This window comes from Phacochoerus africanus, chromosome 5, assembly GCF_016906955.1.
Source record: "Phacochoerus africanus isolate WHEZ1 chromosome 5, ROS_Pafr_v1, whole genome shotgun sequence".
Classification (NCBI taxonomy): Eukaryota; Metazoa; Chordata; class Mammalia; order Artiodactyla; family Suidae; genus Phacochoerus; species Phacochoerus africanus.
Window position 1 is genome coordinate 47784285 of NC_062548.1, and position 134103 is coordinate 47918387.

At 44.0% G+C, this 134103-nt stretch overlaps 2 protein-coding genes across 4 annotated transcripts; both read right to left on the reverse strand.

The window, feature by feature from the left end:
• Positions 1–2831: 2831 nt before the first annotated feature.
• On the reverse strand, positions 2832–23948 carry POLR1B (RNA polymerase I subunit B). The gene is made up of 15 exons (XM_047781180.1): positions 23711–23948; positions 21149–21316; positions 20536–20682; positions 18473–18605; positions 17819–17955; positions 16560–16783; positions 15162–15333; positions 13159–13330; positions 11226–11507; positions 9989–10122; positions 8094–8264; positions 7236–7392; positions 6158–6354; positions 5438–5691; positions 2832–4289 (listed from the first exon to the last, which is right to left on the reverse strand). The coding sequence occupies exons 1-15, from the start codon at positions 23885–23887 to the stop codon at positions 3407–3409; spliced, it is 3408 nt and encodes a 1135-aa protein (XP_047637136.1). The 5' UTR covers positions 23888–23948; the 3' UTR covers positions 2832–3406.
• Positions 23949–28968: 5020 nt separating this feature from the next.
• On the reverse strand, positions 28969–73881 carry TTL (tubulin tyrosine ligase). 3 transcript variants are annotated; one of them, XR_007135037.1, is made up of 8 exons: positions 73511–73785; positions 69511–69589; positions 59116–59348; positions 48293–48428; positions 45193–45462; positions 34737–34880; positions 33940–34119; positions 31152–31220 (listed from the first exon to the last, which is right to left on the reverse strand). XR_007135037.1 is itself a non-coding variant. In XM_047781181.1 (7 exons), exons 1-7 carry the CDS (start codon positions 73665–73667, stop codon positions 31103–31105), a joined length of 1137 nt encoding a protein of 378 aa, XP_047637137.1. In that variant the 5' UTR covers positions 73668–73881; the 3' UTR covers positions 28969–31102. The 3 variants fall into 3 exon arrangements, 2 of the variants coding, with proteins under 2 accessions (XP_047637137.1, XP_047637138.1); XM_047781181.1 differs by lacking the exon at positions 33940–34119 and having other exon boundaries at positions 28969–31220; positions 73511–73881; XM_047781182.1 differs by lacking the exon at positions 31152–31220 and having other exon boundaries at positions 34016–34138.
• Between the last annotated feature and the right edge of the window lie 60222 nt (positions 73882–134103).

Sequence of the window (134103 nt, forward strand, 5' to 3'; positions counted from 1 at the left end):
TAGGCTGGCAGCTGTAGCTCCAATTGGACCCCTAGCCTGGGAACGTCCATGTGCCATGGGTGCAGCTCTAAAAAGCATAAAACAACATAACCAAAAAGGAATGAACTATTTATATGTAACCTTGGGTGGATCTCAAGGGAATTAGGTTGAATGGAAGGCCAGTCTGAAAAGAGGTCACATACTTCTTTTTACACAGTATTTGGGGTGGGGGAGGTGGTGGCATGCCTGCAGCGTGAGGAAGTTACTTACCATCCAGGAGTCAAACCGGAACCACAGTAGTGACAGCAGTGGATCCCGAACTTGCTGTGCCACTGGAGAATTCCTACACAATGTTCTTGAAATAAAATCATAGAGATGGAAAACAGAGTAGTGTTTGCCAGGGGTACAGGTGGGGTATGGGAGTGGAGCAGCTATATTAAGAAACAGTGCAGTGGAGACTTGCGGTGATAGAACAATTTTGTATCTTGATTATGTTGGTGCTTGCATCAATCTACACATAATAAAACTGAAAGAACTATACACATATATACAAACAAATGCATGTAAAACTGGTGAAATATGACTGAGACATCAACTGTCCCAATGTCTAGTTATGAATGTGTAATTTAAAATAAAAGCTCTTTGGTGGTTTCCGTCATGACTCAGTGAAAATCAATCTGACTAGCATCCATGAGAATGCAGGTTTGATCCCTGACCTTGCTCAGTGGGTTAAGGATCTGGCATTGCAGTGAGCTGTGGTGTAGGTCGCAGATTTAGCTCTTATTCAGCGTTGCTCTGGCTATGGCTAGGCTGTCGGCTACAGCTCTGATTTGACTCCTAGCCTGGGAACCTCCATAAGCTGCAGGTGCAGCCCTGAAAAAAAGTAATAAAAAAAAAGACAAATTAAGAAGCTTCTCGGAGTTCTTGTTGTGGCTCAGCAGTAATGACCCCGACTAGTATCCATGAGGATGCGTGTTCAATCCCTGGCCTGTTCAATAGATTAAAGGATTCAGTGTTGCTGTGAGCTGCAGTGTAGGCCACAGATGTGGCTTGGATCTGATGGTGCTGTGTCTGTGGTGCAGGCTGGCAGTTACGGCTTGATTCAACCCCTAGCCTGGGAACCTCCACATGCTGTGGATGGGACCCTAAAAAAAAATAAAATAAAAATAAATCTTTTCTCGGAGTTCCCGTCGTGGCGCAGTGGTTAACGAATCCGACTAGGAACCATGAGGTTGCGGGTTTGGTCCCTGCCCTTGCTCAGTGGGTTAAGGATCCGGCGTTGCCGTGAGCTGTGGTGTAGGTTGCAGACGCGGCTCGGATCCCGAGTTGCTGTGGCTCTGGCGTAGGCCGGTGGCTACGGCTCTGATTCAACCCCTAGCCTGGGAACCTCCATATGCCGCGGGAGCGGCCCAAGAAATAGCAACAACAACAACAAGAAGACAAAAGACAAAAAAAAAAAATCTTTTCTTAAAGAACATTTTAAGAGCCTCTAAATAGTCAACCAACCAACTGAAAAACTGGACAAAAGACCTCAGCTCTGGGACTATGAAATAGAGACTGGAATGAGGTGGGAAATTCTATTTGGATTCTACTAATGGTAGGAATAACTATCAGCCAGTAGATTCAATGTGCTTTGCCCTATTTTTTCAAAACTTTCATGAAGAAAAGCCTGGAAATATCAGGAATGGATAGATTTTTCTGTCTAGCCCTATGTGCCTTATGATTAGTGAGAGAAATGTAAAGCCAGATTCAATAAAGAATTATCTTAGTAAAGTTTTAACATCAAAAAGCACTTTAAGTTTGCAGAAGTGAATACAAGATTGTCTGTTGCCAGAACTGTTCCAAGGAAGGAATAGCCCAAATGTCCATTAGCAGGAGACAATACAATGATATAAAATATGATATTGTACACAGGTAAGAAAATAACAGCTACTAGATTTTAGAGATTTAGTATAAAAAATGTAAAATATCTCAGTAAATTTTTAATATTCACTATGTTATTTTGGCTGTATTAAATATTAGTACTGACATTATTTCTAAGATATGGAAACAACCTAAATTAACATCAAGAGATGAAGAATATATGCTACATACACACAATGGAGTACCATATGGCCTTAAAAAGGAGATTCTGGAGTAACCATATGGCACAGTGGAAATGAATCCAACTAGGAACCATGAGGTTGTGGGTTTGATCCCTGGCCTCACTCATTGGGTTAAGGATCTAGCGTTGCTGTGAGCTGTGGTGTAAGTCGAAGATGCAGCTTGGATCTGGCGTTGCTGTGGCTGTGGCGCCAGCCAGCAGTTGTAGCTCCAATTCAACCCCTAGTTTGGGAACCTCTGTGCTGTGGGTGCAGCCCTAAAAAAAAAAAAAAAAAAAGGAAATTCTGCCATATGCAACATGGATGAATGTAGGAGACATTAGGCTAGGTAAAAATAAGCTAGTTTGAGGACAGATACTGGATGAGATATGAGGTAGCTAAATTAGTCAAACCCAGAGAACCAGGATGCAGAACGATGGTTATCAGGGACTGGAGGAAGGGAAGTGGTATAAAGTTCCACTTATACCCAATGAGTAAATTCTAGAGATTTGCTTACACTGTTGTATCTATCTATCAGTACTGTATCATACACTTATTAAACATTTGTTAAAAGGGTAGGTGTTAAGCTCGTCTTTTTTTTTTTTTTTCATTTTTGGCCACACCCACAGCATGTGGAAATTCCTGGGATTGAGCAGGTGCCACAGAAGTGACCCAGGCCGCTACAGTGACACATCAGATTCTGCTGCGCCACAAGAGAACTCCCAAGCTTATGGTTCTTTCCAAAAAAACACAACCCAAAGGAACACAAGGAAACTTCTGGAGGTGGTGTTTATTACCATGATTGTGGTGGTCCTTCACAGGTGTATGCTTCTGTTCAAGCCACTAGATTATATTCATTAAATAGGTGCCTTTTTTGTGTAACAATTTCACTCCAACAAAGCTGTTAAAAACAGTCCTACCTCTTGTTATTACTTTAATGTGGATATAAGAAAATATAAAGTTACACATATGACTTATACTGTATTTATACTGGGCTGCTGTGCTCCACATGGACAAATAAAGGTCTGAGAGTCACTGCTGGTAAAAGCAGGATAAAAGAACATGGGGTTGGAAAGACTTTTCCCTGAATTTCCTTTTTATCAATGTACTATTTTAAAAAAAGATACTTATGGAATCTCTGAGCAAATATACTGAAAATGATCTTCAGTAGTAATTATGACAGAGAAACTCAGAAACCAAATTCTTAGTTGTCGGGTCTTGGCTGAGAGCTCTGAAAACCTTGAAAAGCTCCCAAGTAACCCATCAATAGCCTCACTGAACTAAAGTTACAAAGTTACATTCTGTTTTAACCCAACAGTGATCCTGACCCAAAGGCCAGCATCAAATTAAACGATATCCAGTTTCACTTTGATGTTCATAGCTGCCAGTTCAGCCACAAAATACCGAAAGACATAAGGCACGGAAACCGTGTCGATGGTGTCAGTGCGATTACACAGAGAGCAGCTGTACTTTCTGTTGCGCATGGCGGACCACGACGGGGGTGGCTTCTCCAACAACGGGGAGAGCAGACTGCCACATTTCACACACACGTGGGCCACCGACCGATCCGAGCAGTTGAAGAGGCGGTCGTGAAGGAGAAAAGATGTACCATGTGCTAAGAGAGCATCCCGCTCCATCTCCCCAAAACGGATTCCACCCTGGACGTTTCTTCCCCCAATAGGCTGGTTAGTGACTCTGTCTCTGGCTCCTGTTGTTCTCACTTGGAATTTGTCCGAGACCATGTGGCGTAAGCGTTGGTAATAAACCACGCCTATGAAGATGTCTGCCTCCAGCTCCAGCCCACTGATGCCACTGTACAATCTCTCGGTGCCATAGTAGTTGTAGCCGGCAGCCTTCAGCATCTCACCAAAGTATTCCAGGGCTGAGTTCTCTTCTGAGAAGATGAAGGGTGTAGCATCATGGCAGAGACCGTGCAAAGCTGCAGACTTTCCTGCCATGCTCTCGATCAACATACCGATGGTCATGCGGGATGGAAAACCGTGAGGATTGAACAGAATGTCCGGGACCATCCCGCTCTCTGTAAATGGCATGTCCTCCACCGGCCACAACCTGCTCAAGATGCCCTTCTGCCCATGACGACTGGCAAATTTATCCCCAATAGTTGGGTTCCGAGGGACTCGCATCGTGATGCAAACACACTTGAACCTGCCACTTCCGGTGTCATTACCACACACCTTGATGTTATCCACAATACAATTTTCTTTACTCCTACAAAAAAAAGGGACAAAAAGTGAAAATATTTGCTTAAACATTGGGAGATACTAAGTTTTACTGATATATTTAGTGCTTCATAAAGGATACTTGAAAAACTTACTGTTACCCCTATTCTCCAATACACTTAAGAGCTGGAATTCCTAAAAGTATTTAAGCGTAAGACTACTGATGATGTTCATTACAGAAATGTGGTCAGCTGAAAGAATACTAGCAAGATAAGGCAACTGAAGACCTACTATTGAAACCAATTTTACAGTTGTAAAATAAGCTTAAAAAATTTATTTTTAACAAGAAGCACAATGAATTCAACATTTTAGCTAGGAAACATTACTAACAACATGTATGAAACAGATGATCAAGTTTGAATCATATAGTTTTAAAATAAATCACAAATAAATCCTCAGGTATAATAGGAAAATTTGAAAAAAAAAGATGGTACAACAGACCACAGAATTCTTTCAAAAAATGCCCTTTCGGAATTCCCGTCACGGCTCAGTGGTTAACGAATCCGACTAGGAACCATGAAGTTGCGGGTTCCATCCCTGGCCTTGCTCAGTGGGTAAAGGATCCGGCATTGCTGTGAGCTGTGGTGTAGGTCGCAGACTCAGCTCAGATCCCGCGTTGCTGTAGCTCTGGCATAGGCCAATGGCTACAGCTAGGATTCGACCCCTAGCCTGGGAACCTCCATATGCCAAGGGAGCGTTCCAAGAAATGGCAAAAAGACAAAAAAAAAAAAAAAAAGGCCCTTTCTGAGTTCCCATCATGGCTCAGTGGTTAATGAATTTGACTAGGAACCACGAGGTTGTGGGTTCAATCCCTGGCCTCGCTCAGTGGTGAAGGATCCGGTGTTGCCATGGTGTGGTGTAGGTTGCATACGTGGCTCGGATCCCCAGTTGCTGTGACTCTGGCGTAGGCCAGAGGGTACAGCTCCAATTACACCCCTAGCCTGGGAACCTCCACATGCGGTGGGTGCAGCCCTAGAAAAGACAAAAAGACAAAAATAAAAATAAAAAAATGCCCTTTCAGTTAATAATTTACATTTTCTCCAAAAATTCTCCTGTTGAAAAAAACTTTCATCGACCTCCAGCAATTTCACTGAGAAAAAGCTTTTTTAAAAAATGGCACTGAGTATGCTTGCTTACTTATAGTACACCACAAAGCTTTCCCCGGTGTTGAGGTTCAGGTAGCTATAATACGGATCTCCATACTGCAGCTGTGCTCCAACAAACGGCAATCCATCATCATCCAGCTTCTGCGCAACCCGTGGGTCACCAGGTCTGACGCCAAACACCAGACTGTCATCACCTTGTTTAATTTTTTCAGACAGATCTATGAACTCAGACTTGTAGACACTTCCATGGGCAAAGCCTCGCTCCCAAGAGGCCTTATTCAGAATCTGTCAAGTCCAAGAATCATTAATTCAAGAGACTGAAGCCAAATGAGGGTTTTAAAAATAAAACTGGTTAGAATTACAACACCTGGTTTAGGACACCTGTCATTTCATTTTAAAACTATCCTCGCTTCCCAAATCACTTGTGCTATTAAAACTCAGACAGTATCAATGATTTAAAACCTAATCACGCATTAAGATAAAAGGTAGATATTTCCAATACTACTACACATTCATTTGCCACCTGTTCCAACTCTGCACTCAAAGCCTGCAGCCTACATGCCTATGAATATTTAGTGATATTCCACAAAGCTCATCACTTTCCCCTCAGACCAGGAATTAAGTATTTAACAGAACACTCACACACCAAATACTAGGCACTCAGTGGCACAGAAATTACTCCTTTGGGAATCTCACAGTAAATGAAGAAGTGAAACATGAGAAGAATGGAACTGCATCTCTTAGAACTTACCATGGCATCTTCCATATCATAGCCAGTGTAAGAAATGACAGCAACAATGGCATTTGTCCCAATTGGGTAGTTATCCATGTCATAATAATCATACATGTACGGTCTCACTAGAGGGCTTTGTGGAGTCTGAAGCCGATACAGTTTATTATCTGATCGGTCTTTAAACGTGAGAAGAGGAAAGCCCATGGTTTGCTTACCTGCAAAGGGAAAAAATTAGCATTTTGTTTTTTCTGCCTTGATTATAAAGGTGACATATAAAATTGGAAACTAATTATTCATCACAGGGCAATGAATAAATCATGCCGGCTGTTTACTACAGAATAATACATAGCGTGAAAAAATGGAAGTAGACCCTCATGTAGCAACATAAATTCAGTACAGAATGCCATTTGATATGATACTATTTATGTACATACATCTTCTACATCCCAAACAATTCTAGTTTATGGACATCTGGGTGGTGTAATAAATGCATAAAAAGGGGATGTAAAGCATATATACAAACTATGGGATAGTAACACTGCTGGGAGGAGAGAGGGGTGATTTTTTTTTTTGTCTTTTGTCTTCTTAGGGTTGCACCCATGGCATATGGAGGTTCCCAGGCTAGGGGTCTAATCAGAGCTACAGCTGCCGGCCTACACCACAGCCAGAGCCATGCCGGATCTGAGCCGCATCTTCCACCTCCACCACAGCTCATGACAAGGCTGGATCCTTAACCCACTGAGTGAGGCCAGGGATCGAACCTGAAACCTCATGGTTCCTAATCAGATTCGTTTCCACTGTGCCACTATGGGAACTCCAAGAGAGGGGGTGATTTTAATAACTGTCCTTGGTTATGTTAAGTGGAACTCCTTGTTGTTAGGAATTACACATTGAATTATTTAAGGGTAAAGGAGTATTGTGTCTGCAGCTCATTTTCAAGTGGAGAACAGTGCAAATAAAGCAAAATTATGGGAGTTCTTTGTATCATTCTTATAACTTGTGCCTTTTCTGTGAGTTTGAAGTTATTTCAAAGTTAGAAATTACAAGCCCTTTTCTTCTATACGTATGGCTATCAGCACCCTCTGGTCCACCTTACCCATCTGGCACTGGTACATGTTCCTCGGACTCTGGTTGTGGTCGGAGAACGGGATGAAGTTGGCGATCACACTCAGCAGGCTGTGAGGGAAGAGCTCCTGGTGGGTGGTAACTCCAGCCAAAACCTCATCCTCAAAGATGGCAACATTCATGAAGATCTGGGAAAAGAGGAAGGGTGAGGAAGCCAAGGCCCAAGATTCCTGTGACTGCTGACTGTATTAGCTCTCACTACCTCATTGAGATGGGGCCTCAGAGACTTGAAAGAAAATCTTCCCACCCAGCACATGAACACTGAAGGGATCCACTTAGAATACCACATGCCTGACACCTTTCATTCTAAGTCGATCCTGGTCTGGGATTTCCCTGGTGGCTCCACAGGTTAAGGATCGGCATTGTTACACTGTGATCTGGGTTTGATTGCTGGCCTGGGAACTTCCGCATGCTGCAGGCATGGTGGCAAAAAACCAAAAAACCAAAAAAACCAAATCCAACCTGATCCATTTGTGAAGGGGGATGGGAAGGAGGGAAAATTATTTAGTAGCACAAAGTACACAGTTTTGTAACTACAGAGATATAAGCAAAGATTCTGCATCTAACGAAATATTTCAGTCTCACCACCGGAGGCAGAGGCAGAGCTGGCCACAAAGGAACACGGGGTGGGGGGGGGGGCAGGGTGGGAAAGGCAGGCCATGGGCCCACCAGCCCTCTCTCAGGTTTGATCAGCATGAAAACTGCTTCATGCTGGTCACAGAGGAGGCAGAAAATAAGCTCCAACTTTTTTTCAAATGCCTGTTATAACAGTAACACCTTGAAAAGAAACAGTTACTAAGTCTCATACAACCACATGCAGTCCATGTACCTGTTCCATAGTTCCAATTAGTTCTTCTCTGCCTAATCCCAGGTTCTGCACAGGCCGCACCAGTCTGCAAGGCGTGGTGAAAAGGTACAATCCTGGGTACAGACTTGGTTTTCCTGTCATGGGGATCAGGACCACCTCCATCCAGGGAGGAATTCTTTTTTCTCTCAACACCTGGTTTCAACAACAAGCGAGTTCAATGAATAAGTGAAACTTGTATTGCAATTCACAGTTAAACTCCCCATCAATAAAATCAAAGAATGGGAGTTCCATTTGTGGCTCAGTGGTAAGGAATTCCTAAGGATGCGGGTTCAACCTCTGACCTCACTCAGTGGGTTAAAGGATCCAGCGTTGCCGTGAGCTGTGGTGTAGGTTGCAGACATAGCTCAGATCCCATGTTGCTATGGCTGTGGTGTAGGCTGGCAGCTACAGCTCTGATTCAACCTCTAGCCTGGGAACTTCCATATGCCATAGGTGCAGCCCCAGAAAAAGCAAATAAAATACATAAAGAATGAAAATAAATAAGTTAAACTCCAAGCTCAAAAGCCAAAAATAAAAATAAAAGAACAAAATAACCCCAAAAAAGTACAAGTAAAGAAATCATATTAGGAGTTCTCTTGTGGCTTGGGGGTTAAGGATCTGGAGCTGTGACTGCAGTGGCTTGGGTTGCTGCTGTGGCAAAGGTTTGATCCCTGGTCAGGAAATTCTGCATGTTGCAGGTGCAGCCACAAAAAATCAACAAAAACAACACTAAAGATAAAACCTGAAATTAATGAGACAGAGTACAGAAGAAGGTTCAAATTAATAAATCAAAATTCTCTGTTCTTAAAGGAACTATCCCCAAAGAGAGCACTAGAAGCAGATGGTTACACAGGGGAACTCTAGCAGATCTAAGACTAGATAACCTAATGCTTCCTAAGCTCTTCCAGAGCACTGAAAACGAAGAAAACGTTCTAATTCTTTTTATAAAGCAAAGACTTGTGAATGTCAATTTTTATTTTTGGCTGCCCTGTGGCATATGGAGTTCCTGGGCCAGGGACTGAATCCAAGCTGCAGCTGTGGCAACGCCAGATCCTTAACCCACTGCACTGGGATCGAACCAGCACCTCTGCAGCGACCCAAGCCACTGTGGTTACATTCTTAAACCCCCATGGCACAGCGGGAATTCCCTCCTCTACCTGACTTTTATTTTTTTATTTTTAATTTATTTTTTTTTTTTGTCTTTTTGCTATTTCTTTGGGCCGCTCCCGCGGCATATGGAGGTTCCCAGGCTAGGGGTCAAATCGGAGCTGTAGCCACCGGCCTACGCCAGAGCCACAGCAACGCGGGATCCGAGCCGCGTCTGCAACCTACACCACAGCTCACGGCAACGCCGGATTGTTAACCCACTGAGCAAGGGCAGAGACCGAACCCTCAACCTCATGGTTCCTAGACGGATTCGTTAACCACTGCGCCACGAGGGGAACCCCTTTTTTTTTTTTTTAAATATATTTTCAAATCCCAGTAGGCAACAGGATGACTTGTATCTGGCATATCTTTAATATTACTTGAAATATAAAGTCTGTATTTTAGGGTCCCCTATACGCCACTAATATTTACAAAGAAAAAAAAAGTTAAAAATGTGTTAGTGAGTGGACCAGAGCCCTCAATAAAACCACCACCACAGAAAAAAGGGGGTAGTACAGGTTAAATACCTGTCACTAACCCCAACCAATGAGGTGAGTATAAGGTAAGATGGGGGCTGCCACCACAGAGAATGTAAAAGGCACTTTTGGGATCAGCTTCTGGCCTCTAGAGCCCTTGACCCTAGAGAAGGCCCTGGGGCTTCCTTGACAACAAGAAAAAGACCAAACAGCTAAGATGGAGGGACAAAACACCTCACAAGAACTTAAGAGCACCTTAAAATATCGGAGGGAGTCAGCGATGCTAGGAGCGAGCTCCTTGTCTGCCCAGCCAACCATGACGCCATCCAGGAGGACAGGGTAGCACTCGCTGTACTGCCGATGTGGCGCACTGTCCACGGGAGTGACCCCTGGGGAAATCGAACACACAGAAGCATCACCTCAGGCTCCTTTCCCCAACATTTAAATTCCCTCCAGATGGGTTCAATGTCGGCATCACCATTTTAGACATCTAGGCATCTTATCTCTAAAGCAGAATGTTTTTGTATTCTTGAGTAAATTTCTAAATCATTTCAGCAAGGACTCCCCAAATTGTGTGTCTGCAATTGCCCCTAGAGAACACCCTGCAGACAAGGGTGTAAGGGAGGCTTTTTACATACACTTTTTTATTTCTGAGCCATGTAAACATACCAACTTCTCCCCAAAAATCTAATTATAATTGATCTGCATTATTCACGCATCACAAATCTGCCTACTTGCTAAAATTTATTTGCAACCCCAGCTTCAATACTAGTGGCACTTTTCCGATCACCAGAGGACATTCAGTGAAAATTTTGAGTTGTCTGAGACACGAATTCCCAGCTGAGGTCAAAGGAGGTGACATGCAGTCTGCCGGTCTCAGCTAATACTATAGACATCCTTCCCATGGTCTGTCCCAGGCCCTATTTATTTATTTTTTGCATCTTTGTGCTTTTCATTGGAGACTTTGCTATTTAAAATGGCCTTCAAGCACAGTACTAAATAAAGTGCTGGCTCCCAAGCACAAGGCTGGAAAACTGTGTTAGATAAGCTCAGAGTTATGGTGCTGTTGGCTGAGGGCTCGATGTTAGTGGAGCAACAATATATATTGACTAAGGCATCTTTAAACAGAAACACACACAAAACAAGGCTATGTACCAATCGAGTGAGGAAGGTGTTGTGACAAGAGACTTGCAAGAACCTAATCCCTGTTCCCCCAGAAGCAGTACCTCAGTATCTGCTAATTCAGTGCCAATGGTGACTTTACAGAAGTATTGCAACTACCAAGAACTTTAAGAACACTCTTTCATGAGCCATAAACACCTTCTGAAGACAGCAGGTGTTTCCCCAAATGTCACAGGTTATCCCCAGTGCTTCACTCATCATCCCTGCAGGAATTCTCTGCTCAACTCACGCAGAAGCACAACTTAGTAGCTTTGCACCTGCTAAAACCCCCACAAGCACACAGGCCCGCTGATGGCTGTGCCCCACCTACCCAAGCTGCAGAGCAAAGCTGGAATGGAGGCTGTATACACGAACTGGGTGACGACCTCGCACGTGGCGGTTAAGTGGTTCATCAGACCACAGGGCTCCCCATCAGGGGTATGCACGGGGCAGAGGAAGCCCCAGGACTCCGGCAGTAGCCTGCGCACCGTGGTCGTCCGCATCTTGGCAAAATCAGCCCCTCTGTGCACACAGCGGAAGTGGGAGAGGTAGCGTATGAAGTTCAGCTTGTCAGCCACGACACAGAGTCCAGAATCCTGCAGGAAGCCAAGACCTTCATAAAACAAAAATCATCGAAAATTTGTATTGGAGGTGATGAAAAGATGACAAAACCTCAGAGCACAAACCTAAAGATCACAAAGTGGGTTATTACTGAGGTTACTCAGCTCTGGTAGAAGAAGGGGTTACAAAAAATAGCAAAAACCCCCAAATTTCACCAACTTGTATTAGCCTTGACTCTTTCCTCATCTCCTCTACACATTCTCCTTTATTAAATTAATAATACAATAGCAAGTAATTAAATGGGACTCATCTCAGAAGGCTGGATGACACACAAGCACGTCAGTCAGCTCTTAATGAACCTGCATCTGGAGTTCCTGCTGTGGTGCAATGGGATCAGTGGTGTCTTGGGAGCGCTGGGACACAGGTTTGATTCCACGGCCCGGCACAGTGGGTTAAGGATCTGGCATTGCCACAATTGTGGCTGGGATCTGATCCTTAGCCCGGGAACTCCATATGGCATGGCCAAAAACAGGAAAAAAAAAAAAAAGAATCTGCATTAGAAGATCTGTTTTGTTTTTTTGTCTTTTCTAGGGCTGCACCCGCAGCATATGGAGGTTCCCAGGCTAGGGGTCTAATCGGAGCTATAGACACCAGCCTACACAACAGCAACGCCGGATCCAAGTTGAGTCTGCAACCTAAACCACAGCTCACGGCAACACCGGATCCTTAACCCACTGAGCAAGACCAGGGATCGAACCTGCAACCTCATGGTTCCTAGTTGGATTTGTTAACCACTGAGCCACGAAGGGAACTCCCATAGTTTTTTCTTTTTTAAAAAAAAAGCAGATTTCTGGGCTCTCAACCATTTTTTAAAATTTTCCAGTCATTCTGATGTAACTGGTTTAGGGAAGGGCATGTATACCAAACCTCCTAGACTCCCCACCTAGGTAACCTTTCCTCAGAGCTAAGCTGTCTTTAGTTTTCTAGAAGGAGGCATAGGAAATGCATGTGACCATTAAAAATAGAATAAAGCTATACAGACAACTTGTCTACAGCCTTTAGGCCAACATCCACCTATCAAAATTTATAACCTGAAATCCACCTTTGATGAAGTTCATTTTTTTTTTTTTTTTTTTTGCTTTTTAGAGCCACACCTGTGGCATATGGAATTTCCCAGGCTAGGGGTCAAATTGGAGCTGAAGCTGCCAGCTTACACTAGGGCTCACGGCAACACTGGATCCTTAACCCACTGAGAGAGGCCAGGGATTGAACTGATATCCTCATGGGCTAGTTAGGTTCATTACTGCTAAGCTGCAATAGGAACTCTCAGAAATTCATTTTTTTTTCTTTCCTTTTTTTTTTTTTTTTTGGTCTTTTTGCCATTTCTTGGGCCACTCCCACGGCATATGGAGGTTCCCAGGCTAGGGGTCCAATTGGAGCTGTAGCCACCAGCCTACGCCAGAGCCACAGCAACGCGGGATCCGAGCCGTGTCTGTGACCTACACCACAGCTCACGGCAACGCCGGATCCTTAATCCCCTGAGCAAGCCCAGGGATCAAACCCGCAACCTTATGGTTCCTAGTCGGATTCGTTAACCACTGAGCCACAACGGGAACTCCTCAGAAATTCATTCTTAAATAAATCTCTATTAAGCAAATAATTTGAAAATCATCACTAAGTGAAGCCCATCTTTTTAATTTTACCTGTTTTAGAACGTAGATTCCCAGTAGCAAGAAGGTATTCGAATGGCTTGGTGAGGTCTATTCCCAGATTTAAAATCTTCATCAAATTTTCAGTGTTTAAGGACACACTGGTTTTCTGAGCCTTCTTATCTATAGCTATCTTAATAGACACCAACCAAGCTTCCAATTTTTCCTGAAAGAAGGAAAATAAATTTAATTTCTAGGTGCTTTAATTACCCCAGGTTTCATATTTACTGTTACACAGTCTGCATATCCTTAACAAAGGCCCACTATTTCATACATTTGATATGTAAAACATCTAAAATATAAACCTGAAAAACAGGTTTTCAATGTACTATTACACATCAGGCATTTAGTATACAGAAGACACAAGCTTCTTCAGATCAGAGTTTCTTGGCACTGTGGACACCAGGGTGGACAGCTCTTTGGGAAGAGGGGCGCTGTGGGCTCTTGAACCCTCACCCCCAGGTTGTGACAACCAAAAATGGCTCCAAACAGTGTTGAAGGTCCCTTGACCTTGAGGTGGAGCAAATCACTACTGATTGAGATCACCCACACTAATGGAAGTTCCCAGGCTAGGGGTCAAATCAGAACTACAGCTGCTGGCCTACACCACAGCCAGAGCAACGCACAATTCAACTTACACCACAGCTCATGGCAACACAGGATCCTTAACCCACTGAGCGAGGTCAGGGATCGAACCCGTGTCCTCATGGATCCTAGTTAGGTTCATTACCACTGAGCAGGACGGGAACTCCGGTTTTTTAATTCAAATGCTCTTATCAAGCAATCAGAAGAGCTTCAATCCCAGAAACAGGCAACAACAACAAAGCCTTGAGGTAAAGCAGCAGCCCATTGCCCAAGAACAAGAACTACCAAGACCTCAAGAGTCCCCAGATTAGGGAGTTCCCGTCGTGGCGCAGTGGTTAACGAATCCGACTAGGAACCATGAGGTTGCAGGTTCGGTCCCTGCCCTTGCTCAGTGGATTAACGATCCGGCGTTGCCGTGAGCTGTGATGTAGGTTGCAGACGCGGCTCGGATCCCGAGTTGCTGTGGCTCTGGCGTAGGCCGGTGGCTACAGCTCCGATTCAACCCCTAGCCTGGGAACCTCCATATGCCGAGGGAGCGGCCCAAGAAATAGCAACAACAACAACAACAACAAAAGACAAAAAAAAAAAAAAAAAAGAGTCCCCAGATTACACCCAACTTACAAGGTGGCCAACAAACCAGTTGAAAAGACTGACACTTTCTTCTCTTATAAAAGGTAAGACATAATGGAAAAGGAAGAGGAAACACAAGACAGAAAAGAGGAAATGTCGGAGTTCCCGTCGTGGCGCAGTGGTTAACGAATCCAACTAGGAACCATGAGGTTGCGGGTTCGGTCCCTGCCCTTGCTCAGTGGGTTAATGATCCGGCGTTGCCGTGAGCTGTGGTGTAGGTTGCAGACGCGGCTCGGATCCCGAGTTGCTGTGGCTCTGGCGTAGGCCGGTGGCTACAGCACCGATTCAACCCCTAACCTGGGAACCTCCATATGCCGCGGGAGCGGCCCAAGAAATAGCAACAACAACAACAAAAAAAGACAAAAAAAAAAAAGGAAATGTCTGCAAACGACCACGAAAGTGATGCGAGTACAGATACTGTCAGGTTACAAATAAATGTTTGTGAATAAGTGATTTCACAAGCACAGAATCTGTGAATAACGGAGAATGACTCTACGTACGTATATAGACCATTTACCCTTTATCATCAATGTAATGACCCAGATCTGATATTTGTGCCTAGCTTATATAAAAACATTAAAGAAATTTATGAATCTGGCACAAGCTGAGACCTCTGACAAAGTCCCTCACTGCTAAACAAACAAAAAAATAGAAAAAAAAAAAAGAGACACTATATAAACACCCAAACTAGAAATTCTAAACATGTAGAAGACAATTCTGCCGGATGTGGCCACACCACCCCCAGGAGGTAGGACCACTCAGGGTGAACGACCTGCGTTTACCTTTAGAAACATGAGGAAGAGCTGACCTGGGGTCAGGACCTCTTGATTCACTAAACTGTCGGGATTCTCCTCCATGCACTCGCCTTTGGCTAAAGCAAAGAGCTTCCGGGTCATGAGACAAAGCAGGTAAAACTTTTCGGTGTTGGATTTCAGGTGGATACAGATGCACTCGCTGCCAAAATGGAAAGAAAAAGCTTCAAACAATTCAGCCGCTAATACCATTTGATGTTCTACTAACTGAGGTCCCCAATCCCTGTTCTTTTCAAAGTCATTTCTCACTTTCAAAACCCGGCTTTTCACCTTTACTGGCAACAAAAGCAAAAACAGAACAGTCACAAAGTCTAGAGTTGTGGTGGCCAACAAGGTAGGGATAAGCCACACGCGGCTATTTCATTAATTAAAATTAAGTAGAATTAAGAATTCAGAGTTCCGGTTGTGGCTAGGTGGGTTAAGGACATGACAAGTATCCATGAGGACTCTGGTTTGATCCCTGGCCCTGCTCAGTGGATTAAGGATCTGGCGTTGCCACAAGCTGCAGCATAGGTCACAGATGTGGCTCGAATCTGGCATTGCTATGGCTGTGGCAGAGGCCAGCAGCCACAGCTCTGATTCGTTCCCTAGCCCAGGAATTTCCATAATGCCGAAGTGCAGCCCTAAAAAGCAAAAAAAAAAGAAAAAAGGAAAAGAATTCAAGTACTCAACATATGGCTTAAGGCTACTTGTGGCTACAGATGTGACAGGATAGCTCTACCTGGAAATTCAACAATCACGCAGTGGTTACAGAAGACTCAGTCCTAGCACTGGGGAAAATAAGGGAACATGACGCCTGCAGATAATGCAGAAAGAAAAGCATTGATGGATGTGCAGAGAAAGTAATAAAGCACAGTAGTAAAAATGTTAATGACTCGTAATACATTGCAGTGTCCAATGTATTATTTTTGCAGCAATTCTGGAATTAATTCTATGAAATAAAAGTTTAAAAAAAAAATTTTTCCCAGCTGTCCCTGCATCATATGGAAGTTCCTTGGGCCAGGGATCGAATCTGAGCTGGAGCTGTAACCTATACCACAGATGCCACGCCAGATCCCTAAACCACTGAGCTGGGCCAGGGATTGACCAGGCGGCTCCACAGAGACAATCTTGATCACTAACCCACTGAACCACAGCGGGAACTTCTACATAAAAGTTCCAAAGTACAATAAAATAAAACAAAACCACCAGAAAAAGAAAGGTGAGGATGAGCTGCAGAAACAAAGCCCATCCCTACTTTGCTAAAGCAGAATCCTACCCCAAAGGCATAAGAATTCCCAGATGACTCACCAGCCCCAACCACATTGATACAAGGAACCGAGGACACCCTCCCCTCCCAAGAAACAGTTTAGGCAAAAGCACACATACTTGAACAGAAACTCTGCAGCTTGTTCATTTGGGTACCAGTCGGGAAGATTGACTTTTACTCTGAAGCGTTCACCCAGGTAGTTAAGGACCTGTTTCTGGGTGGCACATCCCTCTTCCATCACAATCCTTAACATCTGAGAAACAGAGTTCCTCAAGAAAGAGTCATCCTCCTTCCCTTTGACGAGCTCCTGAAAAATCTGATAATCGGAAAAGCTGACAAGGGCCTAGAAAAGAAAAAAAAGGGCTCTTTTTAAAAATCACTAATAATAACTAAACCATCTTAATTATTTAGTAATCATTCTCTAATTTTTTTTTTTTTTTTTTTTGACTTTTGGTCTTTTTAGGGCTGCACTCGTGGCACATGGAGGTTCCCAGGCTAGGGGTCTAATCAGAGCTGTAGCTGCTGGCCTACACCACAGCCAAAGCAACACCAGATCTGAGCCGTGTCTGCAACCTACACCACAGCTCACGGCAATGCTGGATCCTTAACCCACTGAGCAAGGCCAGGGATCGAACTCGCAACCTCATGGTTCCTAGTTGGATTCGTTTCCGCTGCACCACGATGGGAACGCCTAAATTTTTTTTTAATACCCAAGAAAAATAAGTATACTCCACTATTGCTCAATTTAAGTGAGCTCTTCAAAATAAGGGCAGTGCTTGTGTGATAGGGCCAAGATGGTCCAACGAACCTCGCCTCCTGGTATCTACAAGCTTGGTCTCTTCTACGTTGCACCAGGGCTGGCCTGTGGGACTGATGAAATATGGCATGAAAGTCCCGGCATGACTCTCAGACTCTCAGGTCTGCACCACTAAGGCCCTACAGCTCCCATCTCACTCGTGACTCCTGGCTACCTCTCCAAGGGAGGCAGCTGCCTCAAGCAGAAAAGGCCCAGGTGGAGAGGAACTGAGACCTCCTGCCAGCGGCCTGCACTGACTTGCCAGCCATCAGAAGGGGATCCTCAAGCCCCAGTCAAGCCTTCTAAACCACAGCGCCCCCCACTGACTTCTCATGGCAACTTCTTGAGACCTCAGCCAGAAAGGCCCCAATTCTGAGCCACTTCCAAATTCTTGACCACAGAAATTGTGAGAGAGAGACGTTTAGCCATGTTTTAGCCACTGCATCTTGAGGTGACTTGTTGGGGGCAGCAGAGAACTAGCAGGGTGCAGACTCTGACGAGGACAACCTATCCAGCCTGCATGGGACACCACTTCCAGGCACTGGCTTCCTAATGAAAAGAAACGTATCCAGGAAGTCACACCTTCAGTGCAAATCCCAAAGGAAGAAAAAACAGTTCTTTCCGGTAAATAAAGTTCAACATAACCGTGCCATTTTCCAAGTAGTGAAGGTTCATATTGACAGCAGAGTGTTCTTCCCTCACACAGTGCATTGAAACTCCTATTGAAATAAAGAGCAAAAAGTCAGAAACTCAGTACCATCACCACTAGGTACAATATACACCGATGCCATTGGAGACTGATTTTTAGCTCAACTATATAATAAACTGCAGGGCTCCAGAATGCAAAATGCTATTTTGTGAAGCCTGACTCTCACTGTCACAGAGTGTGAGCAAACAGAGGCCAGGTCGCTGTCAGCCTGAGACTGAGGGGAGTGCCATGTACCATGAACCAGAAGACTTCTAAGGCTCATACCCACCTCTGGCCGAGTCAGGCACCCTTCAGCATCAGAAACAGTAGCATAAATACATGTGTTCATTCGGTTTGAAAAAAAATTGAACACAACAGAAAGTAGATTTCTCACTATGAAAGTATAACACGGAAATGCTTAACAGAAAAACAAAAAATTATATGTAAGGGAGAAAAATACCAAAGACTCTCTGGATGCATCTACTTTTTAACAAAATGGCTTAAACTTTTCTAAAAGAACATACATACCAAAAATCACTATGACTTACCATACTGAGTATAGCCAGGCCCTCTGCTTTTCCATTTTGGCCTTACCATTGCAATGGGGAAATTTCTGCGAGGCATAATCAACATTCGGATGACTTTTTCAATGCCATTGATTATAAAATAGCCTCCCATTTCCTGCCAAAGAGAGAAAATATAATTGGTTAAACAAAGATCTATAACCAACTGTAAATATAAACCCAACCAACTGCAATCATCACCCTCGTTCCTAGGCAGATGTGCAGGAGAGCTGCTCAGACAGGAGGGGTACGGGCCCCCTGGAAACTCCAGTCTGGGGTCCACGGCACACTGAAGAGGCTGCAGAGATGCGGGAGCAAATTTTGGGGGAAATGGATTTCCCTCTGCCAGACTGGCCCTAACCCGCCTGTCTGTCCCTAAATAGCTGCAGTTCTCCTGACAGTTCCTCTAAGAGCCACACATGTCTGACTCTAGCTCTTAGCAACTCGCCTGGGTCAGATTCCAGTCTGACAAATTTCTGCTACAGAAATTTGACAGAATCTGATAATGTACTTCACCTCCCCCCATACTTCTAGCTGACATTCCCTGTGGTTCTGCTCCTTGTTCAGGTCCCTCTCTGCTTCTCAAATTTTGTTGGCCACATTATTTCTTTCCTGCATGTAGCAATAGAGGAGATTTTGGGGTTTTGTTTTGTTTGAAAATCTTGGGGTGTGAAGAGAAACATATTACTGAATAATAACATGTGAAGAATGTATCCTGCTCTATCATCTTACAGAGGCAAAAATACTTTGTATTTAAAAACTTTTCATGCATTTGGTGTATACTTTTTAACCATTTCCATTCCATGACACTGACATGTGGGACGCCCCTACTGGTGTACCTAGAATCTCATTAAAAAAGAATTCCAAAAAATAATAAAATAAAATAAAATGGCTGCAGTCTGCAAATTATGTTAAAAAACAAAACCAACTTCCTCCAAAGAGAAGTTTAAAGATGAAAACCATAACCACTTTGCTTCTGGACGAGTATGGTTTCCCACATCAGTTAAAAAGCTTTAGACTGTATGAAAGCTCTGGAAACCAGAAATTTGGATCTGCTAAATAGGACTTTTTGGGGGGGCCTTTTCTAGGGCCACACATGCAATGTATGTAAGTTTCCAGGTTAGGGGTCAAATCAGTGCTGCAACTGCCAGCTTGTGCCACAACCACAACCACAGCCACAGCAACACCAGATCCGAGCCACGTCTGTGACCTACACTGCAGTTCACAGCAATGTTGGATCCTTAACCCACTGAGAGAGGCCAGGGATCGAACCCTCATCCTCATGGATACTAGCCAGATTCGTTACCACTGAGCCACCATGGGAATTCCAGAAAATATTTTTAGTAAGTCTCATTTATGATCACATTTCTGTAATAAATAAGGAGCTACTATGAAGCAGGCCTGACATACTGGCTGCTCTATGTTGTAATATTGAATCCTCCTAACAATGACTGGGAGAGCTTCATGTCCATTTTCAGGAGGAAACACAGGCTCACGGCGATTCAACTTCCCAAAGGTGTACAACTTCTAAGTGAACAGCTGGGTGTCAAACCCAGCTGTGCTACCCAAACCCTCTTCCCACCACTTAACGGTCTCCGTGTCTCAGGCAGAGTCTGCCCATTCTGATTACGTCTCCTCAGTGCTGCAAAGCCACATAGCAGAGCTGAAGGCAGGACTGAAGGGAAAGAGATGACACTTGCTCCAGGCCCACAGACTCTGACTGCGGGTAAAGCAGACATTTCAGGCAGGCTTTGAGGGTTGTCTTAATTTTCTGAATCATTCAGAAAATTAGGGAAAAACCTACCAATTCTTTCCCCATAATAATAATATTCTCTAACTGGAGTGTTTTTTTGCCGCCGTACACTGTCTCATCTAAGACTCCTGAAGTCTACACAGTGTGCAGACATCAATGCCCCGCCTTACCCATCAGGAGATTGAAGCAGAGAAAGAAAAGAGACCCCCTGACCCTAAGCTTACTGTCATCTCACTCCCAACTCAGGCACCTTCTACTGCCACCTGGCCCCTGGGCACCGGACCCTAGCTGGTACCTCCGCTTCCTCATGGTGCTCGATGAGGGCTCTTGGAGAAAGGCTGTACAAGTTGCAAAGCTTGGATTTCACCATGATGGGAACATAGCCAAGAAACTGTTTGATGATTCCTTTTGAGATTCCATTCACTGCCCAGCTGATATCAGCCTAAAGGAAAATAAGAGAGAAAAAATTTACATAGTAAAAAAGGAAATACCTGGATCTATAAGAACAAATGAATATTTTAAAAGATTAAGACAGAAGACCGTATTTTTTCTTCTTTTTAGGGCCGCACCCATGACATATGGAAGTTCCCATGCTCGGGGCTGAATCAGAGCTGCAGCTGCTGCTGGCCTTGGTCAGATCCGAGCCATATCTGTGGCCTACACCGCAGCTTGCAGCAACACCAGATCCTTAACCCACTGAGCAAGGCCAGGGATCAAACCTGTATCCTCATGGATACTAGTCAGGTTCTTAAACCTGCTGAGCCTTAACACGAACTTCCAGAAGACCATAAATTAAATAATTAAATTATCTGAGATGACAACACTAACAAAGTAGAATTCTGGTATAAACTGTGCCAGGCACCAGGCTTATTCCCAAAGATACAGAGGGTGCTGTCACTTGTACTCACTGTCAGCTTTCCCCGGTAGGTGCTCCTCCGGCCCCGGCACTCTGCTGGGTAAACGTTGAGCTCTTTGCAGATGCTCCCTTTTGGAACCGTGGGTGGGCTGATGGCAGCATCCACAATGGTAAGAGAAATCCTCTCATCTTTGAAAGTGAATTCAAAAGGCGGGATGGCCTGAAATACAATTCACACTGTTACCTGCTTGCATCGCCAAGGCACGTCTTCTCTAAGACTCTTTAAAATCCTGTGCACTGTGTGTTCTACAAGCACTGATGGCTATAATGCCAATGTGACGCATCTCAAAAGACAGCTAAAGCTACACTTGGTCTGCTAATACAACCTCAGTACCTAAAATAATAATGCCCCAACTGGATTTTTTTGAGCATCTTCCATGTGTCTGATTCTGCAGTAGGCTCTAGGGATTCAGTTGTGTACAGAATAAAGCTGTTTCCTGAACCAAGTGCCTGCTTTCTCTGTTCTTGCTTTAAATTAAATATGTATGTGTGTGTGTTTATATTTCAGATTCTTCTCCACTATAGGTTATTATAAGATATTGCGTATTTTTCCTATGCTATACAGGCCCTTGCTGTTTACTTTTTGTGTGTGTGTCTTTTGTCTATTTAGGGCCACACCCATGGCTTATGGAGGTTCCCAGGCTAGGGGTCAAATCAGAGCTGTAGCAGCCGGCCTACACCCCAGCCACAGCAACTCAGGATCTGAGCCACGTCTGCAACCTACACCACAGCTCATGGCAACGCCAGATCCTTAACCCACTGAGCGAGGCCAGGGATCGAACCCACAACTTCATGGTTCCTAGTCGGATTCATTTCTGCTGTGCCACAATGGGAACTCCCTATTTACTTATTTTATATAAACTCCTAATTGTTCTCCCCCTCATTTTTTTTTTTTTTGGCCACGCCCACAGCATATGAAAATTCCTGGGCCAGGGACTGAACCTGCACCACAGCAGTGACCCCAGCCAAAGTGACAATGCTGTAGTGACAATGCCGGATCCTTAACCTGCTGAGCCACCTCAGAACTCCTCCCCTCTATTCTTACCTTGTACTCTCTACAGGCATAGCAAGTCAGACGGCACTTCTGCTAAGGGCAAGGATAGATACATCCTTCCGATTTAGGACGGGACACTCTAACTCCGTTCTTCAGGCTGATCTTTGCACATGTCATTCAATGGTGGCCTCATACTGAAGCCAGAGCGAGGCAAGCAGGTGGCCATGCTGGTTCTTCCCTTCCACAGCACTTGCTTCTCCACACCACTCCCTGGTGTGGAGCTTTGCTGTTCTCAGGAAGGGGCATCAGGTACTAACTCTGAACAACCTCCTAGCCTTAGTGCTAGAATGATAAGAATGCCCAAAATGGAACTAAGAACGTAAGGAAGGTTCTTCCCCATCTCATGAGTTGAACTTTTTCTAAGTTTTAAAATTTTACCTAAAGCTGTTTTTTTTTTTCTTTTTCCTTTTTCATAGCCACACCTATGGCTTATGGAAGTTCCCAGGCCAGAAGTCGAACTGGAGCTGCAGTTGAGGCCTACACTACAGCCGCGGCAACACCAGATCTGAGCTGCACCTGCAACCTATGATACAGCACGAGTCCAGGCATGACAGAAGTTATTTCCCATCAGACAAAATGATTCTGTCTTTTGCAAAAAGGTGAGGGAATCTTCAAAGAAGCCTCAGTGGCTCTTATTTGCAGAAGAGAGTTCAAGCATCAGAGACTTCATCTTCAGGCACAGCTCTTCATCTTCATTCTACCTGTCCCATAACACAAGTCCTACCCAATGTAAGCACAGGGTCGAGTTCCTGAGCTCTGCCCCTTCACTTCCCCTCTTCTTCAATCCTGGGAATCCTGCCCTTTTTCAAACACCTGGATTAGGTGCATCTCCCATGTGCTCCAAGGTACCCTACACAGCCACTTGGCAGCGCAGTTCTCTAGAGAAGTGGCACCAACTGCCTTCGCGGCTCCACCACCTCCACCCAAAACATAATTCCCAGCGCTTAAAACCAAAAACCGTCTCTTAACACAGGCTTGCTTCTTCTTCGCCATCTAAGCCCAGCATCTGGGGCCACGGGGATGCTTATCAATTTCACCTGAACTCTGTTACCATCACCCTCTAGACCACTTTAATGTGGAGCAAATGTTACCAATCACTTACTGTGTACCAAATGTTTCCTACTGAATCTCGCTCTAATACTTCACTCCCGTCTTCCTCAAGATACCTCCGCGCTGAGCCTAGCACACGGTCAAGGAGTACAACTATTTGAGATTCTACTGTGACACCCACGCCGTCACCTCTCTGGGTCCTCTGCCCTAGGCCCGTGCCGCACTCCCCCCACCTCCTGGATCATTTCCCTCACCCTCCCAAGCCCCGAGCTTCAGCCCTCCTGCCCGCTCCTCCAGCACTCCACACGCTGCGCCGCCCCTCCCCCACTTCCGCCCTTGCCTCCCTCCTCCAGCCCCGCCGGGCCCCTCTCCTCCGCCCGCCTGTGGCAGAGAGGCTGGCTGCGCCGGCAACTCAGAGCGAAGGGAAGCCTGGGAGGACGGCGCGCTCACCTGCACCGCGTGGCTGAGCCCCTCGCGCACGGCGTAGTTGAAGGACTCGACGTGCGCCCGCGTCAGCTCCTGCAATGCTGGCTTTTGCTGTTCCCGCGGGATCCCGTAAGAAGGGTCGGTCAAATGCTTCAGGCTGGGCCCGCTGGGCAAGTTCCGCCACCGGCTGCTGGGATCCATGCCTGCACACCGGGCGTCTCTTCTACCACTCCGCACGCGCCGAAAAGAGTGGCTGGGACCGGGTACCCACGGCCTGCAGGGAAATGTAGTTTCTTTTGTTCCGCCTACCCTGGGCGCTCCGATTTTATAGAGCCGACTTGAAACCAGTACTGTGGAACGAATGGGCCGGTATAAAACTGTGTACAGCAGGAGCGCAGAGGGCCCTCCGGGTCTCTTACCTGCGCTGTGCGCTGCTTGGAAGGTGGAAACCCGCTCCAGCGCCAGTTCGACGTGAGACATCTTCCGCTCGCCTTTGCCCTGTTAGGACCCGCGGAAAGCTGTCTTCATAGATTTCCTGATCTTCGTCTTGACCGCTTTGCGATCCAATGCTGATGCAGATTGTGGGGTGACACCCAGCCTGGGTCCTGGCTTCAAGGGAAAAGCAGATGTTGCGCACCAAACTGCTCTCTCTACCCAATTCTGAAGTCGCGAAAGCCCATTGCTGGGATGGTCAAGGAGTGGCCTGCCCTCACTGCCCCCTTCCCACGTTCTAGATTGGAGACTGAGGGGCCTTCTAGCCTTAAGATCCTTTGAGTCTACTATGAGTCCTATGAAGCACTGTCTTCCCAGAATACAGATTTTATCAGGGAATGCCTGCAGCTGTCTTTCACCTTCATCTTTTGTGAATGTGTGTGTTCAACAGCTGTATTCTCTATTGCCGTACAATAAACTACACACATTTGACATACAATACAGTACACACATTTAAAGTGTACACGTTGATAATTTTTGACCTATGTACACATCCTCGAAGCCACCACCACAATTAAGGCAACGAATTAACTCACCACTCCCAAAAGCATCCTCCTGCCCTAATTTCATCTTTACCTAGGTCAGTGGGTAATTTTCATTCCCCTATCACTTTTTAAAAGTTACTCTCTCAGAGTTCCCATTGTGGCTCAGTGGGTTAAGAACCTGACTGGTATCTGTGCGGATGCAGGTTCAATCCCTCACTCAATGGGTTAAGAATCCAGTGTTGCCACAAGCTGTGGTGTAGTTCGCAGATGCAGTTGGAATCTGGTGTTGCTGTGGCTGTGGTGTAGGCTGGCAGCTGTAGCTTGGATTTGACTTCTAGCCCAGGAACTTTTATATGCTGCAGGGGCGGCCCTAAAAAGAAACAGGGGGAAAAAAATGTGTTTTAAAAAAGAGATCTTCTCGTCAAAAAAAGTGGGGGGGGAGGGTCCCTGGTGGCATAGTGGTTTAAGAATCAGACTTTGTCACTAATGTGGCTAGGGTTCCATTCTTGCTTGGCCTGGGAACTTCTGCATGCTGTAGGCGAGGCCAAACAAAAACAGTTACTCGTCTGTTTCTTTTGCTTTTCTTAGGGCCTCACTTGCCGCATATGGAGGTTCATAGGCTATGGGTCAAGTCCGAGCTATAGCTGCTAGCCTGCGCCACAGCCACACAGGATCCAAGTCCAGTCTTTGAACTACACCACAGCTCACACAAAAGCCCAGATCCTTAACCCCACTGAGCAAGGCTAGGGATGGAACCCACAACCTCATGGTTCCTAGTGGGGTTCGTTTCTGCTGCACCACAACTGGGAACTCTAAGGTTCATTCATGTTTCAGCATCTATCAGTACTTTGGCCTTTTCAGGGTTGAAATATACATTTTGTTTATCTACCAGTTAATGGACATTTGGATTATTTCCACCTTGGCTATTATGAGTAATACTGCTAGAAATATCCATGCACAAGTTTTTTGTTTTGTTTTGTTTTGTGTTTTTTTTGGTCTTTTTTGCTATTTCTTGGGCCGCTCCCGCGGCATGTGGAGGTTCCCAGGCTAGGGGTCGAATCGGAGCTGTAGCCACCAGCCTACGCCAGAGCCACAGCAACGCCAGATCCAAGCCGTGTCTGCGACCTACACCACAGCTCACGGCAACACCGGATCCTTAACCCACTGAGCAAGGGCAGGGATCGAACCCTCAACCTCATGGTTCCTAGTCAGATTCGTTAACCACTGCGCCACGACGGGAACTCCCATGCACAAGTTTTTTAATGGACATATGTTTTCAATTCTCTTAGGTATTCCAGCTAGGAATGGAATTTCTGGGTCATTTGGTAACTCCATGTTTAACTTTTTGAGGTACTGCCAAATTTTTCCAAAGGCAGCTGTCCAATTTTACATTCCCACTAGCAATGTATGAGGATTGCAGTTTCTCCGTATCTGCATCAGTGTTTGTTACTCTGTCTTTTAAAAAAATTATATCCACTCCAGTACATGTATATTATCTAGTAGTGATTTTTATAGGTTTTTTTGTTTTGTTTTGTTTTTGGCCATGCCAGTGGCATGCAGAATTTCCTGAGCCAGGGATGGAACCCACACCACAGGTGTAAACAGAGTCACAGCAGTGATGGTGCTGGATCCTTAACCTGAAGAACCACGAGGGAACTTCTAATTGCGATTTTTGGATTTCCCTAAAGACCAGTGATACTGAGCATACGGTCATGTGTTTATTGACCACTGGAATATTTCTTTGGAGAAATGTCTGTTTAGAGTCTTGGGTCCATTTTTAAAGTGGGTTGTCTCCTTTACTGTTGAGTTGTCATAGTTCTTTATATTATTTCTATACCACTCTTTATCAGATATATGATTTGCAAATATTTTCTCCCATTCTGTGGGTTACCTTTTACTTCCTTGTTTGTGTCCTTCGAAGCACAAAATCTGTTAATATTGATGAAGTCCAGGTTATTTTTTCTTTTGTTGTTTTTTTTTTTTTTTTTTTTGCTTTTTAGGGCCATACCTGGGCATATGGAAGTTCCCAGTCTGGGGGTCAAATCACAGCTGCCAACCTATGCCACAGCCACCGCAATGCAGGATCCGAACCACGTCTATGACCTACCACAGCTCAAGGCAATGCCACTGAGTGAGGCCGGGGATCAAACCCACATCCTCATGGTTACCAGTCATGTTCATTACTGCTGAGCCCAAAGTGAACTCCCTGGTGCTTATACTTTTGATATACTGAGAAATCATTTCCTGATGATCTTGAAGGTTTACAGTTCTGTTTTCTTCTAAAAGGTTTTTTTTCCCATTTAATTTCAACTCTTACATTTAGGCCTTTGACCCATTTTGAATTAATTTTTTTTTTCTTTTTAGGGCCGCACCCATGGCATATGGAGGTTCCCAGAGTAGGGGTGGAATAGGAGCTGTAGCCGCTGACCTACACCACAGCCACAGCAACGCAGGATCTGAGCCATGTCTTCAACCTACACCACAGCTCATGGCAACACCAGATCCTTAATTCACTGAGCAAGGCCAGAGATTGAACCACAGTCTCATGGAGACTACTTCAGATTCTTAACTCGCTGAGCCATGGTGGGAACTCCTTTTTTGTTTTTAACATTTTTTAAGCGTTGCAGGGAAAAAATAATATGCAACAGAAAACCAGTTTGACTTGCAAAGCCTAGAATATTTGCTATCTTGCTCTTTATAGAAAAAGTCTGCCCACCTCCGAGTAACAGAACCATGGATTCAAATAACCAGTGACATCCTAGGACAGTCGACACCTACAATAGATGATAGGATCAAAGAAGACAAAAACACTTGAAATATGATTCCTTTAATGCTCCAGGCATTTTAAACATTCATAAAATGATCTTGTTTCAGAAGTCATTTCCTCTTACATACAGGTTCTGCGTCCAGGATCAGTTTTCTCTACCGCACCCATAGGCTGCGGGGGGCCCAGTCTGGCACCTTCTCTTCCCTGGCAGGGTCCCCCCAACATACTTCAGGGCCAGATGCACCCCTCCTCGACACAGCCTCAACTCTTATGAAAACACCATTGGTAGTGTCACTGCAGCTTATGGTTTCTGCAGGTTCCCTCTGATTCAATCACTGCCGGATGTTCTAAGTATGGGATGATCACTCTGAGGCGCTGCTGAAACCACACGTCTGCTGGTAAGTCCGCCAGTACCTTGTCAGACACACGGGCCCTTTCATGTCCCGGGGAGGTGGAGTTTATAACCACAGCGGTTACCTGGGAGGGGAGGGACTTTTCTCGCGGTAATTCATTCATAACCTTAACACATGTTTAGCAAATGGATATGTTCATGTCTGCTTACACTTGTTGACAAGGCTTCACTTCACAAACTTGAAGTAGATGAAAGCATGTCTAAGCAAAGAGAGAGCCTGCTTGGACAACACTGGCTGATCACGTCAGGATCATTAGTCTTAAAGAAATGCCTGGGCTTCCCAAAGGAATTTTTTTTTTTTTTTTCCTTTCAGGGCTGCACCTGCAGCACATGGAAGTTCTTGGGCTAGGGGTGGAAGCAAAGCTGCAGCTGCCAGCCTATGCCACAGCCACACCGGATCTGAGTTGCATCTGCAACCTAAGCCAAATCTTAGGATCCTTAACCCACTGGGCGAGGCCAGGGATCAAACCCACATCTTCACGGACACTATGTCAGGTTCTTAACCCAATGAGCCACAATGGGAACTCTTGTCAAAGGAATTTTTTTTTTTTTAAAGGCCCTACACCTCATCTGAGTCTTCCGAGATAATAAATGTTTGTCCTTCCTTCTCAAGCAGGGGTTCAAGGGATCTCAAAATATGTTTGTCCTGCCTGAGGTTCTGACAGAAGGTGGTGTGGACACCAACATTTTTTTTCTTTTTCTTCACAGCACATGGAGTTCCCGGGCCAGGGATCAGAGTCCAGCCGCAGTTGTGGCAATGCCAAATCCTTAACCAGCAATGCCAGGGATGGAACCTGCATCCCAGCGCTCCCAAGGCGCCCTTTGTGCATCAGCAGGAACTCCAACATGTTTTTAAAGCTTTTCAAGTGATTCCAGCATAAAGTCGGCATTGAGAGCCTTGGTACTAGAGGTTCTCCAGGCTCCCTAACTTCATGCATCCTCACTAAATGCTCCTGAGATAGTCCCTGGACCAGGTCACGAGCTCTTCTGTGAGACAAGAAACTAAGGCCCAGAGAGGTTCATGGGTTCCTGATGCTGTGCAGCCAATGACAGAGCCAAGATTGGAATGGACAACTCCAAAAACGTAATACCCCTTTCCCCAGCAAGTGTCTGTGCGAATGAAGAAGGGGGGGAGCAGGGTGGGGGTGGGGCAAGGCAAGACCATGACCACCTGCTCCAAGGACGTCACCAAAGGGTGTGGAAGAGTTCTGAGTCCCCCATCCCAGCTCATCAGAAATAACTGCATAAAAGAGATCCTTATTTGAAACTATGTGAGGAAGGAAGCAGATTTTTCTTTTTAAAGCCTCATGCATATGTTATTGATTTGTTTCTTAGAAAACCCATTGAGACCCACAGCCTTCCTAATATCTGAATGGTGAGCCTTGTCACCGTAAGAGCTGGAAAACTCTTGAATGTCTCTTTAATTTCAGCCCAATCATTACAAATTCACGTGTTTGACAGCATTACAAAATCCTCCATGTCCCCATCACCAGCCCACGTAGCATTCCCAAGTCCCCAGGACTTTATACTTTCTAAATGGGTCTGCTCACAAGTTCCCAAACACCAACCCATCAGCTGAGCTGGGCCTCCTGGGGCTCCCTTAACACTTGACTGTTTTAGTTTGCTCCGGATGCAAACTTGGTTATCTATCTATTCTGGGTAACCACTCAGAATATTTGTTTTGTAATTCCAAACTCCCAGGAGCCAAGCCCCTGGGGTCTTCCTCCACTTCACCCAACCTAACCTGGTCACATCCCATACCCATGGCTGCATCTGTGACATCATTTCTATCATTACTCCTTTTTTTCATGGAAAACACCCCCATCTCATCATGTTTGAGGTGTTGCTTTTCCTGCTCTTTGTAAAAAAAAGTCTCCCCTGACTGCAGAACTCTTTTCTACAAGTAGAAACGAATCATGCCAAGTACAGACGAATAATAGAGCACACATATGGCAGGGGGAGGGCTGGGGAGGAACTCTGGGGAGGGGGGGGCCTTGTCAGTGGGCCTGATTCCCAGCACACTCTTCATAGATGGCATCTGGGTCTTCCTCCTGCTCATGATGTGGCCTCCTGAACAGTCTGCACAATATTCATCCATCCTGAGAGTGGAAACTCCACCTAACGGGACACTATCAACATCTGGTGATGTGCGAGATGCCCCGCATAGCTCTGAAACCATATCTTTCCCATTTTAAGAGACTCTCCAGTTCAGGCAAGACGTACCCTGATTCAGAGCCTCCACCTGAATGTGGCCCTCGGGGTCAGAGAAAAACCTGCCTGTTCAGCTCCCAAAGAAGGTGCTTGGAGAGCAACGAGAACAGTGGGGAAGAGCCCCCTGGGGCAGCGGATTCTACCCTCTTCTGAGCTTTGAGGGGTTCTTAATAGAAGTTTACCCTCCACCAAAAAAACCTGAACAAAAGGGAACTTGGCACAAGGGCAGATAGAATTCTGCCTAAAAGCAAGAGCACAGAGAATCATCACATTTCAAAGAGCCCCCCCATCCAACTAGTAAATAAAGCAAGACATCATGTTTTGTTTTTTTTTTCCCCTCTCTCATGCGTATTGGATGCTTACGGGTTTGTGGCAAACTTGCTGCTCAATTTCTGAAACATGCAGATATCAAACCCAGGGTGGTGTTGGCTGTTTGATGCCCAGCCCATGCTAACCCTGAATGGCAATCGAGCAAATGCCATGGGACCTGGGGGAGAAAGTCCCTCAGCTACAAACCAAGGGGTGTGGGTGCGTGCTTGTCCAGACTCCCCTGGGGCGGGGTGTCGTGGAGGGGGAACACCGGCAACCTCCCAGCCGCTCTCACATCCCGTCCCCACCCAGGTAGGAGGTGGCAGATGGGCACAGAGCTAAGGCACTAACGCAGCAGGTGGACAGACATCAACCAGGTCCCACAGCTGCCACCCCTGGTGGGAGGGGCGCTACTCCCAGTGCTGCCTTAGGATAAAAATCCGATTTTTCAAAGGACAGGGACCCAAAACAAGCACATCCCTGTTTTTTTCCCCTTAGAGGAGAATATTTTGCTCTCTCCTTAGAGAAATTTGTTTCGGTTTTGAATCTCAGTAGCAGTGCTGAGCGCGACACCCAGAAACCCTGGGTGACCACTCCTCAGGGAAGCTGCCTGTTCTTCTATGGTCGTGTCTCTGCAAGTTGCTGCTCTTCCTCCTGTTTGGCTTGGTATCGAGTTTCTCCTTCCACGGGCCAGGGCCCCCTCCTGCTTCTTCCAAGGCAGCTCGGGGCACCTCCCTCTGTCATAGCTTGATGAAAGCGGCCGGCGGGGGCTGCTGCTGCTGCTCTGCATCCGGGGGCGGGAAGACACTGGCTATGGCTATGTCCACGATGCCCTGGCACAGCTCAGCGTAGAGCTTCCTGAAATGGGTTTAAAGATCGATCAATGAGGCTGTTTGTCAAAGCGCAAGTGAAAAATCAAAGATTTTTTTTCTGCTAGGATCCACCCTAGAAATTCCACCTTGCATTTTTAAGACTGGTGTCCGCTGTCCATACAAACACTGCAGGAGGCACTGCGGGATGATAAAGCCTCTACTAAACAGCTATTTCTGGAAGATCTTGAAGGTAGAACCTACAAGACAATGCCTGTCCTGTCTTGAACCCGCAGGGAAGATGGGAGATTCCAACAGAGGACAGGGGCTGTCCTGCCTTGGGGGTGCAGCCAAATTAAAGAAACAAACAAGCAAAATAAACTCAGGAGTTCCCATTGCGGTCCTGTGGATTACGATCCAGACTAGTATCCATGAAGATGCAAGTTCCATCCTGGGCCTCAATCAGTTGGGTTAAGGATCTGGTGTTGCTGTGAGCTATGGTGTAGGTTGCAGATGTGGCTTGGATCCTCATTGCTGTGGCTGTGGTGTAGGTTGGCAGCTGTGGCTCTGATTCAACCCCTAGCCTGAGAACTTCCATATGCTACAGGTGCAGCTGTAAAAAGCAGGAAAAAAAAAACAAAACAAAAACCAAACCAAGCAATTTCTGAGTAAGGTGAGTAAACGTTTCAACCAGGAACACACATATTGTCCATCTATATATTTACAGAGGAGGATGTGCCAGGCATGCTGCTAGGTGCTGCGACTCCAAGGAGAACCAGAAAAACAAGGCTACTGCCCTCAGGGTGCATACATTTTGGAAAGAAAACAAAAAGGAATTAATTTGGTGGTCACTAGTGTTAAGGAAGTAAGCTACCAAGGCTAGAGAAAATCAAAGATGGGATTATTCTGGGAAGGCTTCCTGGAGATGCCATTTGACAGAGTAGGAGCGGCTTGGGGGGAGGGTGAGAGCCAGCACAAAGGCCCCACCATGGGTGAGAGGCTCCAGGGAAATGGGGCTGGGAATGAGGCTGGAGGGCTAGGTGAGGCTGTGGCCTTGCAGGTGGAGGGGAGCTTGGCCCCTATGCCAGGCAGAGCGGGAAAGCTGGAGAACAGCACGACCTGGCTTCCATTCATCACTCTGGCTGCTCCAGGCAGAACAGACTTTACTGGGCGAGGACAGAAGTGGAGATCCTAGTTAGGAGGCTCTTTGCAACAGCCACGGTGAAAGATGACCTGCAGGTGAGGGAGGGTAGTGGGGGCAAGGAGCAGAGGACCAGGAGGCTGGAGGCAGAACCAACAAGATCCAAAGGACAGAACCTGGGGGTGATGGAAAAGGGGAGGCAGGCTCTCTGTCCAGTTTCTGGCTCAGGACCTGGAAACAGGGGAGCTGGATATCCATGGAGAGGGGCAACTCTGAGGGTGCCTATTGGACAGCCACACACATCCTTACAGGATGCTGGGAAGGTAGTGCAGATACTGGCCTGCAACTCTGGGCTGCAACGTAACTGGGTGGTTTTTAATCTTGGGGTGCAATATGGACTTGGTTGGGGACCTCGAGGGCACAGTCTCTGTGGCGCACCTGGGATGGAAGAAGCCATTCCTGGAGCAGACCAGGGCGTGTATGGGAACTGAGGAAGGGGACATAGCTTGTGCACATGTGGCTGTCCAGAACTGTGGCTGTGAAGGGAGTAGGATGTGGCATCAGAGGAGGGCCTGTTTTTTTTTTTTACTTAGGGACACACCTGTGACATATGGAAGTTCCCAGGCTAGGGGTCAAATTAGAGCTGCAGCTGTTGGCCTACACCACAGCCAGAGCCACACCAGACCTGAGCCACATCTATAACCTATTCCACAGCTCACGGCAATGCCAGATCCTTAACCCACTGAGCGAGGCCAGAGATTGAACCCGCTCCTCATGGATACTAGTTGGGTTCATTATCGCTGAGCCACAATGGGAACTCCAGGAGGGCTTCTTTTTAGTAGCTGGGGAATCTGCTGGGTATTGCATGCAGATAGGAAATGCACAGCAGAGAGAGAAATCTAAAAAAAAAAAAATTAAAAAAATAAATAAAATAAATAAAAAAGGGAGTTCTGGTCATGGTGCAGTGGAAACGATTCCGACTAGGAACTATGACGTTGAGGGTTCAATCCCTGGCCTCACTCACTGGGTTAAGGATCCGGTGTTGCTGTGAGCTGTGGTGTAGGTAGAAGACTCAGCTCGGATCCTGTGTTGCTGTGGCTGTGGTGTAGGTCGGCGGCTATAGCTCCGACTGGACCCCTAGCCTGGGAACCTCCATTAGCCATGGGTGCAGCCCTAAAAAGACAACACACACACACACACACACACACAAAGAGGGAGAAAGCTGATGAGGAAGGAAGAGGATGGGGGGGGGGCGAAGCTCTGAAAGGAAGGGCAGGAGGTGGGCATCCCCAGCAGTTTTGGCAAAGGGAGGACGTAAAAGATTCCAGCTCCTCCACCCTGGCATCCTTAACTCTCCTCCTCCTTCAGATCTCACTTCCAAACATCGCCTCCCAAGGGGACCTTCTGACATCTTTTACTCTAGGACAGTGAGTTCCCCAGTATGGAATCTGTTTGTCTTATTCTTTGTCCTGGCCTGTCTCTCTCCACTAAGGGCAGGGCCAGGGTCTCTTTGCTCATGACTGTGACCCAGAGCCCACTACAGGGCCTGGGGTGGCAGCAGGGGTGTTATGGGGACCTAACAAGCCCTCATCAGCTGTAGGCTCAGACGAATGAGATGGAGCCTCACCTGTCACAGCCATGAAGCAAGAGGCAAAGGCCTGGCTCCCAGGGAGGGCACCACTTATGTGTTAACACTGCCCCTTGGAGGTATAGGCCTTTCTCCTACGCCGCTGGAAAATCACCTCGATTTCTCCAAGACGTGGACGTGGGGAGCCATGAGAGGGTCTCAACATTGATGAACGTGGATCTTCAGAAGAACCAACAGCCTTTGAGGAGTAAATCCAAGTGACCCCCTTACACTTAAGACCTGCTGTGCCAGCCCAACTCAGCTTTTCTCCTTTTCCCCATGTATTTATACCACGCTACTGCCAGGCTCCTCCCAGGAGGAACAGAAGCTCCCCGAGGGCAGGTTTCTGTTCATCTGTGTATCTCCCCTTGAGCCTGGCCCAGAGCAAAGTCCCACTGGATGCTGGGTCCCCACTCCCCTGTGGCACCTGTGACACTCTTACACCCCAGCTTTAGCTCCCTCAAGTCTATGATACCTTCTCAGACCATCTCCTGCCCAAGGTGAACCCTGAACTTGGCCATCCGTGTCTCCTCCACTCAAGACCTCTGCTGATTCATTGCCTTGTCACCTGAGAGAGTCTCTGCTGGTGTCACGAGCTTTGTTTGCAACCCTCAAGGTATCTACCAGCCACCTGAGCACAGAGTGCTCAATCCAGACGGGAAGGAAATGGGGGTTCCCCCAGAGCCCACCCCTGATGGACACCTTGGGAATGGGTGCTCACCACCTGGCCAAGGCCGGCTATTCCACCTGCGGAATCTACTTCCCGCTTGTTAAAACACAGTGGTGGTCAGGCTTACTGAGCACAAGCAGGGGCGCCATTGACTTCGATGAGCCACACCTTCAGGTCCTCATCCACCATGAAGTCGAAGCCGAAGAGCTGGAAGCTCTGGTAAGGCAGGTGCCGGGTGCTGATGGCGGGCTCCACGCTCAGGAGGCAGCTCCTGCAGGGCAGTGGGGGGGTGTTCACTGAGGATGGGGTGATTCAGGGAAGAGGACCACAGGAGATGCGTTTGGACAATTTTATACCAAATGGGCTTATGAAAAGGGCTTTGCCTTCTTCCTCTCTTTTACATGTATTACCAATAGATTATTCAAGATGATGCTATTTATTTGTTGGAAAACTCTGCCATCACCCTTGTTCTTACAAGTGGTAGCTGATTTTCCAGTAAGCACCAAGTCACCGTGGTCCCTTATAAATGTGGATTCTAGCGTTCCTGTCGTGGCACAGCAGAAATGAATCCAACTAGGAACCATGAGGTTGCAGGTTCAATCCCTGGCCTCGCTCAGTGGATTAAGGATCTGACATTGCTGTGGCTGTGGCGTAGGCCAGCATCTGTAGCTCTGATTAGATCCCCAGTCTGCGAACCTTCACATGCCGAGGGTGGGGCCCTAAAAAGAAAAAAAAAAAAATGTGGATTCCTCCAGCAGGTGGGTCCTTGCCACATTTGTTTATAATAAATAAAACATTCCCATGTAGTTTTTGCCATATTAAAAAATGGACCACCACTTAGTGATAAAGAGAATTTGCCAAAAGAATGGTAATCTCATTTCTTTGTTTCATTAGCTCCAGTTCTCATGCCAAATCATCGCTTTTCATTAAAAGCTTTATATACTGAATTGAGATACTGAAATATAGAATAGAGTTACTATACCTGGCCTGAGAACCTCCATATGCCACAGGTGTAACCAAAAAAAAAATTTTTTTTTAAGAATTATTATTAGGATTAACTGTTTGCAAACACTGGAGAATTTTAATGACATAGAAAAGTTGAAAGTGAATTTCAAAAATTTACTGAAAAAGTACAGGAGGCTTGAGGTCAGGCTGCCAAAGCCAGAATCTCAGACAAATGTTTTAACCTCTTTAAGCCAAGCCCTGACTTCATCATCCATAAAGATGGGGTAAAAACACCTATTCCCAGTGCTGAGATGATTCAATGACATAATTACACTGGAACTTGGCATAACTCCTGGAAGCTAGAAAGTATCTAAAAGCTGTTACAATTACGAACAAGCATATTCTATGAATTTCTCATTGATTTTTACAATCCTAAATCTATTATTTATGAATAATAAAGAACTGTTATCTAGTATAACCATCCTAGAAAAACTATGCCTTTTTTTTTTTTTTTTGGTCTTTTTTAGAGCCTCACCTGTGGCATATGGAGGTTCCCAGGCTAGAGGTTGAATTGGAGCTGTAGCTGCTGGCCTACACCACAGCCACGGCAACGCCAGATCTGAGCCACATCTGTGATCTACACCACAGCTCATGGCAACGCTGGATCCTTAACCCACTGAACGAGGCCAGGGATCAAACCTACGTCCTCATGGATGGTAGTCAGATTCGTTTCCGCTGTGCCACAACGGGAACTCCAACCTATGCTATTTTTGTTCTATGAAGCTTTTCCTTGATTGTTCCCTCAATTGGATGTTGGAACAAAAGATGTATCTTAGTAAATTCAATTATGTTCTAATGACTAAGATTACCAGGGATGGCTGTCCTTCTATGCATCTCTATACATAGAAGGAAAAAGATGTATCCTTATAAGTAGGTTTTGGCTGGTGACTTAGAAGAATTGAAGTTTCTGTGAACTTGGAGCCAGGGTCATGCTCCCCTCCCCAACCTCCCTCCACCAGTCCCCCACCCCAAACTTGTTTCCTTCTTTTTTTCCCCAAAGAGGAAACATTTTCTATAGATGAGTTTAAACCTTTAAAAATAATTTTGGAAAGTTAGCCATTGAAGAAGCAACCAGAATAAATATTTCTTTTCCCATTCATCTTTAACCTGCAAGTCACATATACATTTTTTTCTACATCTCACCTGTAGTCTATGAAAGAATACCCTTAACTTTTAATTAAAACATTCTTTAAAAGCGTATAATTCAGAAAAAAATTTAAATGTAATCGTTCTTCTATATATTGCAGATGCAGCCATAAATAAATAAAATTTAATATATGCTCATGATAAAAAAGAAGAAAACCCCCAACAATATTGAAGGATAAAAAGTGCAAGAAACAGAGTTCCCGATGTGGTGCAGCAGAAATGTATTTGACTAGGAACCATGAGGTTGTGGGTTCGATTCCTGGCCTTGCCCAGCAGGTTAAGCTGTGGTATAGGCCAGCAGCTGTAGTTCTGATTAGACCCCTAGCCTGGGAACCTCCATATGCCTCGGGTGTTGCCCTAAAAAGAAAAAAAAAAAAGTGCAAGAAACATTATACTCCAATACTTAGGGAAAAACTGAGCCAGAACCAAATCAAAATGAAATGTTTTTTATCTGCTGGGAGCTCAAGTTAATAAATCACGTTAAAGAATTTTTCTCAAAGTTCCTACTGTGGCTTAGCAGGTTAAGAACCTGACTCGTATGCATGAGGATGTGGGTTCGATTCCTGGCCTCGCTCAGTGGGTTAAGGATCTTGTGTTGCTGTAAGCTGCAGTGTAAATTGCAGATGTGGCTCAGCTCCACTGTTGCCATGGCTGTGGTGGAGGCCACAGCTGCAGCTCTGATTGGACCCCTAGCTGGGGAACTTCTATATGACGAAGGTACAGCTTTAAAAAGAAAAAAAAAAAAAAAGGAATTATTTTCATCATCAGATTTTATACAGTACATCTTTTTTTCAGCTGGAGTGGGAAGTTAGGGGGAGGCTAGCTGACGAAGAGGAAGAACATGAAGGCTGTAAGGAGTATTTAAAGCACCGGAACAATGAGGAGGAGGGCGTGAAGAAATATCAAATAAATCCTTTGCCTAAAGTAGGAATTCTTTCTTTAGCAAATTTGACTTATCTGGTGCCGGAATTCTAACCACATATAATCCATGAAGAAATGACACTTAGAACCCTATAATTACTCTGCTAGACTCTATATAGGAAGGTATTTTTCAAAAAGGGCTCAGTCATCATGACCAGGTGGTAACGACCGGGCAGGTACACAGACCACCCAACAGAATAAAGATCCCAGGATAGACCCTCACGTAAATGGCCCCCTGGTTTACAACAAAGGCACCAAAATGCACTGGGGAAAGGACAGTTTTATAGACCAGTGGCCCTGGGTCAATGGGACATGCTTGTGGAAAACATGACACTTGACATACAACAATTCAAATAGATTATAGGTCTCAAATATAAGAGGGAGAACCCAGTGGTCCATCAACTACAGAAGAGATGAACTGTGGAACAGTCATACAGTGGAATACGACCCGGCAATTAAAAAGGGTAAACTTCTGGAGTTTTCACTGTGGCGCAATGGGATTGGCAGTGCGTCTGCAGCACCGGGATGCAGGTTCAATCCCTGGCTTGGCACAGTGGGTTAAAAGATCTGGCGTTACTGCAGCTGTAGTATAGGTCACAACTGTAGCTTGGATCTGACCCCTGGCCCAGGAACTTCCACATGCCTTGGGGCAGCCAAAAAAGAAAACACAAAAAAAAGTAAACCTCTGCAACATTCAACAACGGGGAGGAATCCCACACACACAACAGCGAAAAAAGCTGAACACAAAACAAGAAACAGAGTATAAATCCATTTACATAAAGTTTAAGAATAAGCAAATGGGGAGTTCCCATTGTGGTACAGCGGAAACAAATCTGACTAGGAACCAGAGGTTGCGGGTTCAATCCCTGGCCTTGCTCAGTGGATCAAGGATCTGGCATTGCCATGAGCTGTGGTGTAGGTCGCAGACACAGCTCTGATTTGACCCCTAGCCTGGGAACTTCCATATGCTGAGGTGTAGCCCTAAAAAGGAAAAAAAAAAAAAAAGAATAAGCAAAAGGAATCTTATGCTGATACAAGTCAGAATAGTGACTATCTTTAGCAGGGAGTATATATTTTGAAGAAGTTCAGGGAGTCTGAGATGCTATAAATGTTTCATATTCTGATTTACATTATGATCAGGCAAGTTGTATGCATAATGAAAAACTCACTATGCTATACATGTAAGATTTGTGTAGCAGATGCAAACTATTGCCTTTGGAATGGATAAGCAATGAGATCCTGCTGTATAGCACTGGGAACTATATCTAGTCACTTATGGTGAGCATGATAATGAGAGAAGGAAATATGCGTATGTATGACTGGGTCACCCTGCTGTACAGGAGAAAATTGACAGAACACTGTAACAGCTATAATGGAAAAAAAAAAAAAAGATTTGTGAACTTTACTGTATGCATGTGATACCTCAATTAAAAAATATTTACTAGATTTAGTAAGCTATAATAAATGGATTAATAATGAATAAATGAATAATGTTACAAAATCATTTCCAAGCATACTGCAGGACCAAGAGGGAAAAACAGACAATAGATACAGACCCACAAGTCAAGAGTTGGCAACACTTTTCTACGAATGGCCAGATAGTAATTATTTTAGGTTTTGTAGGCTACATATAGTCTCTGCTGGAAATCCTTCTATTTTTTTAAAAATTGTAAGAAGCATTTTTAGTTCATGAGCTAAACAAAAACAAGCTCTGGGCCAGATCTGGCCCATAGGGCATAGATTGCTGATGTCTGCTATAGATTAATCCAGTTATTAGACAAGGACATGAAAGTCTTGCCATTATATGTTCAAGAAAACGTAAAACACAAGTGGGAGAATTTCATAAAGAACAATAAAAAAAAAAAAGGAGTCAAATGGAAATTCTAGAACTAAAATCAACACAGATTTAAAAGCAGTTTTAACAGCTTTTAACTTTTTAAACTTTAAAAACAGGTTTTTTTGTTTGTTTTTATTATTTTATTTTATTTTATTTTTTGTCTTTTGACCTTGTAGGGCTACACCCGCAGTGTATGGAGTTTCCCAGGCTGGGGATCCAATCGGAACTACAGCTGCTGGCCTACACCACAGCCACAGCAATGCAGGATCCAAGAGGAGTCTGAGACCTAGACCACAGGTCATGGCAATGCCAGATTCTTAACCCACTGAGCAAGGCCAGGGATCGAACCCGCAACTTCATGGTTGCTAGTCGGATTCACTTCTGCTGTGCCATGACGGGAACTCCCGTTTGTTTGTTTTTAAAGAAAGAAATGGAAAATTTTATTCGAGCCAAATTTGAGGATTATAACCTGGGAAGGGCGTCTTCCATTTCTAGCTCTGAAAACTGTTCCTTATACACAGGTTTTAATAGGTATAGAAAGAGATTAAAATGACACACAAGATCCACAGGAGATATGTGAGACCGTGAAGAGGATTAATATCCAGGTAACTAGAGACTCATCAGGAAAGAAAAACCGGACAAGAGACACGAGTGACAAGACAATGACATGAATATTCCACAACTGATCAAAGATATCGAGCTACAGATTCAAGAAGCACTAGGAAAACTGTGCTGGGATAAGTACAAAAAAACTACACCCATCTTAGACTAAAATTTATAAATCAACCAAAAAAGGGAGTTCCTGCTGAGGTGCAGTGGGTGAAGAATCTGACTGCAGTGGCTGGGTTGCTCTGGAGGGTTGATCGCTGGCCCAGTGCAGCGGGTTAAAGGACCTGGTGTTGCTGCCAATGTGGCTTGGATTCAGTCCCTGGCCAGGGAACTTCCATATGCTGCAGGAGCAGCCATTAAAAAAAAGTATTTTCCCTCCCCACAGTTAAAAAATGCGAGTGGTTGTTGTGTTACTTTTGCTTAAGGCTTAAGAGACTACAATTTTTTTACTTTAACAAATGTAAGGGAGTTCCCGTCGTGGCGCAGTGGTTAACGAATCCGACTAGGAACCATGAGGTTGCGGGTCAATCCCTGGCCTCCCTCAGTGGGTTAAGGATCTGGCGTTGCCATGAGCTGTGGTGTAGGTTGCAGACGCGGCTCGGATCCCGAGTTGCTGTGGCTCTGGCGTAAGCAGGTGGCTACAGCTCCGATTGGACCCCTAGCCTGGGAACCTCCATATGCCGCGGGAGCGGCCCAAGAAATGGCAAAAAGACAAACAAACAAACAAACAAACAAACAAAAAAACCCCACAAACGCAAATGTAGGGAGAAAGCTCTAGAGGGATCTGGTCATTCTCTTGCCTCTAATAGTTATCATTTGCTCTTAAGGCACGTATAAACCTGAGGCTGTCTGTAATAAAGTTCAGAGAACATTTGAAGAATTGGGACCTTAGAGGCATATGTTTTTCTACCTTCTCAAAACTGTGTAATTGCTTCTTGAGAGCTTCAAGAGTATCTGGATGCCTCGTTTCTTCCAAAAAGAAATTTTTTTCTCTTCATCTGAATTACTATGTTGCAGTGTGTGTTCTGTTTTGCTGACACTCTTCTTTGTCTTGTAGTGATCTATAATCACACTTTTTCTTCCCTACTATATTTTCACAGTACATAATTGTGTGTGTGTATTTGTGCGTGTGTGTAATAAACAACTTGTAGAATTTGGTCCATACATCAAGATTTAATAATAAACTTACACAGAAAATAAAACACAGTCAATATTTAATAAAATAGTTTAACAAAGACCAAATGTCTTATTATGTGCTTTAACCTATTAATAAGGTCAAAATACTATTAGATTTCAATTAAATTTTGTATGAGAATGCTAATAAAATGTTTCTTAAAAATTCATAAAAAAAAGATCCTTTTTTTTTTTTAGGGTTGTAGTTGTGGCATATGGAAGTTCCCAGGTTAGGGGTCGAATAAGGGCTGCAGCTGCTGGGCCATGCCACACCCAAAGCAACACAGGATCTAAGCCACATCTGTGACCTACACCAAAGCTCTTGGCATCACCAAATCCTTAACCCATTGAGTGAGGCCAGGGATCAAACCCATATCCTCATGGACACTAGCTGGGTTCTTAATCCACTGAGCCACAATGGGAATGCCAAAAAAAGAATCTTAAGAACAAAGAAAAGATATATTAAGAGCAATACTAAGATTTCAGAAAGGATGGAAGCCATAAGACAATGGATTGCAACCTTCAAAGAGCTACATAATTTAATTGCTAATTTTTGTTTTCAGGACAAATGTCCTTAAAAAAGTGAAGACAAAATAAAAATTTTATCAGATAAATAAAAACAGAAATAGTTCATCACCAGCAGACCTTACTGTAAAAGCTCTAAAAATTCGTTTTATAAGGATAAAGAAAATGATTCTAGATGAAAGCAAGAAAATGCAGGAAAAAAAGAGAAGCAACACAAAGGGTTGATATGGATGAGGAAATCTAAATGAATATTAACTATACATAATAATAAAAATGATGTCTTGTGATTTTAAAATATATGTAGCATTAATGACTACCCATAAAGGCTTACAATTTAATACCTTTAATCCCCCTCTTTGGGTCCTTCCTGCTTCCTCTTCAGAGATAACCACTACTTTGAATTTTCTGTTTATCATCACTTTCTCTCTGGATTTTTACCATATATATATACAGCCCTCTAAATAATGCATTACTTAGTTTTGCTTGTTTTTCAATTTATATGAATAGGATCAATCTACATGCATCTTATATATTTGTATTTTTTCCCTTGACATTATGTTTGTATAACATGGTGAAGTGAAAAAAAATCCTTTAACAATAAGGTGAAATAAGGTCATTCTCAGACGATGAAAAATGGAGAGGACTCCTCACCAGCAGAACTGCTCTAAAAGAAATGCTGTAGTCTGAAGAGAAATGGTACCAGAGAGAAACCTGGAACTTCAGGGCTGAGGAAAGCGCAAAGGAAACAGCAACTATCTGGGTAAATGTAAAAGAAAATATTAACCTGACAATCCATCATACATTATGTATGTGTATCATAATCCTTGGAGTAACCATGAAACAAAAAAATGCAAAGAGATATAGTTAAATACTCAAGGGAAATATTAAAGTGGAACTCTTAAAATGTTCAAATAAATCAAAAGGCTGCAGGAAATGAGGAAATGAAAAATAATGAAAAACAAACATGGAGATACAACAAATAATAAAATGGTAGATGTAAATCCAGTCAAATCAATAATTACTTTAAATTTAAATGGTATAAACAACTAAAAAGGAGATGATATGTTGGATTAAAAGGAAAAGATGACAAAATCTAACAATAAGCCATCTACCAGAGGTTCACTTTAAGTATATAACAGAGAAGAGGAGGTATGGAAAGAGACATACCATCAATCAAAAGAAAGCTGGAGTGGTTATATTAATATCAGACAAAAAAGATTTTATTATTATTATTATTTATTTGTCTTTTCAGGGCCACACCCATGGCACATGGAAGTTCCCAGGCTAGGAGTTGAATTGGAGCTACAGCTGCTGGCCTACACCACAGCCACAGCAACGTGAGATCCAAGCCACATCTGCGACCTACACCTGTGCTCACGGCAATGCCAGATCCTTAACCCATTGAGTGAGGCCAGGGATCAAACCCACATCCTCATGGATACTAGTTAGGTTAATGACTGCTGAGCCTCAACAGGAACTCCTAAAACAGACTTGAAAATAAGAAATATTACCAGAGATAAAGACAAAAACTACATAACAATAAAGAGGTCAATACCCTCCAAAGAGATGAAAATTCTAAATGCATCTGCACCTGACAACAGATCTTCAAAATATAAGAAGCCAAAAGCTAGTAAAATGAAAAGGAGACAGAGAAATTCATAATTACACTTGGATACCTCAATGTTTTATCTTTCAATAATGAACAGGACAAGAACAGAAAATCAGCAAGGCTATAAAAGACTCGAACAGCACTACAACCACCTTCACCTAATGTGCACTTATAGAACACTCTGCCCAACAAGAGCAGAATAAACATTATTTTTAGTGCACATGGAACATTCACTAAGATGGATCATATTCTGGACCATGAAACAAACATTAACAAATTTTAAAGACATTAAGTCATCCAAAGTATGTTCTTGGACCAAAATGAAATGAAAATTTCCAGAAAATCCCCAAATATTTGGAAATTAAGCAAAACTTTCTAAATAGTATGTGTCAAAGATGAAGTCACAAGGGAAACTAGAAATATTTTAATACAATAAAAACAAAAACATGATATAGCAAAATCCGTGGGATGCAGCCAATGAGTACTTATAGGAAAATTGATGGCATTAAATGCTTATACTTTAAAAAAGCCAAAATCCCTCAATTCAATGGCCTAACTTTGCACTTTAAGAAAATTAGAAAAAAATGGAGTTCCTGTCGTGGCGCAGTGGTTAATGAATCTGACTAGGAACCATGAGGTTGCGGGTTCGATCCTTGGCCTTGCTCAGTGGGTTAATGATCCAGCGTTGCCGTGAGCTGTGGTGTAGGTCACAGACGTCGCTTGGATCCCACGTTGCTGTGGCTGTGGTGTAGGCCAGCAGCTGCAGCTCCAATTAGACCCTTAGCCTGGGAACCTCCATATGCCACGGGAACGGCTCAAGAAAAGGCAAAAAGGCAAAAAAAAAAAGAAAAAAAAAGAAAATTAGAAAAAGAAAAGCAAGTTAAATTCTCCCCCAAAGCAGAAGGATGAAAAAAAAAAAAAAACATAAAACAAAGAAATCAAAACCAAAAACAACGGAGAAAATCTAGAAAACCAAAAGATGACTTTTAAAAGAGATTGAGGAGTTCCCGTCATGGCTCAGCAGAAACGAATCTGACTAGCATCCATGAGGATGCAGGCAGATCTCTGGCCTCTCTCAGTGGGTTAAGGATCAGGTGTTTCTGTGGTGTAGGCCGGCAGCTCCAGCTCCGATTCGACCCCTAGCCTGGGAACCTCCATATGCTGCTGGTGTGGCTCTAAAAAGACCAAAAAGGAGTTCCCATCGTGGCGCAGTGGTTAACGAATCCGACTAGGAACCATGAGGTTGCGGGTTCGGTCCCTGCCCTTGCTCAGTGGGTTAACGATCCGGCGTTGCCGTGAGCTGTGGTGTAGGTTGCAGACGAGGCTCGGATCCCACGTTGCTGTGGCTCTGGCATAGGCCGGTGGCTATAGCTCCGATTTGACCCCTTGCCTGGGAATCTCCATATGCTGCGAGAGCGGCCCAAGAAATAGCAAAAAGACAAAAAAAAAAACCAAAAAATAAAAAATAAATAAAAGAGATTGAAAAAAAATTGATAAACCTCTAGCCAATCTGTTCAAGGAAAAAAGCAAGAAGCTATGAGTTACCAATATAAGGTAGTTGAAGGATTACCAATATAAGGATTAAAAGAAGAGACATCAGCACAGATCCTATAGATCTTAAAAGGATAATAAAGGGATATAACAGATGAGTTTTGTTATATTAAGTTAGACAACTTAAATGGAACAATTCGTTGAAAGGCATAAACTCCCAAAGCTCCTTCAAGAGACACATAAGCAAAAGAGATATGATTCAGTTACCTTATTATATGTTTGATTTGTAGTAAGATACTACTTTCCAGGGTAATGTTCAAAGCACTTGTGAGGTACTGATTGAACTCCTCAAAGAACATTTCATTCCCTTCTTCATACTTCCCATAATTCTTCGAGTACTCCTTCTGAATGCAGTGATTGGTCAAATGGCAGGTTTTGTCTTGGAAATTATCTGTATGGTACGGTTCTGAAGCAGTCCGAAGCACACCCTCTCTGTAGAGGTAGATGTTATACTGATGATCCACCAAGACCCAGCTTCTGCAAGTCAATGAAAACACCCTTTTATTCCACTTATCTGAAGTTTCTCCACACCATCCCCATGCCTTGATTGTTTTCTGGGAGGAAATATGGAGAAAGGACGTAGGTTCTAAAATGAAACAAGGCAAGTTAGGACAGTTCTCTAAGACAGTCGATTATCCCTGTAATGAGGCAGGAAACATTTCATCACAGATGACAAGGAGACTTTGACCCATTCAAAAGACACAGCACTTTGGAGTTCCCACCATGATGCAACAAGATTGGCGGCATCTCTGAGGGGCTGGGATGCAGGTTCAATCCCTGGCCTGGCACAATGGGTTAAGAATCCAGTGTTGCCACAGCTACGGTGTAGGTCACAACTGCAGCTCCAATATGATCCCTGGCCTGGGGAACACTGTATACCTTGGGGTGACCAAAAAAAAAAAAGCAGCATTTTGAAGAGCTGTGAGTGGGTTGGTTTTTACAGTTAATCTATGAAATCTCCAGTTGCCATGTTTTTGTTTTTCTTTTTCTTTTTAGGGCTGCACCCTAGGCATATGGAGGTTCCCAGGTTAGGGGTCTAATCAGAGCTGTAGTCACTGGCCCACACCTCAGCCACAGCAATGCCAGATCTGAGCCATGTCTGTGACCTACACCACAGCTCACAGCAACACCAGATCCTTAACCCACTGAGCGAGGCCAGGGATCAAACCCACAACCTCATGGTTCCTAGTCGGATTGTTTCCGCTGCGCCACAACAGGAACTCCATCATGTTTGTTCTTTTGGTAATCTTAAGAAGACTATTCCTAATGAAGCTGATTTGACCAGACTAGGTGTTCAAGAAGCAGGAAGTCAATGTGACGGCATCAAGATGACAGATTCCTAGATGGGGATATGATGGTAAGGTCAAGGACAGGCTGAGGCAGGGCTATTCAGCTTTCAAAAGCATCACACAACCTCTTTCTCTTTGCTAGGGCCTTTGCTCAGAAATGCAACATCCAAAAACCCTGAATTCATGAAACCCTTAAAAATGGGACACAGGGAGTTCCCGTCGTGGCGCAGTGGTTAACGAATCCGACTAGGAACCATGAGGTTGCGGGTTCGGTCCCTGCCCTTGCTCAGTGGGTTAAGGATCCGGCGTTGCCGTGAGCTATGGTGTAGGTTGCAGACGAGGCTCGGATCCCGCGTTGCTGTGGCTCTGGCGTAGGCTGGTGGCTACAGCTCCGATTTGACCCCTAGCCTGGGAACCTCCATATGCCGCGGGAGCAGCCCAAGAAATAGCAACAACAACAACAACAACAATAACAACAACAACAACAAAAAGACAAAAAAAAATGGGACACAGATGGAGTTCCAGTCGTGGCTCAGTGGTAATGAACCCAACTAGTACCCATGAGGACTCGAATTCGATCCCTGACCTTGTTCAGTGGGATAAAGGATCCAGCCTTGCTGTGGCTGTGGTGTAGCCCGGCAGCTATAGCTATGATTTGACCCTTAGCCTGGGAACTTCCAAGTGCTACAGGTTCGGCCCTAAAAAGAAAAAAAAGACACAGACAATAAAGTGAGGACATAGTCTTTGGCAGGGTCATGTGATCCACAGCACCTGAACTATATGTTTTATGTATATCTCTCTGCTTCTTTCAGAAGTAAGCGCCCCCCCCCCACAGGAACCCTTCTCTTTGTTCTTTTAGGGGGTGGGTTTTTTTTTTTTTTTTGTCTTTTTGCTATTTCTTTGGGCCGCTTCCGAGGCATATGGAGGTTCCCAGGCTAGGGGTCTAATCGGAGCTGTAGCCGCTGGCCTATGCCAGAGCCACAGCAACGAAGGATCCGAGCAGCGTCTGCAACCTACACCACAGCTCACGGCAACGCCGGATCCTTAACCCACTGAGCAAGGGCAGGGACCGAACCCGCGACCTCACGGTTCCTAGTCGGATTCGTTAACCACTGCGCCACGACGGGAACTCCAGGGGGTGGATTTTTTTAAACGAAATATAGTTGATTTACAATGTCGTATTAGTTTCTGGTATACAGCAAAGTGATTCAGATAAATATGGATATATTCTTTTTCACCTTCTATCCATTATGGTTTATTATGGATATTGAATATAGTTCCCTGTGCTATAGAGTAGGACCTTGTGGTCCACCCACTCTCTACATATTAGTTGACATCTGCTCATCCCAAACTCCCAGTCCATCCCTCCCTAACACCCCTTGACAACCACAAGTCCAATACCCTTCTCTTTGGGATCCATAAGACATCTTCATTAAAGACAAAAAAAAATTTTAATTTTTATGGCTGCCTCTGAGGTATATTGAAGTTCCCCAGCCAGGGACTGAATCCAAGCCACAGCTGAGACCTAAACTGCAACTACAGCAACACTGGATCTTTTCACCCACTGCACTGGGCTGGGGATCAAACCCACACCTCCGCAGTGACCAGAGCCACTGCAGCAATCAGAGCCGCTACTATCAGATGCTTAACCCACTGCACCATGGCAGGAATGCCAAAGAGAAAAATTTTTTTCTAACACCACCACCACAGCCATTTATTAAGTGCTTTCCAGGAACTGTGCTAAAGCTTTACAAACATTGTTTCAATCAATCCATCCGCCCTGAGGTAGATGAGAAAATTTTTTAAAAAAGAAAACTCATCATCTTGGTAATATTTTCTAGAAAGGGAAACAGTGAAATAAAAACAGAAGATTAGGTACAGAAGCTCAGCTCCATGCAGTCGCATTCAACTTGGGTGACATTAAACACAATACTACCTCACACTCCATGCCACCCACCCTCCTTCCTCATCACACACCACACTGCATCTTTTTTCCTGTTTCAGCCAGGACGCATTACCTGATGTCAAACTTGCGATGGCCTGGCTCCAGCAGCAGAGGGCGCTCAAGGTACTTCTGGATCACGTGCACCTGGCCCTGGTTGTCTATGAAATCCAGCAGCTCTGTAGCCTCTGAGGAGATGAGGATGCCTTCACCTAACAGGGTAAAATCAAACCAGAACTGGTCCAGTTCATCCCAGGAAGAAATATTCTGTGCAAAGCCAGAAAGGACATACCGGCAGCAGGAAAAACAAACAAACAAACCAACAGGAGGTTGTTACAGGCCAGCATGATTTTCCATCCCTTTCGTCTGCCAGTCTTGCTCTCCTGTCTCCCCACAAGAGCACCAGGCTTTATCCAGCTCTCTTTCTTGGACTGAAAACACCATCACGGCAGGTTCCGACCATGAAGTTTCATCTCAAAATGTCTGAGCACCCTCAATAAAAGGCCTTTCTTCTATTGGTCACTGGCTACTACAGTAAAGGCTGTATGCTGCTTATGACCAATAAACCCACCTGGAACACTACAGCTTATAGAAACATCAAGAAGGTTAGGGCATAAAGACAAACGTGTAAGAACATTCCTGTGGCACCGTAATAGAAAAAAATAGATATGTTCAAGGCCTCCATCAACATTAGACAAAAATCTTTTGAAACAGCTTTGAGATGTATTTTACATACTATAAAATTCACCCTTTTAAAATATAAAATTCCAGAGAAATATATCTAATCACTTGTGATGGAGGAAAATGTGAAAACAAGAATGCATATAAATGTATAACTGGGTCACGCTGTACAGCAGAAATTGACAGAAGTATGTAAATCAACCACAATAAATTTTTTTTAAAGTATAAAATTCAATGTTTTTTAGTATACTTAAGAGTTTTTCAACCAACACTACAATCTGAGAACATGTTCATCACCTCCCCTCAAATCCCAGACCCATTAAGCAGTTACTCTTTCCGTCCTCACCCCAGCCCCTAATGACTACTAACCTCATCACCTCAACAGGTTTGCCCATTCTAGATGCTTCATATAAGTGGAGGCATACTGTAAGGGGCCTTTTTGCGTGTGGCTTTTTTCATTTAGCATCATCTTGTTTTTCTTAATCTTTTTTTCTAAAGACCACACCCACAGCATACAGAAGTTCCTAGACCAGGGACTGAATCAGAGCTGTAGCTGTAACCTATACTGGAATCCTTTAACCTGTGGGCCAATCCTGGGATCAAACCTTTGTCTCTGCAGCAACCTGAGCCACTACAGTAGGATTCTTAACCCTCTGCGCATAGTTTTTTTTCTCCCAGCATAGCTTTTTTGCTTCATCCATGTTGCAGCATATGTCAGTATGCCAGTCTTCTTTTATACAACTAAATAATATGCCATTGTGTAGATATACCACATTCTGTTCAATCAGTTGATGGACATTTGAGTTGTTTCCACTGTTGTTTGGTGATGATGAATAATGCTGCTATGAAGATTTGCATTATAGTTCTTATGTGAACATATGTTTTCAGCTCTTTCGGAAATATACCAGGAGTGGAACAGTTGGGTCATTAAAGAACTACCAAACTTTTCCAAAGTGGTACATTCTCAGAAGCAATGTACCAGAGTTTCAATTTCTTTTTTCTTTTTTCTTTTTTTTAGGGCCACAGGTGTGGCATATGGAGGTTCCCAGGCTAGGGGTTGAATCAGACCTGTACCTGCTGGCCTGTACCATGGCCACAGCAACTTGGGATCCGAACCATGCCTGCAACCTACACCACAGCTCACAGCAATGCTGGATCCTTAACCCACTGAGCGAGGCCAGGGATCGAACCTGCATCCTCCTGGATACCAGTTGGGTTCATTTCTGCTGAGCCACAGCTGGAACCCCCACCAAAGTGCCACATTCTTCACGCCCTTGCCAACACATGCTACATTCTGTCTTCTTGACCATGGCCATCCTACTGGGTATGAGGGAGGTTGAAGGACATTTGAGATGTTTCCAGTTCACACCATTACAAATAAAGCTGCTATGAACAGTCATGTAAAAATTTCTGAGTGAACGTAAGTTTTCATTTCTCTGGGACAAATGCCCATGAGTATGTCATTGCTGGGTTGTATAATTACAAGCTTAGTTTTATAAGAATTCACTATATGTTTTCCAGAGAGGCTATACCAACTTAAATTCCCACCAGCACTGTAAGAGTGATCTAGTTTCTCTTGACCCTTGATAGCTTAGCTGTTGTTACCATTTCTTTCTTTTTTTCCAGGCTGATAAAATAGATTTTTCTGCTTATCAGTGAAGATAACTGACACAGTATATTAATTACATTAATATTTAACATTTAAAATTGCTTCATGAGCTCAATGAGAGAAAAGACCGAATCATATCCAAATTCCTACCTCAATTACCTAAGAGAGTATTTGGCTTTCAACACCAAAATTTAGAAGTTAATTAAAGTATGACAGCAATACATTCACTTGAAATAGGGTTTAATTTATTATAGTATTATGGTTTGTCAATATAGCAAAACTACGTTTAGAACCATTTTTTTTTAATTTTTTTTTGTCTTTTTGCTATTTCTTGGGCTGCTCCCGCGGCATATGGAGGTTCCCAGGCTAGGGGTCAAATCGGAGCTGTAGCTGCCAGCCTATGCCAGAGCCACAGCAACGCAGGATCTGAGCCGCATCTACGATCTACACCACAGCTCATGGCAACGCCAGATCGTTAACCCACTGAGCAAGGGCGGGAACTGAACCTGCAACCTCGTGGTTCCTAGTCAGATTCATTAACCACTGTGCCATGACGGGAACTCCCGTTTAGAACCATTTCTTATTTTAGGCATTTTAATAGGAGTGCAGTGATAGCTCATTGTGGTTTTAATTTGCGTTTCCCTAATGATTAAAGATAGTGAAAATCTTTTCATTTGCTTATTTTTCAATGGAATATGTTTTCATTTCTTTGCCCATTTTTTAATTGGATTTCTTCCCCTTCTTTTTTAAACTGCTGAATTTTAAATGAGTCCTCCGTCAGATGTATGCCTTGAAAATATTTTCTCCCAGTCTGTAACTTATCTTTTCATCCTCTTAGCTGGGTTTTCACAGAACAAAAGTCTTCATTTTGATGAGGTTCAACTGATCAAGGTTTTACTATTGTGGACAGTATTTTCGGTATCAAATTTTGGAACTCTTTGCCTAGCCTTATCTATTGTCTTCATCTATTGTTTCCTGAAAAAAATTATAATTTTATATTTTACACTTAAGCCCACAATCAATTTTTGTTTTTGTTTTCTTTTCGTTTCGGTTTTTTTTGCTTTTTCTAGGTAGGGCCACACCTGTGGCATATGGAGATTCCCAGGCTAGGGGTCCAATCGGAGATGTAGCCACCAGCCTAGGCCACAGCCACAGCAACGCTGGATCCTTAACTCACTTAGCCAGGGATTGAACCCAAAACCTGATGGTTCCTAGTCAGATTCGTTAATCACTGAGCCAAGATGGGAACTCCCACAATCCATGTTGAATTAGATTTTTTTGTTTTGTTTTTTGTCTTTTTAGGGCCTCACCCACGGCATATGGAAGTTCCCGGGCTAGGGGTCGAATCCAAGCTGTAGCTGCCGGCCTATGCCACAGCCACAGCAACAAAGGATCCAAGCCACATCCTCAACCTATGCCTCAGCTCTCAGCAACTCTAGATCCTTAACCCACTGGGCAGGGCCAGGGATTGAACCCAAATCCTCATGGATGCTAGTCAGGGTCTTAACCCACTGAGTTGAGTTAGTTTTTGTATAAGGTGTGAGTCATATGTTGAGGTTCATTTTTTTTGGTCTATGGGTATCCACCTGCTCTACCACCATTTGTTGAAAATCTATCCTTCCTCTATTGAATTGCTTTTGCATCTTTGTCAAAAATGTGTGAGCCGATCTCTGTCCCACTGATTCACTGTTTTTTTTGGCCACGCCCGAGGCACGCAAGTTCTGGGGTCAGGGGCTGAACCCAGGCCACGACAGTGACCTGAGCCACAGCAGTGACAGCACTGGATCCTTAGCCTGCTGCCCCACTCCCTGGTTCACATTTCCATCCCCTCCACCGACATCACAGTGTACTGATTACACAGCTCAACAGCAGTTTGGGATCAGGGACAGTGATTCCTCCCAATTTCAGTACTGTTTAAGCTATTTTAGGGTTGTGTGACTTTCCATTTGAATTTTATTTTTTTTTGTCTTTTTTGTCTTTTTTTGCTATTTCTTTGGGCCGCTCCCGCGGCATATGGAGGTTCCCAGGCTAGGGGTCGAATCGGAGCTGCAGCCCCCGGCCTATGCCAGAGCCACAGCAACGCGGGATCCGAGCTGCGTCTGCAACCTACACCACAGCTCACGGCAACGCCGGATCCTTGACCCACTGAGCAAGGCCAGGGATCAAACCCGCAACCTCATGGTTCCTAGTCGGATTTGTTAACCACTGCGCCACGACGGGAACTCCTCCATATGAATTTTAGAAGCTTTATGTCCATACGAAAACCTTGCTGAGGTCTTGAGAGTCATCACCTCTACAGACCAGTATGGAGTGAAGCGACATCTTTATTACGCTGAGTCTTTCCTTCTGTGAACACGGTAGGCCTATCTGTTTCTTTAGGTCCTCTTTGACTTCTTTGATAGTTGTCTTGTAACTTTTCAGCATATAGATCCTGTACATGTTTTGATAAGTTTATGCCTAGGCATCTCATTTTGGAGGGGGGGGGGGTGATTCTAACTGGTTTGTTTTTGTTTTTTGTTTGTTTTTTGTCTTTTTAGGGCTGCACCCGCGGCATATGGAGGTTCCCAGGCTAGGAGTCGAATCAGAGCTGTAGCTGCCGGCCACAGCCACAGCCACAGCTACATGGGATCTGAACGACCTACACTACAGCTTGTAGTAACACCAGATCCTTAACCCACTGAACAAGGCCAGGGATCGAACCTGCATCCTCATGGATGCTAGTCAAACTCATTTCCACTGAGCCATGACAAGAACTCCCTAATTGGTATTCTATTTTTTATTTTGGTATCCATACACACTTTTAGCATGAGTGGAAAAAAAAATGAGTTCACTGTGATTGCACTTGTCTTTGCTCTTTCATAAAGGAAGCCAATATGAAAAAACAAAAATATTTATATTAGGAAATAAGACAATGGGTAATGTTTCCATCCCCCTTTAATGTTGTTTTTAATGATAATACTTTTTGAAAATTATAAAAATGTATCTATATCTTTACCTTCTTCCCATTATTTTTCCAACTATTAGCATTGGAGATAATTAGAAAGAGTTTACATAAGGTAACTGTGTAAAGAAAATAAGGGTGGGAGTTCCCATGTGGTGCAGTGGCAACCAACCCAACTAGCATCCATAAGGATGTAGGTTCAATCCCTGGCCTCGCTCAGTAGGTTGGGGATCTAGTGTTGCCCTGAGCTGTGGTGTAGGTCACACATGTGTCTCAGACCTGGCATTTTTGTGGCTGTGGTGTAGGCTGGCGGCTACAGCTCTGATTCAACCCCTAGCCTGGGAACTTCCATATGCCGCAAGTGTGGCCCTAAAAAGCAAAAAATAAAACAAAACAAAACAAAAAAACAACGGAAAATAAGGTTGGAGCCCGTAGGGGCAAAGACCACACTGGGGAGAACAAGGCATTAACAGGTGATGGAGGTAGAAATGCAATGATTCTTGGCAGGTTAATCTCATCTGCGACCTTATGGGGCTCCCGTTTTAGCTCTACGATCTCCGACCTATGCTTTCAATTTCTGGCTCATCTCTACTTGGTTCTCATTTTCAGTACAAATTAATTTCATGATTCATCGTCTCTTAAAACTTAAGCCCTTTTTCAATTACCCCATTTCTGTCACTTCCTCCACTATGTGGTTATTTAGCCTCTTTTGCTGTTTTTTGTTTGTTTGTTTGTTTGTTTGTTTTTTAGGGCCGCACCTACAGCATATGGAGGTTCCCAGGCTAGGGAATCTCATCAGAGCTGTAGCCGCCGGCCTTTGCTACAGCCACAGCCACGCCAGATCCGAGCCGCATCTGCAACCTACACCACAGCGCACGGCAACACTGGATCCTTAACCCACTGAGCAAGGCCAGGGTTCGAACCCGCAGCCTCGTGGTTCCTAGTTGGATTTGCTTCTGCTGCGCCAGGACGAGAACTATTTAGCCTCTTAAACAAGAAGCAACAAACCAACTCAGAAAACCTCCTTCCTCTCTTCCAGTATGAACATAATTCATTGTTTCATCTCCCTGAGGAACACGTCCAGGCTCCTCTCCACCCCCCTGTGCCAGTTCTTCAGTACGGACCTTAGTCCTTCCTTCTCCCTGCATATTAATAATAATAATAATAATACAGCACCCTGCATATTATTTCTAGAATAATCGTCCTAAAACACCTTTTCCCTACTAATGCCCTTAAACTACCCACAGTCTTATTCTCTAACATGATTTTTTTTTTTTTTTAATGGCCACACCCATGGCAGATGGAAGCTCCTGGACCAGGGATTGAATATGAGCTGCAGCTGTGACCTACACTGCAGCTGTGGCAACACCAGGTCCTTTACCCAGTGCTGCTGGCTAGGGATCAAACCTGAGCCCCAGAAGCGACTGGAGTCACTGCAGAGATAACACCTGATTTTTAACCCACTGTGCCACAGTGGGAACTCCTTCCTAACATGATTATTTTCATTTTTCATATTGCCTTCCTTTATGTATGGGCAACATCAGGCTCAGTCACAGCTACCTCCTATTATTTTTTCACTTCATACTCACAATATTTTCACTGTTTCTACATTAACTTCACAGTTATATTAGTGACCAATAAAATATACTATTGCATGGATGTAAAAATATTACACACGTTTACTGGACAATGGGGTTGTTCCCAAATACAGTTTTGCTATTACAGTAACACAGTGGTAAATGTCTTTGCTACAGGTCACCCTTGCTTCTTTTCATTTTTATTATTATTTTTAATTTAATTTTTTTGGAAACATCCACAGCATGTGGAAGTTCCTGGGTCAGGGACTGAACCCAAGCCACAGGAGTGACAACACCAAATTTTTAACCATTAGGCCACCAGCGAACTCCCCATATTTCTTTTTAAGTATTTCCATGGAGGAAGTTTTCAGAAATGGGATGAGTGGGCCAAAAGTATATGAATTCTTTTTGTGTGTGGGTGGGGGGGCGGTCTTTTTAGGGCCACACCTGCGGCATATGGAAGTTCCCAGGCTAAGGGTCAAACTGGAGCTTCAGCTGCCGGCCTGCACCACAGCCACAGCAACATCAGATCCAGGCCGTGTCTGCGACCTACACCACAGCTCATGGCAACACTGAATCCTTAACCCACTGAGTGAGGCCAGGGATCGAACCTGCCTCCTCATGGATGCTAGTCAGATTCATTTCTGCTGCAGCACAACAGGAACTCCCCGCATATGAATTCTTTATGACTTTTGCTCTGTGTTATCTTAATGCTTCTTCAAAGGGCTGGGTATCACCACCAGGAGGGAGCTGTTAAAAAACTCAGCAACAATATCCCTCAATGGTTTGGTTTTCTTATTTTGTAGATGCTGGTACCTAAAACCCACTTTTATTTTTTAAGTTTTAGATACTAGGGTAGCAGCAAGTTCCCATGTGTTTGCTAACTGTGTTTCTTATATCATTTGTTTTTATCCTAACTAAACCTGGAGGATATTTGTTCATGTCCTCACAAAATTATGAAGAAAATGGGGTTCTTACAGGAGCGTTGAGGCCACAGTCTCAGTGGATTTGAGGTTCTTTATTCCCATCTCAGCTTAGTTTATGTGGAAAGAGACGCATCGCTAGCCTTCTTTCTGACGAGAATGTAGGTCCATGAGGCCAAGAAAACCATGTCTTGTCTCATTTGTCTCTGAATCTCCAAACCTTCGTTACTTCTCTTATTCATTCACTGAGTCCATATACTGGACCTCTGTTGTGTGCTGTCCTGGCCCCGGAGAGACAGTGCCCAGCGCAGCTGTGACGTGGTCTGATGGTGCTTTAATAGGACCTCTGCTTGCTGTACTGTGTGTAGACTCCAGAGAATGGCCGAGAATAGGAAGACACGGAGCGATGCTCATGGTGGGAGGTGACGGTGACTCAAGTCGCTGACGGCCAGTGGAGGTGGTGAACGGTGGCTTGATCTGGATGTAGTGCAACATTAGGCCAACTATACCCAGCATGGAGTAGGTTCTGAATATTTATTTAAGAAGAATAACTCAGTCATTCATTCAGCCTACTGTTTCATCTTGTAATTCCTAAACAACACAAATCCATGCCACTTACTTTCTCAACTCCTAAAGCAAAATGTCTTTTCTTTGGCATTTCATTCTCTCTCTACCTCTCTCTCTGCTGTGTATCACTCTGTCTTGTGATAAGCGACCAGGGTCCTCCCGGTGGGATCACTGCCATGACGTGACAAGTCCTTCTGTCAAGGGCTCTGCCTCACTCTGGGTTCTTGCTCCAGTGAAGTCCATGACACCAAGAGTCCTTCTCATAACCCTCTGGACTCCAGCCCCAACCTACAGGAGGAATCTGGAATACTCTGGATGACTATCTCCTCTTCCAACTCCCCCATGTGCTAAAAGAACCAAGCTAGGGAATGGTCCTGGAGAAGAGGGCACAGGAGGGGCGGAGGGGTGGTGAGGGGCCTGGTTGGTGGCCAGAGTCTACCTCTCCCACTTTTAGGAGATTCCAGGTGATTCCAGCTGATGCTTTCCTGTCTCATGGTGGGTGGAAAAGAAGGCTATGTCCACTGGACCAGGAACAGAAATAAGTACTAATGGTCAGATGGTCTTCTGGGTCAATAAAGGAAGTAATTTTGAAATGGAATGGTGTTTATTTATTTATTTACTTACTTGTTTGGTCATGCCTGTGGCATGTGTAAGTTCCGCCGGCCAGAGATCAAACCCATGCCATAGCAGCGACAACACTGAGCCCTTAACCTGCTAGGCCACCAGGGAACTCCTGGAATTGATTATTTTTTTTATTAGAGTTGATTTACAATGTTGTGACAATTTCTGCTGTCCAGCAACATGACCCACATATATATACATGGAATGGTTTAAAAAAGAGCCCGTGACCAGAGTTGTAGAGAAAGACTGCATATATGTGTTCATTACCGGGGGAGCTGCCTATACTTTAAGCCTGTGTTAATATTTCAACCTTATGCCTTCTATACATTCATTCAACACACATTTGTTAAGTGCCCATGGGGAAAGTATAAAGATGCACCAGATAGAAATGCTATGTTCATATGGGGCTCCCAGGACTGTGGGGGAGATGAACAGACACACTAACATTCAACAGGGTGTGGGCAAGAGGCTGGTGTAAGGTGGGGGAGGAAAGAGAGCAGGGGAAAGAATAGAAAGCAATGGGAACAGAGGCCATTTGAGATCAGAAAAGCCTCTCTGAGAAGGCAACATCTGAGCTGAGAAATAGAAAATAGCCCACAAAAGTGCATTCCAGCTACAGACACACACTTAGAGCATCTGAGGGATGCTAGGGAGGGGTTGTGGCTACAGCATAGTGAGCAAGGCCAAGAATCAGAGATGAGGTCAGAAATACGGGCAAATGTCAAGGGGTGTGGATGTCTATCCAAGACTCTGAAGTCTATTCTAATTACCTTGGGAAGCCAGCTGGTGATTTTTTTTGGGGGGGTGTCTTTTTAGGGCCATACCTGTGGCATATGCAGGTTCCTAGATGAGGGGCCGAGTTGAAATTGCAGCTGCCAGCCTATACCACAACACAGCAACACAGGATCTGAGCAGCATCTGTGACACCACAGCTCACAGGAATGCTGGATCCTTAACCCACTGAGCGAGGCCAGGGATCGAACCCAAATCCTCATGGATACTAGTTGGGTTTGTTACCACTGAGCCACAATGGGAAACTCCATTTACCTTTTTAAAATATCACTCTGCCCAAGTGCAGGAGAGCTACTATGACAAAACACCACTATTATGCAGATGCAAGAAAACAGGAGCTTTGACTTCAAGAGAGGGCAGGGCAAAAGGCAAGAAAAAGGCTATTTCAGGCCATGTTTTGAAAGTACAGTTAGCAAGACTTGCTGATACATTAGGGAGAGATGGTAAAGCAAAGGGCAGCCAAGGAGGGGACCCAGGTATGGGGCTTCTGAGGTGGGGTGAAGAGTGAGCGGGTAAGTCGAGAAGGAAACAAAGAGTTCCACATCAGACACGTTCAGCTGAAAATGCCTGCTGTTGCATCTGGAGCTTAATAGGAAAAAAAAAAACCTCATCTGGAGATATACACTTCTTAAAAAATTTTTTTTGAAGTATGTATAGTTGATTTGAAAATGTACATTTCTAAGGCATCAGCACAGAGTCATTTTGTTTTCCTTTTAGTTTTTTTATGGTTGCACCTGTGGCATATGGAAGTCCCCAGGCCAGGGACTGAATCCCAACCGCAGCTGTGACCTACAATGCACCTGTGGCAACACATCCTTTAACCCACTGCGCCAGGCTGGGGATCGAACCCGAACATCTGCAGTGACCCGAGCCGCTGCAGTCATGTTCTAAATCCACTGCACCACAGCCAGAACTCCCATTTTATTTTTTGACCATGCCTGTGGCATGCAGAAGCTCTTGGACCCAGTATCGGGCCTGTGCCATAGCACTGACAATACTGGATCCTTAACCTGCTAGGCCACTAGGGAACTCCCAAAACATAGTTATTTTAAGACATGTAACTAGACATGGTCTCTACCCTTGAGGATTCAGATTAGCATAGTCACTCATCTAAAGACTTTGTTTAAATCTAACAAAACACAATAGGAACCCACAGGGAAGGGAGAAGGGGCGGCAATGCCAACTCACCTTTGGCTCCAGCCGATGACTTTGCAATCCAAACATTGCCCTCTCCATCTTCTTTCTTTTTGTTATAAGAAGTCAGGAAAAATTCTCTTTCATCTGTCCTGGAGCTGTGGATTGGTGGGTGGATTCCGTTCTGAGCTGGAGCAACTGGGGTCTTGAGGTTAGTTGGGTAAATCACATAGGACTCCGGGAACCACGTGCAGGACTCAGCCAGTTCTGGGCTCGTCTTGATGAGCCTGGCAGACGACAGATGGTCAGTCTCTCTTCTTTGGTACATGCTGCCCCTCTACCCAGAAAAGCCAGCGCTTTGCCCCAGCGCTCTTCAAGAAGGCAGGGTGTGAGCAGGGCCGGGAGCTGGTCTCCTCTTCCCCCTACCACTCCCTGGCAGACCTCCGATGCACCACAGGGCAGCACACAGCTATATCCACGTGACCTTATAGACGTGCTTCAGTGAATTCAAAAGGGCCCTGATATCCAACACTTTGGCTCCTTTAAAAATACATCTCTAAGGAAACTTAACTTGAAGTAATCCCGAACCAAAATCTTTTCAGGAAATATGCCATAGCTGAGCTAGACTCACATGAAAAAAGCAAAGTGGGGAATTGAGGACACTACCTGGATTACTAGCAAAAATACTATTTTGGCCCAACTCTGGAGAGAAAAGGCTAATACTCAGGAATCTGAATTACCTAAGGCTTATTTTATTTTATTTTTATTTTTAAGGCTGCACCCTGTGGCATATGGAAGTTCTCAGGCTAGGGGTTGAATTGCAACTGCACCTGCTGGCCTACACCACAGCCACAGCCACATCAGATCCTTAACCCACTGAATGAGGTCAGGGATCAAACCTGCAACCCCATGGACACTATGTTGGTTTCTTAACCCACTGAGCCACAGTGGGAACTTCGTAAAGGCTTATTTTAGTTCTTCATTTCTTCCTTTTAGCTCAGTCTGGCTTCGGTGACAGAATAAAGGAAGGATCTTTCTAATGGGACATGGGACTGTAGCAGTTATAACTAAACACACTTCCTGCCCCTAGATGACACAACACAACAGAAGATAAAGTCAGACCCTGGCAGGCATTTAATAAGCAGAGGGCTTAGCAATGGCTTCCACTTCATCTCCTCTCCATTCAGAGGCTAGGGGTGGGGGTGGGGGTGGGGAGGCACTAGCATCACATTTCACAGATGAGGCCTTGGGTCACAGAGAGGTCAATTTCCCAAGATCACAAAGGAAGAAACAAGCAGGATGCAGAGCCCTGAATCACTCCCAAGTCCTAAGCTCACCCCATCTCTCAGAGGAGGAAGGAACCTGCCCAAAGACATTCACAGGCCTTCCCTGAGCCATGTGCCCTCTTCGATCTAGACCAGAACTGGCCAAGTCTGGGTTAAGATTCAACAGCAAACCCAGCCTGTGAGCAAAGAGCAGAAACAATGAAAGGATATTTTAAATTGAGTTTTTTTTTTTTTAAATTATTTTTGAGTTAAAGGCAACAGAATTTAGGAAGTTCCCTTGTGGCGCAGTGGGTTAAGGATCTGGCATTGACACAGCTGTGGTACAGGTTACTACTGTGGCAAGAGTTCAGTCCCTAGTCTGGGAACTTCCACATGCTGCGGGCGTGGCCAAAAAAAAAAGGGAGTTCCCTTCATGGCTCAGTGGTTAATGAACCCGACTGGGATACGTGAGGATGCAGTTTCGATCCCTGGCCTTGCTCAGTGGGTTAACAATCTGGTGTTGCCTCGAGCTGTCGTGTAGGTCACAGACTTGGGTCGGATCCTGAGTTGCTGTGACTGTGGTGCAGGCCAGCAGCTGCAATTTCAGTTCCACCCCTAGCCTGGGAACCTCCATGTGCCGTGGGTATGACCGCGCCCCCCCCCCCCAAAAAAAAAGGCAAGAGAATTTAACTTAAAACTCAAAGGAACTACACACACACACACACACACACACACACACACACACACACTTTTTTTTTTTTTTTTTGGCTGTGCTCTTGCCAGCTCTCACCACATAGAAGTTCCCAGGCCAGGGATCAAACCTGAGCCACAGCAGTGAAAATGCCAAGTCCTTAACCACCAGGGCACCAGAGAACACCATATATTTCTAACTCACTAAATACTCAGCTCTAATTGCATTGTCCAATATGGTGGCCACTAGCCACACAGTAGCTTCCAAGTGCTTCTGAGCACTTGAAAAGTGGCCAATGCAACAAGGGAATTTAATTTTAAATTTCGTTTACTTTTAATTTAAAAGATGAAGCACTGTAAAATATATTTCCATGAAGCACATTATTGTTTCAGTAGGATGACGTTTCACTTTAACTGGTACATGACCTAAGTTGGAAGGCAGCCTGTATATCAGGCACATGTGCTGCTTCTAGTATTTTACATAAATACATTACTGTTCTACTTGGGGACAAAAGATTGATTCAGTTCATGTGAGTTTTTTTCCAGGCACAGATGAAACATTATAATGTTTGCAGACAGCCAAGTTACATTGAGAGCTAGTTAAATCATAATTGGTAAATGAACCATAATTATTTTTCTAGTTAAAAAAATAAACACAGACAAATTAAAAAATTTAAAACAGTAGTTCCCCTAGTGGGTCAGTGATAACCTGACTAGTATTCATGAGCACATGGGTTCGATCCCTAGCCATGCTCAGTGAGTTAAGAATCCATTGTTGCAGTGAGCTGTGGTGTAGGTTGCAGATGCGTGTTGGATCCCACATTGCTATGGCTGTGGTATAGGCTGGCAGCTGCAGCTCCAATTTGACCCCTAGCCTGGGAACTTCTATATGCCTTGGGTTGGGCCCTAAAAAGCAAAAAGACAAAGGCATTCTGCTGATATGAAATTGAGTGAGGATGTAGAAACTATAACTACAACCAGACAATAAAGATAAAATTAAGTGCTAGAAGAAGGCTTGTCACAAATTTCACAATGAATGGCAATTCCAATTTGCCATGGCAGGAAAACTTATGTTTTTTGTGTAAAGGAGACATTTTCAGCAAATGCATAATGAATTCGGTAAGTATTTTCCTCTCAAGAGTCAAAAAAGCAGTGAAATTAGTGGCTGAAATTGGAATTTAAAAGTTCTCAACAAAAAAACTTTAAACAAATTTTTAATAGGATCTGAGCTTGCAACCTTGGTCAGCTATAAAATGGCTTGGATTCTTACACAAAAAAGAAAAACCATTTTATTTTACTTTCATTATTATTATTTTTGGCCATGCCAGTGGCATGGGGAAGTTCTAGGTCCAGGGGTTGATTTGAACCTGTGCCGTAGCAGTGACAGTGCCAGGTCCTTAACCCACTGAGCCATGAGGGAACTCCAAGAAAACCACTGTAGATGGAAATGTGATTGAATAACATAATAAGATTTTTTTTTTTTTCCTTTTTGGCCACCCCAAGGTACATGGAGTTCCCGGCCTAGGGATCAGATTTGAGCAGCATCTGTGACCTAAGCCACAGCTGCCACAATACCAGATCCTTAACCAATTGTGCCAGGCTGGGGATTGAACCTGTGTCCCAGCACTCCTAAGGTGATACTGATCCCCTTGCACCACAGTGGGAACTCTGAGAAAAAGATGAAAAAGATATTTTACCAAAAGTGAATGATCTTTAATTAAGCCATAAATAACTGTGCAAAGAGTACAAAGCATTTCTAATAATATAAAGGACTGACTCAAAATCTGAAAATATTAAATATTTTTCTTTAGTTTTAGATGAGCTAGGTGACAGAAGAGATGCTACCCAATGAATACTTAGTGTGTTTTGCCTCAAAAGATTTCCAGGAGTTTCCGTCATGGCTCAGTGGTTAACGAATCTGACGAGGAACCATGAAGTTGCGGGTTCAAACCCTGGCCTTGCTCAGGGGGTTAAGGATTTGGTGTTGCTGTGAGCTGTGGTGTAGGTTACAGACTCGGCTTGGATCCCACGTTGCTGTGGCTCTGGCGTAGGCCGGCAGCTACAGCTCTGATTAGACCCCTGGCCTGGGAACCTCCATATGCCACGGGAGCAGCCTTAGAAAAGACAAAAAGACAAAAAAAAAAAAGATTTCCAGATGCATTAAAAAACTGTCACACTGCAGCCTAAAATATAAGTTAAGAAGATAGTTTCTAATCTTTTACATATGTCAAAGAATTTTACCTACATGTGACAAAGCAGTTTCTATCATGACAGACATGACTTGAGCTAGTCTGCGTAAAAACCTGGGTTTACTAGGATTGTATTTATTGTTACTATTATTTTTTAGGCCACACCAGTGGCACCTGGAAATTCCCAGACCAGGGATTGAGTCTGAGCCGCAGTTGTGACCTACCTACGCCACAGCTGTGGCCAACATGAGATCCTTTAACCCACTGCCTTGGGCCAGGGATTGAACCTTCGCCTCCACAGCCACCTAAGGCATTACAGTTGGATTCTTTTTGTTTGTTTGTTTGTTTGTTTTTTGCTTTTTCTAGGGCTGCTCCTGCGGCATATGGAGGTTCCCAGGCTAGGGGTCTAATCAGAGCTACAGCTACCAGCCTACACCACAGCCACAGCAACGCGGGATCCGAGCCGCGTCTGCGACCTACACCACAGCTCACGGCAACGCCGGATCATTAACCCACTGAGCAAGGCCAGGGATCGAACCCGTAACCTCATGGTTCCTACTCAGATTGGTTAACCACTGAGCCATGACGGGAACTCCTACAGTTGGATTCTTAACCCACTGTGCCACGGTGGGAATTCCCTCTGGATTTTAAGGGGACTGATATTTTGATTTATTGCTTTATTCTATTACATGTTACATATTGGAAACATTTGCTTAGTTACTGAGATGAATACTGAAAACATTTGCACTCAGTATGGATTCAGTTGTTAAAATGTATTTGCAAATGCTACAATGATTCACCAGAATAGAACTGATAAAAGCAACACAAGCTGATGAATTTAATGACACTGTATCCTTTGCCAGTGTATACTCCCTGAGAGATGGAAGAACTTTACAAGATTTTCTGCACTGTTAACTCCAACTCACATTTTTTCATTATTATTTTTTTCTTTTTTCTTTTGCTTTTTTAGGACCATACCCAGGACATATGGAGGTCTCTAGGCTAGGGGTCCAATAAGAGCTGTAGCCACTGGCCTATGCCACAACCACAGCAACTTGGGATCAGAGCTGAATCTGTGATCTACACCACAGCTCACAGCAACACCGGATCCTTAACTCACTGAGCGAGGCCAAAGATTGAACCTGTGTACTCATGGATGCTAGTCAGATTCGTTTCCACTGAGCCACAAGAGGAACTCCCACATTTTCTTGAAACAAGAGTAATGCTTGCCACATCATTTTTTCCATTCAATTAATTATTACTTCATTCAATAATCAAAAATGTTAAATGGCAGTGTGCTTTAAGTTTTTTTGACCTATACCCAAGCTGTATGTGAATAAGCTACATTTAAAGCTTCAAGGAAGTTGAAAAAGAAGACCTTATGTATGACATAGCCAGACAGGTATAAGAATTGATTTTAAATTTCATAATGCAAGTCAATGATAATGATTTTATGTATTTTTATAACATGACTCAATAGGCAGAAGATTTTCATTGTAAAAGACAGTATGATGCAAACTGGTGGGCAAAAATTAAAGAAAAATTTGAATAACACTTTATTAATAATGATAAATTTAGACTTTCTCTCTTTTTTTTTTGGTCCTTTGAGGGCCACACTGAACTCACAGCACATGGAAGTCCCCAGACAAGGGGTGGAATTGGAGCTGATCCTTAACCCATCAATCAAGGTCAAGAATCAAATCTGCATCCTCATGGATACTAGTCGGGTTCGTTACCACTGAGCCAAAACCGGGACTCCTAGAGTTTCTTTTCAATTTATTCGATACCTCCTCTAAATTCAATATTAATAACACTGAGTTGACACATGAGTTGGTGAATTTACTTAACTTGGACATAGTTTTGAAAATGATATGCTTTTGTTTCAAAGTCTAATCAATTATTTTAATCAAATGAACCCATTTTGTCAATGTACATGTGAATATTAAAGGGAAATTATACTTGATATTTAATTCAATTATTGAAAAACTTTACAAGGGGGGAATAACTTGGGTATGTAAATCTACCTTTTCAACCATACACTTTTGTGAAATCTAAATACAGAGTTTCCAATAAATGTAATGTCTGAGTTAAGATGTGCTACAAATGTAAAAATACACCCCAGATTTTGAAGACTCAGAATGAGAACAAAAATACATATCTCATTTGTTTTTTTATATTAATTACATGTCAAACTGACATTTTGAATTTATTTGGTTAAATAAAATACATTATTAAAACGAATTGCACTCAGAGTTCCTCCTTTGGTGTGCTGTGTTAAGGATCCAACTACAGCAGCTTGGATTACTGCAGAGATGCAGGTTCACGCCCCAGCCCTGTGCAGTGAGTTAAGGATTCAGGGTTGCCACAGCTCGGGTGTAGGTCTTAGCTGTGGCTCGGATTCAATCCGTGGCCTGGAAACTTCCATATGCCACAAGTGCAGCCCCTCCACAATAAGACAATAAATAAACAAGTAAATTGCACTCATTTCTTTGTACTCATTGTAATGGGGCAACTAGGGGAATTTAAAATTACTCATGTGGCTAGTATTCTATTTCTGTTGGCCAGTGCTGGTCTGTAAGATGTCTTTCATCTGAAGCCCTCATTTCCACTACAGGACCATGTCCAGTTTCTATAGGAAGTCCCTAGCATTTGTTCCATTTGCAAAAAAAAAAAAAAAAAAAAAAGGCCCATTTGGGGAGCTCCCACTGTGGCACAACAGGATCAGCAGCATCTTAGGAACACTAGGACTTGAGTTTAATCCCCAGTGCAGCACAGTGGGTTAGGGATCCAACGTTGCTACAGTTGCAGCTTAGGTTGCAACTGTGGCTCAGATCTGATCCCCAGCCTGGGAGCTCCACATGCCAAGGGGTGGCCAAAAATGGAAGAAAAAAAAAAAATCCCATTTGGGAAGGAGCCGCAAACAGAGGTGTAGTCATATCTCACAACAGAAGTGAGAAATGCTCACAAGAGGAAAAGCAAGCTCCAGCCTGGGCCAGGACAGCCCGTTAGGGCTCTGAGACTATGGCCATAGGGCCCTGATGAATTTCTGAAACTCCCTGAAGTGACAAGTGCTTGCGATGAGGTAGGAGGCAGATGGGCCCCTGGGCTGAAAAGAGCTGGAATTTGTTAAGCTGAGTATACTGGAGCTTGCTTCTCTTTGACAGTTCAAGGAGAAAGTTAATGACAGGAGCTGAGCTCTGCTGAAGTAAAAAGATAAGATGATCACATCTATCACTCCTGAGGTCAATGAAACCTCCCCGACTACACACGAGAAAGAGGGTTCCTGGTGTGGGAGGGTGTCAAAAAGGGAGGGGCGCTAGCCCATAATAAGATCCCCATAGACCCCCCCCACACTAGAATCCCTCCTGGCTAAAAGATGTGCAAGCACATTGAGGAAGGCTCTGGGTCCAATCAGGCGGGAGAAGCAAAGAAGATAACTAGCCAGAGAAAAACAAAGACCCAGAAGAACTGCCCTCACATAAGTGATTTAAATCACCCCCCTGGCACCCTCTTCATTTGGGAAGACACCCAAACCCACACTCTTTGCATGTGTATTTCTGTCTTGCTTCTGTCTTAAATAATAAACTGCTTCTCTGTGTGCTCTCCCACATGTCGTGCTGTGCCTCTAACAATAAACTTTGTGCCTGTTTTTACAGCTTTGGTTGGTCTCCCTGAAAAAATGTTATTTTTTTTCAGGAGATAAACGCCAGGGCAGCTCTGCCTCTAGCTTCTAGTTAGGATTCCTGGTTTTCACCCAGGTTTCCCAGGTTCAATTCCTGAGCAGGGAACTAAGGTCTCATTTCAAGCCATCACTCACTGCTGTCTCCCCGAGATCAGGGTCCAGGAGAGAACTCTACTGAGGCTCCGGGAAGCCCTGAGGGACACCTATGGGTCCCAACTGTGCAGATGAGAACTATCCTGGCTCAACACTAACTACTATGGCCATGGGCAACCCAACTGTTTTCTCTGAGCTGCCACTTGAGATGGCATTTTTAACATTCTGGGGTTGTTTTGAGCCACACAAACTATGGGAGAGAGAGACAAACTGACAAAATCAATCACCTCCTGGAATTACCACAGTCCCTTGCAGGACACATGAGAGAATGAAGGCAGCTTAAGAGGATGATGACAAGCCCCAGCCTGCATATAAGTCATGTTACGTTTTACAAGGTACCACAACAGACCATGTCACATGCCATGGAGGTCGAGGAGTGGGTATGATCACCTCCATGCCCACAGATACCAGGATTCTCAGTGGCACTGTCCAAGGTCACAGAGGTCCAGAGATCTACCCAGATCTGCTCATGCCTCCAGCTCTATATGTTCTTCACCATATTATAACTACCAAGTAAGCAAATCACTTTTTACAGCATTCTCTGGTTTCTACTTCAAAAACCAAAGTCGGAGTTCTCGTCATGGCGCAGTGGTTAACGAATCCGACTAGGAACCATGAGGTTGCGGGTTTGGTCCCTGCCCTTGCTCAGTGGGTTAACGATCCGGCGTTGCTGTGGCTGTGGTGTAGGCTGGTAGCTGTAGCTCTGATTAGACCCCTAGCCTGGGAACCTCCATATGCCGCGGGAGCGGCCCAAGAAATAGCAAAAAGACAAAAAAAAAACAAAAAAAACAAAGTCTACCTCTATTTTTACAAAAATCACCACAGAATAAAGAATAAGTATTGCATAAAAATTTCTAAATGGAGAATCTGGATAAACAACTATGTCCCACTTCTAGTTCTGGTGAAACAATTGTTGGCATTCTAAATATGTAAGAAGAAGACTTCAGGAAGCCTCATGCCCCCTTAGAGGTGGCTGGCAAGTCATGAATACCCATCACAGGGAGGAGTGGATACAGAAATAACTGAGGGCAGTAAGCCTGAACAAAAGGGTAGAGGAATTCCCTCGAGGTTCAGCAAGTTAAAGATCTGGTGTTGTCACTGCTGTGGTGCGGGATTGAACCCTGGCCCAGGAACTTCTGCATGCTGTGGGCACAGCCAAACAAACAAACAAAACACATGGTGGTAATACTCCTATCAACACTTAGTAAATATCCAGAGCCCCGAAAGCAGTAAGTGGCGAAAAGAGCCTCTGCACTGAGTCAAATCCTCTAGTGTCTTCCTACTTAATGACTTGTTTGGCTACACACGTTTACCAGTCACCATGGAGGAAATACTGGAGACGTGACTTTAGGGGTCACAGCCACCTCTCATCCGTAGAGTGTGAACCAGGACACCTGCATTATTCCAAGCCTTTACAGAGACTGACTCAACTAATCCTCACAACAACCCTGAGGTAGCTGCTATCATTATCCTCACTTTACAGAAAAGGAAATCAGGGCATGGACTCAAATGTGCACTGTGTACTGCTGTGTTACATGCTTTACACACATCACCATATTTTATCCTCGCGACCCCGTTATGAGGGATGTATTGAGCCTTACAGGGATCACAAATTTTCTTGAAGCTAATGAGAAGAAATGAACGTAAACCCACACTGCTGATCCTAGATCTTGATCACTCTATAATACTGCTTCCTTCTATTTCAGTATACTTTTTTGTGGGGGGGAGCTGTACACACAGCATATGTAAGTTTCCAGGCCAGGGATGGAATCCCAGCCACAGGTGCGACCTATGCCACAGGTGTGGCAATGACGGCTCCTTGACCCACTACCCCACAGTGGGAACTCCTCAGGACACTTTTTAGGGCACCTGGCTATAAGCCAACTGCTCAGAGATGGGCAGTAAAGTAGATAGTGTTATATTCTGCTCAGGTATCTCTTCTGAGGGGACCGCTGGCTGCTTCGAGCTGGCTGCCAAGGGCTCTGCTCTTGTCCCTGCCTAGAAGTGCTGGGGAAGCTCCTTCCTCCCCATAGCGAGTGGCTGGGTGACACCAGAGCACAGAATATCACAGGACAGCCCTGAGGTGCCATTCACTCCCAAGCTCCGTGGAGTCAGGCTGAGGTGGGACCTCAGCTGAAACCACGTCTTTGCTTGGCTTCTTCCACAGCTGCCCCACCCTTGGTACTGAAAGGGTTTCTCCTGAGAGCCCTCCCCTCATAAATCACTCACACCAGAAGCCCTGCCTTGGGCTCTGCTTCTCAGGAGCCCCCTCCTAAGAGACAAACCGCTTTATCAAGCACAGAGCGCAAAGGCTGAATTGCAATCAAAAACTGCTATCTGTTGGGTTTTTTTTTAAAAAAGTATTTTTGTCCTTTAAAGATAATCCCCCATTTTTGCTTAAGTTCTCCAGGATGAAGGCTAAAACCGTTTAGGTAAAAGATGGAAAACACAGGTGTCAGAGGACACTTACTTCACTAAGGAAGCTTTGCGACACAGTTTGTCGGCACCCCGGTAGTAATTCACCAACTGCATCAATCCAGGCTCGTGACCTGTGAAGGAAAGAGGAGGCTCAGAAGGGAAAGGGGACAGGTCAGAAATGACATGGTCAGCACCAGCACAAAGGAGACAGGACAGTATTCAGCACTGTCACTGCTGAGGCTTGGTTGTCGCTGCTGTGGTGGGGATTTGATCCCTAGCCCGGGAACTTGTGGCAATGCTGGATTCTTGATGAGTGAGGCCAGGGATTGAACCCACATCCTCACAGACACTGCGTTGGGTTCTTAACCCACTGAGCCACAACGAGAACTTCCCGGAGTGGATCTTATGATACCAACACTGTAGGTCTGCCAAAGACCACCGTTGCCTTTTTCCTTTTTAGGATGGAAGAGTATTTTCTTTTTCTTTTTTTTACAGCTGCACCTGCAGCATAGGGAAGTTTCAAGGCGAGAGGGGTCTCGAACAGGAGCTTTAGTTGAGGCCTTACACCACAGCCACAGCAATGCCGGATCTGAGCCGCATCTGTGATCTACTTGGCAGATCATGGCAATGCTGGATCCTTTAACCCACTGAATGAGGCCAAGGATCAAACCCACACCCTCACAGACACTATTTCAGGTTCTTAGCCACTGAGCCACAATGGGAACTCCAAGGGAAACTCTTTTCAATAGATCATACTGCATTCCCCCTCCTCATAAAATTGGAGCAGACAGTATAAATAAGAAAAGCCTCAATTTTAAAAATTAGAGTTGGTTATCTAAATTGTGTTAGTTTCAGATGTACACCAAAGTGATTAAGATATATCTATACCTATTTCAGATTCTTTTCCATTATAGGTTATTTCAAGATACTGCATATAATTCCCTGTGCTCTACAGTAAATCCTTGTTGTTTATCTATGTTATATATAGCAGTGTGTACTGTTAGTCCCACATACCTAATTTATCCCTCTCCATCCTCTTCCCCTTTGCTAGCCATAAGTTTGTTTTCTATGTCTGTGAGTCTGTTTCTGTTTTGTTAATGAATTCATTTGTACTATTGTTTGGATTCTACATAAGTGGAACCATAAGTGATAGCATATAATATTTGTCTTTCTCTGCCACACTTACTTCACTCAATATGATAATCTCTATAAAAGCATCAAAGTTTTTTTTTGTTTGTTTTTTTGTTTTGTCTTTTCTAGGACTGCTCCCACAGCATATGGAGGATCCCAGGCTAGGAGTCTAATTGGAGCTGTAGCCGCTGGCCTATGCCAGAGCCACAGCAACGTGGGATCCAAGCCACGTCTGAGACCTACACCACACCATGGCAACACCGGATCCTTAACCCACTGAGCGAGGCCAGGGATCAAACCCGCAACCTCATAGTTCCTAGTGGGATTCGTTAGCCACTACGCCGTGACAGGAACTCCTCAAATTTTTTTTTTTTTTGGTCACACTGTAGCATGTAGAGGTTTCCAGGCCAGGGATTGAACTCTTGCCACATCAGTAACCAAAGCCACAGCAGTGACAACACTGGACTGTTAACCTGCTGAGCCACCAAGGAACTCCAAAAGTCTCCATTTTTGTTTAACATCATAAGAAAATGCATAGAGTTTTCAGCAGCACAAATAAAAGTAGAACCAAACAAAGGGAATTTAAACTGAAGATGCCAAAGGTAAGAATAATTCATCTGAGAATGGCATACAATTAAGTAAAAACTTTCAGGCACTAACTAGCTCTCTTGGTCTCTCTGGGACTGATGGCTGGTTCATACTTGAACTGCCTACCTTCTTATCCCCATGGCACTGGCATTCCTGAACCTTTACAGGCTGGGCCATCTCTTTGGGTTTCACACCGTGTACTTCAAGCAAAAGGTAAATATTTCTAATAGGGAAGGCCAATAACCATCTGGTTGTGGGATGCTGTTTTCTTTCCCATAAAAATTAAATGTTGGAGTTCTCACAGTGGTTCAGCAGGTTAAGAATCCAACTAGTATCCATGAAGATGCAGGTTCAATCTCTGGCCTTGCTCAGTGGGTTAAGGATCTGGCATTGCTGCAAGTTGTGGTGCAGGTCAAAGATGTGGCTCAGGTCCCAAAATGCTGTGGCTGTGTCATTGGCCAGCAACTGCAGCTCCAATTCAACCCCTAGCCTGTGACCTTCCATGTGCTGCAGGTGTGGCCCTAAAGAGAAAAAAAAAAAAAAAAAGTTTACTGAAGCTCCTACTATGGTGCAGTGGGTTAAGAATCTGGCGTTGCCACTGCTGTGGCACAGGTCACAGTTGTGGCTCAGATTCTACCCCCAGCCTGGGAACTTCTGCATGCTACAGGTGCAGCCAAAAAACAAACAAATAAATGTCTACTGATCATCTGCTGACTTCACGGTCACTGTTTAGGATTTGGACCCTCTAGGTTTGGTCTCTTTCTCCCTCACCTGGAACCTCGCAGAAGTGCCAACCACCCCTGCTGCAGCCCCCACAGAGCCATTTTTTGTCAGCTTTTAATTTTAGGATTCCACCTAAGCTCTGACAGCCGGGCACTGCTCAGTTCAAGGAGGAAAGTCAGTCAGGCAGGGAAGCATACAGAACAAGTCAGAAATAAACATTCTCGACTATACTCAGGGTTTCTTCTTTTAGGGAAGGTATTCTTGCTGAGGGCTTCCCAGGGAGACAGTTTCGCAAAAGGGAACTTCCAGGCACATTCTCTGTATTCCAAGACTTCTAGGGGTTGGAATCAGCCCTTCCATGGAGTCCTCATCATACATGGCACACTTGTACAACAATAGAAAGTTGTCGGTGGTCCCTTTCCAAAGAAAAAGTTTCAACAAGCCTAAGTAGAAATACCCTTCATCCCTCAAATCATTACAGTCTTCCCCCCCCCATAAGCCCATCAAGGGCTAGTCAATTCCAAATGGTCTATTTTCAGTCTTTCCCTATTCAACCTCTCCACCCTCTGACCACACCTATTTTCTAAAAACCATACCCTCTCCGGACATAGAACACGGCTCTCTGAGAAGCCCTCCAAGGCAGGGATGACTTTTCCTCTTGACGGATTTGTTGTCTCTGGCAATTTGATCAGGTTCCCACCCCAGGGGAATTTCTGGCAGGGAACATGGCTACCCCTAGTGAGGCTGCAATTCCCCCATGACTGTGCAGTCAGAGGCCGTGAGACTACGTTCAGGTCAATGGGATGTGAGTCTGAAGCGCTGTGCACAACTTCTGGTTTACATCATCTAAAAAGGAGCCGCCGGTCCTCTGCTTCCCCAGCACCTTCCTCCAGAGGAAGATGTAGACGCGGTGGTGCCAGCTTCAACCACGTGAATGAAGGTAACTCCCGCAGAGAGAGTAGGGCTGAGAATCCAGCGTCACCTACCATCTGCATTCAACCCACGATCGTGAGAATGTGTTCTTTGGTGAAGCTAAGAGAAGACACCCTTCCGCCCTTCCCTGGGCTGGGCTCACTGCTGAAGCTCAGGCTTTCAGAATCCAGGTCTCTTCCAAATCCTTTGACACTTTAACTGAGCCTCTGGGTAGCTGAATCCTCAGGGTTTTCAACACACACAAGCTCCCCTCCCGCGCCAACACAGGCAGGGCGGGATCCTTAGTGAAGAAAATGTGCAAGAGGACTCCGGCCAGATTTCAGCAGCCGGCTCTGCGTAGCCGCGCCCCGCCCGGCGATCTGTCCAGCGGACCTGCCGGATTTGGGGACTTTGGGCCTGGGGAATCCGGGAGACGCGAGGCCTGGGCTCCCCGCCCCCGGCTGCAGGGACGGGTCATGGTAAAGAGGCAGCCGCGGCTCCAGGAGCCCGCACCTACATTCCCGCCCCGAATCCGATTTAGGAGATGAGAAGGCACGAAAAACGATGGGCTTAGTCCTTTAAGGGATGCATTTTTTGTCTATCTGCCCGAGAAACGACGGAGGGAAGGTTTCTGACCTTAAAACAAAAGCGCCCGTTCTACCGGGAGGAGCGGGAGGGCGCGAAACGGGGAAGCTCACCCAGTCTCCCGAAGGGCAGTCGGTTCCTTTCTCCCAGCATCAGGTTGAACCTGGGATTGTCCCGCCGTAGCCTCTTCCAGTGGCCGGTGGCGAGCAGCAGCCGAGAGACCTCGGCGTAAACGCTGCTGTTCTCGTCGCGCACCACGAAGGTGTACATGGTGAAGGGCCGCGCGCCGGGGCCACCCCTGCAGCCGCTGCAGGGAACAGCCGGCCAAGCGGCTGCTCAGCTTGGGACCAGCCGGGGCGACTGCGGCGCTCCCGACCCGCCGGCCCCGCCGGCCCCGCCGGCCCCGCCCCACACGCCCCACACGCTCCAGCCGCGCCCCCGCCAGCGGCCTGGGCGCCGGCCCCTCACGCCTCTAAGGTAGCCGGCCGCCGGCGCCCGGGCGCCCGCGAGTCTGCCAGAGCAGCGAGCGCAGCCCCGACGCCGCGCCCACTGTCTGCGCGGCTCCGCCTCCGCCCCGTGATTCCGCGCGGCCGGCTCCAGGGCGGGCGGGTGGGAGGGTGCCTGTGCGCGGGGGGCGCGCCGGGCTCCCTCTCTGAGCGGGCGGCCAGCTGCAGATGGTGCGGGGGCTGGAGGAGGGGGCGCGGCTTTAGCCTCAGCTTCCCGAACAGGCCCCGGAGTGGGACCGGAAGCTGGGGCGGTCCTCCCGAGCCCGGGGTCACGGCCAAGGGGGCGGTGCCAGAGGAAGATCCCTTTTTAGGGCTTGTTCTGGTAGTTTTCAACCTACTCTTTCAAAGGGACGTTTTATGGATGAAAACAGAAAGTTGTAAATCCCCATTCTTTGTCCAAAATGGGCTTCTTTTACTTTCCTGCTTAAGGACCGCAGAGAACCCGAGGCGTAGAAGCGGCTGTTGGTTTCGTTTGGGTCGAATGCTTCCGTAGCCTGCTGAGACCTCCTGGATGGTGCATAGCCAGGGGGTGACTTCAGATTCGCCGATCACACACAGACCCTAGGATCCCTGGACTCCGCCCTTCCGTTTACCGGCGCTGGGCCACTCGCTTTTCGTTCTCCGGACCGATTTCCCCTTCTGAGTTGGCGGAAGGTGGTTCTTTTTTGTTGTTGATGTTTGCCATTTCTAGGGCCGCTTCTGCGGCATATGGAGGTTCTCAGGCTAGGGGTCTAATCGGAGCTGTAGCCACTGGCCTACACCAGAGTCACAGCAACGCAGGATTCGAGCCGCGTCTGCGACCTACACCACAGCTCACGGCAACTCCGGATCCTTAACCCACTGAGCAAGGCCAGGGATTGAACCCGCAACCTCATGGTTCCTAGTCGGATTCATTAGCCACTGCGCCATGACGGGAACTCCGGAAGGAGGTTCTTTAAAGTCCCTTGGTTCTGATCCTACCTGACTTCCTTTTAGGAAACATTTTTGGTGCATTTTGAGGAATAGAGAGAGGACTCTACCAGATTTCCCGCAAACTTCCTACACTTCCTCAAAAATTACCTACATCAGCCATGTGCTTCCGATGTCTTACTCTTTAGAGAAAGAATATCCTGGGACCTTTCCTGTCCTGCTCTCCCTGTGCTCATGGTATCTACTTATATTGTAAAATTGCCCTCCTTTCTTCCATTTTGCCCATAGGCTCCACTGGCCATGGGAAGCTCGCTCAGAGGAGAAATGGGGCAAGACCCAGGAGTGCTGTAATGATGGCGTTCCTTCACACCCGTCCCAGCAATCCGACATCTCTGAGGAATGCGGGTATCTAGTGCCCGGCTTCCTAACCTCCAGAGAATGAATCTGCCGGGAGGCATATAACCTACGCTCTATTTCAAGGTCGCTGCAGAAAAGTTCTGATTGTCCGCAGCTGCAACTTACTCCTTCCTGCATCTTCTCTTGTTAGGTTCCCTCCTTTTCCGGTTTACTATCCCACCTGTCTTGGGGTCACTTTCGCAGTAAACCTCAAATCGTTATACCAGGACTACCTTTTTAGAGAACTCAGGCCAAAACGTTGTGGCTGCTTCTCTTCACAGCCAGTCATCTTGAAAGTGATACCTACTTTCAGCATGCCTGGGTCCTTTCACCCTCCTGCACCACCCACTCTCCCCTACAGGCCTGCTACTCTCTCTGCTGTGAATTTCATTAGGAACTCCTGTAACCTCTGTATTTGCAAATACAGTAGATACTTTTCTCCTTTTTTATCCCCACCCATATTTTGTAGTGAACATCATTTTTGGTATTGTTTTGTCCAGCAGCACCCCTTATCCCCTTTTCTTAATAATAAAACTCATCTTTCCCTTGGAAACCTGTTTTGTGTGATTCTGGTGGCATTGACACTGTCCATTGTTGTTTTGTTTTGCTTTTTAGGGCCACACCGAGCAGCATATGGAGGTTCTCAAGCTAGGAGTTGAATCGGAGCTGTACCTACTGGCCTATGCCACAGCCACAGCAACACCAGATCCAAGCCTCATCTGTGACCTTAACCCACTGAGCGGCGTCAGGGATCAAACCCGAATCCTCATGGATACTAGTCGGGTTCGTTACTGCTGAACCACAACAGGAACTCTACACTATCCATATAGGCACAGGAAAATGAATACTCAGGCTTGGTCCGTTTCCACCCTTTTGCCATTGTGATGGTAAAACACAGGCTAGTGATCCAAATTTGCTGAACTGATTCTCTCTGGGATTTTTCTACCTGAGCTATGGAGAGAGCCTCTCTCTCCTGGAAGACTGTGGGACAGCATGCAGCTTTATTGCTATATTACAGAGGGGAAAACTTGTCTAAGAATTCAGCTTCCTATCCTACTTTGCATCAGGCCTGTATGCAGATTATGAATATGTTCTTGCCACATGATGTAAATGAAGTGATGGGTATTTCTTAAGATTTGGACATGCCTCTTCTTCTCCTAGAGACAGGATACAAAGTCAATAACAATAGTGCCACAAAAAGTTGAAAGAAATTTACCAGAATTTATGCTGGGTCATTAAGCAATCCTCAACACATTTCAAAGGGCTGAAATAATTCTGAGCACTTTCTCTGTCTGCAGTGGAATCAAGCTGTTTGGAAATTAGTAAAACCCTTCCAAATAGCCCATGAGTCAATGAAGAAATCACAATAGCATGAAAAAACTTTTTAACTGAATGGTGACAAAGTTATGGTGTGTCAAAACTGGTAGAACACAATTAAAGCTGTGCTTAAGTGGAAATTTACAGTCTATAGTATATATGTTATAAAAAGAAGAAAAACTGAAAATCAGTGATCTAAGCTTTCATCTCATGAAACTAGAAAAGAATATCAAATCAAACTCAGAGTAAGTGGAAGGAAAGAAAGGACAAGGGAAGAAGCCCAGAGAATAGAAAATAAATATACAATAAAGAAATCAGCTAAGCCAAAAGGCTGCTTGTTTATTATTGAAGTGTAGTTGATTCACAATATTGTATTAGTTTCAGATGTCCACACATATATTTTTTTCAAATTCTTTTCTATTATAGGTTATTACATGATCTTGAATATAGTTCCCTGTGCTGTAAAGTAAATCCTTATTGTTTATCTGAGGTTTTTAATTTTTTACAAGACAATTTAAATTGTTATGCATTCAAGAAAGACAAAGAAAAATGAAAGGAAGCACAAATAACCAATATTAAAACAAAAAAGTAGACATCACTAGAAATCCTGAAGACATGAGAAAGAATAAGAATTATTATTATTTTGCTAGTGAATTTGACAAGAGTCTATGAAATAGCATAAGGATTCTTGACCTCTGCTACATAGGTGCAGAGTGTTAGCTGGGAATGTGCTTACCTCATTCACAACCTCAACCTCTGGCCAGTAGAAATGAGTCCTTGACCCCTCTGACAACTCTTGCCTCTGGGAAACCACTTTCACTGATAAGGATTCTGAGCATCATCCACTGCTCCAGTAGAGTGAGCCTCCTTTAATGGCAAGAGAAAAGTTGCTGGTCCTATGGTCTTCCTTTAGTGGCAGAACTCCATGTTAAAGGGACAGATGGGATCAGTCACAGTCTAGGATTCCATAGATTTCCACAAAGTCCAGCATTTGCTCTAGTATAAACACTTTTCAGATTGTTACATGCCTTTGGTCAGTTTTCCAAGGGCTGAAATGATTGGGGGCAATTCTGTCCATCTTCAGAGCTATTTTTAGGGAAGAGCATTTGACAGTCTCCTGCCTAAAATCACTATCCTTCCCAACATTTTTGTATTTAATTATTTGAATCAAACTCTCTCTGTTTTAAGTACCCAAAGTGGTTTCTGTTTTCCTGATCAGACAATACCCAAACATTATAGTCTTTAGGGACTTATTGCAAATCAAGGAATGGGTGATAATTTGAACAGGAAATAATTCTCAAAGTTTGCACACCATCCATGTGCCCAAATCACTGGTTTCCTCACTGGTAAAGTATAATGAATAATACTTACCTAATTAAATTGTTCTATGAAATAAATGAAGATGATGTACAGAAAACACCGGGACATAGAACACATCTCAAATACATATATAATTCTACTTTCCCTCCAGTTTAAGACCCCATTTCTTTCTTTGTTTCCAAGAAACAGTAGCCTGAATATTTACTCACAAACCAGATTCTTGTGAAAATGCGCACATGGGGAAACTAGAAAGATGTCAAGTTAATTAAACTGCTTAGTGATTCACCATTTGGCTTTCAGATGCCGAATTTCCTTTCAGTTCCCCACAACAAAACTTTGTGAAGACCTGTAGTTGAGTCTTATTTCTATGACTGAATTGAAGAAAACATTTAAATTTTTTCTCAGACTATAATCTGATTCCTATTCTTGTGAATAAGCAGGACTTTCAATACTGCAGAAACAGCAGACCTTCAGTGGCTCCATACATAAATTATGATGTTTCCGTGTTAGCAATACTGCCTGTGACATCAGTAGTAGAGTCAGCTAACAGTTGCTGGGAGATGCCACACTCTTGAACTGTAGTGTAGACATAAATACATTCCTGTTGCTGGTTTTTGAAAAACTGGATGTCAGAACTTCTTTGTAGCACAGTGGGTTCAGGATCTGGTGTTGTCACTGCAGATACTTGGGTTGCTGCTGTGGCATGGGTTCAATCCTTGGCCCAGGAACTTCCACATGCTGTGAGTGCAGCCAAAAAAAGAAACACAGAAAACAAAAACTGGATTTCCTACATTTAGAATGAACCCCATCTTCTGCTCTTTGGCTCAGAGAGTGGAAAGCGTCTTTCCAATAAGGTAAGAAAAAATATCCCTGTTTTCCTCTTTGTTGGTTCTCTAGGGGTGGCTACACTCTCATGACTGCTCGTCAAAGATGGATCAGAGGGTTTTTATAACTCATGCTCTTGGCATAGGTGTTGACTGATCTCTAGGCATGCTCAGAAGCAGGAGTGATCACATTCTCCTTTTTCTTATGTGTTTAACTCTTTCTTATCTGGAATAATTTATAATATGTATTGATGTGTTTCATTAATACAAATGTTTCATTAACAGAGTTCATACTAAAAATATTGTGTAAGTATTCAGTTAAAAAATGAGAACACAAGTTCCACGAAAGTAAAAAAAACAAAAAAACAAAAAACTAAATTCAACAACTTCTTTTCTTCTTTCTTTCTCAGGGCCATGCCTGCAGCATATGGAAGTTCCCAGGCTAGGGGGCTGAATCAGAACTGCAGCTGCCAGCCTACACCACAGCCACAAGCCTAGTGGGATCCAAGCTGCATCTTCAACCTACAATGCAGCTTTCGGAACGCCAGATCCTTAACCCACTGAATGAAGCCAGGGATCAAACCAGATCCTCATGGATACTAGTTGAGCCACAACAGGAACTCCAACAACTTCTTTAATTTTAAAAAATTTTGATAATTGAGAGAGTGGGCCAGGATTCTGTACCTTTCCCTTCCATCTCTGAAAGCACTATGTGTGGATCATCTGCATCCTGGTGCTGCAGAGACACCACCTATCCTGTTTCACCACAGCAGGAACACCCCATCCTTACAATTTTAATCTGTCTCATCATCTTTGCTGCCACAGCTCTCTAATGTGTTTGGAATATAATTTTTACAATTTATCTGACGTTTCTTGATGTTGTAGCAGGGACTTTGACCTGCTGTCATCTATTATATCCTAACTAGAAGGGCAAGCTTGAGTCTTCCTCTTTTCATTTCAGCCATGTCATACTTCTGTCCACAAATGGAGTCTTTCCTCTTGGATGACATTGGCTCCATGATACAGAACAAGGCGATCGAGAGAATCATCTCATCAATGACTGTTCAGCTTTGCCATCTGATCATCTCAATGGAGAGGGAAGATGTGGAGAATGAAGTGTTTGCCTCTTTGGAGAAGATGGCAGAGGAACTGGCTCAAGCCAGTGAAGAGTTTGTGCAAGTTGCCCGAAGGTAATAATTTAAAGAACCCCAGCCCTTTACTCTGAGGAGTTTGCAGAAAAAGAAGAGGGTAACTAGAGACTCATTATAGTCTCCTTAAAAGCTTTTGGGAAGGAGTTCCCATCATGGCTCAGTGGTTAACGAATCCGACTAAGAACTATGAGGTTGTGGGTTCGGTCCCTGGCCTTGCTCAGTGGGTTAAGGATCTGGTGTTGCCATGAGCTGTGGTGTAGGTCGCAGGCGCGGCTCGGATCCCGCGTTGCTGTGGCTCTGGCGTAGGCCAGCGGCTACAGCTCCGATTGGACCCCTAGCCTGGGAACTTCCATATGCCGCGGGAGTGGCCCAAGAAATGGCAAAAAGACAAAAAGAAAAAAAAAAAAAGAAAGGAAGAAAAAAAAAAGCTTTTGGGAAGAAGTCAGATGTTTACAAATTGATAAAACATAAAGCAAACCTACTTAATATGTTATTATTTATTAGTTGGAATATAATGTAAATATGCAAACATTTCAGAATTAGCTGATGGAGTTTTCCGCTAAAAAGAAATTGTATGTCCCATCAAAAGATTGCTAGACTCATTCTTATTTCACAGATTTTTTTTTTTATTATAGAGAGAAGAATCTTCAGGGTTGTCTAAATATAATTTTCATGTCTATCACTCAAGGCATTGGGCCTGATTCTTTATTAGTAAACCAGCATGTCAATGAATTCCAGATTAAATTCCAGTTTTAGTGTTAATATCAAAGGGCCTAGTTGTAACAGCAAAACCAAATCCTATAAATGAAAGTCGAATACTACAACAAAAGTTTTATATTTTTATAGCCCCAAACTTAATTATATGCTAGAACTAGATTTCCTGTGTTTGAATCCCATCCCCACCACTTACTAGTTGTTTGGCTATGGTTACGTTCTTGAAACTTCTCCATGCCTCCGCTGTGAAGGTAGAGACAATAACCAAATCTCATGGGCCTGTCATCCGGACATGAGAAATAATACACACAATCACTGAGCATAGTACCTGGCACATGGTAGCCAGTAAGTGATTGCTTCAGAGAGTATCTTTAAAATAGAAAGAGGTCTTATAAATATTCCTCTCTTTCATCCAATATGTATTTATTTTATTTTATTTTAATTTTTGTCTTTTTAGGGCTGCACCCACAGCATAAGGAGATTCCCAGTCTAGAGGTCAAATTGGAGCTACAGCTGCCTGCCTACATATGCCACAAACACAACAACGCCAGATCTGAGCGGCATTTGTGACCTACACCACAGCTCATGGCAATGCCAGATCCTTAACCCACTGAGGCCAGGGATGGAACCTGCATCCTCATGGATGCTAGTCAGATTCGTTTCTGCTGAGCCATGACAGGAACTCCCAATATATATTTTTTGGCCACCTATTAAAGTGTTAGGCACCATTCTAAATGCTGAAATACAGCATGAATAAGATGTTCACAGTCCTTGCTCTCATGAGCAGTGGAGCCAATAGAAAAGAAAACGTATAACTATATCAATAAGGAAAAGCCAAATGCCTAAATAGAAAAGTAGGGAAGTACAGATTATTTCACCAAAGGAGAAATAAAAATGAATTTAAAAATCTGAAATATATATCCAATCTTACTAATACTCAATAATTCTTTTAACAAACATTTAGCAAACAAAGAAATGCACATTAAAATGGTAAGATTCTATTTTTCTGGCCCAACACATCAGCAGAGATTAAAGAATAATAACACTCAATGTTGGCAGAAATGGGTCATCTCATATATTCATGATCAAAATGGAAATTGGTGTTTTAGAGGGTAATTTGATAATATAGATTCAAGACTTTAGGAAGAATGTACCTACCTGTTGACTCATTAATTAATTCCAATCTCAGTAGTTTATCCTAAGGAGAAACTCATAAACATGAACCACAATGTATTTACAAGGACATTGGGGGGAGGCTGTTTTTGTCTTTGTTTTTGGTTGCACCCACAGCATGGGGAAGTTCCTCAGGCTAGGGACTAAACCTGAGTTATAGTAGAGATAACGCTGAATCCTTAACCACTAGGCTACCAGGGAACTCGTACAAGGACATTTTGGTGTCACAATTTAAAATTGTGAAAAAGTAGAACAAAGCTAAATGACCTAGTTTAGTAAACCACTATATAACGTTATCCTGAACCATTGAATACAAAATAAATGTTTAAATGTTGATGAACACTTTTTTTTCTTTTTAGGGCCACACCCCTGGCAAATGGAAGTTCCCAGGCTATGGGTCGAATCGGAGCTACAGTTGCTGGCCTACACCACAGCCACAGAAATGCCAGATCCGAGCTGCGTGTGCCACCTACACTGCAGCTCATGGCAACACGGGATCCTTAACCTACTGAGCAAGGCCAGGGATTGAACCCTCATCCTTGTGGTTATTAGTAGGGTTCATTACCACTGAGCCACAAAGGGAACTCCAATGAACACTTATTAATTAAGAGAAATACTCATGGTATTGCTTTACATGGGGAAGTGGGCTATTAAACAAAATTTTTAAGCTAATATAGAGCTAGAATTAATATAGATAGAGAATGAATCTATCATAATCATAATATTAACTGTTCCAGGCAAGAGCCATCAGTGGATGCTAAAAATTAGTGGACAAAATCTAATGAGGAGCAGGATATTTATACTGTCTCTAAGCATCTTTCTGCAGAGTATTTATTATTTACAAAGGGGAAATGGTAGTTTTGCAGGAGAAGCCTGGCAGATATCACTTTACCTAAGTAATCAAAGTTGACATTACCATTACTGGGACAAAAACAACATCACATGCCCACTGATGTGACTCACTGGGAATGACACAGCACCACTTCTGCGGAATCAATTCCCAAGAGGCAGAACCAGAATCTATTAATAAAATATCAGACAAACCCAGATTCAGAGACCTTCTACAAATAACTGGCTTGTACTCTCCATACAATTTCAAGGGTCAAAACAGAAGGTCTCAGGAACTGTTCCAGATTAAAGGAGACTGAGGGAGGAGTTCCCTTCGTGGTGCAGCAGAAATGAGTCCAACTAGGAACTATGAGGTTGCAGGTTCAATCCCTGGCCTCACTCAGTGGGTTAAGGATCTGGCGTTGCCGTGAGCTGTGGGGTAGGCTGCAGACTCGGCTCGGATCTGGCATTGCTGTGGCTGTGGGGTAGGCCGGCAGCTATGGCTCAGATTAGACCCCTAGCTTGGGAACCTCCATGTGCCATGAGTGTGGCCCTAGAAAGACAAAAAAAAAAAAAAAAAAAAGAGAGAGAGAGAGAGAAAGAAAAAGAAAAAGGAGACTGAGGGGAATGTTTATGGGTTTTTCATTGCTGCTGTAGCAAGTTATTACACACTTAGGGACCTAAAATAACACAAATTTAGTACCTCCCAGTTTGGAAGTTTAGAAATTGGCGGGCTTGGTGGGTTCTTCTGTTTGGGGTCTCAGAGGCCAAAAGTCAGGTGTCCATGGACCAGGTTCTTCTATAGAGGCTCTGGGATGAATTCCTTTCCAGGTTCATTCAGGCGGTTCTGGGACTAAGGAACCTGTTTCCTTGCTGGCTCAGCCAGAGGCTGACTTTCCTCTTCAAGGCTGCCTGGATTTCTGCAGCCCCTCCACCAATGGCAAGCCAAGTTTTTCTCATGCTCCAAACCTCTTTGACTTCCCCTTCTTCCTTCCTTTTCTGCTTTTAAGCGCTCATACAGCAACACTGTTCCACCTGTGTAGTCCAGGATAATCTCCCTAATTTAAGGTCACCTGTCTATTAAGATTCACTCTCAAGAGTCCTTATCCACCTATAAGATTTGAGAGTAAATTTTTTTTTGGGGGGGGTGCCAGGCCTATGGCATGTGGAAGTTCTCCAGCCAGGGATCAAACCTGAGCCACAGCAGTAACCCAAGTCACAGCAGTGACAATGCTAGATCCTTAACCCACTGAGCCACCAGGGAGCTCCTTAAGGTCACCTTAATTGCATATCTGAAGAGTCCCATTACAGCAGTACCAGATCAATATTTGACTGACTTATCAGGGAATGGGAATTGTGGGGTCTTTAGAACTGCTTACCATGGAACTTGGCAATTAAATTTCATACATGTCCTCAGACTGGGGACAATTTGCAAAATTGGAATAGGGATTTTGGATTAGATAATGGCCTTATATCAATGCTTAATGTTCTGATCTTGATCATTGTTTTGTGAAAGTGAATATCCTTGTTCCTAGGGAATGTCCTTGTTCCTAAAGAATCCACACTGAGTCATTTTAGGGTAAAGAAGCATCATTTCTGGAACTTTCTATACATTCCCCCCACACACACACACACAAAGAGAAAGAAGGATAAAGCAAATGTGGCAGAATGAGAGTAGTTGGTAAATCTCATTGAAGGATGTATTGGACTCTGTTCTATTATTTCTGCAAAAATTTTTGAAAGTTTGAAATTGTAGAGTTATAGAAACATTGTTGAGAAAATATTGGTGCTCAAAAGTGAATTAGAAGCAGAGGAGTCAAAGCTATATATGAGTCCTCAAAAAACTAAAAACAGAATTACCATATGATACAGTGATTCCACTTCTGGTTCTATGATAAAATGAATTGAGGAAGTTCCCACCGTGGCTCAGCAGAAACAAATATGACTAGTAGATTTGACTCCTAGCCTGGGAACTTTCATATGCTGCAGGTGGTGCCCTAAAAAGTAAAAAAAAAAAAAAGGAATTGAGGAGTTCCCTGGTGGCCTAATGGTTAAGGATCTGGCATTGTCACTGCTGTGGCTTGGGTCACTGCTTTGTGGCATGGGTTCAATCCCTGGCTCCAGGAACTTATGTATGCCATGGGTGCAGCCAAAAAAATAAAGTAAAATAAAAAGAGTTGAAAGCAAGAACTCTAACAGATATTTGTATACCGTGTTCACAGCAGGATCATTTTCAATAGCCAAAAGGTAGAGGCAACCCAAGTGTCCATTGACAGATGAATAAATAAACAGGTGTGGTGTACACATACAGCAGAAAATTAGTCTTAAGAAGGAAGGAGGAGTTCTTACAGTGGCACAGCAGAAGCGAATCCGACTAGGAACTGCAAGGTTGCAGATTCAATCCCCAGCCTCACTCAGTGGGTTAAGGATCTGACATTGCCGTGTGCTGTGGCTCAGATCTGGTGTTGCTGTGGCTGTGGTGTAGGCTGGCAGCTACAGCTCTGATTTGACCCTTAGCCTGGGAACCTCCATATGCCACAGGTGTGACCCTAAAAAGACAAAAAAAAAAAAAAAGAAGGAGGGAAACTCTGACACAACCTACAACATGGATGGACCTTGAGGACTCAGTGTTAAGTGGAAATAAGCCAGACACTAAAAGACAAATACTGTGTGATTCCACTTATATGAGGTACCTACACTAGCCAAATTCATAGAGGATAGAAAGTAGAATGGTTGCCAGCGGTGGTAGCGTGGGTGGCGTGAGGAGAGGGGGAGATGGGAAGCCATTGTTTAATGGATATAGAATTTCAATTTGAGATGATGAAAAACGTTGTGGACATGGAGGGTAGTGATAACTGCACAACAATATGAAGGTATTTAATGCTACTACAGTGTGCACTTAAAAATGGCTACAGCAGGGAGTGCCCCAGTGGCTAGCAGTTAAGGACTTGGCATTGTCATCACTGTAGATCTGGTTTGATCCCTGTCCTGGGAACTTCCACTTGCTGAGGGCACAGGCGAAAAAAAAATTGGGTATGATAGTAAATTTTATGTTGTGTATATTTTAACACACACACACACACACAAGATATGGAGCCAGAGGAGTTGTACATGGTGTAACCCCAATTATGTGAAAAGAAAAAAACTTGCCAAATATTTACAATAATCTACTTAGGAGTCTAAGAATAGAGTGATTTTATACTAATTTAATACTCTCTTACAGTCTAAGTTTTTTAAAGCAATGCTTTTTGTAATCACACAAAAAGGGCACACTACAGAGTTCCCTTCGCGGCTCAACAGTTAACAAACCCGACTAGCATCCATGAGGACGCAGGTTCCACCCCTGGCCTCACTCAATGGGCTAAGGATCCGGCGTTGCTGTGGCTGTGGTGTAGGCTGGCAGCTGCAGCTCCAATTTGACCCCTGGCCTGGGAACCTCCATATGCTGTGAGTGTGGCCATAAAAAGAAAAAGAAAAAAAAAAGGCACACTAAACTTTGAGAGAGGTGAAATGTCCTTTGGTCTGCTTCATTATAAATGCCTTTGCTTTCTGTTCCGGGCAAGTAAATTATTTATAAAGAGAATTATCGGTGCTCAAGCCCATGGGAATGGCCCAGCTCATCAATCAGGGCAACAATGCAAAATAATTCATATTCTGACCTGGGTTTGGTTCCATCGGCCTTCAGGGCATCTCCTACAGCACTTCTCAGGAAAGGGCAGATGGAGGCAGTCAGTACAAAGCATGCTAAGTGTTTGGCTGGCAAGTTCCAGGGTTTTCTCTGCTGGGTAAGCTCTCAGGAGGCTGGAAGGAACCTGTCACATCAGCCGACCAATGTTGGCAGCAGGACAGGGCTTCAGGGAAGACCCTGCAAGAGGAGACCAACACAAGTATATGTTTCCTTTTGCTTCGAAATGTATCATGTGATGAACATTTAGAAACTATGAATGAGATGAGGACAAAAAGAATTAAGCATAAGTCTACAGCTCAGAGATAACCACTGTGAACATTTGGTACATATTGATTCCAGATATTTTCATTTTCCCTCTCTCCCTCCCATTCTCTTTTCCCATCCTTTCTTCTTTCTCATCTGTCGCTTTTTACTCAAAATTCATATAAAGCGTATCTATCCAGTATAAACACACACACGCATATGTATCAGTACTGATATATACATATACTGATATATATTATGTCTCTGTGTGTGTGTGTGTGTGTGTGTGTGTGTGTGTGTGTGTGTGTGTGTGTGTGCGTGTACTGGTTGGTAAACAGGGAAGGGCCCCTTGGGTTGCATATCCCCAGAAAGTGCATTTTGCTTCAGCATTTAAGTGAACAGTACTTTGGGGGCTGTGCCTTCCACAGTCACAATGAGCGTCAGAGCAGCAGCAGCTCTAGGAAAGATGCTGGTTTAACACGTCTTCTCTCCCCTCCACTTCCAGCTTCAGTCCCTCCTGGACCACACAGTTGGAGACTTTCTGATTTCTAGTGTAATTACACTGTGGTCCAATATACAGTTTTGCTTTCTGATTTCTAGTGTAATTACACTGTGGTCCAATATACAGTTTTGCTTCCATTATGCAGTTATGCATTTTAAAGATATTATTTTAATATCATACATTATGCCTGAATTAGTTCATTACAACATTTGACTTTTTAGACTCTGATATGAATTAGTATTGATTTTTTTTACAAAGGTGTAAAGGCAAATCGGTGAAGGATGGTTAGTCTTTCAACAAATAGTCCTGGAATAACTGGATATTTATATACCAAAAAATGAACTTTGACATATACTTTATATCATACACAAAAATTAACTCAAAATGTATCACAGACCCAAATATAAATCCTAAATCTATAAAAGTTCCATAAGGAAACATAGGGAAAAAATCTTTGAGGTAGTGGGTTAAAAACAGATTCCTTATGGAGTTCCCTGGTGGCTCAGTGAGTTGAGGATCTAGGGTTTTCACTGCTGTGGCTCAGGTTGCTGCTGTGCCATGGGTTTGATCCCTGGTCCAGGAACTTCCACTTGCTATGAGTGCAGCCAAAAAAAAAAAAAAAAAGATTTCATAGACACAATGTCAAAAGCATGGTTCATTAAAGAACATTTTAGATTTTTTGAAAAAACAAAAATCTTCTGCCCTTCAAAATACACTATGAAGAGAATGAAAAGAAACTGCAGCCTGATAAAATATTTATAAAGCATCTAATCTAACAAAGAACTTGTATCAAAAATATGTACAGCACCAACAAATATCAATGAGAAACAAACAACCTAATAAAAATGGTCAAAAGATTTGAACCACAAGGGCTTAATCTCTAGAATATATAAGCAACTTATACCACCCAACAGCAAAAAAGCCAATCAATCAATGGAAAAATGGGCAAAAGACCTGAATAGACTGTTCTCCAAAGAAGATATACAGATGGCCAACAAACACATGAAAAAATGCTCAACATCACTGGTTATAAGAGAAATGCAAATCAAAACTACCATGAGATATCACCTCACACCAGTCAGAATGGCCATCATTAATAAATCCACAAATAACAAGTGCTGGAGGGGGTGTGGAGAAAAGGGAACCCTACTGCACTGTTGGTGGGAATGTAAACTGGTACAGCCACTATGGAGAACAGTTTGGAGATACCTTAGAAATCTATACATAGAACTTCCATATGACCCCGCAATCCCACTCTTGGGCATCTATCCGGACAAAACTCTACTTAAAAGAGACACATGCACCTGCATGTTCATTGCAGCACTATTCACAATAGCCAGGACATGGAAACAACCCAAATGTCCATCAACAGATGGTTGGATTCGGAAGAGGTGGTATATATACACAATGGAATACTACTCAGCCATAAAAAAGAATGACATAATGCCATTTGCAGCAACATGGATGGAACTAGAGACTCTCATCCTGAGTGAAATGAGCCAGAAAGACAAAGACAAACTCCATATGATATCACTTATAACTGGAATCTAATATCCAGCACAAATGAACATCTCCTCAGAAAAGAAAATCATGGACTTGGAGAAAAGACTTGTGGCTGCCTGATGGGAGGGGGAGGGAGTGGGAGGGATCGGGAGCTTGGGCTTATCAGACACAACTTAAAATAGATATACAAGGAGATCCTGCTGAATAGCATTGAGAACTTTGTCTAGATACTCATGTTGCAACAGAACAAAGAGTGGGGGAAAAAATGTAATTGTAATGTATACATGTAAGGATAACCTGACCCCCTTGCTGTACAGTGGGAAAATAAAAAAATTAAAAAAAAAAGGTTTGGACCGATACCTTACTAAAAAAATTATGCAAATGGTAAGTAAGCATTTGAAAAAATTCTCATGAAAATAGAATATTATTAGCCACTAGGGAAATGCAAATGAAAATATGAAGGTATAACTACAAGATAGTTTATTGCAATGACAAAATTTTAAGAGACTCTACCAAGTGTTGCTGAGGATGTGGAGGAACTGGAACCCTCACACTGCCATGAGAATGCAACATAGTACAGCTTCCTTGGAAAACATTTTGGCAGTTTCTTTAAAAGTGAAACATAAGCCTACTACCCCTAGGTGTCCAAGAGAAATGACAGCATATGTGCACATGAAGCCTTGTACACCAATACTCACAGAGGCTTTATTGGCAAGAACCAAAGCTGAAAACCACCTAAATGTCCAGCAGTTGACAAATGAATAAACAAACTGTGGTAGAGGCATACAGTGTAATACTACTCAGCTTAGAAGGGATGAATTTCAGCAAAAATGATGTTGCATGAGGAGTTCCTGATTGGCAGTGTCTTGGGACTGCTGGGATGGGCATTGGATCCTCAGCCCAGCAGAGGAGGTTGAGGACCTAGCATTGCTGCAGCTGTGGCTTAGGTCCAGACTATGGATCAGATTTGATCCCTGGCTTGGGAAATCTATATGCTGCAGGGTGGCCAAAACTGAAGAAAAGAAGAAGAAAAAGAATTATGCTGCATGAAAGAAGTCAGACAAAGAAAAGAGCAAATTTTTCATTTACACAGAACTCTAGACAATGCAAGCTGATCTATAGTGACAGAAAGCAGATCTCTGTCGGGGTGGGTGGGATAGGGGCCCAGGCTGTAATGGGATGGTGTTAGGAAGCTCTTGGAGGTGATGGATAGGTGTTCACTATCTAATGGCGATGCTTTGATAGGTGAATATATGTGTCAAACTTATTAAAATGTATACTTAGAGTTTCTGCTGTGGCACAAAAGGATCTGCGGTGTCTTGGGAGCGCTGGGACAAAGGGTCTATCCCCATTAACCCACACACCCCGCATCCCCCCTCACTGGAACAGTGGGTTAAGGATCTGGCCTGGGAACTCCATATGCCTCAGGGTGGCCAAAAAAGAAAAAATGAATATACTTAAATATATGCATGTACTTCTACTTCGAGAAAGCAGCTAAAAAATAATATGGAGTTCAGATATACAGTCCACCTAGTTTTCCCTGGAGTCAATAACTTAAGTATCCAGAGTGCAAATTTCAACATCAGGAAATTAACATGGGTACAATACTACAAGCTATACAATAGACCTCATTCCAGTGTCACCGGTTTTCCTCCTAATGTTGTTTTTCTGTTCCAGGATCTAATCCAGGATTCCACATTGTATTTAACTGTCTCTCCTTAAGCTTTTCCAATCTGTGACAGTTCCTCGTTCTTTCTTTGCCTTCCATTACTTTGACACTGTGATAAGACCTGGTCAGTTATTTTGCAGAATGTCTATCAATTTGGGTATGTCAGATTTGTCATGATTAGATTGAGATTACACAATTTTTGGCAAGGGTAGCACAGAAGTGATGTGTCCCTTTTCGTGCATTCTATCATGATGTTGACATGTTTTATTAATAGTTTTTGTTGTGGTGGTGGGGGACTTTTGTTTTTTGTTTCTTTTTGCTTTTTGCTTTTTAGGGCCACACCTGCGACATATGGAAGTTCCCAGGCTCCCAGGCTAGGGGTTGAATCAGAGCTGTAGCTCTAGGGGTTGAATCCAAGCTGTAGCTGAGGGCCTGTGCCACAGCCACAGCAACTCGGGATCCAAGCCATGTCTGCGAGCTACACCACAGCTCATGGCAACACTGGATCCTTAACCCTCTGATCGAGGCCAGGGATCAAACCTGCATCCTCTTGGCTCCCAATCAGATTCATTTCCACTGAGCCATAAAGGGAACTCCGTGATTTTAAACTTTTATCATTTGCTTGAGGTGCTGCCTGATGGATTTCCCCACTATTTTCCCTTTTGTAATTGATAAGTGTCTTGGAGGTAACTTCTCTATTTGTTGTGTTTCTCTCCAGACTTTCATGCAACCATCCTTTAGCTTATCTTGCCTGCAATTGTTAATGATGTTTGCCTAATAATGTTTTTTATTTCCCTCATTTCTTCTCCGTATATGAACTGGAGTTTTTCTGTATAAAAATATTATTCTTTCTCCCTCATTTGTTTATTCAATTATATTTATTTATTCGATGATTTATTTTTTTATTCTTTATTTTGTCTTTTTGCCATTTCTAGGGCCGCTTCTGCAGCATATGGAGGTTCCCAGCAAGGGGTCTAATCGGAGCCATAGCCGCCGGCCTACACCAGAGCCACAGCAACGTGGGATCCGAGCCACGTCTGCAACCCACACCACAGCTCATGGCAACGCCGGATCCTTAACCCACTGAGCAAGGCCAGGGACCGAACCTGCAAACTCATGGTTCCTAGTCGGATTTGTTAACCACTGAGGCATGACGAGAACTCCTATTTAATGATTTATACTGGATATTTATTTCATTCTATGGCTTACAATCCAATACTGTCATTATTTTTTTTTACTGATTTATTTATTCCAATTGTGGTCATTGGGGCCTCCTTCCAGTTGGCTCCTGTGTCTTTTGACATGTATCGATTTTTTAAATTTTTAATTTTTTTTGTCTTTTTTTAGGGCCACACCCACAGCATATGGAGGTTCCCAGGCTAGGGGTCTAATCAGAGTTGTAGCCGCTGGCCTACACCACAGCCACAGCAATGCCAGATCTGAGCCGCATCTGCAACCTAGTCCACAGCTCACGGCAACGCCGGATCCTTAACCCACTGAGCAAGGCCAGGGATCAAACCCAAAACCTCATGGCTCCTAGTTGGATTCATTTCCACTGTGCCACGATGGGAACTCCTCTTTTTTGTCTCTATTATTTTAAAGCACCCATTTATTTTTCAGGCTTATCTTTCCAGCCTGAGCCCTGGAATTATTCTTCCTCAGGCACTGCATGTAGGAGTTCTTGGCTGGGGAATGAAACTGTGCCATAGCAGTGACCCAAGCCACTGCAGGAACAAAGCTGATCCTTAACCTGCTGAGCCACCAGAGAACTTCAATAGGTCTCTAGTACCTTAAAATATCTGGGCTTTAAAAAAAAAATGTTTTCCATCTTTTATAAGTGCTCTTGCTGGGAAGCTTGGTCTCATACTCTCATGGCTTGAAGCAAAAGTTTGAGAATATTTACTATTATGACTCTAATTAGTGATCTGAAAAGTCAAATTATCAAGATAATTCAAACCAGAGAGTAAAAGCAGAAAGATACAGTAACCATGCATGAAAAACACAGTAGAACTGGAGAACAGGAGACCCAATCTGCAAACAATGGGGCCTCTAGAAAGAGAAACAAGAAGAGATTGAGAGGCAATAATTAAGCAAGTAATAGGAGAAAATTTCTCTGAGCCAGTTAATGACCCAAATCTGTCTGGAAAAACTGCTCCCTGGTTTCTGGGTGAGATTGCAGAGGAAAATATATATAAAGCATATGTTAGCATGCTTTCAGCCAAAAGAAAAACAAATCACTTATAGAGGAAGATCAATTAGACCAGTATCAGATAGACTGGCTTCAAATTTCTCATCCGTAATTCTGGAGGCCAGAAGCTGCTGGAATCAAGTCTTCAGGCCGCTAAGATAAGAGCCCTGCTGTTAAGAATGCTCCAACCAGGAGTTCCTGTCATGGATCAGTGGTAACAAATCTGATTAGCATCCATGAGGATGCAGGTTTGATCCCTGGCCTCATTCAGTGGGTTAAGGATCTGGCATTGCTGTGGTGTAGGTCAAAGACATGGCTTGGATCTGGCATTGCTGTGGCTGTGGTGTAGGCCAGCAGCTACAGCTTCGATTCAGCCCCTTACCTGGGAACTTCCACATGCCATGGGTGAGGCCCTAGAAAAGCAAAAAAAAAAAAAGAATGCTCCATCCAGACAGCTTATCATTAACCTGATACAGGAAGCATGAATTCAGATGAGCAAGTATTTAGTCACTATATCACCTTGTACCTCAAACTCAAGAAATCAAGAAAGGCAGAAAAAATATTGACAAAATAGCTCTAACCCACAAACAGAAACCAAAGACCTCAAGATAAGGGAAGAACAGATCTTTTTAAAGGATAATAGTACCGCATCTTGGAATGATTAAGAATCAAAATGCTTTTTTTTCTTTTGCAGGCCACTCTGCAGCATATGGAGTTCCCATGCCACAGCTGCAGCAATATCTTGTCCTTAACCCACTGTGCCAGGCTAGGTTCAAACCCAAGTACCATTGCTCCAGAGATGTCCCCAACCCCGTTGCACCACAATGGGAACTCCAAGAGTCAAAATTCTTGAAAAAAAAGATGTGATACTAAGGAAATTCTAATTGTAGCTTTGAATTCAAAATATTAAACTATCTGAGCCAAATCTTTTGTGTGTGTTTTTAGGGCCATACCTGTGGCATATGGAGGTTCCCAGGCTAGGGTTTGAATAAGAGCTGTAGCCAGAGCCACAGCAACGCAGGATCCAAGACAAGTATGCAACCTACACCACAGCTCATGGCAACGCTGGATCCTTTAAACCACGGAGCAAGGCCGGGGATTGAACATGCATCTTCAGGGATATTAGTCAGACTCAGATGAGCAAGGATTTAGTGACTATATCACCTTGTACCCCAACTCAAGAAATCAAGAAAGGCAGGAAAAATATTGACAAAACAGCTCTAACCCACAAACAGAAACCAAAGACCGCTGAGCCATGATGGGCACTCCACTGAGTTTCCACTGAGCCACGACGGGAACGCCTCTCAGCCAAATATAAAAGTGGGAATGGGAGTGAGGGGAGAAAGGGGACTGGAGATTGTTCCAAAGGTCTCAGGGAAGAGGGCAGAGGGTTGGGAAGGTTAGCAGGTCATCACAAGATTTATTTGTAGAGTTTCCCTAATGGCCTAGCAGTTAAGGATCCGGCCTTGTCACTGCCATGGCGAGGAATCCATCCTTGGCCGGGGAACTACCCCATACCATGGGCACTGCCTGAAAAAGAGATTTATGTGGGCAGGTTGTTAGCGGGGTTTCTACTTTGTGTAAAGTATCTGGTACTCAAGGTCATATATTCAGACACAACTCTTTAACTGTCTTAACACTGGACTCCGCAACTTCATGTGTACAACTCTGACCCTTGACTGCTTTGTTTCTCTCCCATGAAAAAACCCAGCAAGTTAGGAAGCGGGTGAGGGCCCCAGCTCTGCAACTAAACTGCTGCCAGGACACGGCACAGTCAGATTTATGGGCTGAACGGCCTGAGTGCCAAATTTATAGGCCGAGCAGCTGATGTGCAAATTCTCCACAAGGAGCCAAGAGCAAAATAAGGGAGGATAACAGCTGTCACACATTCTCCCCAGTCTTCTTTTCCCCTGTGTTTTGGAATTTTGCGCCTGCTTGGTGTGATTCTACGCCCTAGGGACTTAGGATATTTCGCATGAGAGTAGCTGGATTGTTGGGGCAGGAAGGGACAAGGAGCACTGAAATTGGCTACCACTAGGTAAGGGACCAAAAGCGGACAAGAGCTTCTGTAAGATCATTCAAGTTGGCCCTCCTGTGTCTTCTTAGCCTGCAAGTCCAAAGGCACAGACCTCAGCCTCATCTGCAAAGAATAACCTTTATGAGAACAGGCTGGAGGGGGTAGGGCTTTTCTTGCTTTGTTTTGTGTGCTTAAGGATTATTACTGAAAAAGAAATGCTTGCAATCACATGAACAAAACAGTTGCTGTGGACATCTGTGTTCATGGAAACTGATTTTTGTGACACAAAACCTCTCCTCTTGAGAACATGGATTGAACTGAAATTCTAGATAGTCCTTCCTTACAAGAAGGGGCTTATTGGATTCTGTAGTAATTATACATGCTCATTGCAGAGAAAATGAGAACAATTCAAAAAGGAACAAAGCATATTTTAAAATGTCAAGATAGAGAAGCTCCCTTAGTGGCTTAGCGGTAATGTACCGGACTAGTATCCATGAGTATCAATTCCTGGCCCTACTCAGTGGGTTAAGGATCTAGGGTTGCTGGGAGCTGCAGTGTAGGTCACAGATGAGGCTCGGATCTGGGGTTGCTGTGGCTGTGGGGTAGGCCGGCAGTTCCATATGCCTCGGGTGCCGCTCTAAAAAGCAGAAAAAAAAAAGCTAAGATAGAGCCACTGTCTGATGACTATCCTTCTAAATAATGGTTCTCTGTGTAGATCTGCATATTTTGAAAACAAATGAGATTTTGCCATACATGCTATTTTATTTTTATTTTATTTTGCTTTTTAGGACCATACCTGCAACACATGGTGGTTCCCAGGCTAGGGGTCCAATTGGAGTTACAGCTGCTGGCCTATGCAATGCCAGATTGGAGCCATGTCTGAGACCTACACCACAGCTCACAGCAATGCCGGATCCTTAACCCACTGAGCGAGGGCAGGGATGGAACCCATGACCTCATGGTTCCTAGTCAGATTCGTTTCCGCTGCGCCACAAAGGGAACTCCCTACATCACCACTTCAATGGCTTCATAGTGCTCGGTAATTTCTATGCATCATAGTTTCCTTATGGGGATGCTTCTTTTTTGTAACATTACCTTCATGGAGTTTTGGTTAATGCTGAGTGAAAATGTGTCTGTCCAGGCTGGCAGGAGACTGTGAGGAAGAACGCTTCCAGGAAGAAATGGGGGCTGCTGCTGAGTCTCTGATCCTGTCTTCAAGGAACATCACACTGGTAGCGCAGAAGCTCCATCTTCGGCCGGAATGTCAGAGCCACCAGGAGGAGCTAGTGACCACAGCTCAGCAGATCCTGGTGGACACCACGAAGGTGAGGCTGATGTCAGAGCTGGCTGGCCGGTTGGTCTGGACAGAGAGCTCACTGCCACTGCTGGGAAGCGTGGATGCAGGATGTCATTCCCACAAGGGATGCTCACCTCAGAGAGAGAAACCTGCCCAAGCTTATGCCAAGATCACACAGAGTTCATTATCAATATAATGAATGCTAAATGTGGAAGCTGCCATAGGGAGCTGGGTAGACACACTGAGTTAAGAGTCTATGATCTTAAACCCACGTGTGACCTCCTCATCCCCACACTTGGCCACCAAACCCTAATAATAAGGGGTGCATTTCACACCTTACCCATGGCCAGGAGCACTGGGGAGAAGCCATGGAAACCCCTGCAACTCTCAGCCTATTTGACTGACCTGCTGCATTGTCCTATAGCTGGGAGGATCTCAGTGGCCAGGAAAACGACTCAGCCTCCAAAAACTCCCCATTCTCCATCCTGACATTCCATTAGCTGGCAGAACCCTTTTAGCTTAAGACATTGGTCCTTGTTAGAATCCATATGCCTTAAATATTAGCAGATATTAATATATTAATAATGTTCATCGTTAAAACTCTAATTGTGTGGGTTATTTGTCATTTAACAGAGCCTCATTAAAGCAAGATTTGAGGTAGGGAGATGAGAGAGGCAGAGCCAGAAGACTTTGGCACCTGCTGATGGGAGGAGGAGAGGGAAAAAGGGCAGGCTCTTGGAAGTGTTTGGGTACTAGCTCTGTTGAAGGAGATGAACAGAGCTGTCAGGGAGCCACGGAGTCAAACTAGGAAAGATTTCTCAGAGGCACTCCCTGGAGAGGCCATCTCCATAGCCACCATCATTCTCAAGCAAAGAGTAAGTCCTTCCTCAACACTTTTCTTTGTGATGTGTTGGTTATCATGTGGACTGTTTCCCCTCTAATCCGGAGAGATGGATGCTTCAAACCCAGACTTGGACCTCACATTCAACGTAGCTCAATTCAGGGGGGCTTACATTCTCAGGTGAGACAAATTTTTTTTAAAACATAACTCGGGTGATACTATTATTATTATTATTATTATTATTATTATTATTATTATTATTATTGGCTCTGAGATTCTCTTCAATCTTTTAGAGGACTTTTATTTGTACAACGTGGGTGGCGAAGCAGTTGCCATTGCTCTCGCTTCGGCTCCAGAAACGTGCAGGCATTTCGCAGCTCCTTTCCCCGATTGCCCGAACAGGTCCTCCTCCTAGAAGACGCAGCCATGGCGAGGAAGATGGTGCGGGCGGCGGGGTGGTGCCTGACCTGTCTTGACGCACTAGAAGCGGCGGGCGACGCAGCCTCGCTGCGCGGCCCCTTCGCGGACTTGGCGGCGGCGCTGCAGAGCCTGGGCGGCCTGACCGCGCGCGGAGCCGGGGAGCACCTAAGACCCGCCTGCCTCCTGCTGCGGGGCTGCGTCCCCGCGGTGCTCGAGGCCGCTCGCGGCCACCTCCGGCGTCCTCACGACCCTCAGCTGGTCACCGCCCGGCGCCACGTCTTCGCTGTGGCCAGGAAGACCCTGGGCGAGCTGCTGGGGCGCCTGGAGCCTGGCGCCTCGGCCCCGGCGACGAGCGCTCAGCACGGCATGCTCCCCAGGCTCCTGCAGCAACTGCACGACCTGCTGGCGGCGCCCGGGCCCGAGCGGCTGTGCAGCGGGCTGGACGCGCCGCTGGCAGCAGTGGTCTGGCACTGCATGCGCCTGGCCTCCTGCTCCGCGCCGCCCGAGCGTCTGCGCCTGGTGGCCGGTTGCCGCCGGCTGCTGGAGCTACGGAGCGTCAGCGCCCGGCGCCTCGGCCCAATCGACCGGCCTCCGGAGACGGGCGGAGGGATCCAGGAGCCTGGGAAGGAGTGCGCAGAGTTGCGGGCCGCGACTGAGGACCTGTCCCACGGGGTCCGCATGGGGCTGCTGCGCCAGATCCTGGACACGTTCACAGACACGCGAAGTCCTCTTCAAAGACTGGTCCAGGCCGCCTTGGCGACTTCTCCAGTCTCTTGCCCATGCGAAGGCGAGGCCTTGCCCGAGAGCCTCCAGCTTCTCCTCGCTGCTTTCCAAGACCAGGCCAAGCAGATGCTCAGAGTGGCTCACTTGGTCTTGGTTTGCTGCCCCCAACAGCAGACCTGCAAAGACATGGAGGTCACCATGGCAGGCCTTTGGGGGCTGGTAGTCAGAGTGCAACAGCTTTTCTCACAAAGCCCCCCAGGGTCTGGTCTGAACTGGAGCCCAGCTGCCCTGCAGGCCCTACTTCAGGAGTGGGCCATGACATCTGCAAGCTTATTAGCATGTTTTGATGATGTTCTCAATATTCCTGAGTTTCTCACTGTGTCCATTCAGGAAATGACCAAGCACTTGGACTTTTTTCCATGGGCTTTGAGGAGTGGAGATTCCAGAGAGTTTTCTCCCCTTGTGGCATATTTACAAGGTCGAGCGATACACATAGTGCAGGTGATGAGGAGGTATGTGGACCAAAATAGAGATCCCATTTTCCGGAATGGCTTGAGAGTCTTGGTCCAACAGCTAGAGCAATCCTCTCGGGTCCTGGGTGCAGCTGCCCAGCACTGTTCAGGTGGGCATGGCTCTCAGAATACAGATGCACTTTTAACGGTGGCAAAACATTTGATTTATTCAGCTCAGAGCATCCGAGTGGGGCTGGATGGGACTAACCATCCAGATATTCTCAGCCCCCTTAGGGACCAAGTCCAAAGGTTTGCCATGGCTAAGAGACAACCATATTTCATTTGCCCCAGCCTCCAGGACTGCACAGTTCCTATACTGAAACACCAGAGGAAGCCTGGGTTGGGGAAAAGTGACCCAGGCACCTCCTATTCACCGAGGGATCATCTTTCCTGCCCCTTGATTCTCGACCCCTGTCCGCAGAGGCAGGGCTCTCCACTCCCTGCCACCAGCAAACCTGTCCTTGTAATAGAGAGCCAGAGCCACCAGGGAGTGACCTCAACTTGCAGCATGCTGCAGGAACAGGATGCAGCTAAGGATGCAGCTCCGGAGGCCCTGGCTGGAGAGGGATCAATGGAGTCAGAGAGAATGAAAGGACTCCAAGAAGTCCCACCACTGGCACCTTCTGTTATTGACCTAGCAAAGGAGATAGAACATTGCACAACTCCTAGAACTGATGAGCTTCTGGAAGTTGCTCTCCAACTATCTGGGAGAACCAGGGAAACCAGGAAAGGTTCAGTAGCCATAGCTGGTGACTGGTATTCTCTGTGTCAACAGCTATTTTGCAACAGTCCAGCAGCTGATCTTCCAGGGAACGTGGCAGTGTTCATGGAGCTTCAGCAGAATTTAGCCTCAATGGTTCAACTAGCAGTCAAAAGTGGGCCCGTGGATTTGGGGAAGAAGGATTCTGACTCAACTGGGCATCCAGAAGCATATTTACAAATTCAAGGCAGATTGGAGGAGGCAGAGACCCATGCTAAACAGCTTTTGGACAAGGTTCTGGCCTCTAATGGTTTCCAAGCCCCCAGGTTGTGGGAGGAGAGCATTAAAGACAGTTGCCTTATGTGGTCAGTGGCTGTCCAAGACCTGCTCCAGAGCCTAGAGAGGCTCAGCGGGAGACAAGGCCTGTTCCTACTGCCCCTGCGACAGGCTATGAAGGACCAGCAGGGGCTGCAGGAAGGGTTGGCCCAGGCAGCAGACGTTTCTCAGAGGCTACAAGAAGCCTCCAGGTTGTCTTGCCTTCAGTGTGGGGATGAGCAGGTAAAGGGCGAGATCTCCTTTCTGTGCAGGGAAGTCCACGTGCTCACAGACGCTCTGCTGGATGTGGCACCAATTCTGGCCTCCTCCCCCAAACCATCACCCAGCCTGTCCACACGATTTGACCTTCTCTGCTTGGAGCTCACCTTTCAAGCCAAGGCCCTGAATGGCCACCTCAGCAGCATCAATGCTGACTCTGAACATGCCCTCCAGGATGCCTTCAGCCCAAGGCTGTCTGTCTGCACAGACACCCAGACTGGGACAGAGAGCTCTCTGGAAAGAATGGTGTCTGGTATCCAAGCTGTGCAGGGAATTGTGGCAGGAGGTCAGGAGCCTGGGCCCTGCCGGGAAGACCTTCCTATGGCTCTGGAGAACATTCTGATCACCAAGGAGGTGGCCCAGAGAGTCCCTGTGCTCCAAAAACACTCAGAGGACTGGCTTCAGTGGGAGTTGGCAGCCAAGGCCCTCCACACAATGGCCCAGCTCCAGGCCTGGAAAGGTGGTCACACCCAGGCCTGCAGACTCCTGGCCCAGTGCTTGAAGCCCAAGGAAGAACAGGACCCTGCCCAGCCCCAGCTCCACCATGTGGATGGTGCAGCAGGAGCAGCTGCAGTCAGCAGTGAAGATTCTCAGGGTGCTGCTACAGGAGACACCCCAGGGAGCTCAGTAGGGACCCACAATGCTGATCCAGTCATCGCCGGAACAAATGCAGCCGACCTGGGCAAGGTAGGAAAGGCCGAATCTCTCCTCTCCTGCCTCAGCCTTCTTTCTAGGAACGAAAGCCCTTTGTCAAGTTCCAGAAAAAGCTGTCCTGGTGCCAAGAGTGTAAGGCACGGCTGGGAGGCAGCACAGGGCAGCCTTTGAGAATCCATGATCAGGAATCAGACTGCCTGGTCTGAGCCTGCCTCTACCATTGCCAAGTTCTGAGATCTCAGAGAGGTTTCTTAGCTATTTTGGACTTCAAGACTTTGGTTTAGAAAATGGGAACACTGGTGGAGGGTTGATGAAAGAATCCACGTAAAATAGTTGCACTTGCCTGGCACATAGTTAATGCCCTGTTGTAGTGCCTACAACGATGGCCTTTATGAAGTTTCTCCCATGGCCCCATCTAGAAGGCATTCCCTTTGCTGTGAATGACAGCACACCTCTGGCTGCTTCCTGCCACCCTGACCTCTGTGATATTACCTCCCTGCTCCAATCAGGGTTCTCCAGTTTGCAAGTGGCAAGAATCCAACTTGAGCCCTTTTAGGCAAAGAGAAAGATTTACTGGGAGTTCCCATTGTGGCGCTGTGAGTTAAGAACCTGACTAGCATCCATGATGATGCAGGTTTGATCCCTGGCCTCATTCAGTGGGTTAAAGATCTAGAAGCCACAGCATAGATCACAGATGGGGCTGGGCTCCCACGTTGCTGTGACTGTGGTGTATGTAGGCAGGCAGCTGTAGCTCCTATTCAACCCCTAGCCTGGGAACTTCCATTTGTCACAGGTGCGGCCCTAAAAATAAAATTAAAATAAAATAAAATACAGAGAGCAAGCTGCTTAAAAAAGAAAGAAAGATTTACTGGAGGGCTGCTGGATCTGTTGAACCCTTTCCATGCACAGTCATTTCCTTCTGGGACACGCCAGACAGTGTCAGGCGTCGTGGAGCCCAAGCATCTGATTTACTTAACACTGACTGTGGGAGATACAATAGGCTGACAGTGCCGGAGAACGTCCCAACCAGATGTGCTCAGGCCAGCATTTTATGCACAACCTGATCTGTCCCCTCTGTGACCTTATGCTTGGCTGCACAGACTCCCCCCGCCCCCGCCCGGAAACATTTTCCCGGACTTTCTCCCAAGATCCAGCTGACCAAACCATGTTTTCTCCACCTCATTACTCTTTACTTCATTTTTCTCATTAAAATGTCATTACCGTGGAGTTCTCATCATGGCTCAGTGGTTAACAAACCTGACTAGCATCCATGAGGATGCAAGTTCGATTCCTGGCCTTGCTCAGTGGATTAAAGATCTGGCGTTGCCTTGAGCTGTGGTGTAGGTCATAGACATGACTCAGACCCCGTGTTGCTGTGGCTGTGGTGTAGGCCAGCTGCTACAGCTCTGATTCGACCCCTAGCCTGGGAACCTCCATATGCTGCCAATGGGCCCTAAAAAGACACACACACACACACACACACAAAAAAGTCGTTACCGTGAGAAGGTCCCTATTCCTGAAGTGTCTGGGAGGAGGGCAGGTGTGGTTCCCTTGCCCCTGCAGCCCCAGTCCTCCTTGTTCAGGCTCTTCTGCTCCCTGGCTTCTGGCCAGTCAGACACCCTGCAAGCCCATCCTAATCCTTTTGCCACGAGGTTCTAGGACACAATCTTGTTGCTGCTGTTGTCACTGACAACACATTGGGTTTCTCTCAGTTCACCTCCCATAGTCCACTGTTCATCAAAGCCTCCTGCCATGATTTCACAGAACCAAGGGCCTGGGTCAGCCGGCCCCCAGCATAACTCCCACCCAGAGAGGGGTGTCGCCTCCCTGGTTGAGGCTGCTTTCCTCTGGGTGAAGAGCAAGGCCTCACATTCCGGGGTTCCTACCCCAGGGAAGCAGGCTCCCTCCCACACACAATTCCAGGGCATAGAAGGGGACAACAGGGACAAAGCCCTGCCTAGAGGGCTCCCCCAGTGGGAGGGTGTGTGGAGAAGGGAGATCACCATCCATGGTGTATGTCTGCTCCACTGTCCCACTCCCTGGGGCTGCGGGGGACAGAGGCACCCTCCACACGGCCCAGAACTGCACCTCAAACAGTGAGCACCTAAGGGAGGCGTGGTCTTGGGAAGGGCTGTGCATATTCTGGGTACTTGTAAGTCACAACCTGGAACTTTTTATTCCAGTTAGGGGATCTTCAGCACAATCCTAGCCTCCTTCATTATTATTTTTTTCTTTTCTTTTTAGGGCTGCACCTGCGGCATATGGATGTTCCCCGTCTAGGGGTCGAATCAGAGCTGCAGCTGCCGGACACCACAGCCACAGCAACACGAGATCAGACCCACGTCTGAGACCTACGCTGCAGCAGCAATGCCAGATCTTTAACCTTCTGAGCGAGGTCAGGGTTTGAAGTCACATCCTCATGGACACTATGTTGGAATCTAAACCTGCTGAGCCTCAACGGGAACTCCTTCCTTCATTACTGAAGAGCCTGGAAACACTTCCATCTTTGGATGCTTAAGGTCCCTGATAGTTGCAGATGAGATATGAGTTGAAAAGACTATTTCCTAGTTTTCCATCCCTTGGCTCAAGGACCCCCAAACTGCATATTTGCCATTTTCATCCTTGGAGAGGACTGCCAAGGGCTGCTGGCATGTGGGGATCAGGAAACCCTCTTGATTCCCACTTTTCTTTTAAAAATCATAAAGAGGCCATTAACATCCTCACTGTGGTTTAAAGTTCTGAGTGTCTGAATTTCATCAGTTCCACCTGTCTTTTTTTTTTTTTTTTTTTTTTTTTAGGGCCATACCCACAGCATATGGAAGTTCTCAGGCTAGGGGTCGAATTGGATTTGTAGCTGCCGGCCTATACCACAGCCACAGTAACATTGGATCCGAGCCATGTCTGCAACCTACACCAGAGCTCACAGCAATGCCTGATCCTTAACCCACTGAGCGAGGCCAGGGATTGAACCCAAGTCCTCATGGATACTAGTCTAGTTCATTACCGCTAAGCCACAAGGGGAACTCCCCACCCTGTCTTCTTACAGCAGCAGCATAGCCACAGCCCTTGCAGCCCTGCCAGTTGTCCAGCCTGGCTGCATGTGGAGATGGACCAGTCTCTCCCTGAGCATGGTGGTATGGACAGTGGGAACAGAATGACCCGGATTACCCAGGAGATGGCCAAGGAGGTGTTCTTGATGGCTCAGGGTCTGAGGAGGAGAGGATGCGTCCTGGTATGTGGCTTTCAGTGGGTGCGGGGAGGACTGGGTGTCACAGGGGAATGGGGTTCCTGGCTGCTGCCCTGCAGGATCTGGGTCAAACGGGCAGCTCCCAGAAAGGAGGGGCTGTGCTCCGGGGCCTCCAGGCAGATGGCATTTTTAGGTGCTATCTTCTCTCTATTCTGAGCTCTATCATAAAGCTCATTTCATTTCTCTTTCTGTCCTTTGGGCTTGTTACTAAGGTTATGCCTTAGTCCATCAAGGAAGATAATTTGCCAGAAGCTGCCATCTGTAAAATCAATCATTCTTATCCTAGAGGGTGAACCGAAGGGAACCATTTATGTCTTTAAAAATTCCCTGAGAAGTTCCCGTCGTGGCTCGGCAGAAATGAATCTGATTAGCATCCATGAGGATGCAGGTTTGATCCCTGGCCTTGATCAATGGGTTAAGGATCTGGTGTTGCCGTGAGCTGTGGTGTAGGTCACAGATGCGGCTCAGATCTGGTGTTGCTGTGGCTGTGGAGTAGGCCATTGGCTACAGCTCTGATTTGACCCCCAGCCTGAGAACCTCCACTATGTCACAGGTGCAGCCCCTAAAAAGCAAACAAACAAAAAATTCCCTGAAATAGGAATTTCTTAGTGGCGTAGAAGTTAAGGACTCAGTGTTGTCACTGCTGTGGCTCAAGTCACTGCTGTGGTGCAGGTTTGATCTCTGGCCTGGGAACTTCCACATGCTGTGGGGGTAGTCAAAAAAAAAAAAAAAAAAATCCCTGGGGTTCCATCATGGCTCAGCAGAAATGAAATCCAGCTAGTATCCATGAGGATGTAGGTTTAATCCCTGGCCTCGTTCACTGAGTTAACCATCTAGTGTTGCAGTGAACTGTGGTGTAGGTCACAGACATGGCTCAGATCCCACATTGCTATGGCTGTGGTGTAGGCCGGCAGCTATGGCTCCAATTCAGACCCTAGCCTGGGAACTTCCATATGCCTTGGGTGTGGCTCTAAGAAGAAAAAAATAAATAAAAAGGAAAGAAAGAAGAAAAAATCCCCCAAAATAGAGATAAAAGGGCTGCAAGCTCCTGAAGGATGGCCACTCAGGGCCAGCACATCCTAGAGGAGATGAGGACTGCTTTTCACTGACTTTGGTTGGGGGACAACTTTAATTACATGTCACCTGTTCTTTTCTTGGGGGGGGGGCAAAACCTCTTCCAACCTGCATGTTCCCCACACCAGGCCCTTCTAAGGGACCTCATTTCTGTCTTGGGCCTGCTGAAAACAATCTCTGAGCCACTGCAGGCCACAGCTCCTATGGAGAAAGTCTAGCTCAAGACCTTGAGGCTGGGCTGCCTTCCCTTCAGTATGGTCCAGGCCCAGACGGATGGGCCTGGACCATTTCCTTCTGTGGTTTTCAGAAGAGTAAGCTTCTTACTAATCAGAAATGGCTGGTCTTGAAGCCACTGGAGGAGGTTTAGAAGATTTTGGTTTGGGACCAAGCTAAATTGTGTTTGTTCTGGGGCTAAAATAAGCTGTGCCAAGCAAGTTTTGGATGTTTACAGTTTGCTACTGATTTCTTAGGGAAAACCTGCAAGGGCGTTATTTACCTACTTCTAACTCTTGTTGTTTCTGTTGGTATAGACCAAAGACCAGCTCATTACCTCTGCTAGGAAAATTGCAACTTCTGGACAAAACTTCGCCAAACTTATCCGGATCATTGCTAAGAACTGTGTTGACCAAAGATGTTCCCAGGAGCTTCTGTGTGTGGTAGAGCAGATTCAGACAATGAGCAAGCAGCTCTGTATCATCTCCAGGTAGGACAGGGCTCTGGGGGAAACTGCTGTTTTCTTTCTCTGGAGCGAGGAATATAATTCCTTCTTTTGTATACTCCTTTTAATGTTATGTTTTTTTTGTTTTTTTTTTTTTGTCTTTTGTTATTGTTGTTATTGCTGTTGCTATTTCTTGGGCCGCTCCCGCGGCATATGGAGGTTCCCAGGCTAGGGGTTGAATCGGAGCTGTAGCCACCGGCATACGCCAGAGCCACAGCAACGCGGGATCCGAGCCGCGTCTGCAACCTACACCACAGCTCACGGCAACGCCGGATCCTTAACCCACTGAGCAAGGGCAGGGACCGAACCCGCAACCTCATGGTTCCTAGTCGGATTCGTTAACCACTGTGCCACGACGGGAACTCCAGGAATTTTTAAGTATCAAATACATCAGAACTCTGGCTGCCCTTCAACCCTGGCCCTCCTCCCTTCATAATGCCTCCAACTGACTCCAGAAGTGCCACTGGGCTCACAGCACTTCAGGATAACATATAAGTACAGATGATGATTTTTTAATTAATTAATTACTTTTTCTTTTTAGGGCCGCAACTGTGGCATACGGAAATTCTCAGACTAGAAGTCGAATTGGAGCTACAGCTGCTAGCCTACGCCACAGCCATAGCAACACCAGATCCAAGCCACATCTGTGACCTATACCACAGCTCATGGCAACACCAGGTCCTTAACCTGCAGAGCGAGGCCAGGGATCAAACCTGGACACCATGTCAGGTTCTTAACCCATTGAGCCACAGCAGGAACTCCTCTACTTTGTAATTACGTTTATATTTTCACCACTGGCTCTCTGTTTTTATACTAATCATATCTAACAAAAAAAGCCTGTTATCTCTAAAAATACGCTAAAATTGCAAAATGAAAGCACTTTAATTATCATTTGCCTAAGAAAAATTATGCCAGCACAGAGCTTATGTTAAGATTGATTCATTTGGGGAGTTCCCGTCGTGGCGCAGTGGTTAACGAATCCGACTAGGAACCATGAGGTTGAGGGTTCGGTCCCTGCCCTTGCTCAGTGGGTTAAGGATCCGGCGTTGCCGTGAGCTGTGGTGTAGGTTGCAGACGCGGCTCGGATCCCGCGTTGCTGTGGCTCTGGCGTATGCCGGTGGCTACAGCTCCGATTCAACCCCTAGCCTGGGAACCTCCATATGCCGCGGGAGCGGCGCAAGAAATAGCAACAATAACAACAACAACAACAACAAAAAAAGACAAAAAAAAGATTGATTCATTTAATATGTCCAAACTCTGGAGTTGGGCTGTTTTTGTTCATTGTCTCCATATAACAGCTTTCATGTTGATAATATAGAATATCGTAATATAAGTATAGGGCAGTGTCATTTCCACCTAAATCCCTTAATACCTGCAGTGATATATTTATCAGTAAAAAAACTTTTATTAGTAATATTCTTGTATTATGGGAAAACTTGGTAGTTAATTAAGACTATTATCAATTATTCTGAGACATAAAAATGACATGGCCAAGACCAGTGTATATAAATTCTTTTTAAACTAAACATACAGGTTGGCTACTGTTCTCTAGGCAATAATATTTTGGGCACATAATCAACTCAAATTAGCTACCCAATTTTTCCTGCTTAAGATACAGAAACTTTAATTAATTTTAGTATTTTAAGTATAGGTATGGTTGTAAGGTGCTCAGGATTTGTTTAAATCAGGTATGGTGGGAGGAAAACAAGGAGAAAGATCTTTCTTGGACCCTTAGAAACACAAGTCATGCCATGAAGGAGCATACTTGGAGGCACCAGGGTGAATCAAAAAGTAGGAGTGAAGGGAAAGCATGAACAAAAGCTTTTATTCTGTTTTTTGTGGGAAGGAATGGACAGAGCAGGGGAAGTAGTCTAGATAGGTTTAGGATTGGCTAGTTTGGATTCCGGCTCTGGAGCACAGCGATTATCTCTAGTCGTCTGGTATCTGGCCCTGGGGTGATTAGGGCAGGGGAATAGTGGCCCAAAGTACAAGGGCTCCACAAAGGGGGGTGGGCTTTGGACTGGTTGGTTTGCACGTGTACGTGCACTTGCAGGCATGGGGTTTACTATCTCCAGGAATTGGCTAACACTGGGAGGGGCAGCCTTTCCAAAATCAGATGCCCCAAAATAGTGCAACAGACATACAGAAAGTAAAGAGGCATGATTAATACAGGTATATTTATCAAGCTCTCAGTCCTTTAAAGGACCTGGAAGTCCTGAGATTTTACAAAAGTTAGTCACTTAAGTTTCACAGCATCTTCATTTTCTTTTTTAATTTTTAATTTTTTGAGGTATTGTGTTAGTTTCAGGTGTACAGTGAAGTGATTCAGTTATATTTCTATCTCTACCTAGTTGTCTATTTGTCTCTTCTTTTTCAGATTTTTTTCTGTTATAGGTTATCACAAGATTTTTTTTTTTTTTTTTTGGCTTTTAAGGACGGCACCCATGGCATATAAAGGCTCCCTGGCTAGGGGTCAATTCGGAGCTGTAGCTGCCGGCCTATGCCGTGGCAATGCTAGATCTAAGCCATGTCTGCAACCTACATCACAGCTCACTGCAACGCCAGATCCTTATCCCACTGAGCGAGGCCAGGGATTGACCCTGTGTCCTCATGGATACTAGTCAGATTTGTTTTCCCTGAGCCACAATGGGAACTCCTATCACAAGATATTGAATATAGTTTCCTGTGCTATACAGTAGGTCCTTGTTGTTTATCTGTTTTATTATAGCATCTTCATTTTCACTGGTGAAAAACAACTTGTCTCACTAAATTCAGCTATATTCAGTTTAAATTTAGCAAGTGTCATTGAGGTGTGTAATTCAGTTAGGAAATACCAGTCTGATCTTTAATCAGGATTTTTAAGTCGTGAATGTAAATCTATACAAAACTTCTTGTTTCCTTTCATTATGTGTGGATGTTGGCATTTATTCTGCTACTACCCTTCAGTTATTTTCAATTAAAACAAACCTAGCAGACCAGATACAGACAAAAAACTAGTGGTTATCTGTGGGCAAGAGAAGGGAGGAGGGGAAATACAAGGGCAGGGTACTGAGAGTGACAAAGTACTATGTATAAAATAAGCTACAAGGATATATTGTACAACATGGGGGATATAGCCACAAGTTTATACTAACTATAAAAGTAGTATAACCTTTTTTTTTTTTTTTTTCTTTTTAGGCCTGCACCCATGGCATATAGAAGTTTCCAGACTAGGGGTTGAATTGGAGCTGCAGCTGCCACCCTACGCCACAGCAACATGGGATCTGAGCTGCATCTGTGACCTACACCACAACTCATGGCAACGTCAAATCTTTAACCTACTGAGCAAGGACTGGGATTGAACCTGAGTCCTCATCCATATGAGTCGGGTTTGTTATCACTGGGCCACATAAGAAACTCCAGGAGCATAACCTTTTTTAAAAAAATTATATTGGGATATAGTTGATTTACAACATTTTATTAACTTCAGGTTTACAGCAAAATGAATCAGTTATTTGTATACATATATTCATTATTTTCCCCACACAGGTTATTACAGAACGTCAAGCAGATGTCCCTGTGCTATATAGTAGGTCCCTGTTAGCCATTTTCCCTGTATACAGTAGATGTGCATGTTCCAGCCCCACCTTCCCAGGAGTATATAACCTTTAAAAACTGTAAATCACTATTTTGTACACCTGTAATATATAATACTGTACCTCAACTATATTTCAATTAAAAATTTTTAAAAACATACTTACTAATTTACAGATATTATATGAGTATTACTTTCTTAGTATCAAAATATAAATTTTATATTCAAATGTTAAATTATACTTTTAGAACGTTCTTTCTCTGAATAGTCCCCACAAAGGTATCCTAGCTTTGTGGAAGAGACTGACATACTGGTATTTATTTTAGATTACACCTCTTACCTGGTATAATGTTAACTGCTTTCCTCCTCTCAAATCCCAAGTGTAAAGGCCTCTCTGGCCAGAAGCAAGTGCTCTGAAGAGCTCCTAGTGGGAAATGCACAGCAGCTCCTCTGTGCTGTCTCCAAGACTGTGAGGGCTGCAGAAGCTGCGAGTCTCCGGGTAAGTGCTGAGCCCCAGAGTGGATGCTGGCATAGAGTAGACATGCAGAGTAACAGATGGAACTCATGTCACAAGCTGAGAGGAACATGGTAACTTACAGACATTCATGAAGAAACTTACCTGCTTCTTAGCTATTAAATTCAACTTCATTTCTTCCTCAAACCTGTCTCCTAATTTCCTGTGTGTTTTAGTTTGGCTAATTTTTATCAACCTACCTTCAGTTTCCCTGATTCTTTCTTCAGCTGTGTCCTGTCGGCTGACGAGTCTGTCAAAGCGTTCTTCCATCATTGCCATGTTTTGTTTTGTTTTTTCTTTTAGCATCTCCATTCAATTATTTCTAGTGGGTTTTTTTCCTCTCTGCTAAAATTCTCCATCTATTCATGTATTTTGTCTACTTTTTCCACTAAAGTCATTAATATATCAATCATAGTTATTTTAAATTTCTTTTTTTTTTGTCTTTTTGCCATTCCTTGGGCTGCTCCCGTGGCATATAGACGTTCCCAGTGTAGGGGTCGAATCGGAGCTGTAGCCACCTGCCTACGCCAGAGCCACAGCAATGCGGGATCCGAGCCGCGTCTGTGACCTACACCACAGCTCACGGCAACGCTGGATCGTTAACCCCACTGAGCAAGGGCAGGGATCGAACCCGCAACCTCATGGTTCCTAGTCGGATTAACCACTGCGCCACGACGGGAACTCCTATTTTAAATTTCTTATCTGATAGTTCCAACATGTGGTTTATATCAGAGTCTGGGTTTTTTGGTTGCTTTGCTTATTTTTCTTCTTTGTGTGTCTTGAATTTTCCATTGAAAATTTGACATTATGTGTAAGATGGGTGGAGACTAAAAATGAGTAGTATGCATGCCTGCAAATGGGCCCATCTCTTCTTCTATATCTTTAGTATGGGGTGGGGAAGTCAATATAGTCAAGAGTTGAGTAGAGTTTGGGTGACATTGTTATAGTCACCTTCAAGAAACCACTATAAATTTTTACTTTGTGTTCAGTGTGGGGTTTGGGTTACCAGAGGGTTCTCACCAGTGTTCCCATTCCACTCTCAGCTTGTGGCTTTCCTTGTGAGTGTGCACCTCAGAGATGTTCCCTCTCAATATTCTTGCCTCTCTGTAGCCTAGTTATTACTTGGGACTTGATTCTTGGTCTGGACAGGAGGTGGTGGTGCTTATTGTTGTCCTCACTCTGCCTCAACTGTAGGCAGGCCTACTGTCCCTGGGTCTCAGGACTGGGATTCTCAGTGATCCTGCTCCTCCTCCAGCAATAGGAGACTTTTGACGGTGTGAATTAAGGATGATTTTCTGCTTATTCCCAGAGGTAGAAGACTGTATTTGCTTTTCTTTCTCCACTTGCAGTGGTCTTGACCTATGCCCTAGGGATGACGGGGTTTGCTGTCTCTCCCTCAGTGACTTGAGCTTTTGTTCCAGTAAGAGACAGGTGTGGGCAGGGATTTGTGCCATTGTTGCAGTGGTGGCTGCTTCCCTTCCCAAAGCCTGCACTGCAAGGGAGACATTCCCAACCTCCTGTCCTATCCCAAATCTCTGAAAGGAGCACCAGGGGAGGTCCTGGGGAAAAACCTGTGAAGAGACGTGGATTTTTCTTAGTTGTGGCTCCCATGGGCCCCATACACTCTCCTGAGTCTATACTTGGCCATAACAATTTGTTAAGAATTTTATATTTTTATTTTTTGCTTTTTAGGGCCACACCCACGGCATCTGGAGGTTCTCAGGCTAGGAGTTTAATTGGAGCTACAGCTGCTGGCCTACACCATAGCCACAGCAACCCGGGATCTGAGCCACATCTGCAACCTACACCCCAGCTCATGGCAACGCCAGGTCCTTAACCCACTGAGCAAGGCCAGGGATCAAACGTGCAATCTCATGGTTACTAGCTGGATTTCTTTCCACTGAGACACAATGGGAACTCCTGTTAAGAATTTTAGATAAAATCTTCCTAGACACATGCTATTCTCATCTTCCTCTCATGCTCTGTCCTAAGGAAGCCAGTGCTGGGCCATTGTCTCTCCTTGAAGGTGGCTGTCTTCTCTGAGATTTTGGGCTAGTTAGTTGCCCTTTAACCTCAGCTCTCTAGTAAGTTCAAGGAAAGTTATTTTCCTGTTTTGTGGATTATCTGATTTTTTCCCTGTTGTTAGGATGGGAACAACTTCCTTTCTAGCTTTCTATGTCATGAGTGGAGTCAGGAAAGGGGAAATATTTGGGGGCCCAAAAGAACACCCTGCCAGGGCCATCACATGTACTATTCTACCAAATTGTCTCTTGTTTGATTCCTTCTTATCTTTTAGGCCCCAACTTAAATTCACCTCCTCAGAAGGGATGAAATGTTTCCACTACATCTAAACGAAACACACCAAGTTTCCACTGTTTTAGTATCTTGTACAATTCATTCATAGCACTTAGCACCTTTTGTAGTTATATATTTGTCTTCTTTTCCTCACCATTTTGCATTTGCCTGTCTTTTTATTAGAATGTATACTTCATGAAGCTACAGATCTAGAATAGTGGAAAAGTGTATGGAGGTGCAAAATAAATAGAATGAGAATTTTCATTTCAAGTTTAAAGAAACCTTGTTCCAGGTAAATTCAAAGAGTACATAAAACAGATATGCCCAGTGAAAAGCATTTGAAAAATGTGCATATTTGAACTACAGGTTCCAGAATCTCTTGGATATAAAGAAGGCTGAGAGAAAAGCTTAGGACTGGCCCTAAGGATCAGGGAGCATCTCTCCTGCTTACACGCCAGCATGGCCACAGCCACAGCCTCCCACTGATCCTCAGCACCACCCAGTGTAGGACCAGTCCCCATATTCCAGTGCCCAGGCCATCTGAGTTCAGGAGAAGCGAGTGAGAGGCTGAGTGCCTGCAATGTACAACTTTGTCCTGGCTCTACTTAGGTCACTGGCCAAAGACCCACAGGACATTTTGCATAAATCCAAGTGAAAAAGCAAGATCCAGAAGGAGGCAGAATTTGGATTAGAGATATAATTTTTTTTTAATTGACTATAGTCCCAGAACATTCTATTGTTACAGACATAAGATCTTTGCTCTGTTAAGAGAGAGTAGGCACCAATTCAGAGGATCTCTTCAAACAGTTATTTTCTTTGTATTAAATTAGGGCTAGAATATCAGAAAACCAGTCCAACAACACTCAAAAGAATCCTCTAGGAGCTCCAGTTGGCTGATACTGGAAGAGTGTGCACAGTGGCCCCTGGTACTGAATTATCTTTCTCTTCTCCAGGGTTTGAGACAGCCTTCCCCTGATCCAGAAGAATTGGAAGTTGCTGCCTTCTGCATGCAGTGGAGAAGAAAACTGCTAAAGCACAGACTTCAAGAAACCTCAGATCTGGAGTGTGATGAGCTGGGCCTGAGAAAAACAAGCACTAAAGTGCCCCCAACACTTGCAGCCCTGGTTCCAGAAGTGTTATAAAAGCAATTTCTCTGAGTAAGACTCTCTGCTGATGTGTGCACTGGCCCTGAGACTCTGGCAGTCTGTGGGAAGTGCCTTTTAGGCAGGAATCAGCCAGGGGGGACACAGGGTGACATGGTGGGTTGGGTGGGGGCAGGGCAGCCAGGGTGGGGCCTTGAGCAGAGCTGCCCGACTCAGCATTTCCGGTTAAGGGGACAGATATCATCCTGGGAATCTGATATCCTCCTGGGAATCTGATATCCTCCTGGGAAGGATACTTAGATTTCTGGGTTTAGAAGAATCATCAGGTATAGACTGTGAAAGGACTGGGGGAAAACGTCCAAGCCCCATTAAATTAAGCCTTTATTAAGATGTCACAGTGTAAGAACAGTCCCAGTATGATGTGTAGGGAGCCAGGAACTGAACGATCTATGGATTAGATTGGTAGTCAGTCAGAGATCACCTTGCTTGAATACTCTGACACTTCAAATTCTCAAGGTCTGGGGGGACCAGTGGTAGTTCAGGATAGGAGGTGGGAGCTGCCAGTTGTGATTTGGTGAGTTTGGGTAAACATTTGGGATAGAGAGGAACAGGCAGGCATTAAGGTCTTGGAGAGTCAATGGGCATTTTTCAGTTCTTGGCATCTTTCACAAAACCTATTTGGTAAAGGAATGAGAGAAAAGAGAGTGAGGAGACCAGTGACCTTCCCTCAGAGGTTGAGCTGCACAGGACAAGAGTGGAGAATTGATTCTGGAGGAGGGGGATGCAGACAGGGACTGGGGACAGGGTATGGGAGCAGGGATGTTCTGGGGACTGGGGCATTGCTTCTTTGGGGGACACCCTGCCAGCCTCTTAGATTTTGGTGCAGCCCACAGAGAGGAGGGCTGACACTACCTGAGACTGAATTTCCCACAATCCAGTGGGATTGTGGCTCAGATTTACAATAAATAAAGACAGGGATTTCTTTCTACTGTTTTTTTTTTTTTAAACAGAATAAAATTTGATGAGCTTCGCCTTGTCTACACCTGTTCAACCATCACCATGTAGGATAATGAATATATGTACCACCTCCAAAAGTGTTCTCACTCTCTCTTACCCCTCCAGGACTCCTCCCAGGGTCCCTATAGTTACTGATCTGCTTTGTCACTTAAAGATTAGTTTGGCATATATCTGGACAAAACTTTCCTTAAAAAAGATACATGCACCCCTATGTTCACTGCAGCACTATTCACAATAGCCAAGACATGGAAACAACCTAAATATCCATTGACAGATAAATGGATTAAGAAGATGTGTTATTATGTACAGAATGGAATATTACTCAGCCATAAAAAAGAACAAAATAATGCCATGGAATGAGAGACTGTCATACTAAGTGAAGTCAGAAAGAGAAAGACAAATACAATATGATATCACTTATATCTGGAATCTAATATACGGCACAAATGAACCTTTCCACAGAAAAGAAAATCATGGACTTGGAGAATGGACTTGTGGTTGCCAAGGGGGAGGGGGAGGGAGTCAGAGGGACTGGGAATTTGGGGTTAATAGGTGCAAATTATTGCATTTGGAATGGATAAGCAATGAGATCCTGCTGTATAGCACTTGGAATTATATCTGGCCACTTATGATAGAGCATGATAATGTGAGAAAAAAGATGTATATATGTATGTGTGACTGGGTCACCTTGCTGTACAGCAGAAAATTGACAAAACAGCTATAATGGAAAAAAAATGAAAATCATTAAAAAAAAAAAAAGGTTAGTTTGGGAAGTTCCCGTTGTGGCGTAGCGGAAACAAATCCAATTAGCAACCATGAGGTTGTGGGTTCAATCCCTGGCTTCACTCAGTGGGTTAAGGATCTGGCATTGCCATGAGCTGTGGTGTAGGTCACAGACATGGCTCAGATCCTGCGTTGTTGCGGTTGTGGTGTAGGCTGGCAGCTGTAGCTCCGATTTGACCCCTAGCCTGGGAACCTCCACATGCTGCGAGTGCGGCCCCAAAAAGCACAAAAAAAAATTGTTTGATTAGTTATCTGCACATCACTGTGATATACTACACTGACAAAGTGAAGAATAAAAATTATATGATCATCTCAGTAGATGCAGAAAAAGCTTTCAACAAAATTCAACATCCATTTATGAAAAAAAAAAAAAAAAACCTCTCAACAAAGTGTAAATGGAGGAAACATACCTTAGTATAATAAAGGCCATATATGACAAGCACATAGCTGTCAATTTAAAAATTAACCAATTTAAGAAAGAAATGGAATTTTTATTTGAGCCAAATTGAGGATCGTAATACAGGAAGAGAAAGTTCTGAGAACTGTTCCACCCCTTAGAGGTCAAAGCACAGATATACAAGTTTTAAAAACAGAAGGCTGTACATTAAATTTCGTATTGTTGATAGTTTACACAATCTAACAAGTAGTGGGTCATGGGTCATCATAGTCCCTTACAAGATTAAGAAAGAATGTTATCTTTAAGTTGTCTTGTTGATGCTAGGAGACTGTTGCTCTTTATAGCTGAGCAGGTATTTCTGCTGATGGGGAGGTTTGGTCAATGTCTAATTCAGGTACACAAAGCACAGTTGAAGGGAGAGAGGAAGCCAAAGGGCAGAGAAAAAAAAATTTTTTTTTGGCTCTTTTAGGGCCACACCAGTGGCATATGGAATTTCCCAGGCTAGGGGTCAAATCAGAGCTACAGCTGCTGGCCTATGCCACAGCCACAGCAGCATGGGATCTGAGTCATGTCTGCCACCTACACCACAGCTCATGGCAATGCCAGATCCTTAACCCACTGAGCGAGGCCAGGGATTGAACCTGCATCCTCATGGATCCTAGTCAGATTCGTTACTGCTGAGCCACAATGGGAACTCCCCAAAAGTTTTTACGTATAATTTTTTCTTGACTTGCTATAAAATCTGAATTTTCTTTCACACAGCTAACATCATACTCAATGGTGAAAAGCTGATAACATTTCCTCTAAGTGCAGGAATAAGACAAGGATGCCTACTCTCACCACTTAAATTGCTTTTATCCAAATTGAAAAGAAGTAGAAATGGAGTTCCCATTGTGGCTCAGTGGTTAGCGAACCCGATTAGCATACATTAGGAAGTGAGTTCGATCCCTGACCTTGCTCAGTGGGTTAAGGATCCAGTGTTGCCATAAGCTGTGGTGTAGGTCACAGACGTGGCTCGTATCCCATGTCGCTGTGGCATAGACGAGTGGCTACAGTTCCAATTGGACCTCTAGACTGGGAACCTCCAAGTGCGGCCCTAAAAGACAAAAAGACAAAAAAAAAAAAAAGAAGTAAAAGTGTTATTGTTTGCAGAAAACATGATACTATATACAGAAAAATCCTAAAGACATCACCAAAAAAACTATTAGACTAATACATGAATTCAGTAATTTGCAGAATATAAAACTAATGTAACAGAAATCAGTTAAATTTCTATACACTAACAATGATACTGTATTACACAGGATTCGTATAAAAATGAAATCATACAGTAGGAGTACTTTCCCCTGCCCTGGCTTCTTTTATTCAGCATAATTGTTTTGAGATATCCATGTTACTACGTATATCAATGATTCACTCCTTTACATTGCCTAGTAGTATTTCATCAAGTGGATATAGGACAATTTGTTTATTCATTCCTCTGTTGGTAGACATTAGTGTTACAGTTTGGGGCTGTAACAAATAAATCTGCTATGAACAACTTGTGTAAGTCCTTATACACACAAATGCTTTCATTTCTTCAGGAAAATTTCTAGAAGGGAACGGCTGGATGGTAGTGTAAGTGAATGCTTAATATTTATGGAACTGCCTTTTTTTTTTTTTTTTGAGATGTCTGCATCATTGAACCTTCCCACTAGCAGTGTTTGAGAGTTCCTCCACTTCCTCTCCAATACTTGGTATGGTCAGTGTTTTTCATCTTAGCCCTGTAATAGGTGAGCAGAGTTAACTCACTGTGGTATAAATTTGCATTTCCCTAAAGACTAATGATGTTGACATCTTCTCATGCACTTATTTTCTACTGTATATCTTTCTTGTTGAAGCATCTTTTCAAATATGTTCCTTATTCTTTTTTTTATGCCTTTTTGTTTTTCTTATTTTGAGTTTTATATTCTGGATACAAGTTCTTTTGTTGAGGATGTGATTGCAAATATTTTCTTCCAGTTTGTAGCTTACCTTTTCACTCACTTAACAATGTCTTTTAAGTATAATTTATCTTTTTTTTTTTTGGTTTATGAATCATGCTTTTGTGTTCTAAGAACTCTTTGCCAAACTTAGGTCACAAAATTTTCTATTTTCATCTAAAAGATTGATAGTTTTACATTATACATTTAGACATATAACACATTTTGAATAAATTTTTATTTAAAGTGTGAGATAAACACACAAGACTTGTTCATTTGGGGATTTTTTTGTATACCAATGTCCCATTTTTCCAAAACTATTTGTTGAAAAGACTGTCTTTCACATCAAATCGCATTTGCATCATTGACAAAAACCAACTGACTGCACTTGTGTGAGTCTGTTTCTAAAAGCTCTATTCTTTTCTATTAATCTATATGCCTATCCTCTAATGAGTATCACGTTATCTTGATTCCTATAGTCTTATAGAGCTTTTTCATAGATTCCTTAGGATTTTCTATGTAGAGATTGGCTGTCATTTGTGAATAGGTGAAGTTTTATTTCTCCCTTTTAAATTAGTCTTTTATTTCTTTTCCTTGTCTTATTGTGCTGGCTAGAACCTCCAATATAATGTTTTTGTTTTTTGTGTGTTTTTTTTTTGCTATTTCTTGGGCCGCTCCAGCGGCATATGGAGGTTCCCAGGCTAGGGGTCGAATCGGAGATGTGGCCACTGGCCTATGCCAGAGCCACAGCAACGCGGGATCCGAGCCGCGTCTGCAACCTACACCACAGCTCACGGCAACGCCGGATCGTTAACCCACTGAGCAAGGGCAGGGACCGAACCCGCAACCTCATGGTTCCTAGTCGGATTCGTTAACCACTGCGCCACGACGGGAACTCCCCCAATATAATGTTAAAAGAAGCAGTGAGAGTGGACATTCTTGCCTTGCTAGGGGGAAATCATTCAGTCTTTCACTATTAATTATAATGCTAGCTATAGGCCCTTTTGGTGAATGTCCTTATCAGATTAAGAAAGTTCCTTTCTTTCGTTATATTTGAGAATTTCTATCAGGAGTGGATGATGAATATCATAAATGTTTTTTATGCACTAATTAATATAACTATGTGGGGTTTTAAATTTTTGTTTTGTTTTTGTTTGTTAATATGCTAGATTACATTGATCAATTTTCAAATGCTAAACCAACCTTGCATTCCAAGGATAAATACAACTTGGTCATAACATATTATTCTTTTGATGTACTGTTAGATTTTATTTGCTAATATGTATATTTGGGGGGATTTTTGTGTTTGTGCTCATGAGGCACATTGAACTCTAGTTTTATTTTTTGTTCTGTCATTGGTTTTGGTATTAAGAGTAATACTGGCCTCATAAAATGAGTTTGGAAGTGTTCCCTTCTACTTTCTGGCAGAGAACTGGTGTTATTTCTTTTTAAAATGTTCAATAGAATTCATCAGTGATACTGTATGGGCCTGGTGTTTTATGTGAAGATTTTCACTAAAAATGTTATTTTTGGAGTTTCATTGTGGCTCAATGTACCACATGTTGACCACACCTGACTAGTACCCACAAGGACGTGGGTTTGATCCCTGGTCTTGCTCAGTGGGTTAAGGATCCGGCATTGCCATGAGCTGTGGTGTAGGTCATAAGACGTGGCTCGGATCCCAAGATGTTGTGGCTGTGGCATAGGTTGGCAGCTATAGCTCTGATTTGACCCCTACCCTGGGAACTTCCATATGCCACAGGTGAGGCACTAAAAAACAAACAAACAAAAAATGTTATTTTTAAATAGGTATAGGATATTCAAGGTGAATGTTGGTAGATTATGGAGTTCAAGGAACTGTTTATTATTTCTTTTAAGGTCAAATTTATTGTCATAAAATTATTCATAATGTATTACTGTTCTTTTAATACTATAGGATCTGTATTTATGTCACTACTCTCATTCCTGATATTGACTGATATTGGTAATTTGTCTTCACTCTTTTTTTCTTGATCACTCTATGTAGAGATTTTTCAATTTTATTTATCTTTTTAAATAACCAGCTTTTGGTTTTGCTTTCTGTCTTGGATTTATTTTCTATTTCATGAATTCTTTCTCACTGATATTTCATTTCTTCTAATAACTTTTAATTTTCTCTTCTTTTTCAAGTATCTGAATGTAGAAAGTAAGGTCATTGTTTTGTGGCATACTTCTTTTCTAAAATATGCATTTATACTGTCTATTTCTAAGCCCTTTTTTTGCTTCATCTCACCAATTTTATTTTTTTCCTTTCTCACTATATATTGTAATTTCCTTTTTGAATTATTTATTGATCCATGTTATTTAGTTTCAAAATATTTGGGGGAATTTCCAGCGATTTACTGGTTTTATTTCTGATTTAATTCCTTTGTGGTCAAGAAGCATACTTTGTAGTACTTGAATCCTTTTAAATTTATTGAGCCTTGTTTTATGGCCTGGGTTATAGTCTTTATTTATTTATTTATTTATTTATTTATTTATTTATCTTTTTAGGGCTGTGCCCAAGGTATATGGAGGTTCCTAGGCTAGAGGTCGAATTGGAGCTGTAGCTGCCAGCCTACACCACAGCCACAGCAATGCCAGATCCGAGCCATGTCTGCCAGCCTACACCACAGTTCACATCAATGCCAGATCCTTAACCCAGTGAGCAAAGCCAGGGATGGAACCTGTGTCTTCATGGATGCTAGTCAGATTCGTTTCTGCTGAGCCACGATGGGAACTCCTATAGTCTTATCTTGATAAATGGTCCATGTACACTAGAAAAGGAGGTGTGTTCTGCTATTCTCAGTTGGAGTGCTCTATAAAAATCAACTAGGTTAAGCTGACTGACACTGTTGCTCAGGTCTAAGGTGTCCTTACTGATTTTTCTTCTACTTGTTCTATTAAGAGTAGGATATTGAAATCTGCCACTATAATTGTGAATTTGCCTATATTAATAGTTCTATTAGAGTTGCTGCATTTATTTAAAATCTCTGTTATTAGATGCATAAATGTTTGTATCACTTTGATGAATTAACTTTCATCATCAATAAATTAATCTCTTCATTCTTGGCAATATTATTTGCTCTAAAATTTACTTAGATTTTTTCATATTTCCTAGGCTTTTACTTGTAATGTCTTTGTTTCTACAAATTCTTACATCTGAGTCAATTCTGGGTTGCCTTTGATAGATTAATTTTTCTCCTCATTGTGGGCAATAGTTCTTGCTTCTTTGCATGCCTAGTGATTTTTTTACTGTGTGCCAGACATTGTGATTTTGCCTTGCTGGGTGCTGGCTATTTCTGTGTTCCTATAAATATTCTTTTTTTTTTTTTGTCTTTTTGCCATTTCTAGGGCCACTCCCATGGCATATGGAGGTTCCCAGGCTAGGGGTCGAATCGGAGCTGTAGCCGCTGGCCTATGCCAGAGCCACAGCAATGTGGGATCCAAGCCACGTCTGCAACCTACACCGCAGCTCATGGCAATGCTGGATACTTAACCCACTGAGCAAGGCCAGGGATTTGAACCCGAAACCTCATGGTTCTTAGTCAGATGCAGTAACCACTGAGCCATGATGGGGACTCCTAAATATTCTTGAATTTGTTCTGGGAGACAGTTAAGTTACTTGGATCAGTTAAATATTTTCTGTCTTGCTGTTAAGATTTGTTAAGTGGGACTAGAGTTCAGTTTAAAGTGAAATAATTCCTTCTGAGGCAAGACCCTTCTGTGTACTCTATCCAATACTTTGTGAATCATCAGGTTTTCCATTCTGCTTGGTGAGAACAGGTGTTATTCTTGGCCCTGCATAAGCCCCAGGCACAATTACCTCTATTCTTTTTTGATGATTCTATCCCTGGCTCTTTGTATTTGCTCTCCATAGTACTCTTTGAAATCTCTGCAGACCTCCCCTGACTCCCACAATTCTCTTTCTATGCAGCTCTCTCCTCTCCAGTACTCTGTTATGCAAACTTCTTCAGTTTCCCTAATCCTCAATTAAGGAAACTGCCAGGCACCTTCTGGGCTCCTCCCTGCACAGCTTTCTTGCTTCTTTGCATGTCTGGTAATCTTTGATTGGATGCCAGCCATTGTGAATTTTAACTTGGTATGTGCTAGAAAGTTTTGTGTCCCTATAAATATTCTTGAACTCTGTTCTGGGATGCATTTGATTTATCTATAAATAGTCTGAGCCTTTCACGTCTTTTAAAGTCTTTTTTGGGACTTAACAGCATCAATGCAGTATTTCTTCTAGGATTTATTTTGCCTCACTACTGAGACAGTGTTTTTCTGAGTACCTTACCCAGTATCTCATTGCTTACATGATTTATCCATTCTGGATGGTGGAAAGATAAACTGTGAATACAGTCCTATGTCAGCTCTGGGAAATGTCTCCTCTGATTCTTGTCCTGACTTCAGGAAAGTCTTCTCATACACATGTGTTGATTAGTACACAGCTAAAGACTTTTGTGGCGCCCTAGAGTTTTGGGTTTTTTTTTTCTGTGCACCCCCTCATCTTCTCATATTCTGCCCTACAAACTATAGCCCTCTTGTGCTCCCTGGACTGCCAACTCTGTCTTCTCAGCCCCAGGAGACTGCTGGTTTCCCCCTCCTCGCACTGCAGCTTAGGAACTCTCCAGGAAATAAGCTGGCTTAGCCTAAGGGCTCATCTTTTTGGTTTCTTCTCTGTTAAGAATCATTGTCTTATGGTGCCTGATGTCTAATATCTGAAGGCCATTGTTTTGTGCATTTCATTCAGTTGTTTAGCACCTTTAGATGGGATGTGTGTGTGAACCTAGTCTTTTTACTATATCTTGGCCAGCAGAAGTACTCACTCTCTCTTTTTGAACTACTTTCCCTCTGGCTCCTTTTTATTGGTAACATTCCCTGGACACTCCCCTTCCATTCACAACTAAGTTTCTACAAGAAACGATCTATCATTGCAGTTTTGTTTCATTACCATCAACCAAGTTAAAAAAAAAGTCTTAGTTTTCTATCTTTTCCAACTCGTCAAGTGAAATGGGATCTTCTCAGAACTCAGTCTCTGAGTTCTTGACCCACCCAACTCCAATGACTACTCCCTTCTCGACATTGTCTCCTCTGTTGGCCTCCTCTCTGCAGTTTTTGTTTTCCTCTTTTCTGTTTATGGCTCTGGACTCCTTTTGCTCCAGTCCACTTGCACCTCTTATCTTTTACTGTTGCCATTTAAACTCCTCTAATTTGCAACTTTATTCATGTTTCCTTTTGGCTTCAAATCCTTCACTAAACTGACTGCATAAGAGACACAATCCAAAAGCCTTTGCAGGGCTGATCAGACTTGCCATGAATTACCTATGTTGTCTACTTCCAGGCCTCCAAGACAGACACACGGTTTCACTTAATTTCCACTTTGTGCTCTAGTCTTACAGGACTAGTAAGGAAAAGCCACTTGTAGATTCCTGAACAGAAATGTCTATTTCATACCTTCACGCTTTTGCTAATGTCCTGCTCTGGGCTCCAATAAACCTAGTAAATTTATATTTACCTTGCAGAGCTCAGCTCAACTGTACCCATTTCTTTCGTTTTTCTTTTCTTTCTTTCTTCTTCTTCTTCTTTTTTTTTCCTTTTTTTTTTTTTTTTTTTTTTGCTTTTTAGGGCCACACGCAAGGCATATGGAAGTTCCCAGGCTAGGGGCTGAATTGGAGCTACAGCTGCTGGCCTGTGCCTCAGCCATAGCAACGCAGGATCTGAGCCATGTCTGTGACCTACACCACAGCACAGAGCAACGCCAGATCCTTAACCCACTCAGCAAGGCCAGGGATCAAACCCGAGTCCTAATGGATGCTAGCCAGATTAGTTAACCATTGAGCCACAGTGGGAACTCCTCAGCTGTATCCATTTCTATGAGGCATTTCTTTAACCCCAGCACACACTTAACAACCCTCAATCAACAAGCCCCTCCTATGTGCTTTCTTTTCCTTCACCAATTTCTCCAAGTTCTCAACACGATCTATAAGATACCATTTGATCTGGTTCCTGCCTCCTTCTCCACACTCAGTCTGTTCTCTCTTGCTCTGATCCAACCACACTAACTTTACATTATTTCCTCGTTATAGAAGCCCTGCTTCAGGGTCTTTGCACAAGCTGCTTTTGCTCCCTGGAAAGTATTTCTTCCCTGCCCACTCAGCCTTCAGATTTCAGCTTAAATATCACTTTTCAGGAAGTATTTCTTAATACCTCACACTAAATTATGTGCTCTCAGTGTATGCTGTCCTTTTCTTTTTAAAGCTCTTGTTACAATTTGTAAATGCATGCTAAGATTATATGATTTCCTCTCTAACCTCTACAAGACAGTGAGCACCACAAACATGAGATCTCCATCTTTTTTGCTTATCATTTCAGTCCTAAAACCTAGCATGAGCTTGCAGCATTCAGTGTTTGCTGAAGATGTGTGTGGGATGGATGTTGGCACTCAGTGCTTCATCTGTGAGAGTTGATTTAACATGGCCTCCAGATAGTGGTCAGACTTGACTGTCCTGCCTGCAAGAGTCTAAATCTAGTACAGGCCAGAGTTCTCTGCAAGAAAGGGAGGTCTCAGCTGTGTCCTTCTCCAAGTACCCTGTGTCTCAGCAGCCCTGAGAGGTGATACTCAGCACAGCCATAATTAGATGCTAAACACATGTCAAGCCCTTCACCAATGGCAACTTCCACGCCCACCTGTTCATTTGCAGCTGAGTCCCCAGTGCCAAGACTGACAAAGAGTAGGTGCTCGAGGTATGCTGAATGAATAAATATCAAAGCACAGGTGGTTATTCACAGCTTTAAAGTTATTCATACTTTTCTTCACGTATACTCTTACACATAGTACAGAAAGCTATGCTTAAGGAATCCCTATTTTTCTTGCCTAGCTAGTGAATAAACAGAAATATAGGAGTTCCCATCGTGGCGCAGTGGTTAACGAATCCGACTAGGAACCATGAGGTTGCGGGTTCGGTCCCTGCCCTTGCTCAGTGGGTTAACGATCCAGCGTTGCCATGAGCTGTGGTGTAGGTTGCAGACGCGGCTCAGATCCTGCGTTGCTGTGGCTCTGGTGTAGGCCGGGGGCTACAGCTCCGATTAGACCCCTAGCCGGGGAACCTCCTTATGCCGCTGGAGCGGCCCAAAGAAATAGCAAAAAGACAAAAAAAAAAAAAAAGAAATATAATTAACTTTCAGTAGCAAGTTTCCAGATTTACAGAAACATGAGTGCCCTGTTTTCTCTACTTCAGGATGTTTCTTGGATATAAATTTTGGATTGGAAACAGGGCATGTGATGACCTCCATAGGCCCTAGGTACTCTCATTCCTAAAAATCCCACTTTAGGAATGAGAGCGTACTGAAGTGTACGCATGTGTCATGTTAAGTGTGTGTGTGCCTGTGTGTGTATTATATACAAATATGGGTATATATAAATAAAGTATTTTTATGTCTATATTTATTAAGTATATCTCTATATTTACTAAACAGATTCCTATATTTAGTCATTAAATGTGTTTCTATATCTAATTATTAATTACAAACACTATGAAAATATTTAATAACTTTGCCTTCAAAATTATACATTTCATATTTACTTTTTTTTTTTTTTTGCTTTTTAGGACCATACTCGAGGCATATGGGGGTTCCCAGGCTAGGGGGCAAATTGGAGGTTTCCAGACCTACACCACAGCCACAGCAACAGGGGAACCATTGCGACCTACACCACAGCTCACAACAACGCCGGATCCCAGACCCACTCAGCCAGGCCAGGGATGGAATCCGCATCCTCATGGATACCAGTGGGATTTGTTTCCATGTGGCTCGAGGGGAATTTCTCATCTTTACCTTTTCTTATACTACTTTGAAACCATAATCCTTTTTCAGGTTGCCACCATTCCTTTTTTGAAAAGCCTGGGAGACCTGGGAGTGTGCATACCTCTATGGATTAAGGCCTTGGATGTGGAGTCCCCATCTGTCCCATCATGGTGAGTGTTGACGGAGCTCCCACTGAGGGGCAGGCCCTGTGTGAGGTCCTAAGGTGACGGAGGCAAATAGGAAGAGAGCTCACAGTTCCCCAGAGAAGACAAATTTGCAGCTCATTAGAATGGAAGGTGATTAATACTATGGGAGCCCACACAGAGAACAATTAGTCCTCTGCAGAAGTAACTGGGTCTGGACCATGGATCTAGCGGTGTGACAGCCAGAGTGGGTAAGGCTCTGGAAAAGGAGGAGCTGTGGCCTATGTCACAGCCACAGCAACACCAGATGGGAGCCACATCTGTGACCTATGACACAGCTTGTGGCAATGCCAGATCCTTAACCCACTGAGAAAGGCCAGGGATCAAACCTGTATCCTCACAGAGACAACACTGGGTCCTTAACCCACTGAGCCACAGTGAGAACTCCCATAAACTTATTTATAATAGTGGTTTTTAAGTCCCTGTCTGCTAATTTCATCATGCTATACTTTCTTTATTTGTTTCTATCGACTTATTGTCTCCCATAAAAGACAATACATTCCTGCTTCTTGTCATGACTACCAATGAGTAGGATGCAGGATATTACAGATCTGTGTTATTGAATGTATGGATTTTACCATCTCACTTTAAAGAGTGTTGAGCTTTGTTCTGGCAAGCAGTAAAGTCAACTGTGGTTCGGTTTTATCCTTTTGAGGCTTATTTTTAGGATCTGTTATATCAGATAGTCTCTTCCTTAGGAATAATTTAAACCTTCTGTTAAGTTGTAGTCTTTCTGGGGTCTCTACTGAGTACTCAAGTGATCAGGGAGAATTTCCCCTGTGACTGGAAGAAACCTGAACAGTCCCCAGCCTTGGGAAAGTTCCTACAACACTAGAACTCACGACTCCCCAGCTACTCTTAACCCAACCTTGTGGAGTTTCACCCTACGAATTTACATTTTGATGCTCAGCAAAGACAGAAGGAGACCCCTATACAGATCTCTGCAGTTCTGTTTCTGCTAGCTCTCCCCACTCCAGCTACCTCTACCTCCTACTTGCATCTTTGCCTCCATCTAGTGAGACTGCTAGGCACTGCCTGGGATCCTCCTCCCTGCTCTGTGGTCCAGGATGTCACAACAGGCAAAAAGTTGGGGTGATTGCAGGGCTTCCTCAATTGTTTTTCTTCTCAAATATCAATGTCTTTCATGGCCTGTATTCCAATGCCTAACAGAGTAATTCTGTATATTCTGTTCAGTTTTCTAGTTGTTTAAGGTAGAAGGATAAATATAGTTCCTGTTACAACCAGAAGATCTGTTTGGTAGTTTTCACTGGAAGGATATAGTCACTGCAGTAAAGAAGGATATAGTCACTAAACAGAAAAGAGATGCATGGAAAGCAAATCCTTAGGGAAAGGAGGACACAGATCAAGATTGGAAAGTGGGGAGGGAGGACAGATAACCCCTTCTCTAAAACAAAAATATGGTAAAAATTGGTAAGACACAGAGGTATGGTTCCCATATGGAGGTTCCCAGGCTAGGGGTCCAATCGAAGCTGCTGCTGCTTCCAAATGGCAACTTCCAAAACCACATTTTAGGCTGTATTTATATACTTTATCTTTCCTCTAGGACTCATTGTAATTAATTTTTTTTCTTTTTATGGCCACATTTGTGGCATATGGAAGTTCCCAGGCCAGGGGTTCAATCGAAGCTGCTGCTGCAGCCTATACCACAGCTATGGCGACAACACACCTAAGCTGCATCTGCAACCTACACTGCACCTTGTGGCAATGCTGGATCCTTAACCCACTGAGAAAGGCCAGGGGTCAAACCTGCATCTTTGAAGAGACAAGTCAAAAAGAAGGGTCCTTAACCTGCTGAGCCACAGTAGGAACTCCTGTAATTAATTTTCTATCTAACCTATCTTAAAATTATGCTTACTTGGTCGCACCCATGACACTCTCTTCCTTTCTGTATATACTGAAGAACTCTTCAGCAGTGCATTGCCACATGTTCAGGGTCTGCCTTCCTGGAAGTGGACGGCAGTAACTAAACTGCCAGTACCATGTAGCGGCACATGTACTGTCTCAGCAAACTGTGGGCTCTGTGTAAGAACCGCATACCCCATGGGACATCTGATGAACTCTCTCTGAGCCAGTGTTCAATGGAAATAGTGGACAAGGTCTCAGAGTAGACACTGACCTTCTGTTGCCCTGTTTGCTGTCATGAGCTCAGGTGCACCACAAAATCCAGGTGCTTGATGCAAAGTAGGCTGCTCTTCAGTGAGTGTCTCCTGAGCTGCAGATTTTAGCTCACACAACTCAGTATGGAAAGGTTTTTTTGTTTGTTTGGTGTATATCCTATCTGGCCTTTCCCCTGAGCTTACACTCGGGAGATTAGCAGGAGAAAATTAGATATCCAAGCTGGTTTACAAACTTAGCAGGATTAATTAAATCTCTCCTAAGATGGCATCTAAGTGTGTGTGTGGCAGGGATGCAGCAGGGGGTTGTTCACACATTTTTGGCTTTGGGGTAACAGTAGTGAATCTCCTAGGTTTGTGCTGATCCTGGGGTGACCACTGGTTGAAATCCATTGTTCTAATCACTGTCCAAAACACTTGCTGGCCCCACATGCTGTGTCTACACCTGGGTAAACTCTGACCCTTTCTTTGGCTTGGGAGGTGCTCCCAAGGAACTTAAAACAATTACCCTCACTGACTTTGCTTCTTCTTAGCTCCTAGTGGCTGAAGACTCTTGGGGGACTCCTTCTTTGGCTTCTGCTCTGTGGTCACCATGTCTTACCACAGAGGGCACCCCTGGCATACAGTTTGAGAGAGCCCCAGGAGAATCAGGATACCCTGAGCAAATACTTTCAAATCAGCTTGGCTGCCCCACATCAGTGATGAGACCTCTGCATTGAAGTCTCCTCCCAGAATCTTAGGAATCAAAGCTCTCGTTATCCCCAGGAAAACAATCTGGACTCATATCTGGTCAATTTCTTCTTCTCCTTTCCTCTTATGCTTTTCCTTAAAATTCTCCAGGGACAGAGAGAACAAGGCTTCTTTCCTCCACCCCATTTCTTTTTTGTTTGTCTCTCTTTTAAGTAAAACCCTGGTCATTAATATATTAAAGAAAGGATAAAGGAACTTAGAGAATTATTTCAAACCAGTTATGATATTGCTGTAAAATCCCATTTTTGCATGTCAAAACTGAGTATTACCTTCATTCTCTTTGTGTTCCTTGTAACAAGCCATAGTGGTCTCTTCTTCTCTTTCACTCTACTCTCCCAACTGGATGGATGTCACGAGCCAATGAAGCAATAGTTTGCAAAATCCGAAAGATGAAAGAGAAAGTCCATTAATAATTTTTTAAATGACACACCATTTAATTACTGTTCCTGATGCTACTTAGAGGGAGGAGGAAGATATCATGGATATAGAGAGGCCTGGCCCACTTTTGGATAAAGTGCTTCTAAGGATAGCTAAATACACTTAGGGAATCCTCAAGACTTCTGCCAGGTTACATGCCTGCAAGATCAATGGGAACACGTGCTTGTCTATAGTTATGGCTAGTAAGTCCTATATCGCAATTCTGCTTTGCTTTTATAGGAACACTTTGCTCTTTTTGCTTTCTTGGATGCCATCTATATGACAGTGGTGACCACATTTCACTGCTCCAATTCCAGCTTCAACAGCTGATTGATTTACTGTCTTTGAGATCTGAGAACATGACCACTCTTCATTCTTTGCTACTCATTAGGTACTCTACATACTCAGTGTATAGTAGAAGATAACTGCAAGTATGTGAGAGTCTTTCCAAAGCTTTTCTAAGTTGAAATTAATCTGCTCGGTCAATAAATATTTACTGACCATCAACAATATGAACAAGCAACCTACAGAATGGAAAAAATATTTGTAAACCACCTAGCTGATAAGGGGTTAATATCCAAAATACATAAAGAACTCATGCAACTGAATAGCAAAAATCAAACAAACAAAAAACCTGATTAAAATGTGGGCAGAGGATCTGAATAAACACTTTTCCAAAGAAGACATACAGATGGCCAACAGGAATACAATAAGGTGCCCAACATCACTAATCATCAGAGAAATGCAAATCTAAACTCATACCTGTCATAATGGCTATTATGAAAAAGACAAGAAATAACAAGTATTGGTAAAAATGTGAAGAAAAGGGAATCCTTGTACACTGATGGTGGGAATGTAAATTGGTGCAACTATTATGGAAAGCAATATGGAAGTTCCTCAAAAAGTTAAAAATAGAACCATCACATAATCCAGTAATTCCACTTCTGGGTATTTATCTGAAAGAAACATAAAAAACTCGAAAAGGGATATTGTACCTTGATGTTCATTGCAACATTATTTGCAACTGCTGAGACAGAGAAGCAACCTAAGTGTTCTTGACATATGGGTGGATAAAGAAAATGTGGTATATAATGCCTAATGTGAAATAGTATTCAGCCATGAAAAGAAAGAAATCCCACTATTTGTGACAACACGGATGAACCCTGAGGGCATTAAGTGAGATAAGTCAAATAAAGACAAATACTGAATGATCTCATATATGTGTTATATAAAAAACAAAAAGCCAAACTTGATCTAGAGAACAGATTGGCAATTGCCAGAGGGAGGCTGGCTGGGGAGGGGGGCAGGCACAAAAAGGATGAAGGTGGTCAAAAAGTACAAACTTCCAGTTATAAAACAAATAAGTTGTGGGACTGTAACATACAGCATGGTGACTACAGTTAATAACACTGTATTGTATATTTGAAAGTTGCTGAGAGTAGATTAAACATTTGTAACTATGTGCAGTAATGGATTTTAGGTAGACTTACTCTGGTGATCATTTTGCAATGTATACATAAATCAAATCATTATGTCGTACACCTGAAGCTAACAGAATGTTACATGTTAATTATATCTCAAAAATATTTATTGAGTACTTTACTGATGGATTGTCCAAAAATTTACTGCAGTAAAAAAAAGTAATCTGCATGTTCATCTCAGGGTGAATATTTAATTAGACCCTTAGTACATTGCCCATCACCAAATTAGCATGCATTGAGGTTTTACTGTAATTATCATAAACAATTTTAGGCTCTGAAAGGCCAGGCAGACAGATGTGCCATCGTGGAGGATGAAATCAAAGGGGCAGCATCAATGTGAGGATGTTAGAGAGGGGCAGCCTTTGATTTGAAAGAATTATGTAACACCATACTTCTTTTTTGTTCCTTATAAGTTTCTAAAATATAACCCAATCATTTGATATTTGCCAAAAAGCATTGAGACTTCACTCACTTTGCTGTACGTCTTATTTTAAAAGCAGTCCATCTCATACATCTCTATAACTCAAAACTTAATAGTATACGCTAAGTGCTCAAATAATCTTTCTCAAATATGTGATGAATCCTCATTTTGTCTATAAGGGAGGAAAGTGATGCTCAGTGAAGTCCTAAATTCCCCCATGCTACACTGCTAAGGAGAGAGTGCACCAGGATCAGACCAGGCGAGTTTCTCAAGGAAGAAGTTTCAGACAATCTTAGTTGCTTCATAATTAAATCCAATAGTCTGCCAGGTTCCCTTATTTGAGACAGTGTGTCTTTGGCCATTAAACGTATTAGAACAGGGAATTGGCACTGTGGCGCAGAAGTTTAAGGATCTGGCATTGCCACAGTTGCTACAGCTGTGGCTCTGATTCAATCCCTTGCCCTGGGAATTTGTATATGCCAAAGGTGCGGCTGAAAAAAAAAATGCAGAAGCCAGGAAACATCTTTTTTTTTTTTTTGCTTTTTTTTAAAGGCCATACCCATGGTATATGGTATGGAAGTTTCCAGGCTATGGGTCGAATCGGAGCTGCAGCTGCCAGCCTATACCAGCACAGCAACGTACGTTCTGAGCCATGTCTGTGACCTACATACACCAGAGCTCACAGAAACGCCGGACCCTTAACCCACCAAGCAAAACCAGGGATCAAACTCACATCCTCATGGATACTAGTTGGCTTTTTTACCGCTGAGCCATGGCGGGAACTCCCAAGAGAAAACATCTTTTAATAATGTTTACTGACCTCTGAGGGAAGCATAACTAGCCACTTCTTTGTTGCTCCTGATCTTAAAAGGAAGAATGACCAGTTGCTCCCTGAGGACCTTTCCTGCAATGAGATCCTATTTTGACTTGAAAGAGTTTTTTCTTTACACTTAAACAGCACATTTGCTAGAAACCTCTCAGATTCAGATCTTTTAACAGAAAATGAATTCAAGCTAATGTAAGAGATACTTCCTTACAGAGCATAGGGCCTTCAATGCTGTTCATCTTTGTGTTAAGTGAGGCACCACCTTTGCCCCAAGGATAGACTGAAGGACAGCACACTGCTCTCACCTTTCAGGAAGGCCTGGGGGGGCTCCATTTACAAGCTCTCATATGAGTACACACCTCCCCTATATTCTGTCTTTTAAAGATTTGTTAAAGCAAAGCAATGCACTTCCAGACAGATATCATTAGAAACATTTTTATTTAAAGTCAGATAATAGAAAGATGTCACAGGAAAAAATCTACAGAAATTTGCAAAAACAGAATGCAACCTTGGAAAAGTTATTAGTAAATGAGAATGAAAAAAAGATATTCCTCATTTTACTAAGTGCTTTGATAGTCCTTGTGCAGAATAATTTATCAATTCAGCAAAGTATACCCCTTGATGATATCTTTTGAACAGATAGTAGATTAATAATTTAGTTAATTTACGAAACTGGTATAAAACCCTCCAAAGTGAAACAGTCAAGGCAGCATTTCCCCAACATTTTAGCTACAACTTGGGGAACTGAAATAATAACAGAGGAAGTTAAAAATGTACCACCTCATAATGAATAGGTTTAATCTCTACTGCAGCCCATAGACAGTGCTTATAAATCTGATAGAAAATGGGCGACCACAGATCTAGACACAGCATTCCCCTCTCCAAACACACAAACATGCATCCACTACATCCTAGGACACAGGTGCCATCAATGCCCTTACCATGAATAGGCATGGCAGCCCTAGGCTGAAAACAAAATGACCTGGGCCTTGGAACCCTGCATCTCTGCTGAGCCCTTTCTGAATGGGGGAGCCATGGCTTTAAGGGTCAGATATGTAAAATTTTCTTAACTTTGGCAAGTAAGTATAAAAATTTCTTGATTGTCATTTTGAAAGGAAATATCATTCTACCTCATGAAAAGATATTCTCCTATCTTATTTGACTTCTTTCTCAAACATTTGGAGGGCAAATTTCCATAAAACAGAGGTAGACTAAAACCTCTTACCTGTAATAATAGTTAATTATTTTTCACCTTCTCTACTTTTAATGTATAGTCCAGCTTTGACAACAAACCCCAAGATCTTGCTCATAATGGAAGTTTGGGAATAACATGGCTAATTTAAAAAAATTGGGCCTTTATATATTTAATTCTTTCACAATAAACTATGTGTCAGATCTCTGACAAAATAATATAAGGGAGTGTAAATTTCACCAGTCCTCTCAACCTTAATGCCCTCATAGAGGCCTTTAAATCAGTAGAGTAATGTGCTTTTTATTTCTCATTTGGAAATTAGAAATGCTAAATGTTATGTTGATGTTAACCTAAAGTCCTTTCTTAGGTCTGTACCCTTCCTAAGAAAAGCAAGTTAATTTGGATTTTGTTACAACTGGCAGATACTGCTGATAAATGACAAACTCAAAAACATAGCCTCAGCAATGCAGCCATAGGTAAGATACTGAAACTGGTTCTGCAAATCACATTAAGCTACTTGGGGAAAGGGCATTATATAAATGCTAAATCATAACACACAAGTCAGGAAAATAGTTTTAAATACTCAGATCCTATTTGGTTACATTTTGTCAAAGCTTAAATGTCCTAAACTAAGCCTTATTTATTAAACTAATTAAGTTTACTACTGACTACTAAATTTTGAAGATAATATTATCAAGTGCTGCCAAACCATTTCTGAGGAGATAATTACAATTCTTCATTTTAGAAATTCTCAGAAAGCCCAATTACTGAAAGTTGCAGGGGCCCCATCTGTGGACTGCTTGACCGTACACCATCCTTCCGAGATATAGCCTTTAGCAGAGGCAACCCTCTGAGGTGTAGCCCTCAGCCTAGAAGGGTGAACTCAGGGACCACATCCCTACCACGGAGACTCTGTTGTGCAAATGGGAAGATACTGACAAAACCTCACAGCCAGGTCCATAGGAACTTCCAAACTTCAAGTTGCCATAAACTAAAGGAAAATAATACCTTGACTAAGCAAATGGTTGCTAAGAAAGTCCTCAATATCACATGCTTGCACATAGATTAAGAGGCGAGAGTAAACATCGCTGTTGTTTCTAAGAGCCAATGGCCCCTATATTGACTGAGTTGGCCACTTCGCCCACACCACACATGCTATGATTTAAGCAAACCCGTCAAGAAACATGGACTGTCGTAGGATTTTTACCCTCCATCTGTATCCAATATCAAAACGGGCAGAAGTCAGATCTTGAATAGACACCACAAGTCTATATAGCTTTAACTAGGAAAGTCCTGTGTCTCACTGATACACAAAATATTCAAGGAAATTGCTAATTTGATGGATTAATAGTCTCTGAAACAACTTCTAAGGCAATTCTACTGTGTCTTAAAAGTGTATCATCTACAACTTCATAAAACTGGAATTCCTGTTGTGGCTCAGCAGGTTACAAAACAGACCAGTATCCAAGAGGATGCGGGCTCCATCCCTGGCCTGGTGTTGCCCTGAGCTGTGGTGTAGGTTGCAGATGTGACTCAGATCCCATGACGACGCTGTGGCTGTGGTGTAAGCCAGCAGCTGCAGCTCCAATTCGACCCCTAGCCTGGGAACTTCCATATGCCACAGCTGGGGCCCTTAAAAAAATTTTTTTTTAATTTAAAATAAATAAAACTTCACAAAATAGGTGAACCACACAAACTATATCATGTTATTTTGGAATTTGTACAATTTAACCCAGTGGGAATGTAAAGATTATGTTTGTGAAAGTTACAAAGCAATTTTATATTTACAAATATTTTAATAAATCATTCACTCCTTACATCAAATCTGTGAAGTCAAAATTATACCCATTTCACAGTTAATAAATTGACATAAAACGCCTATAAATCAATTCAGAACAAGAATATGGACTCAATGTCTTTAAGTCTCCAGTCCTCATAAGTTCTCCTTTACTACCTCTCTCTCTTCTGATTAATTCAGCAAAATGGCTTCTATGAACACTCAAAGAGGATTTCTTTATTCATCAACTATTCTTCCATCTTAAAATAAGTACCAAGGAAAATTATACTAAAGTCCTTTGGCAAGCT

Bases quoted from the DNA above. Each gene is read 5' to 3' on its own strand.
- POLR1B (XM_047781180.1), bottom strand. From the start codon at position 23,887: ATGGATCCCAGCAGCCGGTGGCGGAACTTGCCCAGCGGGCCCAGCCTG. The intron at 18,606-20,535 runs GTACCAGCTAGG...TCTCTTTGGCAG, and splicing joins AGCACCATGAGGAAGCGGAG to GAAATGGGAGGCTATTTTAT. The intron at 4,290-5,437 runs GTAAGCAAGCAT...TTTTTTTTGTAG, and splicing joins AGCTTTGTGGTGTACTATAA to GAGTAAAGAAAATTGTATTG.
- TTL (XM_047781181.1), bottom strand. From the start codon at position 73,667: ATGTACACCTTCGTGGTGCGCGACGAGAACAGCAGCGTTTACGCCGAG. The intron at 59,349-69,510 runs GTAAGTGTCCTC...GTCGTCTGCCAG, and splicing joins CGCAAAGCTTCCTTAGTGAA to GCTCATCAAGACGAGCCCAG. The intron at 31,221-34,736 runs GTAAGCCTGACC...AACCCATTTCAG, and splicing joins GGCGCCCCTGCTTGTGCTCA to GAAGCTCTACGCTGAGCTGT.